We start from the raw sequence: 139423 nt of genomic DNA, 5'->3' as shown, positions 1-139423 counted from the left end.
TTAACTACTATACAGTTAGATAAGAAATATATAGTCAGGTCATTAATATACAGACAGTTAACTACTATACAGTTAGATAAGAAATATATAGTCAGGTCATTAATATACAGACAGTTAACTACTATACAGTTAGATAAGAAATATATAGTCAGGTCATTAATATACAGTCAGGTCATTAATATACAGACAGTTAACTACTATACAGTTAGATAAAATATATAGTCAGAAATATACAGACAGTTAACTATAGTCAGGTCATTAATATACAGACAGTTAACTACTATACAGTTAGATAAGAAATATATAGTCAGGTCATTAATATACAGACAGTTAACTACTATACAGTTAGATAAGAAATATATAGATCAGGTCATTAATATACAGACAGTTAACTACTATACAGTTAGATAAGAAATATATAGTCAGGTCATTAATATACAGACAGTTAACTACTATACAGTTAGATAAGAAATATATAGTCAGGTCATTAATATACAGACAGTTAACTACTATACAGTTAGATAAGAAATATATAGTCAGGTCATTAATATACAGACAGTTAACTACTATACAGTTAGATAAGAAATATATAGTCAGGTCATTAATATACAGACAGTTAACTACTATACAGTTAGATAAGAAATATATAGTCAGGTCATTAATATACAGACAGTTAACTACTATACAGTTAGATAAGAAATATATAGTCAGGTCATTAATATACAGACAGTTAACTACTATACAGTTAGATAAGAAAAGAAATATATAGTCAGGTCATTAATATACAGACAGTTAACTACTATACAGTTAGATAAGAAATATATAGTCAGGTCATTAATATACAGACAGTTAACTACTATACAGTTAGATAAGAAATATATAGTCAGGTCATTAATATACAGACAGTTAACTACTATACAGTTAGATAAGAAATATATAGTCAGGTCATTAATATACAGACAGTTAACTACTATACAGTTAGATAAATAAGTATCATTAATAGTCAGGTCATTAATATACAGACAGTTAACTACTATACAGTTAGATAAGAAATATATAGTCAGGTCATTAATATACAGACAGTTAACTACTATACAGTTAGATAAGAAATATATAGTCAGGTCATTAATATACAAACAGTTAACTACTATACAGTCATAGATACAGAAACTATATAGATCAGGTCATTAATATACAGACAGTTAACTACTATACAGTTAGATGAGAAATATATAGTCAATTAATATATTAACTACTATACAGTTAGATCAGGTCATTAATATACAGAACAGTTAACTACTATACAGTTAGATTAACTAAGATATATATAGTCAGGTCATTAATATACAGACAGTTAACTACTATACAGTTAGATAAGAAATATATAGTCAGGTCATTAATATACAGACAGTTAACTACTATACAGTTAGATAAGAAATATATAGTCAGGTCATTAATATACAGACAGTTAACTACTATACAGTTAGATAAGAAATATATAGTCAGGTTTAATATATACAGTTAGATAAGAAATATATAGTCAGTTAAACTATACAGTAGATAAGAAATATATAGTCAGGTCATATATATATTAATATACAGACAGTTAACTACTATACAGTTAGATACTAGGTACAAACAGTTAACTACTATACAGTTAGATAAGAAATATATAGTCAGGTCATTAATATACAGACAGTTAACTACTATACAGTTAGATAAGAAATAAATAGTCAGGTCATTAATATACAGACAGTTAACTACTATACAGTTAGATAAGAAATATATTAATATACAAACAGTTAACTACTATACAGTTAGATAAGAAATATATAGTCAGGTCATTAATATACAGACAGTTAACTACTATACAGTTAGATAAGAAATATATAGTCAGGTCATTAATATACAGACAGTTAACTACTATACAGTTAGATAAGAAATATATAGTCAGGTCATTAATATACAGACAGTTAACTACTATACAGTTAGATAAGAAATATATAGTCAGGTCATTAATATACAGACAGTTAACTACTATACAGTTAGATAAGAAATATATAGTCAGGTCATTAATATACAGACAGTTAACTACTATACAGTTAGATAAGAAATATATAGTCAGGTCATTAATATACAGACAGTTAACTACTATACAGTTAGATGAAAAATAGTATATTAATATACAAACAGTCAGGTCAGAAATTATATATATTAATATACAGACAGTTAACTACTATACAGTTAGATAAGAAATATATAGTCAGGTCATTAATATACAGACAGTTAACTACTATACAGTTAGATAAGAAATATATAGTCAGGTCATTAATATACAGACAGTTAACTACTATACAGTTAGATAAGAAATATATAGTCAGGTCATTAATATACAGACAGTTAACTACTATACAGTTAGATAAGAAATATATAGTCAGGTCATTAATATACAGACAGTTAACTACTATACAGTTAGATAAGAAATATATAGTCAGGTCATTAATATACAGACAGTTAACTACTATACAGTTAGATAAGAAATATATAGTCAGGTCATTAATATACAGACAGTTAACTACTATACAGTTAGATAAGAAATATATAGTCAGGTCATTAATATACAGACAGTTAACTACTATACAGTTAGATAAGAAATATATAGTCAGGTCATTAATATACAGACAGTTAACTACTATACAGTTAGATAAGAAATATATAGTCAGGTCATTAATATACAGACAGTTAACTACTATACAGTTAGATAAGAAATATATAGTCAGGTCATTAATATACAGACAGTTAACTACTATACAGTTAGATAAGAAATATATAGTCAGGTCATTAATATACAAACAGTTAACTACTATACAGTTAGATGAGAAATATATAGTCAGGTCATTAATATACAGACAGTTAACTACTATACAGTTAGATAAGAAATATATAGTCAGGTCATTAATATACAGACAGTTAACTACTATACAGTTAGATAAGAAATATATAGTCAGGTCATTAATATACAGACAGTTAACTACTATACAGTTAGATAAGAAATATATAGTCAGGTCATTAATATACAGACAGTTAACTACTATACAGTTAGATAAGAAATATATAGTCAGGTCATTAATATACAGACAGTTAACTACTATACAGTTAGATAAGAAATATATAGTCAGGTCATTAATATACAGACAGTTAACTACTATACAGTTAGATAAGAAATATATAGTCAGGTCATTAATATACATACAGACAGTTAACTACTATACAGTTAGATAAGAAATATATAGTCAGGTCATTAATATACAACAGTTAACTACTATACAGTTAGATAAGAAATACAGGTTATTAATATACAGACAGTTAACTACTATACAGTTAGATGAGAAATATATAGTCAGGTCATTAATATACAGACAGTTAACTACTATACAGTTAGATAAGAAATATATAGTCAGGTCATTAATATACAGACAGTTAACTACTATACAGTTAGATAAAAATATATAGTCAGGTCATTAATATACAGACAGTTAACTACTATACAGTTAGATAAGAAATATATAGTCAGGTCATTAATATACAGACAGTTAACTACTATACAGTTAGATAAGAAATAAATAGTCAGGTCATTAATATACAGACAGTTAACTTCTATACAGTTAGATGAAAAATATATATAGTCAGGTCATTAATATAGAAACAGTTAACTACTATACAGTTAGATAAGAAATATATAGTCAGGTCATTAATATACAGACAGTTAACTACTATACAGTTAGATAAGAAATATATAGTCAGGTCATTAATATACAGACAGTTAACTACTATACAGTTAGATAAGAAATATATAGTCAGGTCATTAATATACAAACAGTTAACTACTATACAGTTAGATAAAAATATATAGTCAGGTCATTAATATACAGACAGTTAACTACTATACAGTTAGATAAGAAATATATAGTCAGGTCATTAATATACAGACAGTTAACTACTATACAGTTAGATAAGAAATATATAGTCAGGTCATTAATATACAGACAGTTAACTACTATACAGTTAGATAAGAAATATATAGTCAGGTCATTAATATACAGACAGTTAACTACTATACAGTTAGATAAGAAATATATAGTCAGGTCATTAATATACAGACAGTTAACTACTATACAGTTAGATAAGAAATATATAGTCAGGTCATTAATATACAGACAGTTAACTACTATACAGTTAGATAAGAAATATATAGTCAGGTCATTAATATACAGACAGTTAACTACTATACAGTTAGATAAGAAATATATAGTCAGGTCATTAATATACAGACAGTTAACTACTATACAGTTAGATGAAGAAATATATAGTCAGGTCATTAATATACAGACAGTTAACTACTATACAGTTAGTTAGATAAGAAATATATAGTCAGGTCATTAATATACAGACAGTTAACTACTATACAGTTAGATAAGAAATATATAGTCAGGTCAGGTCATTAATATACAGACAGTTAACTACTATACAGTTAGATTAATAGTCAGGTCATTAATATACAAACAGTTAACTACTATACAGTTAGATAAGAAATATATAGTCAGGTCATTAATATACAGTTAACTACTATACAGTTAGATAAAATATATAGTCAGGTCATTAATATACAGACAGTTAACTACTATACAGTTAGATTAGTCAGGTCATTAATATACAGACAGTTAACTACTATACAGTTAGATAAGAAATAATAGTCAGGTCATTAATATACAGGTCTACTTAATATACAGGTCATTAATATACAAACAGTTACAGTTAACTACTATACAGTTAGATAAGAAATATATAGTCAGGTCATTAATATACAGACAGTTAACTACTATACAGTTAGATAAGAAATATATAGTCAGGTCATTAATATACAGACAGTTAACTACTATACAGGTTAGTTAACTACTATACAGTTAGAATATATAGTCAGGTCATTAATATACAGACAGTTAACTACTATACAGTTAGATAAGAAATATATAGTCAGGTCATTAATATACAGACAGTTAACTACTATACAGTTAGATAAGAAATATACAAACAGTAGTCAGGTCATTAATATACAGACAGTTAACTACTATACAGTTAGATAAGAAATATATAGTCAGGTCATTAATATACAGACAGTTAACTACTATACAGTTAGATAAGAAATATCATAGTCAGGTCATTAATATACAGACAGTTAACTACTATACAGTTAGATAAGAAATATATAGTCAGGTCATTAATATACAGACAGTTAACTACTATACAGTTAGATAAGAAATATATAGTCAGGTCATTAATATACAGACAGTTAACTACTATACAGTTAGATAAAAAAATATATAGTCAGGTCATTAATATACAGACAGTTAACTACTATACAGTTAGATAAGAAATATATAGTCAGGTCATTAATATACAGACAGTTAACTACTATACAGTTAGATAAGAAATATAGTCAGGTCATTAATATACAGAGTTAACAGTTAACTACAGGTATACAGTTAGATAAGAAATATATAGTCAGGTCATTAATATACAGACAGTTAACTACTATACAGTTAGATAAGAAATATATAGTCAGGTCATTAATATACAGACAGTTAACTACTATACAGTTAGATAAGAAATATATAGTCAGGTCATTAATATACAGACAGTTAACTACTATACAGTTAGATAAGAAATATATAGTCAGGTCATTAATATACAGACAGTTAACTACTATACAGTTAGATAAGAAATATATAGTCAGGTCATTAATATACAGACAGTTAACTACTATACAGTTAGATAAGAAATATATAGTCAGGTCATTAATATACAAACAGTTAACTACTATACAGTTAGATGAGAAATATATAGTCAGGTCATTAATATACAAACAGTTAACTACTATACAGTTAGATAAGAAATATATAGTCAGGTCATTAATATACAGACAGTTAACTACTATACAGTTAGATAAGAAATATATAGTCAGGTCATTAATATACAGACAGTTAACTACTATACAGTTAGATAAGAAATATATAGTCAGGTCATTAATATACAGACAGTTAACTACTATACAGTTAGATAAGAAATATATAGTCAGGTCATTAATATACAGACAGTTAACTACTATACAGTTAGATAAGAAATATATAGTCAGGTCATTAATATACAGACAGTTAACTACTATACAGTTAGATAAGAAATATATAGTCAGGTCATTAATATACAGACAGTTAACTACTATACAGTTAGATAAGAAATATATAGTCAGGTCATTAATATACAGACAGTTAACTACTATACAGTTAGATAAGAAATATATAGTCAGGTCATTAATATACAGACAGTTAACTACTATACAGTTAGATAAGAAATATATAGTCAGGTCATTAATATACAGACAGTTAACTACTATACAGTTAGATAAGAAATATATAGTCAGGTCATTAATATACAGACAGTTAACTACTATACAGTTAGATAAGAAATAAATAGTCAGGTCATTAATATACAGACAGTTAACTACTATACAGTTAGATAAGAAATAAATAGTCAGGTCATTAATATACAGAACATTAACTACTATACAGTTAGATAAGAAATATATAGTCAGGTCATTAATATACAGACAGTTAACTACTATACAGTTAGATAAGAAATATATAGTCAGGTCATTAATATACAGACAGTTAACTACTATACAGTTAGATAAGAAATATATAGTCAGGTCATTAATATACAGACAGTTAACTACTATACAGTTAGATAAGAAATATATAGTCAGGTCATTAATATACAGACAGTTAACTACTATACAGTTAGATAAGAAATATATAGTCAGGTCATTAATATACAGACAGTTAACTACTATACAGTTAGATAAGAAATATATAGTCAGGTCATTAATATACAGACAGTTAACTACTATACAGTTAGATAAGAAATATATAGTCAGGTCATTAATATACAGACAGTTAACTACTATACAGTTAGATAAGAAATATATAGTCAGGTCATTAATATACAAACAGTTAACTACTATACAGTTAGATAAGAATATATCATTAATATACAGACAGTTAACAGGATCATTAATATACAGACAGTTAACTACTATACAGTTAGATAAGAAATATATAGTCAGGTCATTAATATACAGACAGTTAACTACTATACAGTTAGATAAAAATATATAGTCAGGTCATTAATATACAGACAGTTAACTACTATACAGTTAGATAAGAAATATATAGTCAGGTCATTAATATACAGACAGTTAACTACTATACAGTTAGATAAAAAATATATAGTCAGGTCATTAATATACAGGTCACAGTTAACTACTATACAGTTAGATTAACTACTAAATAGATATAGTCAGGTCATTAATATACAGACAGTTAACTACTATACAGTTAGATACAATATACAGACAGTTAACTACTATACAGTTAGATAAGAAATATATAGTCAGGTCATTAATATACAGACAGTTAACTACTATACAGTTAGATAAGAAAATATATAGTCAGGTCATTAATATACAGACAGTTAACTACTATACAGTTAGATAAGAAATATATAGTCAGGTCATTAATAGTACAGACAGTTAACTACTATACAGTTAGATAGAAATATATAGTCAGGTCATTAATATATACAGACAGTTAACTACTATACAGTTAGATAAGAAATATATAGTCAGGTCATTAATATACAGACAGTTAACTACTATACAGTTAGATAAGAAATATATAGTCAGGTCATTAATATACAGACAGTTAACTACTATACAGTTAGATAAGAAATATATAGTCAGGTCATTAATATACAGACAGTTAACTACTATACAGTTAGATAAGAAATATATAGTCAGGTCATTAATATACAGACAGTTAACTACTATACAGTTAGATAAGAAATATATAGTCAGGTCATTAATATACAGACAGTTAACTACTATACAGTTAGATAAGAAATATATAGTCAGGTCATTAATATACAGACAGTTAACTACTATACAGTTAGATAAGAAATATATAGTCAGGTCATTAATATACAGACAGTTAACTACTATACAGTTAGATAAGAAATATATAGTCAGGTCATTAATATACAAACAGTTAACTACTATACAGTTAGATAGAAATATATAGAAATATATAGTCAGGTCATTAATATACAGACAGTTAACTACTATACAGTTAGATAGAAATATATAGTCAGGTCATTAATATACAGACAGTTAACTACTATACAGTTAGATAAGAAATATATAGTCAGGTCATTAATATACAGACAGTTAACTACTATACAGTTAGATAAGAAATATATAGTCAGGTCATTAATATACAGACAGTTAACTACTATACAGTTAGATAAGAAATATATAGTCAGGTCATTAATATACAGACAGTTAACTACTATACAGTTAGATAAGAAATATATAGTCAGGTCATTAATATACAGACAGTTAACTACTATACAGTTAGATAAGAAATATATAGTCAGGTCATTAATATACAGACAGTTAACTACTATACAGTTAGATAGTCAGAAACTATATAGTCAGGTCATTAAGGTATAATATACAGACAGTTAACTACTATACAGTTAGATAAGAAATATATAGTCAGGTCATTAATATACAGTTACAGTTAACTACTATACAGTTAGATAAGAAATATATAGGTCATTAATATACAGGTTAACTACTATACAGTTAGATACAGGTCATTAATATACAGACAGTTAACTACTATACAGTTAGATAGAAATATATAGTCAGGTCATTAATATACAGTTAACTACTATACAGTTAGATATAAATATATAGTCAGGTATTAATATACACTACTACAGTTAGATAGATAAATATAGTCAGGTCATTAATATACAGACAGTTAACTACTATACAGTTAGATAAGAAATATATAGTCAGGTCATTAATATACAGGTTAACTACTATACAGTTAGATATATAGTCAGGTCATTAATATACAGACAGTTAACTACTATACAGTTAGATAAGAAATATATAGTCAGGTCATTAATATACAGACAGTTAACTACTATACAGTTAGATAAGAAATATATAGTCAGGTCATTAATATACAAACAGTTAACTACTATACAGTTAGATAAGAAATATATAGTCAGGTCATTAATATACAGACAGTTAACTACTATACAGTTAGATAAGAAATATATAGTCAGGTCATTAATATACAGACAGTTAACTACTATACAGTTAGATAAGAAATATATAGTCAGGTCATTAATATACAGACAGTTAACTACTATACAGTTAGATAAGAAATATATAGTCAGGTCATTAATATACAGACAGTTAACTACTATACAGTTAGATAAGAAACATATAGTCAGGTCATTAATATACAGACAGTTAACTACTATACAATTAGATAAGAAAGATATAGTCAGGTTATTAATATACAGACAGTTAACTACTATACAGTTAGATAAGAAATATATAGTCAGGTCATTAATATACAGACAGTTAACTACTATACAGTTAGATAAGAAATATATAGTCAGGTCATTAATATACAGACAGTTAACTACTATACAGTTAGATAAGAAATATATAGTCAGGTCATTAATATACAGACAGTTAACTACTATACAGTTAGATAAGAAATATATAGTCAGGTCATTAATATACAGACAGTTAACTACTATACAGTTAGATAAGAAATATATAGTCAGGTCATTAATATACAGACAGTTAACTACTATACAGTTAGATAAGAAATATATAGTCAGGTCATTAATATACAGACAGTTAACTACTATACAGTTAGATAAGAAATATATAGTCAGGTCATTAATATACAGACAGTTAACTACTATACAGTTAGATAAGAAATATATAGTCAGGTCATTAATATACAGACAGTTAACTACTATACAGTTAGATAAGAAATATATAGTCAGGTCATTAATATACAGACAGTTAACTACTATACAGTTAGATAAGAAATATATAGTCAGGTCATTAATATACAGACAGTTAACTACTATACAGTTAGATAAGAAATATATAGTCAGGTCATTAATATACAGACAGTTAACTACTATACAGTTAGATAAGGTCAAATATACAAACAGTAACTACTATACAGTCAGGTCATTAATATACAGACAGTTAACTACTATACAGTTAGATAAGAAATATATAGTCAGGTCATTAATATACAGACAGTTAACTACTATACAGTTAGATCATTAATAGGTCATTAATATACAAACAGTTAACTACTATACAGTTAGATAAGAAATAAATAGTCAGGTCATTAATATACAGACAGTTAACTACTATACAGTTAGATAAGAAATATATAGTCAGGTCATTAATATACAGACAGTTAACTACTATACAGTTAGATAAAAATATAGTAGGTCATTAATCAGGTCATTAATACTACAGATAAATAAATAGAAATATACATTACAGTTAACTACTATACAGTTAGATAAGAAATATATAGTCAGGTCATTAATATACAGACAGTTAACTATACAGTTAGATACAGTTAATATACAGAAAACTATATACAGGTCATTAGATACAGACAGTTAACTACTATACAGTTAGGGTCATTAATATACAGAACAGTTAACTACTATACAGTTAGATAAGAAATATATAGTCAGGTCATTAATATACAGACAGTTAACTACTATACAGTTAGATAAGAAATATATAGTCAGGTCATTAATATACAGACAGTTAACTACTATACAGTTAGATAAGAAATATACAGACAGTATAGTCAGGTCATTAATATACAGACAGTTAACTACTATACAGTTAGATAAGAAATATATAGTCAGGTCATTAATATACAGACAGTTAACTACTATACAGTTAGATAAGAAATAAATAGTCAGGTCATTAATATACATTAATATACACAGTTAACTACTATACAGTTAGATAAGAAATATATAGTCAGGTCATTAATATACTACTATACAGTTAGATACAGGTCATTAATATACAGTTAACTAGTTAACTACTATACAGTTAGATAAGAAATATATAGTCAGGTCATTAATATACAGACAGTTAACTACTATACAGTTAGATAAGAAATATATAGTCAGGTCATTAATATACAGACAGTTAACTACTATACAGTTAGATAAGAAATATATAGTCAGGTCATTAATATACAGACAGTTAACTACTATACAGTTAGATGAGAAATATATAGTCAGGTCATTAATATACAGACAGTTAACTACTATACAGTTAGATAAGAAATATATAGTCAGGTCATTAATATACAGACAGTTAACTACTATACAGTTAGATAAGAAATAAATAGTCAGGTCATTAATATACAGTTAACAGACAGTTAACTACTATACAGTTAGATAAGAAATATATAGTCAGGTCATTAATATACAGACAGTTAACTACTATACAGTTAGATAAGAAATATATAGTCAGGTCATTAATATACAGACAGTTAACTACTATACAGTTAGATAAGAAATATATAGTCAGGTCATTAATATACCAACAGTTAACTACTATACAGTTAGATAAGAAATATATAGTCAGGTTATTAATATACAGACAGTTAACTATACTACAGGTCATTAATATACAGTTAACTACTATACAGTTAGATAAGAAATATATAGTCAGGTCATTAATATACAGACAGTTAACTACTATACAGTTAGATAAGAAATATATAGTCAGGTCATTAATATACAGACAGTTAACTACTATACAGTTAGATAAGAAATATATAGTCAGGTCATTAATATACAGACAGTTAACTACTATACAGTTAGATAAGAAATATATAGTCAGGTCATTAATATACAGACAGTTAACTACTATACAGTTAGATAAGAAATATATAGTCAGGTCATTAATATACAGACAGTTAACTACTATACAGTTAGATAAGAAATATATAGTCAGGTCATTAATATACAGACAGTTAACTACTATACAGTTAGATAAGAAATATATAGTCAGGTCATTAATATACAGACAGTTAACTACTATACAGTTAGATAAGAAATATATAGTCAGGTCATTAATATACAGACAGTTAACTACTATACAGTTAGATAAGAAATATATAGTCAGGTCATTAATATACAGACAGTTAACTACTATACAGTTAGATAAGAAATATATAGTCAGGTCATTAATATACAGACAGTTAACTACTATACAGTTAGATTAATATACAGACAGTTAACTACTATACAGAGAATATATAGTCAGGTCATTAATATACAGACAGTTAACTACTATACAGTTAGATAAGAAATATATAGTCAGGTCATTAATATACAGACAGTTAACTACTATACAGTTAGATAAGAAATATATAGTCAGGTCATTAATATACAGACAGTTAACTACTATACAGTTAGATAAGAAATATATAGTCAGGTCATTAATATACAGACAGTTAACTACTATACAGTTAGATAAGAAATATATAGTCAGGTCATTAATATACAGACAGTTAACTACTATACAGTTAGATAAGAAATATATAGTCAGGTCATTAATATACAGACAGTTAACTACTATACAGTTAGATGAGAAATATATAGTCAGGTCATTAATATACAGACAGTTAACTACTATACAGTTAGATAAGAAATATATAGTCAGGTCATTAATATACAGACAGTTAACTACTATACAGTTAGATAAGAAATATATAGTCAGGTCATTAATATACACAGTTAGACAGTTAACTACTATACAGTTAGATAAGAAATATATAGTCAGGTCATTAATATACAGACAGTTAACTACTATACAGTTAGATAAGAAATATATAGTCAGGTCATTAATATACAGACAGTTAACTACTATACAGTTAGATAAGAAATATATAGTCAGGTCATTAATATACAGACAGTTAACTACTATACAGTTAGATAAGAAATATATAGTCAGGTCATTAATATACAGACAGTTAACTACTATACAGTTAGATAAGAAATATATAGTCAGGTCATTAATATACAGACAGTTAACTACTATACAGTTAGATAAGAAATATATAGTCAGGTCATTAATATACAGACAGTTAACTTCTATACAGTTAGATAAGAATAGTCAGGTCATTAATATAGTTAACAGTTAGATAAGAAATATATTAATATACAGACAGTTAACTACTATACAGTTAGATAAGAAATATATAGTCAGGTCATTAATATACAGACAGTTAACTACTATACAGTTAGATAAAAAATATATAGTCAGGTCATTAATATACAGACAGTTAACTACTATACAGTTAGATAAGAAATATAGTCTACTATTTAGATAGTCAGGTCATTAATATACAGACAGTTAACTACTATACAGTTAGATAAGAAATATATAGTCAGGTCATTAATATACAGACAGTTAACTACTATACAGTTAGATAAGAAATATATAGTCAGGTCATTAATATACAGACAGTTAACTACTATACAGTTAGATAAGAAATATATAGTCAGGTCATTAATATACAGACAGTTAACTACTATACAGTTAGATGAGAAATATATAGTCAGGTCATTAATATACAGACAGTTAACTACTATACAGTTAGATAAGAAATATATAGTCAGGTCATTAATATACAGACAGTTAACTACTATACAGTTAGATAAGAAATATATAGTCAGGTCATTAATATACAGACAGTTAACTACTATACAGTTAGATAAGAAATATATAGTCAGGTCATTAATATACAGACAGTTAACTACTATACAGTTAGATAAGAAATATATAGTCAGGTCATTAATATACAGACAGTTAACTACTATACAGTTAGATAAGAAATATATAGTCAGGTCATTAATATACAGACAGTTAACTACTATACAGTTAGATAAGAAATATATAGTCAGGTCATTAATATACAGACAGTTAACTACTATACAGTTAGATAAGAAATATATAGTCAGGTCATTAATATACAGACAGTTAACTACTATACAGTTAGATAAGAAATATATAGTCAGGTCATTAATATACAGACAGTTAACTACTATACAGTTAGATAAGAAATATATAGTCAGGTCATTAATATACAGACAGTTAACTACTATACAGTTAGATAAGAAATATATAGTCAGGTCATTAATATACAGACAGTTAACTACTATACAGTTAGATAAGAAATATATAGTCAGGTCATTAATATACAGACAGTTAACTACTATACAGTTAGATAAGAAATATATAGTCAGGTCATTAATATACAGACAGTTAACTACTATACAGTTAGATAAGAAATATATAGTCAGGTCATTAATATACAGACAGTTAACTACTATACAGTTAGATAAGAAATATATAGTCAGGTCATTAATATACAGACAGTTAACTACTATACAGTTAGATAAGAAATATATAGTCAGGTCATTAATATACAGACAGTTAACTACTATACAGTTAGATAAATAAATATATATAGTCAGGTCATTAATATACAGACAGTTAACTACTATACAGTTAGATAAGAAATATATAGTCAGGTCATTAATATACAGACAGTTAACTACTATACAGTTAGATAAGAAATATATAGTCAGGTCATTAATATACAGAACAGTTAACTACTATACAGTTAGATAACAGAAATATATAGTCAGGTCATTAATATACAGACAGTTAACTACTATACAGTTAGATAAGAAATATATAGTCAGGTCATTAATATACAGACAGTTAACTACTATACAGTTAGATAAGAAATATATAGTCAGGTCATTAATATACAGACAGTTAACTACTATACAGTTAGATAAGAAATATATAGTCAGGTCATTAATATACAGACAGTTAACTACTATACAGTTAGATAAGAAATATATAGTCAGGTCATTAATATACAGACAGTTAACTACTATACAGTTAGATAAGAAATATATAGTCAGGTCATTAATATACAGACAGTTAACTACTATACAGTTAGATAAGAAATATATAGTCAGGTCATTAATATACAGACAGTTAACTACTATACAGTTAGATAAGAAATATATAGTCAGGTCATTAATATACAGACAGTTAACTACTATACAGTTAGATAAGAAATATATAGTCAGGTCATTAATATACAGACAGTTAACTACTATACAGTTAGATAAGAAATATATAGTCAGGTCATTAATATACAGACAGTTAACTACTATACAGTTAGATATACAGAGAATATATAGTCAGGTCATTAATATACAGACAGTTAACTACTATACAGTTAGATAAGAAATATATAGTCAGGTCATTAATATACAGACAGTTAACTACTATACAGTTAGATAAGAAATATATAGTCAGGTCATTAATATACAGACAGTTAACTACTATACAGTTAGATAAGAAATATAGGTCATTAATATACAGACAGTTAACTACTATACAGTTAGATCAAGAAATATATAGTCAGGTCATTAATATACAGACAGTTAACTACTATACAGTTAGATAAGAAATATATAGTCAGGTCATTAATATACAGACAGTTAACTACTATACAGTTAGATAAGAAATATATAGTCAGGTCATTAATATACAGACAGTTAACTACTATACAGTTAGATCAAGAAATATATAGTCAGGTCATTAATATACAGACAGTTAACTACTATACAGTTAGATAAGAAATATATAGTCAGGTCATTAATATACAGACAGTTAACTACTATACAGTTAGATACAGTTAAACTATATTAGTCAGGTCATTAATATACAGACAGTTAACTACTATACAGTTAGATAAGAAATATATAGTCAGGTCATTAATATACAGACAGTTAACTACTATACAGTTAGATAAGAAATATATAGTCAGGTCATTAATATACAGACAGTTAACTACTATACAGTTAGATAAGAAATATATAGTCATAGTTAGATAAAAATATATAGTCACAGTTAACTACTATACAGTTAGATAAGAAATATATAGTCAGGTCATTAATATACAGACAGTTAACTACTATACAGTTAGATAAGAAATATATAGTCAGGTCATTAATATACAGACAGTTAACTACTATACAGTTAGATCATTAGAAATATATAGTCAGGTCATTAATATACAGACAGTTAACTACTATACAGTTAGATAAGAAATATATAGTCAGGTCATTAATATACAGACAGTTAACTACTATACAGTTAGATAAGAAATATATAGTCAGGTCATTAATATACAGACAGTTAACTACTATACAGTTAGATAAGAAATATATAGTCAGGTCATTAATATACAGACAGTTAACTACTATACAGTTAGATAAGAAATAATAGTCAGGTCATTAATAGTCAGGTCATTAATATACACACAGTTAACTACTATACAGTTAGATAAGAAATATATAGTCAGGTCATTAATATACAGACAGTTAACTACTATACAGTTAGATAAGAAATATATAGTCAGGTTATTAATATACAGACAGTTAACTACTATACAGTTAGATAAGAAATATATAGTCAGGTCATTAATATACAGACAGTTAACTACTATACAGTTAGATAAGAAATATATAGTCAGGTCATTAATATACAGACAGTTAACTACTATACAGTTAGATAAGAAATATATAGTCAGGTCATTAATATACAGACAGTTAACTACTATACAGTTAGATAAGAAATATATAGTCAGGTCATTAATATACAGACAGTTAACTACTATACAGTTAGATAAGAAATATATAGTCAGGTCATTAATATACAGACAGTTAACTACTATACAGTTAGATAAGAAATATATAGTCAGGTCATTAATATACAGACAGTTAACTACTATACAGTTAGATAAGAAATATATAGTCAGGTCATTAATATACAGACAGTTAACTACTATACAGTTAGATAAGAAATATATAGTCAGGTCATTAATATACAGACAGTTAACTACTATACAGTTAGATAAGAAATATATAGTCAGGTCATTAATATACAGACAGTTAACTACTATACAGTTAGATAAGAAATATATAGTCAGGTCATTAATATACAGACAGTTAACTACTATACAGTTAGATAAGAAATAAATAGTCAGTCATTAATATACAGACAGGTAAGACAGGTTTAATATACAGACAGTTAACTACTAGTTAGATATATAGTCAGGTCATTAATATAGAAACAGTTAACTACTATACAGTTAGATAAGAAATATATAGTCAAGTCATTAATATACAGACAGTTAACTACTATACAGTTAGATAAGAAATATATAGTCAGGTCATTAATATACAGACAGTTAACTACTATACAGTTAGATAAGAAATATATAGTTAACAGTTAGTCATCATTAATATACAGACAGTTAACTACTATACAGTTAGATAAGAAATATATAGTCAGGTCATTAATATACAGACAGTTAACTACTATACAGTTAGATAAGAAATATATAGTCAGGTCATTAATATACAGACAGTTAACTACTATACAGTTAGATAAGAAATATATAGTCAGGTCATTAATATACAGACAGTTAACTACTATACAGTACAGTTAGTCAGGTCATTAATATACAGACAGTTAACTACTATACAGTTAGATAAGAAATATATAGTCAGGTCATTAATATACAGACAGTTAACTACTATACAGTTAGATAAGAAATATATAGTCAGGTCATTAATATACAGACAGTTAACTACTATACAGTTAGATAAGAAATATATAGTCAGGTCATTAATATACAGACAGTTAACTACTATACAGTTAGATAAGAAATATATAGTCAGGTCATTAACTATATACAGTTACAGTTAACTTAATATACAGACAGTTAACTACTATATACATATAGTCAGGTCATTAATATACAGACAGTTAACTACTATACAGTTAGATGAGAAATATATAGTCAGGTCATTAATATACAGACAGTTAACTACTATACAGTTAGATAAGAAATAAATAGTCAGGTCATTAATATACAGACAGTTAACTACTATACAGTTAGATAAGAAATATATAGTCAGGTCATTAATATACAAACAGTTAACTACTATACAGTTAGATAAGAAATATATAGTCAGGTCATTAATATACAGACAGTTAACTACTATACAGTTAGATCAAAAATATATAGTCAGGTCATTAATATACAGACAGTTAACTACTATACAGTTAGATGAGAAATATATAGTCAGGTCATTAATATACAGACAGTTAACTACTATACAGTTAGATAAGAAATATATAGTCAGGTCATTAATATACAGACAGTTAACTACTATACAGTTAGATAAGAAATATATAGTCAGGTCATTAATATACAGACAGTTAACTACTATACAGTTAGATAAGAAATATATAGTCAGGTCATTAATATACAGACAGTTAACTACTATACAGTTAGATAAGAAATATATAGTCAGGTCATTAATATACAGACAGTTAACTACTATACAGTTAGATAAGAAATATATAGTCAGGTCATTAATATACAGGTTAACTACTATACAGTTAGATAAGAAATATATAGTCAGGTCATTAATATACAGACAGTTAACTACTATACAGTTAGATGAGAAATATATAGTCAGGTCATTAATATACAGACAGTTAACTACTATACAGTTAGATGAGAAATATATAGTCAGGTCATTAATATACAGACAGTTAACTACTATACAGTTAGATACAGACAGTTAACTACTATACTTAGATACAGTTAGATACAGAAGTTAACTACTATACAGTTAGATAAGTCATTAATATACAGACAGTTAACTACTATACAGTTAGATAAGAAATATATAGTCAGGTCATTAATATACAGACAGTTAACTACTATACAGTTAGATCATTAATATACAGACAGTTAACTACTATATAGTATAGGTCATTAATATACAGACAGTTAACTACTATACAGTTAGATAGGAAATATATAGTCAGGTCATTAATATTAACTACTATACAGTTAGATAAGAAATAAATAGTCAGGTCATTAATATACAGACAGTTAACTACTATACAGTTAGATAAGAAATATATAGTCAGGTCATTAATATACAGACAGTTAACTACTATACAGTTAGATAAGAAATATATAGTCAGGTCATTAATATACAGACAGTTAACTACTATACAGTTAGATGAAAATATATAGTCAGGTCATTAATATACAGACAGTTAACTACTATACAGTTAGATAAGAAATATATAGTCAGGTCATTAATATACAGACAGTTAACTACTATACAGTTAGATAAGAAATAAATAGTCAGGTCATTAATATACAGACAGTTAACTACTATACAGTTAGATAAGAAATATATAGTCAGGTCATTAATATACAGACAGTTAACTACTATACAGTTAGATAAAAAATATATAGTCAGGTCATTAATATACAGACAGTTAACTACTATACAGTTAGATAAGAAATATATAGTCAGGTCATTAATATACAGACAGTTAACTACTATACAGTTAGATAAGAAATAAATAGTCAGGTCATTAATATACAAACAGTTAACTACTATACAGTTAGATAAGAAATATATAGTCAGGTCATTAATATACATTAATATACAGACAGTTAACTACTATACAGTTAGATATAAGTTAGATAAAAAATATATAGTCAGGTTATTAATATACAGACAGTTAACTACTATACAGTTAGATAAGAAATATATAGTCAGGTCATTAATATACAAACAGTTAACTACTATACAGTTAGATAAGAAATATATAGTCAGGTCATTAATATACAGACAGTTAACTACTATACAGTTAGATAAAAAATATATAGTCAGGTCATTAATATACAAACAGTTAACTACTATACAGTTAGATAAGAAATAAATATAGTCAGGTCATTAATATACAGACAGTTAACTACTATACAGTTAGATAAGAAATATATAGTCAGGTCATTAATATACAGACAGTTAACTACTATACAGTTAGATAAGAAATATATAGTCAGGTCATTAATATTAACTACTATACAGTTAGATAAGAAATATATAGTCAGGTCATTAATATACAGACAGTTAACTACTATACAGTTAGATGAGAAACATATAGTCAGGTCATTAATATACAAACAGTTAACTACTATACAGTTAGATGAAAAATATATAGTCAGGTCATTAATATACAGACAGTTAACTACTATACAGTTAGATAAGAAATAAATAGTCAGGTCATTAATATACAGACAGTTAACTACTATACAGTTAGATAAGAAATATATAGTCAGGTCATTAATATACAAACAGTTAACTACTATACAGTTAGATAAGAAATAAATAGTCAGGTCATTAATATACAGACAGTTAACTACTATACAGTTAGATGAGAAATATATAGTCAGGTCATTAATATACAGACAGTTAACTACTATACAGTTAGATAGGAAATAAATAGTCAGGTCATTAATATACAGACAGTTAACTACTATACAGTTAGATAAGAAATATATAGTCAGGTCATTAATATACAGACAGTTAACTACTATACAGTTAGATAAGAAATATATAGTCAGGTCATTAATATACAGACAGTTAACTACTATACAGTTAGATAAGAAATATATAGTCAGGTCATTAATATACAGACAGTTAACTACTATACAGTTAGATGAGAAATATATAGTCAGGTCATTAATATACAGACAGTTAACTACTATACAGTTAGATAGGAAATATATAGTCAGGTCATTAATATACAGACAGTTAACTACTATACAGTTAGATAAGAAATAAATAGTCAGGTCATTAATATACAGACAGTTAACTACTATACAGTTAGATAAGAAATATATTGTCAAGTTTTTAATATACAGACAGTTAACTAATATAAGGTCATGTAATATACACTGTACTTCAGTTAACTACTACTTTGTGTGGTGTACACTTTGTTAGTGTGTACTTTGTGTAGTATACTTCATGTAGTTGTAGTGTACTTTGTGTACTATCTTTGTGTAATCTACATTGTGTAGTGCAATTTATGTAGTCTGTTTTATGTAGTTTAATTTGTGCAATATACATTACTTTATGTAGTCCACTTTTGTGTAGGGTACTCTATGTCGTGTACTTTGTGTAGAATACTTTGCGAATTGTACTTTATGTAGTATACTTTACTTTATGTAATCTACTTTATGAAATATACTTTGTGTAGTATATTTTTTTAGTTTACTCTGTGTAGTCTTGCCCCCCGCTAGTACAGCAGTAAGTCTACGTATTTGCAACGCTAAAATCAGGGGTTCGATTCCCCTCGATGGGCTCAGCAGATAGCCCAATGTGGCTATCTTTGCTATAAGAAAACACACAAACACACTGTGTAGTCTACTATACTTTGTGCAGTGTACTTTGTGTATTATACTTTATCTAGTTTGTTTTCTGTAATCTACTTAGAGTAACATACTTTATGTATGGTACTCTATATAGTGTACGTTATGTAGTATACTTTATTTATGTAATGTTATTTAAGTAGTGTACTTTGTATAGTTTACTTTATGCAGTATACTTCTCATTATGGTGTGTAATTTGTCTAGTGCACTGCATGCAATGTATTTTTTGTAATCTTCTTTTCGTAGTATACTTTATGTACTGTAATTTAGGTAGTCTACTTTATGCACTATACTTCATTTTATGTAGTGTAATTTGTCTACTTTACTTTATGTAGCGTACTTCAAATAGCCTACTTTGTGTAGCGTACTTTATGTAGTCTATTTTATGTAGTGTACTTTATGTTGCCTAATTTGTGTAATGTACTTTATGTCGTGTAATGAGTGTAGTCTAATTTATGTAGCGTAAGTTGTATAGTTTACTTTATGTAGTCTATTTGTGTAGTATACTTTATGTACCTTACTTTGCGTAGGGTAATTTGTGTAGTATGATCTAGGTAGTATAATGTGTACTTTTTGTTCTGTAATTTGAGTTGTGTACTTTATGTAATATAATTTGGTCGTACACTTTATTTTACGTTGTATACTTCATGTAATTTACTTTTGTAGTGTAATTTGTGTAGTAGACTTTATATAGTGTACTTTGTGTAATGTAATTGGTTTGTTTTGAATTTCGCACAAAGCTACTCGAGGGCTATTTGTGCTAGCCGTCCCTAATTTAGCAGAATAGGAATAGAGGTAAGGCAGCTGGTCATCACCACCCACCGCCAACTCTTGGGCTATTCTTTTATCAACGAAAAGTGGGATTGACCGTAACATTATAACGCCCCCACGGCTGGGAGGGCGAGCATGTTTGGCGCGACTCGGGCGCGAACCCGCGACCCTCAGATTACAAAGCGCACGCCTTAACGCACTAGGCAATGCCAGGCCTAATGTAATTGGTATAGTATACTTTCTTTAGTGTAATTTATCTGGTGTACTCTATATATTGTACTCTAGGTAGTGTATTCTATGTAGTGGACTTCATAATAGTATACTTTACTTTATGTAGCTTAATTTGCAGAGTGTAGTTTGTGTAGTTTACTTTATGTAGTGCAATTTACGTAACCTACGTTTTGAAGTTTGATATGTGTAGCATATTTTCTGTAGTTTACAGTGTAGTGTAATTTGCATAGTGTATTCCAGTATTGTACTGTATGTAGCGTACTTTATGTAGTTTACTTTACTTTATGTCGGGTAGTTTCTGAAGTGTACTTTATGTAGTATACTTTGTGTTTCCTACTTTAGGTAGTTTATTCTGGGTAGTATACTTTGGGTATTGTAATTTATATAGTCTACTTTATGCAGTGTAGTTTATGTAGTCTCTTTTATGTAGTGTAACTTGTGTATTATACCTAATGTAGTGTAGTTTACTTTACGTAGTGTAGTTTATGCAGCCTACTATGTGTAGTATACTTTACTTTATGTAGTCGGCTTTACGTAGTGTACTTTGTGTAGTGTTTTTGTGTAGCTTACTTTGTGCAGTCTACTCTTGCGTAGTCTTGTTTCTGTAGTGTAATTGTATAGTGCACTTTAAGTAGTATAATGAGACTAGTATAGTTTGTGTAGTGTACTTTATGTAGTGTAGTTTATTATAGATTCTGTAGTGTACTTTGTGCAGTAAACTTTACTTTATATAGTGCACTTTGTGCAGTGTATTACATGTAGTCTACTTTGTGTTGTATACTTTACCTTATGTTGTGTAGTCTACTTAATGTAGTGTAGTCTACTTAATGTAGTGTAGTCCACTTTACGTAGTGTACTTTGTGTAGTCTACTTTGGGTACTGTAGTTTATGTAGTGTACTTTACTTTATGAAGTGTACTTTGTGTAGGGTACTTTATGTAGTATACTTTACTATATGTAGTATACTTTATGTAGTGTACTTTGTGTAGTTTACTTATTTTACGTAGTGTACTTTACGTAGTCTCATTTGTGTAGTATAGTTTGTGTAGTCTACTTAGTGAGTGTACTTTATGTAATGTACTTTGTGTAGTATTGTTTGTTTAGTGTACTTTGTGTAGTCTACTTTGTGTAGTCTACTTTATATAATATTCTTTATGTAGTATACCTTGTGAAGTCTACTTTACGTAGTATACTTTACTTTATCTAGTCTGCTTTTGTAGTCTTCTTTATAAGTGTATTATGTGTTGTTTTCTTGGTGTAGTTAATTTATGTAGTCTACTTTATGTATAGTACCTGGTGTAGTATACCTTTGTGTATTTTAGTCTGTGTAACAAAGTTTCTGTAGAAATTTTATGTAGTGTGGTTTACGTTATGTACTTTCTGTAGTCTAGTTTGTGAAGTGTACTTTTTATAGTCTGGTGTATGTAATATACTGTGTAGTGTACTTTGCGTAGTCTATTTTACTTTGTGTAGTCTACTTTGCTTTTTTTACTCTACCATACTTTATGTAGTGTACTTTACTTCAGGTCGTGTACTTCATGTACTATACTTTGTTCTTTATTTGTGAGTGTTCTTTATTTAGTCTACTTTACTGTATGTAGTGTAATTTATGTAGAATTCTTTCTGTGATATAGTTTTTGTAGTGTACTTTATATTGTCTACTTTGTGTAGTGTACTATGTGTAGTCTACTTTATACAGTATACTTTGTATAGTGTACTTTATTTAGTTTGCTTCATGTAGTCTTCTTTGTGTACTGTACTTAATGTAGGCTTTATGTATTATACTTTACCTCATATAGTATTATTTGTATACTGTACTTTATGTAGTATTATTTACTATATGTTGTCTACTTTGTGTTCTATAGTTTACTTAGTCTACTTTACTTTATGTAATATACTTTGAGTATTATAGTTCGTTTAGTGAATTTTCTGTTGTAAAGTTTATGTAATGTATTTTATGTATAGTCTAGTTTTTCTAGTGTAGTTTGTGTAATGTACTCTGTGTAGTGTACCTTAGTCTATGTAGTATACTTTGTGTAGTGTTCTTTCCTTAGTATAGTTTGTGTAGTGTACTTTATGTAGTATAGTTTGCGTAGTGTACTATATGTGGTCTTGTTTGTGTGATGTACTTTGTGTATTCTACTTTACTTTATGTAGTGTACTTTACTTAGACTACCTTACTTTATGTGGTGTTTTGTGTAGTGTACTTTGTTTAGTCTTCTTTATGTAGTATACTTTGTGTAGTATAGTTTGTGTAGTCTACTTCATGTAGAATACTTTTAGTTGTGTATTTGTGTAGTTAACTTTTAGTATACTGTATATTGTCTACTTTATGTATTGTACTCTGTATAGTGTTGTTTTTTTTTTTGTAGTATACTTTACTTCATGTAGTGTAATTTGTGGTGTGTACTTTGTGTAGAGTAGTGTTCTTTATGTAGTATACTTCTGTTGTGTAGTGTAACTTGCGTAATGTAATTTCTGTTGTATACTTTATGTAATATACTTCACTTTATGTAGTGTAATTTGTCTAGGTCTACTTTATGTAATATACTTCACTTTATGTAGTGTAATTTGTCTAGGTCTACTTTATGTTGTATACTTTCTGTAGTCTTTTTTGTCTAGAGTAATTTATGTAGTGTACTTTGTGAAGCCTACTTTATGTTGCATTTATTCTTTGTGTGGTATACTTTACTTTCAGTAATCTTCTTTATGTAGTATACTTCATGTAGTCTAGTTTGTGTATTATAGTTTGTTTATGTTTATTTGTGTATTCTGGCGCTATGTAGTCTACTTTGTTAATTCTACTTTGTGTAGTCTATTTTATATAGTTCTTTAGTTTTCTTGGTGTAGTATACTTTGGTTAGTCTTTGGTGAAGTATACTTTATCCATATATGTAAAAACGGCTCGTTTGGGTTGAGAAGTTTTTGTTTTTTTCTACGTATATGAGTGAACAACGTTTCGACCTTTTTCGACATCACTGATAATACTTTGTGTAGTTTACTTATAATATACTATATGTTGTCTACTTCATGTATTGTACTTTATATTGTATGTTGTCTACTTTATGTATTGTACTCTATATAGTGTTCTTTATGTAGCTTACTTTACTTCAAGTACTGTAATTTGTGTAATGTACTTTGCGTAGTATACATTGTTAGTATGCTTTACTTTACGTTGTGTACTTTTTGTAGTTTACTTTAAGTAATATTCTGCCGTTATTTAGAGTAATTTGTGTAGTATTATTTTTAGTACACTTTACTTTATGTTGCGTACTTTATGTATTTTACTTTGTGTAGTATACTTTATGTGTAATTTATGTAGTCTACTTTATGTAGTCCGCATTGTGTAGTCTACTTTATGTTCTGTAATTTGTGTAGTGTAATTAGAGTTGTGAACCTTATGCAATTTACTTTATATAGTATATTATATGTAGTCTACTTTATGTAGTGTATTATATGTAGTCTACTTTATGTAGTATACTTCCGTTATGTAGTGTAATTTGTATTGTATACTTAATGTAGTGTCCTTTGTGTAGTATAGTTTGATAGTACACTTTACTTTATGTTTTGTAATTTGTATAGTGTAATTTGAGCTGTTTACTTTATATAGTTTATATTACATATTATACTATATGTAGTCTAATTTGTGTAGTGTAGTTTACTTTATGTGTATACTTCACTTTATATACTGTAATTTGTCTAGATCTCCGTTATGTTGTGTACTTTCTGTAGTCTCTTTTGTGTAGTGTAATTTATGTAGTCTACTTTATGTAGCGTACTTTGTGAAGTCTACTTTATGTAGTATCCTATGTCTAGTATATTTTACTTTGTGTAGTCTTCTTTATGTAGTTTGGTTTGTGTAATGTACTTTGTGTATTCTGGTGGTCTGTAGTCTTCTCTGTGTAGTGTACTTTATGTAGTATACTTTTAGTGGTATAATTTGTGTAGGGTGTTGTGTTTAGTAAACTTTACTTTATGTAGTGTACTTCGTGTAGTCTACTCTGTACAGTGTATTTTAGTTTATATAGTATACTTTACTATATGTAATGTACTTCGTGGAGTGTAGTTGGTGTTGTGTACTTTATGTAGTGAGCTTTGGGCCGTATAGTTTGTGTATTGTACTTTCATAGTGAACTTTGTGTGGTATACTTTACTTTATATAGTGTACCTTGTGTTGTGTAGTTTACTTTGTGCAGTGTACTTTATGTAGTATACCTCTCTTAATGTAGTGTAATTTATGTAGCGTACTTTGTGAATTATACTTTATGTAGTCTACTTTATAGAGTATACTTTCTGTAGTTTTCTTGAGGTAGTATACTTTGTTTAGTCTTCTTGGTGCAGTTTACTTTGTGTAGTGTACTTATGTAGTATATTTTACTTTATGTAGTGTACTTTATGAGTGTTTTTCTGTTGTGTACTTTATGTGGCTTACTTTGTATAGTATACTATATATTGTCTACTTTATGTATTTTACTCTATACAGTATTCTTTATGTAGTATACTTTTCTTCATGTAGAGTAATTTACTTTATATAGTCTACTTTATGTAGTATAATTCCGTTATGTATTGTACTTTGTGTGGTATACCTTGGTAGTACACTTTGCTTTATGTTGTTTTATTTTTGTAATCTAATTTCAGTACAGTACTTTGTGTGGTATACCTTGGTAGTACACTTTGCTTTATGTTGTGTTATTTTTGTAATATACTTTCAGTAGTGTAATTTATGTAGTATACTTCCCTTTATGTAGGGTAATTTGTCTAGGTTTGCTTTATGTTGCCTCTTTTGTGTAGTGTAGTTTATGTAGTCTACTTTATGAAGTCTACTTTACTTTGTGTAGTTTAATTTGTATAGTGTACTTTGTGTAGTATACTTGATGTAGTCTAGTTTGTGTATTCTAGTTCGTGTAAGTTACTTTGTGTATTCTGGTGTGTAGTTTAGTTCATGCAGTATACTTCCGTTATATATTATAATTTGTGTAGTCTACTTCGGTAGTACATTTTACTTTATATAATTTAATTTGAGCAGTATACTTTACGTAGTGTAGTTTGTGTAGTGTACTTTACTCTATGTAGTCTACTTTGTGTAGTCTAATTTATCCCATAACTTTACGACTAAAGAAATGGTGAATAGATAATACTGTATTAAATTTTGCCCGGAAAAGGTTGTTATTGCATTAGTATTTTAATAACGTTTTTTATTACTTACAAAACCCTAAGATAATTATTATCTCCCAAATAGTAGTGTTTGTTATACGCTGTGACCATCACTGACACTTGGGTTTATATACAAAATCGGCTGGTTTGGGTTGAGAAATTTTTTTATTCAGAGGAGCGAATGTTTCGACCTTCTTCGGTCATCATTAGGTTCACAAACCTTGTTCGCTCCTCTGCATAAAAAACTTCTCAATCCAAGCCAGCCGTTTTTACATGTATATTTTTCTCTACAAGTGGGTTTTCTCGTCATCACTGACACTGGGTTTGTTCTTCCAGGCAATACGATGAGCTTGACGTAACTCGTCTACTGCAGACGAAGTAGTGAAAGAAAAAATTAGGCCTTGCAGACGAAGTAGTGAAACAAAAGGTTAGGCCTTGCAGACGAAGTAGTGAAACAAAAAGTTAGGCCTTGCAGACGAAGTAGTGAAACAAAAAGTTAGGCCTCTAAATCTTTCTTGTATTCTCTCTTCTCTTCACTCAAGTTAAACATTTTCGTTGTAAAAGATGCACAACTGATCCACTAGATGGTACGATGAACAATATTTATCACATTCCTCATAAACTAAAATACAATACTCACTGTAAACACGTTCATCCTTCCATAACTCATTTTATTTCAGAGAATAGAAATATACAATGAATGAAGCTACAAATAAGAAATATTCTACCTTTGACGAACGAAATATAGTAAATACACAGTAAAATAATATACAATAAGCACTATATCCAATTCTCATACAAAACTATGGTAGCGCCTCGTATTTTAAAAATAATTAAGTGTATTTACTTTTATAGACAGTGTCATATTGAATCAAAATACACCTTTCTTAAAGAAACATCTTTCATATTTATAACTTCAATACAACGATTGTGTCGTATCGTTTCTTTGTGTCGTCGATACAGAGTTCGAACACAGTATCTTGTAAAGAGGAATACTACGAAATGCGGTGATTTACACGTATGCGCACATTGTGCTTACTCATAAAAACGAAAACACTCCGCAAACTTAATATTACAGGACCAGCCACATTATGATCACTCAATCACATTGCTGAACGCTAACATGGAAATATATACCTATCACATTTCTATAGTAGTAATGTTAGTAAACAGCACATCCTGGTAGTAAAATATAGAACTTAATTGAAAATAGAGGCGTTTGTTACGAACGAGGCCCGGCATGGCCGAGCGCGCAAGGCGTGCGACTCGTAATCCGAGGGTCGCGGGTTCGCGCCCGCGTCGCGCTAAACATGCTCGCCCTCCCAGCCGTGGGGGTGTATAATGTGACGGTCAATCCCACTATTCGTTGGTAAAAGAGTAGCCCAAGAGTTGGCGGTGGGTGGTGATGACTAGCTGCCTTCCCTCTAGTCTTACACTGCTAAATTAGGGACGGCTAGCACAGATAGCCCTCGAGTAGCTTTGTGCGAAATTCCCAAACAAATTGTTACGAACGAACATTAAGTTTTATTAAAAATAATTGGTGAAAAAAAATGGTTTCACATCGTGTACCATTCTACTCCTGGCATTAATTATTCGATATGATTGGCCCAGAGCACATCAAGTACTATATATAATTGATTAAAACCTAATTTACACACAGCGTCAATAATGTAGACAGATTTTATGCTGAAGTTATACAGGTATGTTTTATACGTTAACTGGTAACGATCACGTGATGATATAATTTGAAAATTAAACAACTTCGAAACTGTTAATTATTGATTCTTAAAATGAGAGTTAAAAGTCCGGAATGAAATATTAAACTTTTTAACATTTACATGTTGGCCCAGGGATGTTACTATGTTACTTATTGTTTGTTTGTTTTGGAATTTCGCACAAAGCTACTCGAGGGCTATCTGTGCTAGCCGTCCCTAATTTAGCAGTGTAAGACTAGAGGAAAGGCAGCTAGTCATCACCACCCACTGCCAACTCTTGGGCTACTCTTTTACCAACGAATAGTGGGATTGACCGTCACATTATACACCCCCACGGCTGGGAGGGCGAGCATGTTTAGCGCGACGCGGGCGCGAACCCGCGACCCTCGGATTACGAGTCGCACGCCTTACGCGCTTGGCCATGCCAGGCCTTATGTTACTTATTATGTGGCAGTGCTGATTAATCAGATTTTAGTAAAGCTGAAGGGTAGTGAGGGGTGGAAGGTAGATTAAAACAATTATTGACGGAATATTTCCGACACCAGATCACTCTCGGAAAATATATGCTGGACGTTGGACAACATTTGTTACCTCATAAGCAGTTAATATTTGACTAATGTTACATGTTAATATTTGACTAATGTTACATATTAAAAAAAACGCATTATTTTGTATATTACAGAAAACTCATTAGTGTAGAAAATATCAAAGTATTGCTGAAGACACTGTAGAAAATTATATCATCAAAAGCATATTATTGTAACACATCAAGAAGCGTATATTACTGAAAAATTTTAAAACACTAGTATATGAGACGTGAATGAGTTTCGAATATTTGTGCTAATGGTTCGAAAGTGTCCAAACACTTAAAAAATTAAATCGTTAAAGTTCATAATGTCTACGATTTCGCTTTAATAAAATACAACTATGCAAGTTTATGATATAAGAATGGAATTTTAAAATTCCACATTATACGTTTTAAATTATTTAGCCATAACGATTGACAAAACTCTCTATCCAAGATACATAATGAGCAACATTAACATATATTCCAGGTACACCAGGCTGACCACATCCGATTCCCCAGGACACGAGGCCCACGACCTTCCACACTCCATTTTGATTTTCACACACTAAAGGGCTTCCACCATCACCCTTACAAAGAAAGGTATAATACAATATTTTGAATAATTGTCAGCCAATTAGGCCTAACGTATTTTAGTACAAAACTTGACTGGCACTGAAAAGGACATTACTCGCAACTATTCTAGGTGGCTCACCAACCAATAAACTATATGTTTTAGTTTTACTTACCTCGCAAGCATCTTTACCGGGCTCACCTCCTGCACATAAGAAACCAGGGTGGAGACGAAAGCCAGGGCCAAGTCTAGTATGTTGGAGTCGTATTTCACAGTCCTTAAAACCTACGATAGGCAAGTCAACTTCTCTCAGAACATTCTGGTATTCTCCAAGGGCTCCTAAAATAAAATGAGACTGTTAACTTGAGTTATTTCAGATAAAAAAAGTGATGTTTTATTCTAACGTTAAAAGCATGACGATTTCTTACCAAAACCATCTTTTCCCCATCCGCTGACCCAACATCTTTGATTACCAAAATGGTCCCGAAAATCTGGAAGACAGGCTGGAGAGATGTGTGGAAAGGTCAAAGCTACAGGACTGTCCAGCAGGAGTAAGGCGATGTCATTTTTCAAGTTCCCTGGATAAAAACGAGGATGGACATGAACTTCTTTAATGTACTTTTCAATAAATGGATAAAACTCATCTTCTCTGTGGACGTCCCATTCCCCGAGGCGGACTTTAAGATCTCCTTTCTGAAACCTGTATTAGGGAAGACGTAGATTAAAACAAATATGAAACCGTCCATATTAACATAAAAACGAGTAATCGTTTCTGCTCAGTTTTAAACTTATGTTAGTAAACCTGTACGTTGAAACTAACCTGAAACCGTCCATATTAACATAAAAACGAGTAATCGTTTCTGCTCAGTTTTCAACTTATGTTAGTAAACCTGTAGGTTAAAAAGAGCTTCGACCACATAACACTAAATGTTTACGTACTTTTGGAATATTTGTACATTATTAATTATACAAGTTCAACATATTGTATATCAGAGTGTTTAAAATAAGTTTGAGTTAGAAAATTATTACATTATTACTAAATATTAAATTGTATCATTACCAACAGAAAACATATCTAATTTAAAATTAATTCGTACAGATTTTAAAAAAATACAAAAATGGTTCGACATTTTACTGAATACATAATAAGACTGAAATTAGTTTTCAATAAAAGTCTTAATTTGTGTCCTTATATAAAATATGAAAAGTAACCCCTTAGAAAAATATATGTATAAATTATTTTTACGAGACCGCATCGAAAAGAAATTACATAAGAGGCGTTCATCGATGTAGGCCAAGTCTATACTCAGTGTTTTCTACTTCATACTCATAGCGAGAGTTTTAGGCTATTTAGTACATTTATTTAATTATGGAAACCAGAAGTAATTTTAGCGTAAATTCAAAGTAAAGGATTATAAAAGATAAACGTCTGACTATTTCTTGTTTCTTTTTTAACTTACTTTCTGAGACAATGAGCTGCCGTTATCACCCATTGGCTATCTATCAGGACACCTCCACATACGTACAAACTATCTTTAGGCGCAATCTTTCGTAATACAGCCACCTAGTGGTAAAAGTAATTTCCATTATTTGTGAAAATGTTAAAAATTGCAATCGATACATAAGATGGATAACGAAATTTTGTAATAACTATTAAAAACTGTTCATGTTAGCATAAAACCTGTAAACGTTTCTACTCAGCTTTAAACCTATCTTAGTAAACCCATAGGTTAAAACTAACCTAAAAACTGTCTACATTAACATAAAAAACCTCTAAACCTGACGATGTTCATCTAGGTTCTCTATTGTAATCAAGTGATTACTACAATACCTGCCAAGGATATTCTCCAAACTCTGTCGAATCATCATGGTAATGCAAGTTCTGAACACGTCCATGAATTCCAAAAGCATTCCTTTTACCACAAGTAAGGTGTCCAATGGGGTTAGGAAATTCATATCCAGGTTTGGTACCAGATGTGTCGATGACATGTGGAATTCCAAGAGATGAGAGTCCAGGAGCGAGATGGCCCTGAGCGTGAGCAGTGTCTGGTAATATATTAGGAGGTATAATAGAACCTAAATAATCACCGCTAGTTAGAACGCCAGGATGAATTTGTTGACCCTGAAGATATGATTCCCCTAATCCAGAGTCAAAATTACTTTGAGGAACAAGCTGTTGACCAAAGAAACTTTGTCCAGCATCAGGATAAACTCCAGCTTGGTGGTCAATAAACTGAAAACCAAATGCACCCGGGTGTGTTGATGGAATAAAACTTCCTGGAACAACTGACGGCAAGATTTGGCAACAAGTCCTCAAAAATCCACATCCATCCTGATTGAAAGGACCGATACGAGGCGTGATATCAACATATGGAGAATCGTGGGTCTGCAATTAAAATATATATATATCTACTTAACTTTGTAAAATAGTTCACATTTAGCATATATGTGAGGTATATTTAATAAATATACATATAAATGTTACAAATGAAGAAAAGTAACTCTGTGAATATTAGAAGTGTTGTATAATTTCTTCTAAAACTGTATTTACCTCATTTCCTACTGCTCTTGTTGTTCTGTTCTTGCTCTTCTCATAGTTCTTCTGGGGTACAGCCAATTCGGTCAAGTTTAGAGTTTCTGGTGAGATGTTACTTCGTTCATCTATAAGTTGGGCATAGTCCCCTGAGCGATCTCCTTGGTAGTTTACTAGATAACCATTACTGCAAAGATAGAAAGGAACACAGACGCAGGTCTCTTTTGTAAAGGGTTGTTCCTCATAACCAGATGCTGCAGAATTATATTTCTCTTGACTGTCATCAATACTCTTTGAAGGTCGGTTAATGTTCGGATAATTCTTAATGGAATATCTCTCTTCTCCACGCAGCGGAACTCCAAAATTATCAATGTGAGACGAATGTGATGTTTGGGTTTGGTAGTCTCGTTCTCCGGTGGGTAAGATTGGATACTGCTGACTTGATTCATGCTCGTTTTTGGATGCAAAAACAGTAGATCCTTGAACCCCAGCGTTTGGAGAATAGTCTTTAGAAGCTTGGTAATTAGAGCTCGTGAGATAGGAATTGGTACCATAAGGGACCTCAGATTGAGAAGAAAGTGGTTGGTGCTTGGTTTGATGCGAGATTGATTCAAAATAGGGACTTCCTTCTAGTTGAGAATGGGAATCTTCTTGTCCTCCCTGCTGGTTGTTCTGTAAATGAAACAGACTTAGTTCTTTAGTATCTGAATCATATGGAAACGAATAATCATGGGAATCTTGGCTGGACTGAGTATTCACATAAACATCGCTGGAATAAGGATTATTGAGGTTCTGGCTCCCAGCAAAGGATTTCGTTCTGTAATCTTTCTCTTCATGCTCATCATTGCTGGCTGACAAAATTGGGATAAAACTCAATCCCTTGTTGAGAATTCTTCCTTCCCGTTCACCACCTGATAAAGAAAAACTCAATCCCTTGTTAAGAATTCTTCCTTCCCGTTCACCACCTGATAAAGAAATATCGTCAACTTTTAGATTTCGTGCATTTCTTCCAATCGCTTCTTCTGTATCGTTAGCAATAAAACTGCTTGGAACAGCTAAACGTAATGGGTTATCTCTTTCAAAAGTCGAAATATTGTTCTGAGATGACCTAAAGTTGATGGACGTATGTGTGTTCGATAAAGTATCCTGATTTGTTTTCTCACCCAACTTATGTACGTGATCTGGCCCTTCTCGGTTTGATGAACCCCAGTTCCAACCAGAAGAATCAGAGTGTTGGAAGACATTTCCTAAGCATTAAGTATGAAAAAAACGTTTAAACAGATGCATAAGTGAAAATATTGATTTCTACTGTAAAGTACTGTACAACCTATGTAAAGATTTGTAATAAATATATACAGATATATACAGATATGATAACAACATGAGATCCAGTAAGTAATAACAACATCGTCAGTTCCATGAAATAATAACAACATGAGATCCAATAAGTAATAACAACATCGTCAGTTCCATGAAATAATAACAACATGAGATCCAGTAAGTAATAACAACATCGTCAGTTCCATGAAACAATAACAACATGAGATCCAATAAGTAATAACAACATCGTCAGTTCCATGAAACAATAACAACATGAGATCCAATAAGTAATAACAACATCGTCAGTTCCATGAAATAATAACAACATGAGATCCAATAAGTAATAACAACATCGTCAGTTCCATGAAATAATAACAACATAAGATCCAGTAAGTAATAATATCATCGTCAGTTCCATGAAATAATAACATGAGATCCAGTAAGTAATAACAACATCGTCAGTTCCATGAAATAATAACAACATGAGATCCAGTAAGTAATAACAACATCGTCAGTTCCATGAAATAATAACAACAAAGATCCAGTAAGTAATAACAACATCGTCAATTCCATGAAATAATAACAACATGAGATCCAGTAAGTAATAACAACATCGTCAATTCCATGAAATAATAACAACATGAGATCCAGTAAGTAATAACAACATCGTCAGTTCCATGAAATAATAACAACATGAGATCCAGTAAGTAATAATAACATCGTCAATTCCATGAAATATTAACAACATGAGATCCAGTAAGTAATAACAACATCGTCAGTTCCAGGAAGTAATAAGAAACTGAGATACATTTTTATGTTTAGTTTTGTATTTCATCTGAGTTACAACGCAAAAAGGAGAAAATCAGTGATACATCTTAAATTTTTTTATCATAATTCTAGTATAAAGGACCACACTAAGTAACGTCTGTCTTGTTTCATTTTTAGTTTCTTTTCTGTCGAGAGGCATCGTGGCGTGACTAGTTCATATGCTGACCCACTTCAAACAGGACGTACGCCAAATACAAGTGCATTCCCCTTATTCAAAATACACCTTGACTATATCAACCCTTCCCACATCTATCTACCGCTCATTCTTACTAACATTTAGATCTGTACAACTTCTTACCTGTGTTTACAACACAACACTTTGTTACCAACACTTACATATGTAAAATTTCCTACCTATATCTACAGCACTTTATCTTGAACTATTTGCAACCCTGTGATTAACTCTTTACCAATATTTGTTGAAATTATTCTGTCTTGACAAAAACAAATAAACCGTATAAACAACGTTCAGATAGAATTTCTTTTCCTTCCCCAAACAACAGTATTACAAGTTGATCCGTGTAGTATATAAGAGTATTCCAGATTATTCCGAGTAGTTTATAGGAATATTCCGAATTGCAGTTTTGTTTGTTTGAAGTTAAGCATAAACATACAAAATGGGCTATCTGTGCTCTGCCCTTCACGGATATCGAAACCTGGTTTCTAGATATTCCACTGAAGAACTCCGGATTGCTCCAAGCAGTCTATAGAAGTAATTAATATTTAAACTACAGACCAACCATTCTCCACTGAACGTATTTACTAGTTAAACTGCATAAGGTTCAAACTAATCATTATAAGAATATCTCTTTAAAATCGACCATACATTAACGAACAAACGTAATATATATTTGAATTACATTTGAAAACTAACCACTGTCCGCTAAACATACTTCAAATCTTCATCTTACCGTTTTGGCTATTGGTTAGGATGATCTGTAACAACAGTAGAATTGTGAACAAAGCTATATTCTTCATCTTGAAACTTCAGACGTCGTTTTATCTAATGTTTAAAAATAAAACAAAATTCTATAAGTTATGATCGTTTTTCCTGAGCTCCAAGCGATAGAGGAATATACGGTAATTGTGAAAGTGATATAAATTTCTAGATGTGTGTGTGTGCTCTAGAGGTCACCAACGTTAAATGTGAGTATCTCTGAACATCCAGAAGAACTGACTGTCACGATTTTAGAAGTAGATGGAATATTTAGATATGTGGAGGGAGAGGAACTTTAATCAAGTTAATATGCTCATACAAAAAGCTAGAGAAATTGTATGAAGTTTACTTAAATACGAGTTTAACTCGTCTTGTTTAATAATGAGGCAACCCAACAGTAATCAGCAAATTATATATTTATTGTAAAACGGCTGGTATGGATAGAGAAAGCACTAGTAGAGAAGCGGACAACGTTTTCACCTTCTTTGGTCATTGTCAGGTTCACGACCGAAGAAGGTCGAAACGTTGTTCACCCCTCAACTGGTGCTTTCTCTATCCATACTAGACGTTTTACAATAAATATATAATTTTCTCTACAAGTGGGTTTTCTCATCATCACGGAGTAACCAGCAAGTTATCAGCTCGACTCGTCTTGTTTAATAATAAGAAAACCAAACAGTAACCAGCAAGTAAGGTGGATTATATGAAGTTAATACTTAAACTAAATTATATTTCTAACAAATTCAACTAAACTTACAAGATTAGATTATTAACTGTTCCCTTATCTTATATATTTTAAAATTTGTTTAAAGAAAACACTAAATTTTCACAAATTTTCAAGCGTCAAGAGCAAACAGCCTAGTGTTTAAAACTAAAATAAACACCACCTTTACCTTCGAAAAGTCACCGAGAATCTTCAACAGAGATATAATAGCTTAACGTTAAACAACCTTCACTGGCCTATACTGCTCCTTATATACCAGAGCTTGGAAGGAGGTCAATCGCCCCGTCGTAACAGTTTTAAATCTTGCTCAGAGGCGTCTTTTTCTCCCCTCCCTCCTAAAACTGCACTATACTAGGTTATACCTGGAAAAACCCAGAGAAAGTAATAATTCTTACGATCCGACTTGTTAACCGTTGGTAAAGTTTTAAAAGATTCACTTTTAATCGAACTGAATGATCTGGTAAAAGTGATTTCTACTGACCTAAAAATGAAACAAAACAATGCAATTGTTTCAATGTATCTTTCGCCACTCAAGAAAATATAAAAGAAATGTCGAAGTTGAGAAAAATAACTTCATATAATTGACTGTTCACATCAGGATGACTTAGTATTGATCTCAAACTTTCCTCATAAATAAACAAAACTAGACTATCGGTTAATCACAGACCTTATAGTTATTGATAGAACGAGTGTACCACTTAATTACAGACCTTGTAGTTAGAACTAGCATACCAGTCAATCACACACCTTATAGTGAGTTAAACTTAGTTTATCAGGCCAATTGTCGTTATCACTGCAAATGTGTCATTGTTACCAGACTGATTATTGTTGTCGTTGCAAATGTGTCATTGTTACCAGACTGATTATTGTTTCCATTTCCCGTTATTAACTCTTTACTGTTGGGTGCTTGAATACATTGTTGTATTTTACAATGTGTCCTACGTTGTTATGGTGTCAGTTTAAAATTAAATACATTGATTTTAGCTTTATTTTTCTCTCTGGCCATGTGTAAATCAGAATTGTAATAGATAATACAAATAATAAGATTGCATTTAAACACCTTATAATCTATTTTGATCATAAAGAAAAAAGTTTACTTATATGCTTTTTATATCTTGTTAAATGTTAACAGTTAGAAGAACCAATAAGTATGGAGGGAGACTATATCTCACATTATTTAACTGTTGTTCATGAAATATGTACAACAAAGTACAAGAACTGTAAGGAACTACAGAATTACTGGTGGTGTCCATAGTGGCTTATTTAAGAAACATTTGTACATTTTGTATGCAGTATCCGTAATGAATAACAAAAATTTAAACAAACATCATTATTACTGTAGTTAACAATTATATTTTCGTTTATTTTTCGAAAGAAAATAAAAAAAAAATCTCTTTTTCATCATTTCTGTAAAAAGGAAAAATATGACATCACTCAACTTGGATCATTATGCTTTAAAGCAAGCAACCACTTTGAGATTCAAAACTAAACACTGAATGAAGCTTCCGAAAATAACAATGAAATTCTAGAGAATGAACTTTATTGATGTTGGCTTGTTCAGCCGAATTTGTCCATGAAATTCTAGAGAATGAACTTTATTGATGTTGGCTCAGCCGGATTTGTCTCCATTTATGAATCTGTGATGAAATCCCATTCCTATATTGAGGCCTCTACTTTCACTGCATTGGCGGATGTCCGATGTGACGTAAGTATGAAAATAGCAATGGTAGTGACAGTCTTACGACAGGTGCATCGACCTCGAGACAAGCCGTGCTGTAAGTAACACATCTGGCCTACATTCTACGAGGTTATTGTTTTCTCAAAAGCCAAACCTTTCGGGAATTTTCTTATTTCAGGTGCTGACTTACCGAAAATCTGGCTATTACTTTTGTTTACGATATATATATATATAACGTTAATCGCAAACCTAGCCTTCGATGTCCTACTTTAAAAATTACAACAACATATATTAGTTAACAACAAAGCATATTAATTTTAACAGGATGTAGCTGACGATTCATGACTTAACTTAAATCATAACATGTCCTCATGTCAAGAAGTGTCGGCTCCCTCTGATGTGTAACGCCCTCTCATCCTAGTGGCTCAGCGGCAAGCCTGCAAACTTACAACGCTGAAAATTAGGTTTTGATATCTGAGGTGGGCAGAGTACATACAGCCCAACAGCTTAGCCATTGTCACGAGTCGAGTATAAATGGAGCAGGTCAGTAGATCCAAATATTTGTAGGTAAAGATAAGTTATTCTACTTGGTTAAACACATATTTGTAGGTAAAGATAACAAGTTATTCTACTTGGTTAAACACATATTTGTAGGTAAAGATAACAAGTTATTCTACTTGGTTAAACATATTTGTAGGTAAAGATAACAAGTTATTCTACTTGGTTAAACACATATTTGTAGGTAAAGATAACAAGTTATTCTACTTGGTTAAACACATATTTGTAGGTAAAGATAACAAGTTATTCTACTTGGTTAAACACATATTTGTAGGTAAAGATAACAAGTTATTCTACTTGGTTAAACACATATTTGTAGGTAAAGATAACAAGTTATCCTACTTGGTTAAACACATATTTGTAGGTAAAGATAACAAGTTATTCTACTTGGTTAAACACATATTTGTAGGTAAAGATAACAAGTTATTCTACTTGGTTAAACAAATATTTGTAGGTAAAGATAACAAGTTATTCTACTTGGTTAAACAAATAGTTCTCGTTACGTTAGGCTATCAGCTCTTGTGCAAAGTTTGAAAAATTACAGCTGTTATACTGACTATCAACAAATACTGTATGTAAAAATATATCTCAGAACGGCTGGTATGGGTATTAACACTTTTACTATTAAGGCAGAGAACAACGTTTCGACCCTCTTTGGTCATTTTCAGACTAACAAAGAGAGAGTTTGCAACTAACCGTTGCTGGGAACATGTCGAGACTAAAGAAGGGATGGGCAGCCTATTTTTCACAGTGGCCACAACTGTGGCTAATGAAAACAACGTTGTCCACACTATTAACAAACAAATTGAAAGATATTAGTTAATCAAAATAATTGCATTTCAACTAACCTTTAATGCAAAAATTGACGGGGGTTTTCATCAAAAAGTTTCCCAAAATTTGGCTTAATGTCTATGCTCAATGAGTATCTTAGCTCTGCCTCTAAATTTATGTCAGTAAGCCGAGATCTGTATCTAGACTTGAGAAAATCTAGCGGATAAAATGTTGACTCACACACCCATGTGGATCCAAACATAGAAAATAATTTTGAAATTACTATCTTTAAATTTGGAGGACTCATTTATCAGAATAGTGAGCCACATCTCTCTGATAGAGAATTTTTGTTTATCTTATGTGTTCTACACTTTGCAGGGTAAGCATCCCGTCTTCAAATCCACACTTATCTAGAGACAAAAAAAGATGTAATTTCCTCACTGAGATTTCCAAAGTCAAACTGAAATAGATCGTGCAAAATTCAAATATCACTTTTAAATTTTTAAATTCGGAAAAACGTCATTCAAATTTTTGAGGTAGGTTTTTATCCAGTTTACATTGAGATCATCTTTAGCATCAGAGAAATCATAGTCATTATTTTTTAGAAAACTATTCAATTTTGCAAAATGTGTTAAATCATTCTTATGTAATTGTTCCGCAAGGAAGTTTTGCTTGAATTGAAGTTCATGAATAGACTGTGATTGCTCGCTTATTATTTTACCTCTTCCCTGAAGCTTCGTATTCAAATTATTAAAGTGAGCCATCATGTCACACAGAAAGTACAAATCACATTATCATGACAGTTTTAATTTCAGGGAAATTTTCAATCTTACCTTTTTCAACAAGATATTGGTTTATTTGAGGAAATAAGGAAGTAAATCATTCTAAGACTTTTTCTCTACTTAACTATCTTACATTTGCAAAATCAGTAAAATCATCAAAAGTACAGTCACTGCTTTTCTTCAAAGACTCAACAAACTGTCGATGGATGAGAGAGCTTCCACTTCTAATATAATTCACAATTTTTACAACAATGTCCATCAAATTTTTCAATTCATCACTTTCAGACATCTCAGCACAATTTTTCCTGATGCAAAATGCAATGTAAAGATGGCAGCGTGGATTTCTCAATCATTTTCAGTTAAATGCTGCTTCAAAAGAAAAACAAATCCTAATTTCGCCCCAGTCATGACAAAAGCGACATCTGTTATGACACACCAGTTTTTAAAATCGAGATTGAATTTTTTTTTAGATTAAAACATTTTTCAAATTTGTTTTTTTTCCACATGTTCGATCTCGTAATCCACAAAGGCCAAACATTTCTTCCCTCAGTTGAAGATCTGAAGTTATATATCTAATCCCAAAATTTCAGCTGTGCAGTGTCACTAACATCTGTTAATTCATCTCGTGCTAAAGAAAAATACAAACAGTCTTTTAGTTGTTCAAGCAACTGATTTTCTGTGTCTTTCGCTAACTCTAGCATTCTGTGGACAATTGTTCTTCGACTTAATTGCAAATTATTTACCTTTTGAAGAAAATATCATCTTTTATTTTTGAATCATAATTTTCCAACAGTGTTTCAATGACTACAATCAATATTTCCAATACTAGTTCAGAATCAGAAAATGACTTTTTTGAGCTAGAATACAAGCTACTTCACAGCTAGCTAACGTAACTAGTTCTATCGATGATAAAAAAAAATTTAGGCCTCCCTTTTGTTTATGAAGTTGTGCTTTCAGACGGCTAATTTTATATATATGATTTTTACTATCAACTGGAATTTTATATCAAATTCGTTATGAAAATTGTTAAATTGTTGTTTAAGGTTGTATACTTTATTATTTCTAAAAACTTTGTTACACAAAACACACACTGACTTATTATGTACATCAATCACTAAAAATTTTAACTCCAAACTTTCAGTAAATTCCCATTTCTTGTTTTTCCAGTCACGCGCCATTTTCTTTTCGTCAGTAATGCCAGAATTAATTAAATTATCTTTATTTTCTGAGTGTTCATCATCATCTGGATTCTTTTTTCTAATTATAGACTTATCAATACTATGGGATTAATAACAAAATATATTGAAACACTTGAATGTTGCACATTAAACATATTTTTGCAAGCGCATGCAAAACAACGCACATTCGATAACAAACATCTAAACCAGACTGACGTTACAATATGGGCGAAGTCTGTGATAGTAATGAAGCGCGCGACATTAGCGATGACGTGAGACAGTGTAGTTACTGATTACCAAAATTGCGATAAAAAATAAATGACGGAAACGTTTATTCCTAAACTCGAGCTGGCCACAATTGTGCTATCTACTGACCACATGTGACTAGTGGCCATGGAGTTGCCCAACCCTGGACTAGAGTGTAAACAAACGGGTACGGGATTGTAGGGGGCGTTGTAGTTAGATATTAAGTTATTAATTAGTATAAGTATAAAGATGTTCTTATATTTTAACCTGTAGATGACCTAAGGAGGTCGAAACGTTGTCCTCTGCTTTATTAATAAGTGTTAATACTTATACCAACCGCCCTGAGATACATTTTTCTTCAAGTGGGTTTCTCGTCATCACGAAACACTGAAAGTGTATTGTTCCAACTGTTATACTGGCTATCAACAATGACTGCGTATGGTTCACAACTATTACACTGATTAATGTTGCTTTTTATGTTTCATTTATTAATTCGTACTCGTAACAAGGTAATTATGAACAGTTCCAATTATGCCCTCTTCTAAAACTGCAGTTACTGTAACAAGGCAGTTATGAACAGTTCCAGTTTTTCCATTGCACATTCTCTACTGTAGTTATTGTAATAAGATAAGTTTAGACGGTTCCAATTAGGCTTTTTGCTTCTGAAACTACTGTTATTGTATTAATCCAAGTTCTCTATGGAAATATAAACACTTAGTTTATAAGCTACAATACAGCCATCAATGATAGGAGTTACAATGACAACAAAGTCATGCTATGCAACCAGTGTGGCTGGCAACTTCGTTTTATCCTTCTAACTCACTAAAATCCTCTGGTCACGTTGAATTCTTTCTATCCTTCTAACTTACTAAACTTCACTGGTCACTTCCAGTTATATCCGTCTCACTATTTTAACTGCGGGGAATTTACCTCCAAATTTCAGTGATATACCTCTGTAAATTTACCTCTAAGCCGGCCCGGCATGGCTAAGTGTGTTAAGGTGTTCGACTCGTAATCCGAGGGTCGCACTAAACATGCTTGCCCTTTCAGCCGTGGGGGCGTTATAATGTGACGGTCAATCCCACTATTCGTTGGTAAAAGAGTAGCCTAGGAGTTGGCGGTGGGTGGTGATGACTAGCTGCCTTCCCTCTATTCTTACACTGCTAAATTAGGGACGGCTAGAGCAAATAGCCCTCGAGTAGCTTTGTGTGAAATTCGAAAAACGAGAAAAAAAAAACCTCTGAGTCACATGGGTACATGTGTATAGGAGAGGAATAGTTTTACGATTGACCGGTAGATGACACTACATATAATTTAAACAATTTACAATTTTTATATCGAACCAAACCTCTAGCACATTATGTTATATAGCTTTAATATTGTTGTGAAACTTCCGTTCTCTACCTTTGAAATGAAATGTTTAATCGAGGCCCAGGTCTCTTTTATTTACTATATTATCTCAGTTTCTGGTTAAGCTTAATATAAAACAATTTTCGTTTTTACACAATGTTATATACATACGTTGTAGTAACAGTTCTAGTTTGAATCAAGAGAGGTAAGAGAAAGTTATAAAAGCTAATTCCTGGACGCTCATAGTTTTATTTAATCCTAGAATTAATATTTTTAAGTTATTATAAATGCTCATAGTATTTTCGTGTGATTAAATAACTCAGTTGAAAACAAAAAAAAAATCCTATGACCAAAGCACTTTCGAAAAATTGACCTTTTTTTTTCGGGGCAAACTTTATAATAGTTTAAGGATACTAGATTATCCTTGTACAATGTTGTAACATGGTTTTAGCGGTCATCCAGGCTTAATATCCCTCAGACAGTTCTTTAAAATTCATACTAAGTCCTGTGTTAAACATAATTTTATTTTACTTGCCAAAAAAACATTAATGTTAGGCCTACTCTATTTTTAACACTACGTTCTCTGTTTCATAAATGTTACGTGTTTGTTTGTTTTTAACCATTTCATGTCCAAAATAATTATTGTCGAAAATACATTTGCCCAGTACAGAGCTCAAAGTAACAAAGACACAACAAACATCGTAGTGTTTAATGTAGCAGGACAACAAACGGAAGATAAATGTACACATGCAAACATCGACCCAACTGAGGATACTGTTATCACGAGCTAAGTATACCTGAAAATATATATCACAAAAAGAAGATAAATGATCAGCTCTATCCTTCTTTTTCCTGAGTGAGTTGTTATATCGTTAATGAATTTCCATATAAACGAATTTCTTGGCTTCTTAAGAACACCGTCTCACAGCTAATAAGATTTACAGCAAGGTATATGGAACACTCGTAGGTTCATTAAGGCTTTACACTTCGTTTCCAATTCGCTTCAAGCTAATCTGTTATTACACGTTATAGCCTCATACAGTAGTTTTCCATTTGAAAAATGTGTTAAAAGCTGTTTTAACATTTTTACTGAACCTGAAATAGGTAGTTTTGGCCTTACGGAATATGAGCTTTCGGCGCTATGATGATAGTCTCTCACACTCAGAACAGTTAATTTAATTTTGGATATCAATTCTCTTAACATATTAAAGGTGAGCCAATAGAAAGGTGGGTAGCGCTGCCTTTATGCACAAGCTGGAATCACGAGCCACTCTAGGGTATCGTATATAGACATTGTTTTCGTTGAAACTTTATAAATATCTTACCTTTATAGACATTTTAATCAGTATAGAAATGAACGGAAGGTTCTCGCACGAACTGTATCTGAAGCCAACGTATAGCGTTACATCTTTCAACTATTCATCCAGTTCTATAGCTAATTCTCAGCTTATATGTGACCTGCACCTCTACTAAAACAACCCAAAGAATAACAAACAAAATCCACACCTTTCTTAACAGTAAAGATTATCTTGAAGAAAGGTATCAACTGCTGAAAGGTCAGGCAATGGCGTATTTAGGTAGGGGCTAGAGGGGGCTCAGCCCCAGGGCTCATGGTCTTAATGGGGGCCCATTGGTAATTTTATTCTAAGTAAAATTACATAGGATGTAGAACCAATAAAAATTGTTAGTCGCTAGGCCCACACAACCTTAAATCCGCCACTGAGCCCAGGTCAAACATTGATAAAAAACACACTAAAAAAAGCCAGACCAAACACCGATAGATCATTCAAGAAGGCAGTTTCAAACACTGAAAGAAGAACAAAGGTGCCGAACAACAACAAAAAACTGCTACAGCCGTGAACCATTTGTTGTGAAGTATCTTCAAATATCAGTATCAACGGTATGACGGATAATAATATCACATTACATTAACGATATATTTCATTTACATTCAAGTGATAAACGAAATAACTTAGAAAAGAATAAAACTATCCTTTAACCTCGAAGTAATTGTTTTATATATAATAAATTGGCTCATTGTTAAAATACAAAAATTGAATGCTCGTATCATCTTTCTTGATCTATTTTGGTTAAACTATGAAATTACCAAAGTAATGAGACAGCTTTATCAAAACTACTGATTGTTGCGACAACTTTAGTAGTGAACGTCAGAGGTTAAGAAAACAGGCAGCGACACCGCTACTAGTGTCGCTCTCTTTGCCAATTGCCTAACAATACCATCACTCGTAGTATGAACTGGTGTTTCTTTTCAAAGTACGGTGACCCTGTGTCATTCTCTTTGTCACTTGGCTGACACTACTGACCATTGATGCTTTCTTTAACCTTGACATGTGACGAAAGACGAAACAAAAAATATAACGAAAAAATTATTTGCATATAAAAAAATTCACGAAAACTACTACCAATCTATTTTTCCATTGTAGCACTTGAAATTTGGACGTATATATAACGTAGCGTTGTTCATGTGCAGGTCGTTGATTGTAAAATCAGTCATAATATGTTGTGTACTGTAAGCCTACACAAGAAAACTTGTTTATTAGAGAGCCTAGTGGATTGAGCAAGCTGATGACCGAGTGTGTGTGAATTAAGAAAACAAAAATCGATTACGTTGACCTTTTCCTCTGCATCTTTCTCAGAAGTTCCGAGTCAGACGTTGTTGAAGACAGGCGTTCGAAGTACAAAACTTGGAGAAGATAATGTTCTAACGATGAGGTAGGACCAACTGGTACTTTGTTGTATGAGCTTTGGTTTCTAAAGGAGGTTGGATTATCTTTCCTGTATTAGAGGAAATGGACTCAATTAGGTTGTTAATATTCCTATGAAGGTTATTGAACTATTTCGTATAAACTCTTAAGATTATTGAAACTTAATGTAACACAATTATAATTACTATCTAAAAGTATGAATATTATTTAACGTTTGTATAAAAACTTGCAAATTATTGTACGTTTCCACGAAATTCTTAAGGTTATAGATCTGCTAAACTTTTAATGTTATGGAAAGTTTCTATCAAACTCGTAAGATTATTTAACGAAAACTAAACGTATTCAGCTACCATACAGTAAACAGTATTAATTATATTATAATCATAAAATATTCAAGCCATAAACCAAAACACATTAACATGAATTTATTTTTAAAAAATACGCTGCACGTTAAAAAAGTGGGATCCTTAGGTACAAGCTACAACGTGGGATTATAAAATCTATCCTAGGTTTTGGAGGTGACTGTGATGTAAGAACCGCATTGCGGTGGGGATACACCGTCTATCAGTCCTAACCTCCAATTCGCTAGTCTCATGTAAGAAAATTAGAAATTAGGAGAGAGAGATGTGGGTGCTGTAGCCCACAACGTCTCACATGTATATCACCCTTCACGGCCTGCAGACAGTTGTGGGAAGGTGACTGCTCTCCCAATTTAAAATAAGAAAAAGATAAATGTAAAAAGTAAATAAATAAATAAAAATAGAAATAAGGTACTTCCATTTGGGGATAAGTGAGATAAAACTGACCTCTTGAAGTTAGCATTCCTGCCCCAGTATGGTAAAGGCACTAATTAACACAACATCAGCAAAGTGATAGTTTCAAATCAGTTCAAATTCGTGGCAGGTATTTCGATTTAACATTTTGCGCTTCAGAAAGTAACACACAGCAATCGAGGACGCTCAGAAGGTACCTTCTCTTCGCCCTACTCATAAAGTTAAGTTTTGCGGGACTAGTGATTAAAAGCTAAGATACTGTCGTGCTTTTATATGCGGCTTAAGGTGTACATCCGCATAAAGTAGTGCCAAGTTCTTAGATGACCTTATTTTTAAGTAAAAGCTTTTAGTAAGTTTTAATGGAATTTCTCTGATTTTATTTTATTACAGAATAATTTTATTTGAAACTTTTTTATTAAATCCATTAGCTATTAATTTTCGTATTAGTTTGTTTTGTTTTTTTGAATTAAGCACAAAGCTACACAATGGGCTATCTATGCTCTGCCCACCACGAGTATCGAAACCCAGATTTTAGCGCTGTAAGTCCGCAGACATACCGCGGAGCCACTGGAGGACTTTTCGGATCAGTATATTAACATTATTAATAAAACATTGTAATTTATCACAAATTTTACAATATCTGAATAACTGTGAAATTATAATGTTTACAATAGATTGGTATGGAACATCACTATGTAAGGAGGGTAAATCATAAATTGGAAAATCAAAATATTTTCTTTTATCAAAAATAATAATGTTGATATCTTTTTTCTCAATAACTTTAACTTCTAAATCTAAATAATGTTCATTGTATTAAAAATTGAAGTATTTTTAATTTCTAATTCTTTTGGATAAATGGTGTCTATTTAATTTTTTTTCTTTTGAATTTCGCGCAAAGTTACTCGAGGGCTATCTGGGCTAGCCGTCCCTAATTTAGCAGTGTAAGCTAGTCATCAGCACCCATCGCCAACTCTTGGGCTACTCTTTTACTAACGAATAGTGAGATTGACCGTAACATTATAACGCCCTCACGGCTGAAAGGGCGAGCACGTTTGGTGCGACCGGTATTCGAACCCGCGGGATTCGATTACGAGTCGAACGCCTTAACACACTTGGCCATGCCGGGCATTAAAATGGTGTCAATAACATTAAACATTTCAGAATCATTTATGCTAATTAAATCAGAAGTAGTACAATATATATATGTAAAAACGGCTCGTTTGGGTTGAGAATTGCCCCCCGCTAGTACGGCGGTATGTCACCGGATTTACAAACGCTAAAATCAGGTGTTCGATTCCCCTCGGTAGGCTGAGCAGATAACTTAATGTGGCTTTGCTATAAGAAAAACACACAGGGTTGAGAATTGTTTTACGTAGAGGAGTGAACAACGTTTCGACCTTCTTCGGTCATCGTCAGGTCGAAACGTTGTTCACTCCTCTACGTAAAACATTTTCTCAACCAAAACGAGCCGTTTTTACATATATATTTCTCTAAAAGTGGGTTTTCTCGACATCACAGAAATAGTACAGCTTTCAATAAATATATTTGCACAGTAATATAAATATAAATTTGCTACACAAGATGGATTGTTAGCTCCCATTGGAACTCCTATCATTTGTTTAAAAACTTCTTTATTACAAAATATGAAATTATTATAAATATGGATACTTAATATATCTTTTATGTTTTTGGAACTATATTTTCTTTCTTCCAGTTCTATAAAAGGATAACAATATTGTTCTATTAATAAATTTAAAACAAAGATTAAATCTTTCAATGGTATTGTGGTATATAATATTGTAAAATCCAATGTTTGAATACCAGAGATTGATTATTTTTTATTACCCACTGATAGACAGTGCATCCCCACCGCAATGTGGGTCCTACTTCTCAGTCACCTCCAAACCTAGGACAGATTTTATAATCCCACGTTGTGGCTTGTACCCTAGGATCTCTTTTTAAAAAATATGCAATGGATTTAATTTTTTTTTTAATTTCATGTTAATGTGTTTCGGTTTATGGCTTGAATATTTTATGGTTATAATATATATATATATTTAATTAATTTATTAGAAATTATCTAAAGCAATTCAAACAAGTAGTTAAACTTAACATATAAATACAGGCCCGGCACATATATTATAACAGTAATAAATATGGAAACAGAAAACACTCAGACACACATTATGACAGTAACAAATACGAAGATAGAAAACACTAGGCCCAGCATAGCCAGGCGTGTTAAGGCGTGCGACTCGTAATCCGAGGGTCGCGGGTTCGCGCCCGCTTCGCGCTAAACATGCTCGCCCTCCCAGCCGTGGGGGTGTATAATGTGACGGTCAATCCCACTATTCGTTGGTAAAAGAGTAGCCCAAGAGTTGGCGGTGGGTGGTGATGACTAGCTGCCTTCCCTCTAGTCTTACACTGCTAAATTAGGGACGGCGAGCACAGATTGCCCTCGAGTAGCTTTGTGCGAAATTCCAAAACAAACATATAAATACCAAACAATTTGTCAACTGGTTTTACCAGGTAAGCTAAAGTTTTGTTAACATCCTCTAGTGTAACAGCGCATCTTTCGAATCATATGTATTTGCTAACATTTATGCCATTAAAAATTGAAGTCTTAATAATATATTTCGACAAAGAGTAAATGAAATCCTTCGTGTTATCACCCTTTAGTGTTTTTGTATCAATACAGGTAGCGCCACCAGATTTAAACTGATGTATTCTACAAATATTTAAATTAAACTTAAAGTATGTATAAATACAGATAAACTTTATATCTTACATTTTTCCTTAGTCATTAAATCAAACATTGATAAGTAAAAGTGATTATACTATTTTCTGTTTTGGAAAAAACAAACACACGCGAAAACCTCAAAGGTCTGATCGATCGTATGTATTAAAAAATAAATAAACAACGGTATCCATTTGTGAAATACGTAGGCCTATAATGTGTGATTGCAGTACGGTACCGCACAGTGAGTCATTCGTACCCTGGTGGCAGCTGTTATCTTGTAGACTGTCAACGACCGTAAACCCAAAATGATATGGTGAGAAAAAACAAAACATTTTGTATTGAACTGGAGGTGAAAAATATATAATGTACTTTTTACAAAAAGAAAATAAGTTTTAACAAAAGCAATAGATCACAACTAAGGTTTGAATACTATAAAATTTTAAAGATTTAGGTTCAGACACTTTTAGGATGGTGTTTATTCTAAAACGTTGTGCACAAGTGATACTGGTATTAGTATTAGGTTTGGTAGAAGTTAGTTTAATTTTGTATAATATTAATAATACAGTATTAATAATAACGCATGAAAGTGAATCTAAGTGACACTGTCTAGTAACTATGGATAGCTAATTAGTTATTGAAGTTTTTTGTTAGGTAAGAAAAATGAGGGTAAAAGCTAAAATCTTAAGCTATTCAGAGCTGTGAAGCTGGATTTGTAGAGTAGGAGAGAATGAGTAATTGATGCAGTGGTGACAGTCGATGAGTATCATGTGAAGATAAGTTCAGTGGAACTCCGTGTATCCCATATTTATAAAATAAATTCAGACCTAAATGGACCAGAATGTGCAGTTTAACTTTAAGCCAGCTTTGTAACTAATTCACATAAGCTTGTAATAGTGCTACTGTTGTAAACCATTTTATCCAGTTATTAATGTATGTTTCAAAGGTTGTTATATATTAAAGGAAGTATGATAGAAAGAAACATTGTAATTACTGTTAGTTTTTCATTACCATAGTGTTTAGTAACCTGTAAAAACACACAGACAGTATATGTACATTTCTGTAGATTTTAATGCTATCTTTAACATGGTAACTTAGCTTGTTTTGGCATTTCTTATTTTAGCGTAACCAGCATAGATATTTAGTTTATCCACAGTATCGTGGTTAAGATATTACTTTTTTTTTTTCTAATATGAAAGTGAGATTATGGATTTAACTGAGTTTGCGTGTGTGTGTTAGAATGTATAAGAATATATACAGGGTGTTTGGAAGGTCACTGTACAGTTTTGTAATCATATTTTATTCAGTCTATTTCAAGCCAGCAACTGATAGCAGTGCTTAGAAACAAAATAAGAAGGATCCAAGCCTGTATTGATGCCAACAGGGGTCACTTTCAACATTGTTTATAATTGTCATTCATATTTACCTCCTGTATTCTATATTGAAACATGTCTGTTAATAAATACATAAGTGCACAGTGACTTTCCAAACATCCTGTATAATCTATAAGATCCACGTTCTAATCCATATTTATATCAATCAATTAATATATACAATAATTAGTTTAAAAAGCTGTAATAACCATGTGGTATTTCATTATTATATCTTAATTTGATGAGGCTTGCTGTTTTTAATGCTCCATTCACTCTGTATATAATAGCCATACACTGTGGACAAGACAGAATCATGCTCGAATGGAAAATGCTGACATGGCCACTCTAAACTCACTTTTCCGTAAGGCCTCTAATCTTCTGAGGTTAGGATCAGCTGATTCCCAACCAAAAACACCCCCCTTAGATGGAGAAATTGTTTTCTGCAAAAACAATGTTTGTGTTCATCCACCTGCACCAGTAAGAACAGAATTTGACCACCAACCTGGGTACCTTACTATCAAAGCACAGAATGATGAGGTAATTAAAACATATCTTGATAGTTACTCAGGTGGCATACTGAAACCAGCTTTGGTCAGTGCAACAAAGTGAACAGGTTAAAACATGGTTATACTAAAGCTATTAATTATTAGACTAAGATGAAAAACATCATTCCAAGTGTTAGAAATTGATTCATCTTAAGACTTGATTGTTATGTGGTAGACACTGAGAATATAAATAATATGATTAGTAAATTAACACACCTCACTATTATGTGTAGCTAGAGATCTGATGTATTAGTAAATATGAGCATTAGCTAAAATATTTTAGTGTGAGAGTAATATATAAACTGTGAAACTTACAAATATTGGTGAGTAGTTTGGAAACAGAGAAAAGAAACCAGTGTTGTTAAATAGGATTTAAGGGTGTGTTGGGTGGAAGTTAGAGGGTGTCAGAAGTGAGTGATGTGTGACAAATGTAAGCCTGATTGCAACTAAAGAGGATGTGGTACATAAGTTAAAGATAGTTTTATTGAATATAGAACTAGAAGAGGAAAAACAGGGACAACATCAAGGAAACAAGATGGAAAATGGTTTAAGCATGATTGGAAAGGCTTGTACGGTTGTACAATAGCACAAAAATTAGGGCTGTTGTGTCAGGGTTAACCTTCATATACCAGTCTATAATAGGTTTGAACCATTGGTGAAACTTTCTCAGTTTAACCCTTGCCCATTCAGTGGTCATCTAGAGATAAAGCTACCATAATATTATGTTTGTAGATATATGGATTACAAGTCAGCTGAGGAAGATCACTAGTTGTGCCTCACTTTGGAAAACACAAATCTTATTCTATAATAAAGGTTACTGACTTACCTTAGAGGATGGAAGGGTTATCAGATAGATATCTTATTTTCTCTACATAAAAGAAGTGAAAGAGAGAATGCTATCCAAAGGATGCAAGTCAATATTTGTAAAAAAGACAGGTAAAATCTAGGTCATACTGTTCTGTTTTTCTAACATCATAGTTTTTTTTTATAACTCTACAGCAGTTACAAAGAGAATCAATGATTTCATCAAAAATAAAGAATGTGTTAATTGTTTGTACTTTTAACAGTTGATGTACACAAGACAGTCTTGTTTTTTCATATATATTTATCTACAAGTGGGTTTTCTCAACATCGTTGAGTCTTGTTGTTTGTGTGTGACATTAAGGATGTGTTAATGTATTGTACTTTTAACAGTTGATGTACAAAGACAGTCTTGTTGTTTGTGTGTGACATTAAGGATGTGTTAATCGTTTGTACTTTTAACAGTTGATGCACAAAGACAGTCTTGTTGTTTGTGTGTGACTATAAGGATGCATTAATCATTTGTACTTTTAACAGTTGATGTACAAAGACAGTTTTGTTGTTTGTGTGTGACATTATGGATGTGTTAATCGTTTGTACTTTTAACAGTTGATGTACAAAGACAGTCTTGTTGTTTGTGTGTGACTAAGGATGTGTTAATCCTTTGTACTTTTAACAGTTGATGCACAAAGACAGTCTTGTTGTTTGTGTGTGACATTAAGGATGTGTTAATCGTTGTACTTTTAACAGTTGATGCACAAAGACAGTCTTGTTGTTTGTGTGTGACATTAAGGATGTGTTAATCGTTTGTACTTTTAACAGTTGATGCACAAAGACAGTCTTGTTGTTTGTGTGTGACATTAAGGATGTGTTAATCGTTTGTACTTTTAACAGTTGATGCACAAAGACAGTCTTGTTGTTTGTGTGTGACATTAAGGATGTGTTAATCGTTTGTACTTTAAACAGTTGATGTACAAAGACAGTCTTGTTGTTTGTGTGTGACATTAAGGATGTGTTAATCGTTTGTACTTTTAACAGTTGATGCACAAAGACAGTCTTGTTGTTTGTGTGTGACATTAAGGATGTGTTAATCGTTTGTACTTTTAACAGTTGATGCACAAAGACAGTCTTGTTGTTTGTGTGTGACATTAAGGATGTGTTAATCGTTGTACTTTTAACAGTTGATGCACAAAGACAGTCTTGTTGTTTGTGTGTGACATTAAGGATGTGTTAATCGTTTGTACTTTTAACAGTTGATGCACAAAGACAGTCTTGTTGTTTGTGTGTGACATTAAGGATGTGTTAATCATTTGTACTTTTAACAGTTGATGCACAAAGACAGTCTTGTTGTTTGTGTGTGATATTAAGGATGTGTTAATCCTTTGTACTTTTAACAGTTGATGCACAAAGACAGTCTTGTTGTTTGTGTGTGACATTAAGGATGTGTTAATCGTTGTACTTTTAACAGTTGATGCACAAAGACAGTCTTGTTGTTTGTGTGTGACATTAAGGATGTGTTAATCGTTTGTACTTTTAGCAGTTGATGCACAAAGACAGTCTTGTTGTTTGTGTGTGACATTAAGGATGTGTTAATCGTTTGTACTTTTAACAGTTGATGCACAAAGACAGTCTTGTTGTTTGTGTGTGACATTAAGGATGTGTTAATCGTTTGTACTTTTAACAGTTGATGCACAAAGACAGTCTTGTTGTTTGTGTGTGACATTAAGGATGTGTTAATCGTTTGTACTTTTAACAGTTGATGCACAAAGACAGTTTTGTTGTTTGTGTGTGACTAAGGATGCGTTAATCGTTTGTACTTTTAACAGTTGATGCACAAAGACAGTCTTGTTGTTTGTGTGTGACATTAAGGATGTTTTAATCATTTGTACTTTTAACAGTTGATGCACAAAGACAGTCTTGTTGTTTGTGTGTGACATTAAGGATGTGTTAATCGTTTGTACTTTTAACAGTTGATGCACAAAGACAGTCTTGTTGTTTGTGTGTGACATTAAGGATGTGTTAATCGTTTGTACTTTTAACAGTTGATGCACAAAAGACAGTCTTGTTGTTTGTGTGTGACATTAGGATGTGTTAATCGTTGTACTTTTAACAGTTGATGCACAAAGACAGTCTTGTTGTTTGTGTGTGACATTAAGGATGTGTTAATCGTTTGTACTTTTAACAGTTGATGCACAAAGACAGTCTTGTTGTTTGTGTGTGACATTAAGGATGTGTTAATCGTTTGTACTTTTAACAGTTGATGCACAAAGACAGTCTTGTTGTTTGTGTGTGACATTAAGGATGTGTTAATCCTTTGTACTTTTAGCAGTTGATGCACAAAGACAGTCTTGTTTGTGAGTGACATTAAGGATGTGTTAATCCTTTTTACTTTTAACAGTTGATGCACAAAGACATTATTGTTTGTGTGTGACATTAAGGATGCATTAATCGTTTGTACTTTTAACAGTTGATGTACAAAGACAGTCTTGTCTTTCTGTAACAATAAGGATGTGTTAATTTTTTATACTTTTAACAGTTGATGTTTAGATGAATCTTTCTAAATTTTTAAAAAAATAATTTTGCTAACTAACCAAGAATAACAAAAAACTAATTGTTCTTATCTAGAATTTTATACAAATGATTTATTAATTTGTATGTATTTTCAACAGGTTTTGGGGTCAACTCTGATTCTCACATGGATTCCAAATTCTACATTAAAAAGGAATCCCCGTAGTTTGGAAAATCATACCCCTGGGAACTCTCCATGTCGAAGTGCCCGAAGTAGTGCTTGTCCAAGCCCAACACCAAGTGGCCGGTTGCACTCGGGTAGCACAACACCAGCCTGTAGTGAGCGTTCACTTGAAGATTTTGGTCATGGGAGTTGCAGGATAACACCAAGGTATTCCAAGTATTTGTATGGAATAAACCAGACAGAACTACCTTTTGAAATACTGAAACTTTTCTGTATTGACTTGCTCTTGTGCTGTAAAAAACCATGCAACTTGGAGTTCTGAGTGTCCTTGACAATATGTACAGCACACCTCAACTTATCCGTGTTTCTCCATTCTTTCAATTTCCACGTGATTTATTGACAGTTCAGAAGTTCCACTTATTCCAAAGATTCATCCTTGGTAGCCATGTTGTAGACAACAGCTGTACCTGTACTTGTTACTGTGGAACAGCCACAAGACAACAGCTGTACCTGTACTTGTTACTGTGGAACAGCCACAAGACAACAGCTGTACCTGTACTTGTTACTGTGGAACAGCCACAAGACAACAGCTGTACCTGTACTTGTTACTGTGGAACAGCCACAAGACAACAGCTGTACCTGTACTTGTTACTGTGGAACAGCCACAAGACAACAGCTGTACCTGTACTTGTTACTGTGGAACAACCACAAGACAACAGCTGTACCTGTACTTGTTACTGTGGAACAGCCACAAGACAACAGCTGTACCTGTACTTGTTACTGTGGAACAGCCACAAGACAACAGCTATACCTGTACTTGTTACTGTGGAACAGCCACAAGACAACAGCTGTACCTGTACTTGTTACTGTGTAACAGCCACAAGACAACAGCTGTACCTGTACTTGTTACTGTGTAACAGCCACAAGACAACAGCTGTACCTGTACTTGTTACTGTGGAACAGCCACAATACAACAGCTGTACCTGTACTTGTTACTGTGGACCAGCCACAAGACAACAGCTGTACCTGTACTTGTTACTGTGGACCAGCCACAAGACAACAGCTGTACCTGTACTTGTTACTGTGGACCAGTCACAAGACAGCATCAGTTCTTTGAAAATGAACATTCTTCTCTTAGCACTTACAGCTATTACTTGACTGCCAGGATTTCTTCTTTGTCAATCTGATCATTGGTCTGATTTGTATCACTTGCTCCAGTCTTTTACACTTACTTAATTAATTTTGGTGATATTTGTCTTTTGACACCCTTAACTCATGTCAGTGTGACCTTTATCCTGGTACTTTATAAACTCACCTCATTCACATAATGTTATCACTTTTTTCTAAATAAAGTGTTCTCTGGCAGATTTTTCCATGCTGTTACTACAGATTTCTCCATTCCAATATTACAATTATAGAGATACTTTGAGGGTTCTGAGCAACATGTAGGTGAGTTTAATTTTTTTTTAATGATTGGTAAGCCAATGTATGGTAAACATTCCCTGTTTATTATTTCCAGCACAGAGGCAAATCACATCTCTCCTGTCCCACCTCTGATACCTAGTGTTTCACAATGTGAGGGGAGTCACTGTTGGTTGATATGGACATTGATCTAATTGATGGAGATGGAAACATTTATTTAGTTCAGTGGTGTTCCTCCAGGGGGCTCAGACTGCAATCCTGGACATTTGGGAAATGGTTTGAATAGCTTTTTACTATTTCTCCATTTAATCTATTAGCTTCTCAGTTACATGTGGTACAGTTGTCAACTTTTTGCAGTACTTAAGTCCAAGATTCGATTCCCTATGAGTCACATTGAAGCTGGCCAAACATTGTTTTCTTTAACACACAGTCAACTTTATACGTGTGTGTCACAAGTTGGAAGTGGTGCATGTGTTTGTGACATTATCTGATGAGGAACATTTGTTTTAATGATATCATGTAACTCATGTTATATCCTCCTTTCTTCAATATGTGTCACAACTGGTGTGTCATTGATTTGTTGTTACAGTATTCTCTCCTCTCTTCTGTGTATGAAACAAATGTGAGTTTTTGTATGAAAATTTGAGGTCATGTATGAAGGAACATTTAAACAGGTTGATTAAAATATTAAGTTAAATCTGAAGATAAGAAATTTTATATGCAGCTTTAACTAGAAGTTGTAGTGAACACATAATGATCCTGTATCTGATCATCCTGAGTTCACTGTGCTGAGTATATAGCTTTAACTGGAAGTTGTAGTGAACACGTAATGATCCTGTATCTGATCATCCTGAGTTCACTGTGCTGAGTATATAGCTTTAACTAGAAGTTGTAGTGAACACGTAATGATCCTGTATCTGATCATCCTGAGTTCACTGTGCTGAGTATATAGCTTTAACTAGAAGTTGTAGTGAACACGTAATGATCCTGTATCTGATCATCCTGAGTTCACTGTGCTGAGTATATAGCTTTAACTAGAAGTTGTAGTGAACACGTAATGATCCTGTATCTGATCATCCTGAGTTCACTGTGCTGAGTATATAGCTTTAACTAGAAGTTGTAGTGAACACGTAATGATCCTGTATCTGATCATCCTGAGTTCACTGTGCTGAGTATATAGCTTTCACTAGAAATTGTAGTGAACACGTAATGATCCTGTATCTGATCATCCTGAGTTCACTGTGCTGAGTATATAGCTTTAACTATTATAATATTAATGTCTTCAGTATCTTATTCAGATCTATTTAAGAACCGAAAATTTCATTTCATTACGTTTAATAAAACAAGTTTTTCACTGTTAGGTACAAGTAATGTTTTTATCTTTACAAGTAAAGATGATACAAAAAAGCTTTTATAGATTAGCACATAGATTACTTGAATTGCTATTTAAGAGTTTTGTTAATGTTATACATTTCTAATGTGTGTAAATCAACAGATATTTGTGAATGAAGTGAACCTTTTGTTCTTTTTTTCTTTACTGCAAATAAGTAAGAATAATGTCAAAGATATCTTTCTATGGAAAGAAATGTAAGTAAACTGTTAGAAACAATATGTACACTAACATTCTATGGAAAGAAATGTAAGTAAACTGTTAGAAACAATATGTACACTAACATTCTATGGAAAGAAATGTAAGTAAACTGTTAGAAACAATAGGTACACTAACATTCTATGGAAAGAAATGTAAGTAAACTGTTAGAAACAATAGGTACATTAACAGTAGGTTTTTTTATATGACAGAAAAAGCAGTTATACAGCATCTGAAATGAGTAGTCCTAGAGAAGAGAACAGTAGTCTAGATAGTTGGACAACAAGCGATCTGGTAGAAATGAACATTTCCACGGGCTCACTGAATACCAGTGATACTGATCAGCAGGTATCTGGGGGAATCGGACATCAAGAAAAGAACTCTAGTGTAAGAAACCCAGCCTCAACACAAAGCCAGTCAGACTCGGGTATTGGACCAGAGGAAGTAACTGCAGCTCTAGAATCCATGATAAGTGGATTGAATGACATCGAAACACGGTTTTGGGGTGAGTTAGACCTCAGTTTGATCAATATAAATTCTTATTTTATACCTTCTGCATTGTTTTTAGTTTCTAGTTTGTCTAAAGAACTTTATGAAAATGGAAACCTAACATTTGTTGGGTATTTTATCCATCCATTGATTGAGAGATGAATGGCAAATTGAAAGATAAAAGAAATTAAGATGGTGCTTATAATATTAACACAAATCTTCAAACTAACCTAATGAACACTATAATATTTAAACTGAAAACTAACCAGAGAACACTATAATATTTAAACTGAAAACTAACCAGAGAACACTATAATTTTTAAGCTGAAAACTAACCAGAAGAGCACTATAATATTTAAACAGAAAACTAACCTGAAGAACACTACGATACTTAAACTGAAAACTAACCTAAAGAACACTAATATTTAAACAGAAAATTAACCAGAAAACACTATAATATTTAAACTAAAAATTAACTGGAAGAACACTATAATATTTAAGCTGAAAACTAACCAGAAGAACACTATAATATTTAAACTGACAACTAACCATAAGAACACTATAATATTTAAACTGACAACTAACCAGAAGAACACTATAATATTTAAACTGACAACTAACCAGAAGAACACTATAATATTTAAACTGACAACTAACCAGAAGAACACTATAATATTTAAACTGAAAACTAACCAGAAGAACACTATAATATTTAAACTGAAAACTAACCTAAAGAACACTAATATTTAAACTGAAAACTAACCTAAAGAACACTGTAATATTTAAACTGAAAACTAACCTAAAGAACACTGTAATATTTAAACTGAAAACTGACCTAAAGAACACTGTAATATTTAAACTGAAAACTAGCCTAAAGAAAACTAATATTTAAACAGAAAACTAACCAGAAGAACACTATAATATTTAAACTGAAAACTAACCAGAAGAACACTGTAATATTTAAACTGAAAACCATAATATTTAAACAGAAAACTTACCAGAAGAACACCATAATGTTTAAACAGAAAACTAACCAGAAGAACACTATAATGTTTAAACAGAAAACTAACCAGAAGAACACTATAATGTTTAAACAGAAAACTAACCAGAAGAACACTGTAATATTTAAACTGAAAACTAACCTAAAGAACACTGTAATATTTAAACTGAAAACTAACCTAAAGAACACTGTAATATTTAAACTGAAAACTAACCTAAAGAACACTGTAATATTTAAACTGAAAACTAACCAGAAGAACACTGTAATATTTAAACTGAAAACTAACCAGAAGAACACTGTAATATTTAAACTGAAAACTAACTTAAAGAACACTATAATATTTAAACTGAAAACCATAATATTTAAACAGAAAACTTACCGGAAGAACACCGTAATGTTTAAACAGAAAACTAACTGGAAGAATATGGTAACGCGCACGTAAAGCAGGAACATGGTGACATGTGAAGTAAGAACACATGGGTAAAATATGTATCACTTAACAACATTACAAACCTGCTTTCAACCTGTGAGTCTAAGATTGTGGAATTTTGATCATTAATAAATAAATAATTCTTTATTATAGGCAATGAAAAGACAAAGTCAAGTACAGTTGGCCATTCAGTATTGTCAAGTTCAGACAGTGAAAATGGTACTTCTCATGCTAGAAGACATCAAGATGGTTGTGAAGACCTTTTTTCAGAAAGAGTTTCCCAGTTGCATACTTCCATATTGGAAAACTCTGATGAGAGGGTCAGTGTATTCACAGAACGAAATATGAAGATAAATACTCCTCAGAACATAAAGCAGAAACTTGGAAGCGATGAGACCTTTGTAAACAAACCTGTAGCAGCATATACTGTTGTCAAGAACAGACCAGAATCTTTGTGCCAAAATTCTAGTGATAAATGTTTAGAATTAGAAACAGAGATTGGAAAGAAACAAGGAATGAGATTAGAACTGTCTCAAAATGTGGAAAAACGTGAATCATCCATTCGGCACAGCCAAACAACACCAACCCCAGATATAAGCATTAGTCCAACATCTACAAGTAGTTCTACCACTCCAACTACTTCTAATCGAGATCCTGATTCCTACCCCTCTACTCCCCTGGATTCGAACCCTCCCTCTCCATTACAGAATTTGAAAAAGAAGTTTTTGTTTGTTGAAAGTACACCTGAGACTGTTGCCCAGGCTCATAATCTGACTTTCCCAGAGACTCCTGGAAGCATGAGTGGTCAAAGTCCTAATAGACTGCTCAACAGGGGGAGCTCTTGTGCAGTCTTCTCTGTAGATCTAAGTACATAGAAGTTTATTCTTCTGTATGAAAATCATTCCATTTCTGTATTTTAAAATCTGTAAAGTAGTTATTATTTTTGATGCAGAAGAGTCATAGAAAGCCATTATCCCAACTGTTTCTTACATTTTCAAATACTACTCTGTACAAGTCAAGCCTGTAGTTTTTGTTGTTTTTTTCAAGTCATGTACAAAAATCTAAAGTGTTGAAAGGGTTCAGTTTTCATCTCAATTCATAAGATATCCTTTTCTGTGTTTCTACTCATTATGTTTTATGGTTTCTACATTTTCCATTGTTTATGTATTTCATATAATAAATAATAATAATAATAAAATAAATAATATAAAATTATATATTCAAACACCTAGCACGCCCTCTACATTCCGACACTCAGTTACACAACCCTTTTTAAACGTGGTCAGCTTCCAGTCAGTTACCTCTTTCTTTCTTTATGAACCTGACGATGACCGAAGGTTGAAACGTTGTTTTCTCCTTTACGTAAAATAATTTCTCAACCCAAACGAGCCGTTTTTACATATATATTTTTCTCCACAAGTGGGTTTTCTCAACATCACTGATTATTACTTCAGTGACTATTAAACAATGTGGTAGACTTAACAAAGAATCAAATAATACGGTGTATGAGTTTTTAAACACTTTTTTTGTGTTTCTATGGAATATGTTTTACTTACGTTACAAATGTTACAAATAATACGGTGTATGAGTTTTTAAACACTTTTTTTGTGTTTCTATGGAATATGTTTTACTTACTTACAAATGTTACAAATAATACGTGTATGAGTTTTAAACACTTTTTTTGTGTTTCTATGGAATATGTTTCACTTACTTACAAATGTTACAAATAATACAATGAGTTTTAAACACTTTTTTTGTGTTTCTATGGAATATGTTTTACTTACTTACAAATGTTACAAATAATACGGTGTATGAGTTTTTAAACACTTTTTTTGTGTTTCTATGGAATATGTTTTACTTACTTACAAATGTTACAAATAATACGGTGTATGAGTTTTTAAACACTTTTTTTGTGTTTCTATGGAATATGTTTTACTTACTTACAAATGTTACTTTTATTTTAGCGTGTTTCCTGTAAAGTCTACATTTGTATGTCTGTGTCACCATATTAACTCTTTGGGCCATCTGTTGGTTTAACAAACATACCTGAACATTGGCCACATTAAGTAGTTTTTCTCTAATGTTAATCCCATTACTGAATATGTTCATGCTTTTCAGTTGTTGGGCCATTACTATGTGATGATCAGCTTTACTTTTCCTTGGTGAAATAATAATCTAAGAGTTGTCAGTGCTGGTGTAGACAAGCTACCTTCCCTTCAGACTTATCACTTTTAGATTATGGATAGTTAATGAAGATGATCCTTGAGTAGTTTTTACAGAAATAAAACAAGAAACAAAAGAATTTATGATGTTTTACTTGTTAGTATAATCATTTAAAAACGTTTTTATAAATCTCAGAAGAAAAGAGAGATTCATACTCTTGCTTGCCTACAAGCAATTATGGGTTTCACAAGTCTCTTAACTTTCTCTCTTTTCTTCAGCTTACCTTAGTGCTGACCATTGGATGGTAAACTGTATTAGTCCATTCATAGTTATGTTTTCTTCTTACTGAGAGTAAGAGTTCTTCTCATTGGATTGTCAGCTTGTTCTTGTAGAAGTACAAGAAAAATGTCTTCATACAGTTCTAATTTTTATCCCTGTGTCTGTGATCTGAACTCTCATTATCTCTTGTATCTTGGTTTATCCCTGTGTTTGTGTGATCTGAACTCTCATTATCTCTTGTAAAGTATCTGTGGCTTTTGTCAACAAGTATAACCCTGGAGTTTCATGTTTGCTCATTTTATTTTGAGGACTGGCTGGCTAACCAGTCGGTTATTAAAGTCTTTATATGAACCATTCAGCTGTGACTTTTCCTTGTACAGATGTATGCGAACTGCTACTGTACCACAAAGCATATTCATTTTAAAATGTGTGTGTATTGTTTTAATGAGTTTCAGTAGAAACTTGGTGGTGAACCAACAACATAAAACATTAATGATCACTTAACATTTGGAGTTTTTTAAGTGTTTTCAATTAGGTTTAATGTCTTCATTACAAACAGTTGAAATTTGTCAGTTTTTATTGAATGTATTTTCCATGTTACTAAGTGCAATTTTGTGTTTAACAACTTTGGTAGCACAGACTTTTTATTTCTTTCAATAGCTTATACTGTATGCAAAATTTAAAATGTAAACTATTATTTCTTACCCTGAGCAGGTTTGATGAAATCGCTCCGTCTGTTTCCTAACAATAAAGAGTGTACCTGTGGACAGTTGGTTATTGCAAGCAGAGAAAGTCAATATAAGATTTTCCATTTCCACAATGGAGGGCTGGAAAAACTGGCTAGTGTCTTTGGAGAGTGGGATTTTCTCAGTAAATCGAAAAAGGTTAGTCTGTGTTTGAAAGATTATTGGAAGGAATAATTATTTCATTTATAATATACATTACACTGTTCTAACCTGATATAATTCTTGTCCTTTGCTGGTGTTTTGTGAGTGGCAGACTGAAGATAGAGGATTGAAGCTTCAGTGTTTTAGTAGCATCTGTTATTTAGTATATAGAATACAAGATTTAGCTCTTAATGTAATACAGTCTCACACAGAGGTGAATACAAGATTTAGGTCTTAATGTAATACAGTCTCACACAGAGGTGAATACAAGATTTAGTTCTTAATGTAATACAGTCTCACACAGAGATGAATACAAGATTTAGTTCTTAATGTAATAGTCTCACACAGAGATGAATACAAGATTTAGTTCTTAATGTAATAGTCTCACACAGAGATGAATACAAGATTTAGTTCTTAATGTAATACAGTCTCACACAAAGGTGATTCCAAGATTTAGCTCTTAATGTAATACAGTCTCACACAGAGGTGAATACAAGATTTAGCTCTTAATGTAATAGTCTCACACAGAGGTGAATACAAAATTTAGCTCTTAATGTAATACAGTCTCACACAGAGGTGAATACAAGATTTAGCTCTTAATGTAATACAGTCTCACACAGAGGTGAATACAAGATTTAGCTCTTGAATAATGTCAATACAAGATTTAGCTATTAATGTAATACAGTCTCACACAGAGGTGAATACAAGATTTAGCTATTAATGTAATACAGTCTCACACAGAGGTGAATACAAGATTTAGCTCTTAATGTAATACTATTAATGTAATACTCTCACACAGAGGTGAATACAAGATTTAGCTCTTAATGTAATACAGTCTCACACAGAGGTGAATACAAGATTTAGCTATTAATGTAATACAGTCTCACACAGAGGTGAATACAAGATTTAGCTATTAATGTAATACAGTCTCACACAGAGGTGAATACAAGATTTAGCTATTAATGTAATACAGCCTCACACAGAGGTGAATACAAGATTTAGCTCTTAATGTAATACAGTCTCACACAGAGGTGAATACAATTTAGCTTTATCTTGCATTTCTGATCTTTAACCAAGTTGTTAGTCAAACGTTTATAACTCTTTTTGAAGTAATGTAGCTTTTTATTGTGAAAGTCATTATTAGTTCAGAGTAGATGTAATAAAGTAAGGTTTATACAAATTTAAAGTTTGTAGTGCAAGCCGGAGAGTTATATTCATTGTTGAAAGGAGAAACAGAGCACAAGCTGTTACTCCATGAAACATAATTGGTTTTACTTAAGCAAACACTTTGTCATTATGGCTTCATTGGGACAAACAAGATAGTTGCCAACTGATTTAGGCACACACAAAAGATTTCAAAATAAGACAAGTCCATGGAGAAAGGTGGGAAAGATTACACTGACTAAAGCAGACTTAATATTACACTAGTTAATCATAAGTATGGAAAATTTTTTAATTCATAGGTGTTTTATTTGTTTGTCATATTCTCTGAAATTAGTAGAGCTTACTTGCTTCATAGATTACAATATATAATCGGTGAAGATTTAGTTCAAGCAACACTTTGCTATTGACTGCTAAGGCTGTACATATAGAGAAATGTATAAAAGAAGAGAAAATCAGCTAAAAACAGCACATTTCTAATTATTATCATCTTGACAGCCTACAAGGAATATGGATAGGAATATCAATAAAAATTTCTATGTGTTAAAGACACTATCAAACATCATAATTCTGATGTAAACAGTGTTAATGTTTCTTAAAATCAGCTTTCTTACAAATACCTGGTGATCCTTAAGTACAGGGTGAAACAGCCAATAATGGACAAACATTAGATGACTAACATATCAACACAAAATGCTTTGTACACTATACAGTTGGTGTCTTTAGGGAGCTAACTCCTATATTATATATGAAGTGAAAACTATATTTGTTATCATAACAATGTGTAATGTTAGTTACCATGTTAAGGGATAATTGGCCCATAAAAGAACAACAGAAAAACCAACAAACAAGGTAAATTAAACAAAGTTGAGAATTTAAAAACCTGCAAATAGTGATCATAAAATGTAAAGAGACGAGATTGAAGAAACTGTGGACATTATTTACTCAAACATTTTGCTTCTATGTTCTTAACTAGAATTACATTTGGTGGATCAAAGCAAGGTTTTCTACTTTCTGTAAATAATATTTATATTATCTCTGGTCTTTCTCCTTACTTTGACAATTCTCATGTGTTTTTTTTAAATTCTGAATTTTTTATTTATATTGTCTTTTATCTAAACAAAACCTCTGACAATCATTACAAATGTTGTGGGATGCTCAGTGTCAATTATGTTGTGTTTGTCAACCAATCGATTAGCTGGATCACTGGCGTCTTGTGTGTGTAGAGCCAGAAGGTTCAGCCAGATCGCTGGCGTCTTGTGTGTGTGTAGAGCCAGAAGGTTCAGCCAGATCGCTGGCGTCTTGTGTGTTTATAGAGCCAGAAGGTTCAGCCAGATCGCTGGCGTCTTGTGTGTTTGTAGAGCCAGAAGGTTCAGCCAGATCACTGGCGTCTTGTGTGTTTGTAGAGCCAGAAGGTTCAGCCGGATCATTGGCGTCTTGTGTGTGTGTAGAGCCAGAAGGTTCAGCCGGATCACTGGCGTCTTGTGTGTGTGTAGAGCCAGAAGATTTAGCTGGATCACTGGCGTCTTGTGTGTGTAGAGCCAGAAGGTTCAGCCGGATCACTGGCATCTTGTGTGTGTAGAGCCAGAAGGTTTAGCCGGATCACTGGCATCTTGTGTGTGTAGAGCCAGAAGGTTTAGCCGGATCACTGGCGTCTTGTGTGTGTGTGTGTGTGTGTAGAGCCAGAAGGTTTAGCCGGATCACTGGCGTCTTGTGTGTGTAGAGCCAGAAGGTTCAGCCGGATCACTGGCGTCTTGTGTGTGTAGAGCCAGAAGGTTTAGCCGGATCACTGGCGTCTTGTGTGTGTGTGTAGAGCCAGAAGGTTTAGCCGGATCGCTGGCGTCTTGTGTGTGTGTGTAGAGCCAGAAGGTTTAGCCGGATCGCTGGCGTCTTGTGTGTGTAGAGCCAGAAGGTTTAGCGGATCACTGGATCTTGTGTGTGTGTGTGTAGAGCCAGAAGGTTTAGCCGGATCGCTGGCGTCTTGTGTGTGTGTGTGTGTGTGTAGAGCCAGAAGGTTTAGCCGGATTGCTGGCGTCTTGTGTGTGTGTGTAGAGCCAGAAGGTTTAGCCGGATTGCTGGCGTCTTGTGTGTGTGTGTAGAGCCAGAAGGTTTAGCCGGCGTTATCCAGAAGATTTAGCCGGATTGCTGGCGTCTTGTGTGTGTAGAGCCAGAAGATTTCTTTATCTAATAGTTCCGTCTGTTTCACCTTTGTATACATAGCAACAAGTTATGTGGTACATTCTTGTGGTTACATTAAATAAACTGTTGTTTTATGGAGTAATGTTTCATTTCTCGTTTTAATAATTATAATTTATTTTGAATTGTAAATTCATTCTTTAAAAAAATTAATTTTATAATTACATTTATTAATTCATATTCCTCATTGTTCTACCAAATAGCCTACTATATGTTGAATGACTTGTTTACCTAACAATTCTGATTTAATAAAATAACATTCTGTAGTATGAATGTCGTACAACTTGTTTACCTAACAGTTCTATGATATAATAAAATAACATTCTGTAGTTTGAACGTCGTACAACTTGTTTACCTAACAGTTCTATGATATAATAAAATAACATTCTGTAGTTTGAACGTCGTACAACTTGTTTACCTAAGTTCTATGATTTAATAAAATAACATTCTGTAGTTTGAATGTCATACAACTTGGTTACCTAACAGTTCTATGATTTAATAAAATAACATTCTGTAGTTTGAATGTCATACAACTTGTTTACCTAACAGTTCTATGATATAATAAAATAACATTCTGTAGTTTGAACGTCGTACAACTTGTTTACCTAACAGTTCTATGATATAATAAAATAACATTCTGTAGTTTGAACGTCGTACAACTTGTTTACCTAACAGTTCTATGATATAATAAAATAACATTCTGTAGTTTGAACGTCGTACAACTTGTTTACCTAACAGTTCTATGATTTAATAAAATAACATTCTGTAGTTTGAACGTCGTACAACTTGTTTACCTAACAGTTCTATGATTTAATAAAATAACATTCTGTAGTTTGAACGTCAGTTACAACTTGTTTACCTAACAGTTCTATGATTTAATAAAATAACATTCTGTAGTTTGAACGTCGTACAACTTGTTTACCTAACAGTTCTATGATTTAATAAAATAACATTCTGTAGTTTGAACGTTGTACAACTTGTTTACCTAACAGTTCTATGATTTAATAAAATAACATTCTGTAGTTTGAATGTCGTACAACTTGTTTACCTAACAGTTCTATGATTTAATAAAATAACATTCTGTAGTTTTAATGTCGTACAACTTGTTTACCTAACAGTTCTATGATTTAATAAAATAACATTCTGTAGTTTGAATGTGGTACAACTTGTTTACCTAACAGCTTTTATACATTGTTCTTATCAAAAACCAAAAATTTAAGTGGAACTCAAATTTTTCTTTGAATAATGTTTGTATTTAGAATGACAACTGTCCATATTGTCAATTTTCTGTTTGTCGACCTGAAGTCACACCAGCTGAATGCCACCCTGAGGAGGGTATTTATTCAGTTGTTGATGAAGATGTATGGCGAGATTTTATGAATGAAGATGGACAAATTGAAGATGATTTTCATCTTAGAAAAGTAAACATAATAACTGTCGAATGTTGTTTGTTTATTGTTAAAGTAAACATAACTGAGTTTATGAGAGTTCGAATTGTTATCTGTTAGTAGTTAAGAGATACATATTAGATTTAAAAAAAAACAGCAACAAAAAATGAAAAACTTAACAAGTATTAAAAATAAAAGATAAACTTTGTTATTATATATTTAAAAACAGCTGGTATGGGTAGAGAAAGCACTAGTAGAGGAGCAAACAACGTTTCGACTTTCTTCGGTGGACCTGACAATGACTGTCTACTAGTGCTTTCTCTACCCAGCCATTTTTAACTATATAATTTTCTCTACAAGTGGGTTTTCTCATCATCACTTGGTTTTTAATATTAGTTTTCTTCCTCACTAGTCTCAAAACACAGAACTGATCTTACATTCGGTAGGATTGAAGACAACATTTGTTATAAAATAAACATATTGATTTATTATTTAAACCCACAAATTTAAAGCATGACTGAATGATCAGTTCCATTCAATGACTTAGATATGATGATAAACTTTATCAAACTTCCTGAGAAAGTTTGTAGTTTCTTGTTGCTTAGATAACTTTTATTACCAAAGGATTCGTAAGATCTTAAAGAAAGTGGTCTTTTAACTCCAAGTAAATAATTGGGTCAAAGTTTACATGTCAAGATCTCTTACAGAGTTACTTTTAAAATTTAGGAAAACACTTTTATTATAAATGTTTGTCAGTTATGTTTCTGTCTTACTCCTCTGCATGCTTTAGTTATGTTTCTGTCTTGTTCCTCTGCATGCTTTAGTTATGTTTCTGTCTTGTTCCTCTGCATGCTTTAGTTGTGTTTCTGTCTTGTTCCTCTGCATGCTTTAGTTGTGTTCCTGTCTTGTTCCTCTGCATGCTTTAGTTCTCTTTCTCTCTTGTTCCTCTGCATGCTTTAGTTTTCTTTCTCTCTTGTTCCTCTGCATGCTTTAGTTCTCTTTCTCTCTTGTTCCTCTGCATGCTTTGGTTGTGTTTTTGTCTTGTTCCCCTGCATGCTTTGGTTGTGTTTTTGTCTTGTTCCCCTGCATGCTTTGGTTGTGTTTTTGTCTTGTTCCCCTGCATGCTTTGGTTGTGTTTTTGTCTTGTTCCCCTGCATGCTTTGGTTGTGTTTTTGTCTTGTTCCCCTGCATGCTTGTTGTGTTTTGTCTTGTTCCCTGCATGCTTTGGTTGTGTTTTTGTCTTGTTCCCCTGCATGCTTTGGTTGTGTTTTTGTCTTGTTCCCCTGCATGCTTTAGTTGTGTTTTTGTCTTGTTCCCCTGCATGCTTTAGTTGTGTTTTTGTCTTGTTCCCCTGCATGCTTTAGTTGTCTTTCTGTCTTGTTCCCCTGCATGCTTTAGTTGTCTTTCTGTCTTGTTCCCCTGCATGCTTTAGTTGTCTTTCTGTCTTGTTCCCCTGCATGCTTTAGTTGTCTTTCTGTCTTGTTCCCCTGCATGCTTTAGTTGTCTTTCTGTCTTGTTCCCCTGCATGCTTTAGTTGTCTTTCTGTCTTGTTCCTCTGCATGCTTTAGTTGTCTTTCTGTGTTGTTCCTCTGCATGCTTTAGTTGTCTTTCTGTGTTGTTCCTCTGCATGCTTTAGTTGTCTTTCTGTCTTGTTCCTCTGCATGCTTTAGTTGTCCTTCTGTCTTGTTCCTCTGCATGCTTTATGTACTTTAGATGTTCTATTTGTTATTTCCTTCTTTTATGCCTTGTATTGATGGTAAAGAAATTCAGGGTATAAATAACGTGGTCCAGAAAATATTTTTTTATAATGAACTTTCTGTGGAAGGAGTAAAATATGGTGTTGGTAAATAAAAACTCCCATAATTTGTTTTTGTTAAATATATAAATAAATAAATAATATATAATATATAAAATAATATAAATATATTTATATATAAATAAGGTATGTTTACACAATATGAAAGATAGAACAGTTTTCATGCCATTTTAAGCGTACTTGTTTAGGCTTGATGTAACATTTCTTAAAATGTATATTTTCCAGGCTATATTCTTTGGAGGAGTAGATCCAAAGCTAAGGAAGGAGGCATGGACATTCTTGTTGCATCATTACAGCTTCCATAGCACATTTGATGAAAGAGAACAAATTAGAAATGACAAATATATAGAATACCAAGCCATAAGAAGACGAAGGTAGGAGATCATAGTATGTTGTGCAACCTGCTTGAGTAACTATATAAAATAAACTTAAAAATAGTTTTATTTCTGTTTTTGTGCTAATTTGTAATGAACATTTTCAGGTATATCTACCTGATAAGTAAATGTTCTTTAGAGTGCCCAATTTAAAATTAAATTTTGAATTAATAAAATGTTAATATTAACATCCTTTTGACTTGTAAATACATAAATTGTAATGTCAAAGATGGAGAAAATTACTTTATAACACGTCTCAAGGTTGCGTGCAAAACGTTTTTTTATTTCTTCTCCATGTTGTACTTTTCATTTGAAATCTTGAGTTGAGTTTCAGAACAACCATACTCTTTCTCGTGGTATTGTTCTGTTCTGTTCTGCTTCATGGAATTCACCACACAACAATTTCACTTGTATTTCCCCATGAGGTATTCCTTGGGGTAGGAAAAGCAAGCGATTTACTAGCGTATAAAACATTCAACTGTCAGTAGACTTTAGTAGGTAACGAACAAGTAAATTAATAATTCTAGTTTTTCTATACCATGTGTTTTCATGAAACCTGACTTTTTCCAAATCGTTGGGACTTAGAATTATAGAAGTGCTAGTGTGATTGTTGTCATAATTTTGGTTTATCTTTTTTTAAATGCTGAGTTCAGTATTGGTATGATTCAGTTACCTTAGGAATACATCAACAACATGCACTATCATCACCTTTCTTAAATGCTGAGTTCAGTTTTGGTATGATTCAATTACCTTAAGAATAACTCGACAACACTCACTATCATACCAATACTGAACTCAGCATTTAAAAAAGGTAATGACAGTGCATGTTGTTGATGTATTCCTAAGGTAACTGAATCATACCAATACTGAACTCAGCATTTTAAAAAGGTAACGACAGCACGTGTTGTTGGTGTATTCGTGTCATGCAATGTAACAAAATGTTGAGTCATTCAAGGTCTTACCAATGAATTGATTCATTCAGTTTTCTGTGGGCTTATGAAGTTAAAGAATTTTGATACTAAACCAGATACAGGGTCTAAATAATATGGCCTGTTAGGCTTAGTAAATGGAGCTTTCATTAGCCATATATATGCAAGTCCAATATTTACTGTACATCATAACAGACATTAAATAGCGATGAAAGTCATGTATAAAAACTTATTGATCAATGAACCTCTGTTAATAATATTGATGGTTATGATAGCTACTGAACTGATTATTAAAATGTTGTAGAATGTGGAAGTTAATGAAGTGTAAGTTTTACCTGAATATGATTATTTGGCCTTAAGGGATCACATGTGTGATGAAGAGAAAAGAGAATTTTGGAAAAATGTTCAGTGTACTGTGGAAAAAGATGTGGTTAGAACAGATAGAAGTAATCCATTCTTTAGTGGAGAGGATAACCCAAACATCGACAGCATGAAGTAAGTTGTTGGTTGTAAATTTAAGATTACTCAGTCAAATGGATCCTCGAATGTGTGTGTTCTGAATGAAAAAATGATAGAAATTTTCTGTAAACTTTTATGTTATCAATAATTTCTGTTAGCTATTTTATATATTTAAAAACGGTTGGTATGGGTAAAGAAAGCACTAATAGAGGAGTGAACAACATTTCGAAGTTCTTTGGTCATCTTTAGGTTCACAAACAAAGAAAGGGCTACTGACCGGTAGCTGACCACATGTTTTAAGGCAGTTGTGTAATTGAGTGTAGGAATGTAGAGGGGGTGCTTAGGTGTTGGATATATTTATTAATATAGGTATAAAGGTGTTTCTTTGTATTGGTTTATTTTGGGCTTGAGTTGTTGTATAAGTAAGGCTTCTTTAATTTTGCTTTTGTTTATGTTTGTTTCTGTATTTAGTATTTGAGTGTTTTCTATGGTTATGTTGTGTTTATTTGATTTGCAGTGTTCAAAAACGTGTGAAGGTGACCTTTTATGTTCTTTGAATCTGGTTTCATTTTTCTATTTGTTTCTCCAATACAGAAGTTGTGGCAGTTATCACATTGTATTTTATAAATAATGTTGGTGTGGTGTTTGTCAGTGTAGTTTTTACATAGTATAGACCTCAGTTTTGTGCTTGGTTTTTGAATAAATTTGGTATTAACTGGAATGTCATATTTTTTTACTAGTTTTTACCAAATATTGGTTATTTTTCTGCTGATGTCAGGAATATATGGTATGCAGCATTATATGGTTTCGTGATTTTTTGATTTGCGAGATATATTTACTTTTGTTGGTTGATTTTGCTTTCTGTCTAGGTGTGTGCGTATAATGTTTTCTACGGTTTGTGGAGGAAACTTATTGATGTTGATGAAGTATTGTTTAATTTTATCTAATGCATCGTTAATTTTATCTGGTGAGCATAGTTTTATGGCTGTGTTTATTTGGTGTCTTAGTATGTTGAGTTTTTGTTTTGTTTCATGTGCTGAGTCCCAAGGAATGTATAGTTCATTATGGGTGATTTTTCAGTGGATTCCTGTTTTAAATTGTGTATCGGTTCTTGTAATTTTGAGGTTAAGAAATTATATTTGATTGCAACATATATAGTTTCACAAAACAGAAAACTAAGAAACAACCTTACAAAAAGAGACATTAATTCCATTAAACACCTAAAAGAAGACAAAAACATTAAAATTCTAAAAGCAAATAAAGGAAACCCTATAGTCATAATGAACACGAATGAATACATCCAAAAAATTAAAAACATTTTATCAGACCCAAACAAATTTAAACCAATACACACAAATCCAACAAAGGCACGAATTGCAACTAGACAAAATAATACTAAAAATTAAAAAAGCCAACATAATTTCAAAGTCCACCTTATTTCTACCTATGCAAGACTGACTCACGCAGACCACAAATATACGGCATCCCCAAACCTCATAAACCAGATTGTCCATTAGGACCAATAATGTCCACATATAAATCGTTTAATTACAATCTTGGTAAATACATAGCATGGGCATTCTCCAAATATGTAACATCAGCCAGCTCATTCATCAAAGACTCCTTTAATTTCAAATCTAATCTAAATCAACTTAATCATAAAGCCTTAATGGCCAGTTTCGATGTTATATCCCTCTTTACAGAAGTTTCAACCACTGAAGCCTGCAAGATAGCCTTAGAACTCTATATCCACGACCCTAACCCATCAATAGACATTCCCAGCAACCTTCATAGAATTCACCACGATGAAAACAAACTTCATGTTCAACAACCACAACTATATACAAACAAATGGCCTAAGCATGGGCAACCCAGTATCACCAGTTCTAACCAATACTTTTATGACCCAAGATGAAACACAAGCAAGTAACACAGCATTACATAGCCACTATATTGGGACAGACAGGTAGACGACACAATTGCGGAATTCACATCTACAGAACACACAATTGTTTTCAATCACATTAACTCTTTACATCACAAAATTTACTTCACACATGAACAGTAAGAAAGCAATCAAATATCATTTCTTAACCTCAAAATTACAAAAACCGATACACAATTTAAAACAGGAATCCACTGAAAAATCACCCATACTGGACTATACATTCCTTGGGACTCAGCACATGAAACAAAACAAAAACTCAACATACTAAGAAACCAAATAAACACAGCCATAAAACTATGCTCACCAGATAAAATTAACGATGAATTAGACAAAATAAAACAATACTTCATCAACATCAATAAGTTTCCTCCACAAACCGTAGAAAACATTATACGCACACACCTAGACATAAAGCAAAATCAACCAACAAAAGTAAATATATCCCACAGATTAAAACATCACGAAACCATATACTTCTGAATACCATATATTCCTGACATCAGCAGAAAAATAACCAACATTTGGCAAAAACTGGTAACAAAATATGACATTCCAGTTAATACCAAATGTATTCAAAAACCAGACACAAAACTGAGGTCTATACTATGTAAAAACTATGCTAACAAACACCACACCAACATTATTTATAAAATACAATGTGATAACTGCCACGACTTATATATTGGAGAAACAAGTAGAAAAATGGAAACCAGATTTAAAGAACATAAAAAGTCACCTTCACACGTTTTTGAACACTGCAAGTCAAATAAACACAAGGTAACCATAGAAAACACTCAAATACTAAATACAGAAACAAACATAAACAAAAGCAAAATTAAAGAAGCCTTACTTTTACAACAACTCAAGCCCAAAATAAACCAATACAAAGGAACACCTTTATACCTATATTAATAAATATATCTAACATGTAAGCACGCCATCTACATTCTACATTGAATTTCACAACCACCTTCAAACATGTGGTCAGCTACCGGTCAGTAGCCCTTTCATTCTTTGTGAACCTGTTGATGACCGAAGGTTTAAAAGTTGTTCATTACTCTACTAGTGCTTTCTCTACCCATACCAGTCATTTTTAAATATGTATTTTTCTCCACAAGTGGGTTTTTTCATCATCATGGATTGTTAGTTAATTTGAATGGTAAATGAGAACTTGAAATAAACTATTTTTTGTCTCCAGAAAATGTTTACATACAACTTTTAGATTTACACATGTATTGGCTGTGCTGGCACAGAAAAAAAAACTTCCAAGTTTTATGCTCCTAGCAGGGGTAGCTAGTCAACTGATGTTAATCCTTAAGAAATGTCTCATTTTATTTCATATGATATCAAACTTTAAGTCTTTGCATCTGATAATAGCTAATTTTCTGATATGAAGTGAAAAGATGTAATAAAAAACAGACAGATAGAGACTGAGATCTGGATTGCCTGTAGTTGCAATTTAAATTTGGGGAATCCCTTGAAAACATCTGCTGGAATAATGGGCCACAAACTCGTGGAAAAAGTGTACTGGGTACTTTTGATATCATATATTCCTCTGTTGTTGTTTTAATCATCATTTACAAATTGTCTGAATCATAAATGGTTTACTAACAAATGTCAGTGCCCCTCAATGATCACTGGCTACAGATTAACTTTTAGCTAGCTAGCCAATGCTAATTTCAAGCCATGTGAGTGTGACTTATCAAATATAACTCATCTGTTGAAACTGAAATAAAACTTTAGATATTTAGAATACAAAATTTAAAGGATTTCATATTATTTTAAATAACGTTAGGTTAATATGAAAACAATAACCACTACTTATTATATTAATAAATTTAGTTAAATAAAGTTAGATATAAAAACAAAGTTTGTAAACACAAGTTTGATCTTCTAAGCCACACTGATCACTGATAAATATACAGGTTGGTTCTCATTAACCACCCTGACCACTAATGTAATGTACAAGCTGGTTCTCCTTAACCACACTGACCACTAATGTAGTGTATGCGGGCTGGTTCTCCTTGACCACACTGACCACTAATGTAGTGTACGGGCTGGTTCTCCTTAACCACACTGACCACTAATGTAGTGTGCGGGCTGGTTCTCCTTAACCACACTGACCACTAATGTAGTGTATGCGGGCTGGTTCTCCTTAACCACACTGACCACTAATGTAGTGTGCGGGCTGGTTCTCCTTAACCACACTGACCACTAATGTAGTGTACGGGCTGGTTCTCTTTAACCACACTGACCACTAATGTAGTATATGGGCTGGTTCTCCTTAACCCCACTGACCACTAATGTTGTGTATGGGCTGGTTCTCCTTAACCATACTGACCACTAATGGGCTGGTTCTCCTTAACCATACTGACCACTAATGTAGTGTGCGGGCTGGTTCTCCTTAACCCCACTGACCACTAATGTAGTGTATGCGAGCTGGTTCTCCTTAACCACACTGACCACTTCTTTTCCTGCACAGGTTTATTCTTCTGAACTATGCTGTTTACAACCCTGTGATGGGCTACACACAAGGCATGTCAGACCTTTTAGCTCCTATTCTGGCTGAACTACTGAGATGAAGCTGAAACGTTCTGGTGTTTTGTTGGTCTGATGCAATGCACTATATTTTTCAGTTCTCCTAAGGATACTGACATGGAGATAAACCTGGTGTGTTTTACTTTTTTTTTTCACAAAATATATTCTAAACATGCAGAGCAAATGTGTTTACTTTTCTTGTTGCAGATAACTGGGGTAACTTTATCCAAAATTGATCACAAAAAAACAATAAATTTTGCTTCTATACCTTAAGAGTGTGAAGATGTTAGAATATATGGTTTATGTAAGTTCACTGTCCTTGTTCTACCATTAGAACTACCTGCGTGAACTTGTGAGACTAATGGTTCCACAGTTTGACAGTCATCTGCGGCATCATGCAGATGGGATGGAGTTGCTTTTCGCTCATCGGTGGATCCTCCTCTGTTTTAAGCGGGAGTTTCCCGAGTCTCAGGCTCTCAACATGTGGGAAGCATGTTGGGCCCACTACCAGACTGATTATTTCCACTTGTTTCTCTGCGTGGCCATCATTGCCATCTACGGTGAAGATGTCATTACGCAGGACTTGCGGACTGATGAGATGTTACTGTACTTTAGTAATCTGGCTATGCATATGGATGGAGATTTGGTTTTAAGGAAGGTGAGTGACCTTTATGAAGTATTAAAAAAATAAAGGCTGTGATGGCATAAAGAAAGTAAATGTACTACAGTGTTTAGAATGTGGGTGACTTTGAAAGCTAGAAAATTATTACAGCAAAACAAGTTTAGTAGAAATGAAAACTAACATATATTGTACTTAAATATTTATAATATTTGTGTTTGATAACTGCTGTATTTGTTCCTCGTCCATCATGTAAGACTTGCAGATAAATACTTGTATAGCTATTTACATTTACTTGATTGTTCTCAAAATCAGTAAGGAAAAAAAAAACTATTTTTTATCAGAACCTGAGTCACAAACTTATAATTGCTACAGCATTGTTGGCAATGCTTGTGTCATATATTACCATCTTAGTTAGATAAGGGATGGGAAATTTATGAGAATTCTTATTGAATATTGAAGTTTATTGCAAGAAATATGGCTAAGGATAAAGAGGTCAAGAGAAGGGGAAGCCACTACATTTCATATTGTTAGGATTAAGAAAGAAAGACATCCAACAATTCAGTTAGTGTGTTGGACTGTTGATTCAAGATTCTGACTCATCATCATTTCCTATGGAAAACACCATTGTGTTTCTCCTTGTAGGAGTAATAATCCAATCCAATAGGTATTGGTTGTGTGATGGCTAGCACAAATAGCCTTCAAGTAACTTGTTACAAAAGTTCAACAGACAAACTAGAAAAACATATTAATAGATTGACTAATGGCAAAACTGTGTGTGTTTCTTAATCAGTTGTGGTATGTTATGCAGTAATATTAAATATGAAATATCTTAATATTTGATATACATTACTTGGGCAGTGGTTTAATTGTCTACAGACATGATTTCTTTTTGAGTTATTACATGTTTTAAAATGTTCAAATAGCCTTAAATAGTGTTTTTTCAACTAATAGAAGTGCTTTTCTAATGTGAATTTTATAATAATATTTTGAAGCTTTAACTTGTGTGAGACAAAATTTGAATAAAAGTATACACATGTAGTATTGTACATACTGAAAGAAGATTTTATATTCACAACATGGCAAATACTAACCAGTAACAGAAAGTTCCATTAAGTTGAAGTGAATATTTAGATTACATTGTGTTATGAAGAGTAACCCATACCACCTATTTCTTTTATTCATCATATGTTTCTGATCACCAGGCTAGAGGCTTACTCCACCAGTTTCGTCTCCTGCCAAACATACCTTGCACTTTGGCCAAAATTTGTGAACTGTGTGGTCCAGGAATGTGGGACAGTGGGTATGCTCCTATAGTGGAATGTGTGGGTAACCATGGTAACCATTCATGCCCTCATGGAGGGCACGATCCAGCCATGAAGTGCATGTGAAAGAAGTTTAATTAACAGACCTGTGGTTGTTTCACTTTCTTTATTTTACAATGGTCAAAAATATTTCTGTAATATCTGATGTGGTACAAAACCACAACAAAACTAAGATGTTTTTTTTCTTCTTATTATAGAACATTGTGTAAGCCATAATAACAGCCAGAAAGTATTGGTATTTCATGCTTTCTCCCAAATATCCTTTAATGATTTATTTTTATTATCACTGGAAACATTCTCAGACTTCTATTTCTCTCATGTAAATGTTACAACATTGCTAATAGTATCAGGCTTGTATTTCTTGTTTGTAAATGTGTTTACACATTAGATTTATTTTCCTGTTAAAGGTACGCGTTTCACATTGTGTCACGAGCAGAATGAGTCCAAGACTTGTAAGAAAACTTTGTATACTGTATCATATAAATGTAATATGAGTATAGGTAATTCATTAGATAACATATAGTAAAACAGTACCAACACAGTAAATGGGAACATTGGTTGTGTGGGCATTAGAAGGAAGACCTTTTTATCAGAAAACAGCCTCAAAATGTCATATTGGTTTTCTATTGAGGATCTGTTGACTTGTTCTCATCCACTTGGTAAGTAATTAGTTCAACAGAAATTAAGTATTATGCAGTCCAGTCCTTAATGTTAATGAGTATAATCTTCTCGTATCTGAAAGAAATTGTTACCTATTCAATAAAAGTTATTTTACCATTGAAAATCTAATTTTCTGTGGTTATTGTACCAACAGTGTTTTCAGTAATGAGAGTTTTATGTCAGATATTACAAATTTTAATTTATAGCCTAATTACATTCTTGTTCAGAAACACTACTGGGCATTCTAATTCATTATTCAAGTGAACTTGGATCTTAAAATACCTTGGTTCTAAGTTATGGTGCTAGGTTGAAACACTAGTCATGGTAAGATGTAGGTATGAATCAGGATAATCAGTAATGATGATGGGTTCAAACACTAGTCAGGGTAAGATGTAAGTATGAATCATAATCTAGTCAGTAATGATGATGGGTTCAAACACTAGTCAGGGTAAGATGTAAGTATGAATCATAATCTAGTCAGTAATGATGATGGGTTCAAACACTAGTCAGGGTAAGATGTAAGTATGAATCATAATTTAGTCAGTAATAATGATGGGTTCAAACACTAGTCAGGGTAAGATGTAGGTATGAATCATAATTTAGTCAGTAATAATGATGGGTTCAAACACTAGTCAGGGTAAGATGTAGGTATGAAACCTACAATCAACTGTAGGTTGATTATCTACACAAAGATAATCCATTTGTGCTTTAATGGATTAAAGTAAGATTAAGGAATCATAATCTAGTCAGTAATGGTGATGGATTCAAACACTAGTCAAGGAAAGATTAGGTGCGAATCATAATCTAGTCAGTAATGATGATGGGTTCAAACACTAGTCAGGGTAAGATGTAAGTATGAATCATAATCTAGTCAGTAATGATGATGGGTTCAAACACTAGTCAAGGAAAGATGTAGGTACAAATCATAATATAGTCAGTAATGGTGATGGATTCAAACATTATCAGGGTAAGATGTAGGTACAAATCATAATCTAGTCAGTAATGGTGATGGATTCAAACACTAGTCAGGGTAAGATGTAGGTACAAATCATAATATAGTCAGTAATGGTGATGGATTCAAACATTATCAGGGTAAGATGTAGGTACAAATCATAATCTAGTCAGTAATGGTGATGGATTCAAACACTAGTCAAGGAAAGATTAGGTGTGAATCATAATCTAGTTAGTAATGGTGATGGATTCAAACACTAGTCAGGGTAAGATATAGGTATGAATCATAATCCAGTTAGTAATGGTGATTGATACATTTTCATAATGCTTACATCTTAAAGTATATTTTTTGTGACTTGTTGATCCTTTGGTTAATAAAACCTATTTTACATATCTTCTGTTTCAAGTTGTTAGTTTGTGTACTTGTTTTTAACATAATTTTGTGAGTAAATTCTCTTTTGTTACTAGAAGAGAGAAAACAAATGATTTTTTATGGTTTATCTTGTAGTGATGTTAGTTTGTAAATTAATAATGTTTATATTTTAACAGGTGGAACATTTTGATAGTCAAATGAAATTGATATATAAATGTGTTTGAATTCTGTGTTGTCAGAATACAGTTGAAGTTCCCCTTAATGTAGACATGTTCACATGTGCTGTAATGTTTCAAAGGTAAATTATTTGTTAAAAGTTGTAATTCTTTTTACTTTGCTCATTTCTGTAATAAAATGATGCATATATTGTAGTCCCATAAAATCATTCTTGCTGATTCAAGAATATTTGGTCTGTAATGACCTTTCCATTTGTCATTGGCTGGTATCATGCACATTATAACATGCTGTATGCATTCTTTGAGTTAGTGCTAGCTAGTCCAGCAAGTGTTAGCTGCATGTCTAAATCAACATACCACTTGCCCTAACTACTTTTGTCTCTTTAGTCCTTTTTATAAGTTATCTTGTGCCCCCTAGTGGCATAGCAGTATGTCTGCAGACTCGCACTGCTAAAACCCTGTTTTGATACCCATGGTGGGCAGAGCACATTGTGTAGCTTTTTGTTTAATTTTAAATAAACAACTTTGTCTTGTTTTTACTTGATCCATACATTTACTGTTTGAGTTTGTCACTAATTCTCACAAGTTTTGAGATATCTCTAATGTTACATACATCTTTATATTTTCTCATAATTTTAATATTTGTTGTATTTTCCTTCATTCTTCTTCCTTCCACAAATGTAACAAAGGATGTAGCTTCGTAGTTACGAAGTTCACAAACTTAATCCCTGTGTAATGGATTCTTGTAATTCATTACTCTACAGATCATAATTTTTACAGGAACAGTTTAAAGGATGTGACTGTAGCAGTCATCCCACGGACAGGAACAGTTTTAAGGATGTGACTGTTGCAGTCATCCCACGGACAGGAACAGTTTTAAGGATGTGACTGTAGCAGTCATCCCACGGACAGGAACAGTTTTAAGGATGTGACTGTAGCAGTCATCCCACGGACAGGAACAGTTTTAAGGATGTGACTGTAGCAGTCATCCCACGGACAGGAACAGTTTTAAGGATGTGACTGTAGCAGTCATCCCACGGACAGGAACAGTTTTAAGGATGTGACTGTAGCAGTCATCCCACGGACAGGAACAGTTTTAAAAATGTGACTGTAGCAGTCATCCCACGGACAGGAACAGTTTTAAGGGTGTAACTGTAGCAGTCAATTAATTCCAAATTGTTGTTGTTCTTGTTTTTGAACCTCTTGGGGAAAACCGAAGAGACAATTCTGGAGCACTCAGAAACTTGTTTCTCTTCAGACCCACACACGTTCAGGGGTTAGACATAACTTGAGAGGTAGGGGTGAATCTTGGTTTTTTTGGATGGGAGATACAAGAGTCGAGAAGAGCTGGGAATAAGCTCAGAAAGGTCGTTGCTCATGGTGCCGCTAAGTTTTCTCTTGCGTTTAGGACTTCTGGTGGTGAAACTGGTGATTTAGCATAGAGATCCATGCTACAGTCTGCCATATTTTATGTGAGAAAGCAGATAAGAGAAAAGAGAGAGTGATGAGAGAGAGAAGAAAGAAGGAAACAAAGAAACAAAAAAACAAAAGCTTGCATGATAGAGAGAGGGGAAACAAATATACAGAAAAGTGATACAGACAGCATGGGGTCCTTACAGAAGTCTGTAGATTTGATGTCAGGAAATCCAGTTCTGGGGGAAACCAGAGTGCCTGGAGAAAACCACTTCCACTGTGCGAGCACCGAATAATCTACCTGCCCAGTGCTCAATCCTGAAACGCAGAACATTATAAACATATAAATAAGATAACTCTAATTGGTATGGTTAATGGTCCAGTTTAGTGGTGAGGTGTACTTGGCCCAGAGCTGAGGGATGTCAGCTAGTTGAGATATTTGACGTGTTTGAGTGTTTCTGTCCTTGGCTTTAGTGAAGTAACAATTAGCTAGTTTAATGAACAGGTCTTGTATTGATCGTAGATCGGTTAGCATTTCAAGGTATGTTGTGAGGGTGTAGTTGAGCAAGTGATTTTGATTGTGTGGTTCTGGAGATTCTATAGTACTGAGTATTGGTACTTGTACATATTACATGTGACTGCATTACTATATTCAAAAAGGGGTCTAATGAATGCCTTGTATTTCATGTGGATGATTTTTGAGGAGCATCCTTTGTTTGGGCCACTGATGTGTTTTAGAAAGAATATTCTATTTCTTGCTTTACTAATGATGTTTTGGAAGTGTCAGGACCATGTTAAGTTCAAGGTGAGACCTAGGAATTTGATGGAATTAGTAAAGTGGATATCGATGTTATTGAGGCTTAATTTCAAACTACACTTTTTTTCTACACTTATTGATGTTTCAGGCTATGGCTTGTGTGTATTGGTTGGGTTTAAGGTGACACACCAATGAATGACAGAGTTGAGTGTTGTTTGTACCCTGTTAGCTGCTGTATGGGGATTGCTAGATGTGCTCCATATTGCTATTTCATCAGCATACTGGGAAATGAGGGTATAATTAAGGGAAGGAAAGGGTTATGTCATTAATGTAAATGTTGTACAGCACTGGGCTGAGCACTGAGCCTTGGGGTACACTGACGCTTAGGTTGAATCGATTAGAAAAGGAGGTGTGAATTTTAACTACAGCAGTACAGTTGGTGATGAAGCTGAAAATCCATCAGACTAAGCTTGGTGGGAGGCCTAGGGCCTGGGTTTTATACCAAAGGCCATTGTGCCAGACTGAGTCGAATGCTGTTTGAACATCCAAAAAGGTAGCAGTAGTTGTTTGTTTATGGTTAAACCCTCTTAAAAACTGATCTGGTGAGACAGACTAAGTGAGTGGTAGATTGTCTTTTCCTTCTGCCTGCATTTTGGTTATCAGTAATCAATTTGTTAAGCTCTAGGAAGCCGTTTATTCAGTCAGTGATGACTTTTTCTATATGTTTACGTAGGGTATTTAGTAGGCTGATTGGTCTATAATTACTAAGATTGCTTAGGTTAGTGTCTTTTTTTTGGTATGACCTTAATTACAGCAGTTTTCCAAATATTCAGATAATATCGTGAAAGCAGGGAGAGGTTAATTATTGAGACTAGGTGATTGAGGTTGGCGTCTGACAGGTTTTTAAGAACTATATCACTGATGTTGTCTGGTCCTGTGGGTTTATTTCTGACGTTCTTTACTTAATCTCGGTTCTGGTGAATGGGCAAGTGTAAAACAAGAAGTGTCTGGCATCATGGTTGAGATTAATAGGAAATTGAGTAGAGAAAAGAGTGAAGTTTAAGCTTGTGAACTGATTGATGTGGTTGTGGTGTGACTTGTCAAAGGTTGAGATGTTTGGGGTGATGTAAGTGTTCATGAAATGATGAGCAAATGCATTGGTTTTATCCAAGTCAGTGAATGCTTTGATGTTGTATTTGATGTTGGGGGTGTTATTGTTTGACTGGGTATTGGTTATAGATTTGACCTTTTGCCAAAAACGTGCAGGGTTTAGGTAGGCTTTTTCTATGTCATTGCACTAATTGTTCCAGTTTTGTGCTTGAATAGTTTTTATCAGGGATTTTGTGTTGTGGTTGCAAGTGATAATGAATTGACGTCAAAGTCGGCGTCTTTGTATGACTGCTTGATGTATCTCTGGGTTGAGTTTCCATGAGTTGGAGTTGTTATTGCATTTTTTAGTGGGTATTGCGTCGTTGGTGGGCTGATTAATGGCATTGGTTATTTGGATCACTTAGTTTTCTATTTCATTTTTGTTAGAGGCTTTGGTCAATTGTGACAGTAACTGGTTCTCAATGTTAATGTGAGTCCAGTCTGCATGTGAGTAATCAAATATTGGTGGTTCTGCTTGATATAAATTTGGGGACATTATCTATGGAGATGGAGTAATTGTTGGTGGTTCTGCTTGATATAAATTTGGGGACATTATCTATGGAGATGGAGTAATTGTTGCTCCCAGCGTCATTCTGAAAATCACACAATTAGTGTTACTGTACCATTGAGGCTGTGACGAGGTCTAGGATGTTTTAACTGAGTGGCTTGATTGTTGTTTAGTAGATTGTTGTTGTCTATGAATTTGTGGAGAATGATGCCGTTACTGTTAGTGGTTCAGCAGTTGAAGTCAGTGTGCTTGCTGTTGAGATCACCTGTGATAATAGTATTAGGAAATGTGTTCAAAATGTGTTGTAGAATGGTTGTATCAGGTTCGGTTCAGGGAATACATAAATAGGAACTATTGTTATAGGGGGAAATTGTGTGGTGTGTGTTTGGTAAATGATTAATTCGTTATTTGTGGTGAGTGAAATCTTTGGGAAGGAGGTTGTGATGTCATTACTATATAGTGTGATGATATCTCGCCAGTCTTGACTAAGTGGATTATGGTTTGTGATGTAACCTGGGATATTAAAATTAGTATTTTCATTTATGCATAGGATATCGGTGTTAGTGGTCTTAATTAGTTGGAATAATTTGTACTTTTTATGGTGTAGACTACCTTGGATGTTTATATATGTAATTACTACTATTATTAAAGCAAAAGGACTTTCTAGGCATTCAGGCTTGTGTTAGTTTCCTGTTCCCAGGCAGCAAGCTCTTTTATTTTTCCAGCAGTCTGCCAATTGATATGGGGTTCACGAGTGCATCAGTGTGGATGTATTTCTTGGCAGTTTTGCACACTCGTGAATGATGTGGTCTTTCTTGAAATTTTCTTTGCAGAGTTGAGTGAGGACATTAGTGATGATGATCACGACTGTAGAGAGGATATCACCAATGTTTTGTATAGCAGTGTTCTGGATATCTCTTTGAGTGTTTGCTACAACTGCATATGTTTTCTTGGTCTAGAGTTTCGATGGACTTGTGTCCTCTATGGGGAATTGACCCATGGTGGGTTCTGTAACCATTGGTTTGGCAAACTGAATAAATTTCTTGGCTCTAGAGGTTGGTTGGGTAGTCAGTGGTGTAGTTTGCTGCGCTTGTAAACTTGCCTTGAATTTGGGGCAACCACAGTATGAGGCAGCATGGGGCCCATTGCAGTTAGCACAATGGGTTATTTGTCTTTCATTGGGGCATTTAGAAACTTGGTGTGGTCTGACACAGCAAATGGAGGACGTGCAAGTGGCCTTAGTGTGCCTGAAACGTTGACACTTGTAATATTGGATGACCTTTGGGCCTGAATCCTTGGCTTCTTCGACCTGGTAGAGTGTGTAGTAGAGAATCACACCTGTCGACATTATCTTCTCAGCTTCTTTAACATTTGGGATATTGATTCTTACCAATGGTGTAGGTAGGCCAGTCCGGAGCAATTTAATTTGCTCGATTTTGGTTACTTGAATACCCTGGGCTTTGAGCTCTTCTTTGATTTCATCAAGTGTGATGTCAAAGAGGATGCAGCAGATCACTGCTTCTTTGCCAGGAAGTTAGTTGCCAGTGACATGAACTGTAAAATCAGCACCGTTGAATGAATTTGCTGGTTAAGGGTTGAGTATGGTAGAGAAGCCATAGGGAACAACACCTCCTCTGAGGAGACATTTGAGGTGGTTAAAACTGACTTGTGGAAGTAACCTTTTTAGTTTCTTTGCAATTTCGGGGATTTGTTTGTTACTGGGGTCCCCTTGACTCTAATCACTGGTGGCATCATGGGGTGAAGCTGTTGAATTCTAGGTGATGATGGTACAGTCACAATGTTAGTGAGGGATGTGGTTTGGTCTTGCTTTGCCTTGGTAGGTTGGTCTGTAGGTTTTGTTGTCTTGGTGTTAGTAGTTTGATTTCTGAGTGAATTGCATGGGGTGGTGTCACCGTCATTTGAAGTTAACTGGAACTTGACCATTTCAGCTTCACTAATTGAGCAACATTCCTCTGTGGCTTATAATAACTCGAGTTGGTTTGTGATAGTCAGAGGTTTGCCTGTGGAGCGAGTAGTCATGGTCCAGGTGAAGATATAACTTCATACATTTTAATTTAAACACTTTATAACACTTGCAACAGCCACTAATCAAACCCAGGTCAACTGCTTGGAGTTTCTGCCCTGAGCTGGTCCTCTCTTAAGGACAGGAACAGTTTTATATATGTATATGTAGCAGTTATCCGAGGTAAAGAAATGGATTCAAAGATGTACTGTACCAGTCATCCCAGGGAGAGAAACAGTTTTAAATATGTAAATGTACTGTACCAGTCATCCCAGGGAGAGAAACAATTTTAAATATGTAAATGTACCAGTCATCCCAGGGAGAGAAACAGTTTTAAATATGTAAATGTACCAGTCATCCCAGGGAGAGAAACAGTTTTAAATATGTAAATGTACCAGTCATCCCAGGGAGAGAAACAGTTTTAAATATGTAAATGTACCAGTCATCCCAGGGAGAGAAACAGTTTTAAATATGTAAATGTAACAGTCATCCCAGGGAGAGAAACAGTTTTAAATATGTAAATGTACCAGTCATCCCAGGGAGAGAAACAGTTTTAAAGATGTACTGTACCAGTCATCCCAGGGAGAGAAACAGTTTTAAATATGTAAATGTAACAGTCATCCCAGGGAGAGAAACAGTTTTAAATATGTAAATGTACCAGTCATCCCAGGGAGAGAAACAGTTTTAAATATGTAAATGTACCAGTCATCCCAGGGAGAGAAACAGTTTTAAATATGTAAATGTACCAGTCATCCCAGGGAGAGAAACAGTTTTAAATATGTAAATGTACCAGTCATCCAGTACATTTACCAGAATAAATGTTTATTAAATATAGTCAGAGATGACAGTAAAGATATTTTATATTCTATTTTGTACCATTAGTATAATGTACTATTTAGCTACATTGCATATTTATATTATAGCTTTAATGAGTATCATTTTAACAGACTACCTGGTTAGTTTCCAGTTATATAAGATTTGTTACATTCTTTACCTTTTAACAAACTATATCAAGTGTTTTTATAAAACAACAAACATATTTAGTCTATTTAAAGTTGTTTTAAATTTAGTGGCTGCAGTTATTATTTTTGTGGCTTTTTAATATATCAGATTAACTTAATGTTAGACTTTTGCTATAAATCTGGGAATAAATGGCTTACAGTACTCTTTTTTTTTTAGATATTTTAAGAACATGCTTGAGGTTATGTCTGCTTGTGACGAAGTTTCAATGTCTGTGTATTTTCCAACTTAACATAGCATTTTTTGTATCAGTTACTTTTAGGACATAGCAGTCCTAGTTGGCATACTATATCAACTGAAACCTTTTCTCTGAATGTTTAACCACATCTTGCAAAATGTTTATAGCAAATCATTCACTGATGTAATGTATAACATGTACTAGAAACCTTAGTTTACCTTTCATTTGTCTCATTGTAAGGAGCAATACCTATTAAAATATCGTGACTGTTTCTTTGCAAGATGGAGTACCTTTCTTCCCATGCTTTCATTTAAAGTTTTGTTTTTCAGTTTGTGTTGTTTTTTATTGACTTTATTATATTTGACTTGCTTCTGGAGGCCTCAACTTTGACTATGAGTATGTGTGACCAATTTCAGGATGTAGGTTTAGATGGTGTATATTTATATAACTTTGCAATTTGCATGGCTGTAATCTTCTATTTTAGTTTTTTCTTTTATTACATGTAAGAATATTTCTTTCTTAATTGAAAAAGTTCCCAACTGACTAGGTTTTGTACTCAATTAAGATGGAATCTTATAAAATAATGCTTTAAAGAATACCTTTATCTGAACTGTCCTGTCTCTAGGATGCTCCAACAGTACCTATCTTTGGACTATCCTGTCTCCAAGTTGTTTCAGGGAAACCTGTACTGTTTAAGGCAAATACTGGTTTGGTCTTAACCTGCCTGTGTTGTCTTTGGGTCATTATTGATGTTTGTGGGACTTCACCTGTCTGCTCCCATGTCCTGAACCACCTCTCACCCTAAATACTGTATATGTTCATGGTCTCTGTCACAAGGCTTTCAATTTTTATCCATTCCCCAGGAGTAACAGGCACCCTTCTTTATAGCCCTACTTCTTCATGTATGTGGGAATTTTAGCTACAACTTATGAAAGAGCTGAATTAGTTTTAAAATTACATTTAAACAGATATGTCAGCCCCACCTTCCTTCAAACACCTTTTAAAAATGTAAAGAAACAAAGGTAAATGTTTGGATGTCAACTCAGGTGCAGGAAATAATCGATTGGACAAGGATTATTGTGGGATGGCATCTCATATGTTGGAAATGATTGATTGGATAAGGATTATTGTGGGATGGCATCTCAGATGCAGGAAATCATTGATTGGACAAGGATATGCCAAATTGTTACATGAAGGAATTCTTACAGTTCATAAAGTATTGCCCTTTGTCCTGAATGTAGAAAGTACATTTATAAGTGTATGTAACTTTAAAATAATAAATTTTTTTGTCTTAATTATGATAAAAGTAAGTTTTGTTGATATGTGTAATGTGATTTAGATTGATAATATATTATCTCCCTTCTCAAAACTTAACTTTTTATTGAGAATTAATACAATTTCATTGTAGAAGTAGTATTGCCGTGTAATTATATTTTCAAAACGTTGTAAACTGTCATTTCAGTATTATTCAAGTAAAGAACTGTAAAATTAACCAGTTTTGTAAAGTGTACTTGGAGAAGATAACTACTGATTTTCATCATAACTAACGTTGTATGTAAGAATGTGTTCATGTGAAAACTGTGGGAGTTATCAGATAATGTGTTAAAACATAAATTAATTTTAAATTTTACTTTGTGAAAATGGTGAAATTTATTGGTTTAAGTGTCAGTCTTTATACTTTATTTTTGTATTCATTTACTAACAGAAGTTCTGTTTTTTATTTTATAAATATACATTTATCATTGGTTTAGGATAACAGTCATAAGTTTTACTGTGGATTTAGGTTATCTATGATATAGTTTCTATATTTTCAATTATCTATAATAGGTTTTACTGTGGATTTAGTTACCAATTATGGTTTTTACTGTGGCTTTAGATTTATCTATGATAGGTTTTACTGTTTCTTTAGATTATCCATGATAAATTTCACTGTTCTTTAGATTATCCATGATAAATTTCACTGTTCTTTAGATTATCTATGATAGGTTTTACTGTTTCTTTAGATTATCTATGATAGGTTTTACTGTTTCTTTAGATTATCTATGATAGGTTTTACTGTTTCTTTAGATTATCTATGACAGGTTTTACTGTTTCTTTAGATTGTCCATGACAGGTTTTACTGTTTCTTTAGATTGTCCATGACAGGTTTTACTGTTTCTTTAGATTATCCATGATAGGTGTTTATAGTGATATTTTGGACCTTTTCTTCATCTAAAACTAATCATTCCTTTGAAGCAAACAGTAAATTTTTTCAAGTTTGTACAAATTCTAAGTTGTAAAATAGACATTTTACTTTATATATATATATCAATTTTTAATGTATGATTCATTATTCCAACAGTTATGAGGACTTGCTCTTTCTGCTTATTTTACTTGATGTGCTTGAATTATGTAGTTTTATTGTATTTTGAATCAAGATATTGTGTTAAAATTTTTCAAACTGTATTTTCATTTTTAATAGATGTTATTTGTATTAATGATGTTTTACATAAATCACATTTTGTTAGTCAGCTGTTCTTCATAAATGATTCTTTCTGTCATTGATCAAACTACCAGTTCTGTGATACAGACAATACCTTCAGTTGATGATGCATAAATAAACAGCTATTGACTTCATTTATCTTGTGAAGTACGTGTTACAATTAGAACTAGTTTGAGTTATTGTGAATAAACGGCTGTTGATTGAAGCTTTCTTGTGGAAGTTAGAAATAGTTTCATAATTATGATTTGGTAATTTTTATAATGAATAGTTTGTTTCCTTGATGACCATAATTAAATGTTAAACATGGAAGGAAGCCATTTGCAATGTTTTCCTTGCCACATAATGTAAGGAGTTTTCCTTTAATAAACTTAGTGGCTTAAAATATAGTTTCAAAATCTACACATTTGAGTTTTAATGTTAAAGCTTATATTAACATATAAAACCGATAATAAGATACACTGCCTGAAGATTGTGCGTTTTAAACCAGTGTTTATGGAACAAGTGCAAGGTGTTTCCATTTGTTTACACTTTCCTAGATGAAAGTGTTCATTATATTTTTGAGTTGCAATTTCATTATGTTATAATTTGGTTATATATATTGTCAAGAAGTGCCAATTATTGTTCTGCTCTTGTGTAATAACTCTAAATCTACCTTAGATAGAGATGAAAGTTGAGTAAATAAACTTAGGCTGTTTAATTTATACTTTTGAACAATCTCAACTAACCAGATTTACTGGCTGGTTTTTCTGTTAGTTCATTACGTATTGTCTTAAAGCCGACAGCATTGTCCGTAGTCTGAGCTATGCTGGAAATAATGTTTTACAAAACTCTAATATAACTCCAAAATCTCCTGTGATGTTTGCAATATTTTAAACAAGAAAAAGATTCCTTCTTATTAAATACATCTTTCAAGGAGACTTGTGGTGCATTGCACCATTTTAACAGCTGTTGGCTGTTTCTTCCACTCAAGTGACATATATATATATAAATGTTTTGAAATCTTTCCTGCTAAATATTTCTTCTATTTCCAGGTTTAAGCTGTTACATGAACATTAAAGATTTTGATGATATATTTATGTAAATACACACAGAACAAGTGTAAAAGCTTTGAATATTGTTGGTTTAAAATAAAATTCTATGAGCAGTTTTGTACTTTTGTTTTCTTCATTGTATCAACATGTTAATTATAGAATATCTCAGTATGACATACAACAGAACCGGAAGATAACTCCATCATAGCTTTTTGTTGGATTGATGAAAATCCAGACATCTGTTACATCACTACCACTCCACGTGACAAATCATCTTCTGTCACAATAATTTCAATGCTGAAAAACATTTCTTTATTTGTTACTGTGTGAGATTACCTAACTATAGATAATTTTGTAAAGTAATGCCAGGAACAAAGTTTAAGCTAATGGAACATTTCACTTTGTTCAACATTGTCTCAAGATGATTCAAGAGGTTCCTTTATTTACAACATGTAAATCAGTCTCTCGATTTGTATATTGTACTAAATAAACATTACAAACTTGTATTAACATTTACTACATTTCACAACTGTTTTAAGTTTATGAAACAATGATTACCTACTGTTTAATTATTTCATAATAATATGTAGAGGTTTTCTCTGGCCATGTTGGAGAGATATGAACTCATAGCTGTATTCCAACCACTTACCTTCCAAGTTATGTTTTGTTTGCCTGCTATAGCTAGACACTAAAAGTGTATATCTGTAGAGTGTCATGAAACATGTTTGTGTAAATTGATTTACACTAACAGAACATTTTTTTCCTTCTGCAAGTGGAAGCTTTGAAAATGTTAACCACTGGAGAAGATAAAACTGTCAAATTAAATTATAAATTACAGTTTTCGGTTTTAAATAAAACACATCAGAGCTTTACACTTGAACGGTAATTTATTTATAAAGTTTTCTTCTGAAATGAAGAATATTTTAGATGTAAGAAGTGGTGGATAATAGAAATGTTTAGACTCATACAATCAGTTTTGTTGCCCTCCTCATGAAACATCCTAGCTAAGTACCACTGGTTTATCTACTTCACTTTAGACAGAATCATACAAAAATATTTTTAACAGTAATATGTCATTTAATAAGCTTAACCACAACTGGTTCCTTCAGTAACCATTGCTATAGGCAATTACTGATGTAGAGTTTAAGCTTTTAATACACTAAGTGACTAGTGTGATTCACTTCACTGAGAGAGACTATCTCACATCTTGTCGAGTTGGTGGTGCATTTCATAGCAATCACAGTTCAACCTTTGTTTCATTATTGTTTTAACATTTCTTTTTGTTGCTTTACTGAAGTTTGTATGCATTAACTACTGTACAACAGGAGCGTGAACACTGTGCATGGGAGAAGAGCCACACATCAGACCCACTGGGAGGTTATTCTCTAAACTTTAGAACAATTGGAAAACAAACACTTATTGTTGATGTGAGCAAAAAACTTGTTAAACTGTCATTCTCAATTCCATATAGGCCTGTTTACTTAGTACTTTCCTATGTAAATTGGAATTTCATGCCAAATCATTCAAAAGCATGTTAAAAGTAACCCTTATTTACTTAGTACCTAACTAAATATTGGAACATCATATCTAATTACTCATAACACTGATAACCATTCTTTCTTATCCTGTGCTCTGACAGTGTTCTAGTTATCATAATTTACAAAACGATATTTATTGTATGCATTACTCTAAATGGGTATAAAGGTATTCTGGATAACTACCATCTTAACTTGTCTTACAGAGAGATAACAACTGGTGTAAATTGTTAGTGATAGGCACAGTGTTAGCTAATGTGTTACTACTAAGGTTAATTTATTATGGTATAGTTCACATGATACAGTTTATAGTTTTTAACTTTGAAGGTTCTTTTCTTATTCTTGTATGGCTTGTCATAGATAGGCCTAATATTTACTTTAGGGTTTTTTTTCTACTATGGTATAGTTTGTCATGGATAGGCCTAGCATCAGTTACTAGTTTACATTATTAAGTTTTGGTTCACTGAATTTTAGTTTTTCATGGATAGGCCTAATGCCAGTAACTAGTTTATATTTTATTACTAAGTTTTGGTTCACTGGGGTATAGTTTGTTGTAGATAAGTATTATGTTAGCTTTTTTGTTTTTTAATTTTGGCATTGTATGGCACAGTTTATCATGGGTAAGTCAAATGTCAAGCAATGCTTAGTTTATGAACAATATTACAATGAATATCCCACCTTCTGATAAAACTTGAAATTGACCATTATCTAGAGAAGGAAGGCTCTGTGAGAAAGGTTGTGTCATACTCTTATATCATAATATTTCCACACACAGTTTATCACTCACAACATTTTTATTGCTTATCATGCCATTACATTTGAATTTACATAGTATGTACATAATGTGTGTACTGTAACAGTTTCTCAGACTGTACACCTTATGTCAAATGAAGATAATATTAGATAAGACTGTAACAAAATCTGAGATATGGCTACAACCACAATTGTTCTTAAAATGGACATGCTAATTACAAATACCCAAAATGATAAAAGGAATTGTTTCAAAGTACACAGTAAGTATTATAAATAATACTAAATAACATCTGGCAACAAATAATAGTCACACAATCTAGCAATGACACATTAAAATATACATGTAACGATACAGATATATAGGTTAACCATTCACCATTTCAACACAAGTCACAGAATAATAGTTGCTATTTGACTTGCTAGTCATATTTATATATTTGCAATAAGAAGTTCAACAAATTTCATTCCTTTCACAGTGAGGGTGGAAACAAGTTTGAATCCTGTGGTAGCACTATGACAATAATTAAGAGAATGAACCAAATCTCTACATTACAGGTAATATTTTTGTTTACATAACAGTATAACAACATTAAATTTGTAATTGTCAAACAGTGAAATTGGTGCTGAAAGATGGTACAATAAAATATTTGTGTAAAATCGTCTTAAACTAAATGATAAATACAAAGTATTGTCTGAAGAATCATCTACCTGAAAATCTATATACAGCATAATTACATAGTTTCTCAACAGTACATAATAGTCTAGTTGCAACTTACAATGTGTCAGTTATATCTTTCATGTACCTACCAAAGGAAGCCACCATCTTCAACATAAAACTCTACACAAACACAAATTAGAAAACATTGCAAAGAACTAAAACACAGTAGCTAATGATACCATAAATACATTGAGTGTGGTCAGTTTGGACCTTTTATTTAGGAAGTGAGTAAATAATTGTAAGAGGAGTCTTGTGAATGTTGACTGTAATAATACACATTGAGAGTTTATCAACTTACAAACTGTTTCTATTCAACTGTTCTATGGGGAACAAACACGTTATTCTATGCTGGTTAGTTAAGGCTTCTCCAAGATGTGTGTAAATGTATTTTCTTAGTTTTCCCTTCACTTTCACCACATAGTTTGTGAAGTTAAAATGCCAGGCTACATTTCGAACAGAGAAGACACTTGAATGTATTCTTATAAGTTCTGTTTCCAGTGTTTTAATTTAGATGTCAGGTAGATAGAAAGCTTGTAATATCATTCCCAGAATTTTGTGACGACTAGTGACTCAATGACTTTGTGAAGTGTCTAAAACCAAAGCTTCATTTATAAGTAGGAGAACCAGCAAAGGACAGTTTCTTACCAGTGTTACATACTGTATACTTAGTACTTAATAATTAGCAGTAAAACTGTACAAACAAGTTTATTTCTACATTAGTCACACTAACATTAGTAAATCTCTTGAATACAAGAACAGCTGTGTATACGGGAAAATATCCTGTACAATACAAAACGTATAAACTAATTTCTTACTACTATGCTGACTGTATTTCATATTATTTTTAACAAATAAATTAAGAGAACAAACTCAATCAAAGTCCAAGGAGAAGAAATTTCATGTACTGCTAACTTGTTAAAAAAAGAAACCCAATTAGATTTCTTCATATTTAAGGGACCACTTTAGTATGACATGGAAGATGCAGCTAAGCCTCTAAGTTACATTGACAGCAGCATAACATTTTAAAGATTTTATCACAACTTTTCAAAACTAAATTCCAAATTAGTGGCTGTCACAATTTGAAAATAATAAGCTATATTAGATTACCATGTTAGAACAGTACCCACTGACGTATTAAAACACACCCTGTTAGAACAGTACCCACTGACGTATTAAAACACACCCTGTTAGAACAGTACCCACTGACGTATTAAAACACACCCTGTTAGAACAGTACCCACTGACGTATTAAAACACACCATGTTAGAACAGTACCCACTGATGTATTAAAACACACCCTGTTAATATCTTAAGTTCCTTCTCCTTGAAAAACATTATGTGGACAGACCAAAAGTAAGAGATAACATTCCTTAAAGTTGATGGGTAGTTTGTTGATATTAAGGCCAACATGATTTATAACTAACAAGTAGTACAAGTTAGCTGTGTTAAACTATAATATGGCAGGGACTAATGAAGTCTGTCTAAATGCTTATTACAAAAAAATTTCTAATCCTTAGAATTTATCCTCTCCCTCAAAAAACTACATGAGGACAGTTTTACTGTGATTCTCTACAGTTAAATTTGAAACCAATTATAACTCAACATTAGTAAGTGAAATTCACAAAGTTTGTTGAATATTGTTGACTGGATAATTTTACTAACATGTTAATAAAACCAGGTTTATGTTTATTAGGATATACTTCACACATTTTTATAACTTTACTGTTATTGGTTTAACCATGATCACCTGATATAAAACTGACTGATCTGGAGGGAGGCAGCATGGCTGAAAGGACGCAAAACTGTTGCGTTTATGAGCAAGACAACGATTCCAGGCTTATAATGGACGATTAAATCATGATGGAGAAGTGTCCCACCATCCTTCCCCATTTGTGACATGAGAAACCATTGTTAAAAAGTGGCTTTACATGCTTTCCATGTATAAAAACTTAATCTAATATTAATTCATCAGTGTAATGTCCTTTCAGCCTTACTGTTGATGTTCCACATGACTTTGATGTACTATTTAAACTATTCTTGATTTGAACAACACTGAAAGTTCTTCACAAAAAACATTTTTATTTATTTATTTATTTTCTCACATTTTTAATAAAGACTTTTTTCTTATCACTTCTACAATTTGGAGCAATTTACACAGTGAATCATTAAATTACAGTGAAAAATAAAAGACAACATATTGTAAGTACAGTTGGTAGATTAAACACTATCTTATTTTTCAATTCTGTCATGAACATTTACAGGCTGACTAGCTACAACAAAAAAATTAAACACTCTCATAAGATCGAAATGAAATAATATAAAAACTGAAACCACGTGATTTAAAGCAGTTTCTGCCACAAGCTCTCGAGTATCAATGTAAAAGTACCACCATTTCCTACCAAGTTAAAAGTTACTGAAATTCATCATCCGAGCTTAACAGCGTTGTTTTCTCAGTGTAGCCCTGGTTTGTCAGAGGGACCTGACGTCCAGGGATGACAGGTGGTTGGTGAGGGCCACGAGACCCTTTGTCCATGTTCTCATCCTCCATACTGGCAATCCTCATTCCTTGCACGACCCCACGATGACCCAGAGCAGGAGGTGGAGCAGTATACTGGGTGTACTGTTGGTATTGTGGGTGGAAATTGTGGATAGCATCATTCATTATGTCTTTTGGGTTCATGGTCTCCTACAAGATTCAACAAGCATCCACCATTAAAATAAAACATTGAAGATCTCTTATTCTAACACAATGTGTCAAAAATACTTACTTTCAAGCTGCTGGAGATACTCTGCATAGTAACAGAACGACCCTGAGACTCCCGGTGGTAGTTCTGCATATATACTTGATATGGGAAGGCGTATCGTAGCGCTAGTGAGGCAAAAAACATCTCAATACAAATAAGAAAGTTTTGGTAGCCAGCAGACACAGTTCCAACACTAGCCATGGATATCCCCTGGTTTGAATAGATAGGGGAAATCACCCCAGCTTTCTCCAGTATTGCCAAAATTACACCTAAATTAAATAAGAGAAGGAAATAGAGCTGAAGGTACCATTATATGTTAATAACACAATCACAGTATAATACCTATTTTGTAATGTAACTACCGATTGAATGTTTTGTAATTATATGTTAATAAGACAATCACAGTATAATACCTATTTTATAATGTAACTACCGATTGAATGTTTTGTAATTATATGTTAATAACACAATCACAGTATAATACCTGTTTTGTAATGTAACTACCGATTGAATGTTTTGTAATTATATGTTAATAACACAATCACACTATAATACCTATTTTGTAATGTAACTACCGATTGAATGTTTTGTAATTATATGTTAATAACACAATCACAGTATAATACCTGTTTTTTAATGTAACTACCGATTGAATGTTTTGTAATTATATGTTAATGGCACAATCACAATATAATACCTATTTTGTAATGTAACTACCGATTGAATGTTTTGTAATTATATGTTAATAACACAATCACAATATAATACCTGTTTTTTAATGTAACTACCGATTGAATGTTTTGTAATTATATGTTAATGGCACAATCACAGTATAATACCTGTTTTGTAATGTAACTACCGATTGAATGTTTTGTAATTATATGTTAATGGCACAATCACAGTATAATACCTGTTTTGTAATGTAACTACCGATTGAATGTTTTGTAATTATATGTTAATAACACAATCACAGTATAATACCTGTTTTATAATGTAACTACTGATTGGAAGCTTTGTAATTATATGTTAATAACACAATCACAATATAATACCCGTTTTATAATGTAACTACTGATTGGAAGCTTTGTAATTATATGTTAATAACACAATCACAGTATAATATAATTTCTTACCTTGCCAAAATGAAAGAAATATCACTGATTTAACTGTGCAAAATTTCCATACTGGTTTATAGGGAGATAAAAGCTCCTTGGTAGCAAAGTAAAATAACACTAGTCCATACAGAGCCAGAGATACACTGATGTTGTAAATTATAGTGATGTACAAATATCCACTATCAGCCCTGTTGTATAATACAACACTAAATATTAGTACCTGTTCTGATATTAGATTAACATTAATAACTAACAATGTACCTAAAAACAGCATTCTTAAACATTTAATTAGATCAAATGACAAAACCAATGATCATCTTCTGTGGTGATTAATACTTTATTAACAGTTTCAGATAACTGAATTTATCAGGAATGTTAAAAGTTATTTACTCCACTTTTTTATTTCAGTACACATTAAACAGAACTTCTAACATAAAACTATCCATAAACTTGTATATAAGGTATTGGTTGAAGTTATTTTATATAAGAAACTCTGTCAAGTAACATTGTCACTACACCACAATGTTAAGGTAGTTAGGTAGGTATTCAACGTTTTTTGGAACAAAGCTACAAGGCTATTTGTGCCAGACAAGATGTGGTACAGTATACGTATAGGGCAGCTGAGGTAAAAAGTAAAATATGTAAAATTATGAACTGCCAGGAAGACTGAAGCACGAAGTACACCCTTGCTGACAGTCACCTGAAGTTGGTCTTTCTAGTCCTGGGTTTAGTTCAAAAGAAAAAAAAAAACTAAAATGTGTAAAATTAAGACTTGCCAGGAAGACTGAAGCATAAAGATTTATTTTGTACTCAGTCACCTGAAGTCGGCCTTTCTAGTCCTGGGTTCAAGTCAAAATAAAAATTGAAATGTGTAAAAGAAATCGTATTAAAACATGTAAAAGAAATCATGCTAAAACACTATATAGTCCGATAAAAAACCTTAAATTAAGTATAAAAGACCATTGGCTCTTAGAAATGTAAAAACATGAGTGAGATAGGCAGTATCACCTATAACATGAGCCAAAGTTATGGGCAACCTGCCTTACAAATATCTTTAAAATGGTGTCGTCGTTCCAGGTTGTAACGACAGTATAATAATAAAATGTGGATGGTTGTGATCTGAGTGCCACATAGACCACACATTAGTGCAGCAGTTCCAGATAAAAGGAAGTGGTGGGTTAAACTGTGACCAATGCCAAAACAACCTCCTCTCTTCAATCCTTACAAGAGGGCCAAAGACCTAGAGAAGGTTTGATTTGAAAAAGCTTGTTATTGTGTTGCTCATTCCAGATTGCCTGCCATCTGGTGTACAGTCTGGATTTGATAACTGGACCATAGTCCATGTATGGAATTGGTACTGGGGTAATAGATCCAGAACAAACAGACTTTGCTGCTCTTTCAGCCAGCTCATTCCCACAAATACCAACAAGACCTGGTATCCAAAAGAATTGGACGGAGACAGATAAGAGAGAAAGATGGGCCAGTTTGTTTTCGATATTGATGAAAAGATGGTGGTGACTATCATGGAATGATATTGCATTATTTCAATATGATTTAGGGCAAGAGAGATGGCATACAATTTGGCAGTGAAAACAGAAATTGTAGGGGGAATCTGTGTTCCACAATTGAACTGTCACAAACCATGACTGAGCCCACTGAGTCACCTGATTTGGAACCATCTGTATATATATAGGAATGGATGGATCATATGAAAGATGTTCAGCAAAGAAAGAGCGATATTTCCAATCAGGTGTGTCTGCTTTCCTCAGATGACTCAAAGATAGGTTACAATTGGGGACAGTAATTTACCATGGTGAAATAGGCTGATATGAAGAACCTGCAATGTTATTCAAAGATAAATCCAATTCTTTTAATTGCACCTGGATAAAAAGACTAAAAGTAACAATGGCAGATTTTCTGTTATGAAACAGTGTTCCATTGTGGTTGGAAAAACACGACTCCAGGTAGGATGCTGTAGTAAGGATTGAAGTTTGGAAGCATACATTAGAGACAGTTGCAAATGGTGAATATATAGAGGGGATTCATGAGATTACACATACAGACTTTGCACAGAAGTATAAAAAGCTCCAATGCAAAGCCAAGGCCCCTAGTGATGGACAGGATCCAACATTTTCAGTGCTGAGGTTCTGTCAGAACTATAAACCACAGACCCATAGTCAACTTTGGATCGGACAGGGCACAATAAATTTTAGCATGAAATATCGATATGCTCCCCAAGAAGTAGAAGAGGGACATGTAGAATGTTAAATACTTTTAGACATTTGATACGAAGTTACTTGATGTGCGATATAAAATTTAATTTACAATCAAATACAAGACCTAAGAACTTTGCCTCAGGGACGACAGGAAGTACAACATCATCAAGATAAAGTTCTGGATCTGGGTGGATTCCCAGTTTGTGGCAGAAATGTAGACAAACGGTTTTAGAGAGTGAAAGTTTAAAAACATTTGCCATGGTTCACTTCAGTATCTGGCTGATTGCAGTTTGTAGCTGCTGTTCAATATACCTCATGTTTGATGACTGACATGGAGATGTGAAAGTCATCAACAAAAGGACTGTTTGCATCTTTAGGGGGAGCTGTTCACTGATGGCATTAATCTTTATAATGAAAACTGTGACACTCAGAATACAGCCCTGAGGGACTCCACGTTCCTGTGGGAAAAATGAGGAAGTGTTGAGCCTACACGGACTTAGAATCAGCATTTCATTAAGAACTGCTTGATGAAAATGAGTAAGTTTCCACGCAATCCATATGAGTAGAGGTCTCGTAAGATGCCACATCTCCATGTTGTAATGTAAGCTTGTTATAAATAAAAAAAACAGTAACAAGATGGTGTCGCCTTAAAAAAGCTTCTCTGATTGATGTTTCAAGGTAAATTAAGTGGTCTATCATTGAGCATTGTCTTTGAAACCCACACTGAGTAGGTGAGAGAAGGTTGTTTGATTCAAGAAACCAAACGAGGCGGGCATTGATTATCCTCTCCAAGATCTGACTGAGACAACTTGTCAAAGCAATTTGACAGTAATTTGAAGGAATCGTCGGATCCTTCACAGGTTTCAGAATAGGGAGTATGATAGCTTGCCATCAAGCATCTGGATAGACATTTTCCTGCCATATCTGATTAAAGACAGCTAGGAGAGTAGTAAGGGAGTTCTGAGAAAGGTGGTGTCACATCTCATAATGTATATTATCAGGTCCAACTGATGTATTCCCAGACCGATGAATAGCAAGTTTGAGTTCCATAAGTGTAAGAGGGCAATTGTAGTCATAGGAATGGTCAGTTGAAAAGGACAGAAGCAGATGCTCTGCCTGTGTTTTAATGGTTAAAAGGGAAGGGGATACGTTCGAAGAGCTAGATACACAAGACCAGTCCCCAAGAGTATTGGTAATGCTCTGTGAATCTGCAACTTCATGGCCATCAGATATTAAGTTAGAGAGGGGGGGCAGAAGTATATCTTCCACTCACCCTCTGGATCTTATCCCATATAACTTTTGTGCTGGTGGTTGACAAATTGCTGGAGATGTATTTAATCCAAGATTCCTTCTGGCTTTGACATCTAACTTGCTGATCATGTGCACAAGCTTGCTGAAATGCAATGTGGTTTGAGAGCATGGGGTATCTTCGAAATTTATCCCAAGCACATTTCTGAATTTTTCATGTTATAGAACAGGCAGAATTCCACCAAGGGTGGGAATGCCGTGGGGAATATGTCGAGGTTTTAGGAATGCATCAAGTAGCAGCATGTATAATACTGTTGGTTACATAAGATGGCAGGATCCAGTTCCAGAGAGTAGTGAAATAAGGCCAGTTGGTCTGGACCAACTTCCACCAAGGTACATGGTGATACTGATCACAGCCAATCTCTCATAAGATGATGGGAAAATGATCACTACCTCGTGGATTGATGTCAACCTCCCAGGAAAAGTGAGTGAGTAGCAAAGGAGAACAGACAGAAAGATCTATAACTGTAAATGACTGACTGGGTGCATGAAAATGTGTGTAAGAGCCAAGGTTGTGGTTCAAGAGCATATGCTCTATGGCACGCCCACTCATATCAATACAGGAGCCACCCCAGAAGGGATTATATGCCCATTGAAATCTCCCAAAATTAAAAAGGGGGTTGGCAGTTGCTCAATGAAGGTAGCTAGGTCCGATTGATTATAATGCATTTTAGGTGTAAGGTATAGAGAGCAAATAGTGATGATACAACCCAAGGAGACACAGATGGCTACTGCCTCCAAGGGTGTGGTCAATGACAGGGACCGGGTGGGCACATGCTGATCAACAAGCAATGCAACTCTCCCATGTCCTCGTCCTACACATAGCCTGTCATTCTGGTATAATGAATAGTGGTGGATAGTAACTGTATTTGTAGGCTGTAGAAATGTTTCCTGCAAAGAAAGACACATGGAATGATAAAGTCAAGCAGATCTTTGATATCAGCACATTTGATTGGAAACCTTGACAGTTCCATTGGATTAGTGTGGCCATGTGTAATTATTTCAGAGGAGAAGATGGTAAAGAGTCCTTCTGCTTACAACTTCATTTTTTTTTTTTTTATTGGATGTGGGTCTATTACCCTCTTTGAATCCTGCTCTAGCTCGAATGGTCGAGTCTGAATTCATCTGTACACGTACTAATGATTGAGGGTGCGGATGAGTGGTTTGTTTAATATTTGGGGTATCAAGAGAGGGAGAATCCATGGAAACATCTTGACTCGAAAAAGATGAAGTTCAGCAATGACTGGAAGGTACGGTCAGGAGAGAGAAGGAAGGAGACACTGATTCGTGAACTGTGTTGATTTTGGGAAGTGTTTCATTGCTGGTGAAGATTGTGTAGGGGATAGGGTAAGGTCTGTTTGGACTCCTGTTGTGGTAGCAGAACGGATTATAGCAACATAAGTTCTGAATGGAATAGGTAATAATAATTTCCAAGCCTCTGTGTAAGTGAGCTTGTTAACTATCATGAGACATTGTACATCTTTTTCTTCTACCCATTTAGGGCAAGAGGTAAAATGAGAAGGATGCGTACCATTACAGTTTATACAATGTGGTTCGAGTTGGCATTCGGTGGCATTGTGGTCTTTATCACCACAACATCCACAGGAACCACGTCAAGATTGTTTTGAATGACCAAATCGTTGACAATGGAAACGTCCTACAGGATTTGGAATATAAGGTTGCACCTTACAATTCAGATATCCTGCTTTTATTGTGGTGGGAGGATGTGGTACTGTAAATGTTAGTATTAGAACATTCGTTGGTTCCAGAATTTCATCTTATTGAATGAAGATTTGACGTACTGCTGTGACACCTTGGCTGGCGAGACCTCCAATTCACAGACAGTCCTTAAATCTCTTTCAACTATGACTCCTCTGGAAGCATTCAAAGTGGAATGAGGAGTAACTTCAATGGGTATGTCCCTCCAAGGCCTTTGATGTCAGGACTAGTTTGGAATGCTGTGATGAAGATGTTTCCACTAAGATGTCACCAGAAAGTAGCTTTTTTACTGAATTATGGGAGCCAGCAAGCTTTTCTGAATAAAAACTGGGGACATCTGTCCTAGAGGTTTGTCACTTAAGGAATACACAATTAAGAATCGCATGACAGATTCAAGTGGTGAGTTAGGCTGTACAGATTCATCAATGTGTTATCGTTTTCCAGTAGTTGGGTTTTCTCAATGGTTTCAAGTTGTGTTATTCTTTTTGTTTTAGGAGTATCCATAATAAATAGAAAATTTTTTGGTGCCCATTGACGCCACCCACCATGGAGAACTACAAGGGAACGCACTACAGTGCCTTAAGGGCACTGCAGCGATGCCAGGGTTTCATGAGCAGTATCCCTGAACACCAGTGTCAGACACAATGTCCACATCTCCCGTTGTGGACATCCTATGCTGATACTTAATTGACACGGCCCAAATGAACTAGCCGATTGAACCTGGGGGGGTCACCCAAAGACCGCGCGTTTAGAGGAATTCAAGGCCAAAGTGGTGTGTTAGAGTTGGACCCCTCAACCACCACGATTCTCTCCTCCCCTTCATGGGTTACCATGCAGGCAAACATGCAGGTGGATGTTTAAATCCCAGAGGAGGTAACTGTAAGAACAGAACCTTCTCTGGGAGGTCCCCTCACCACATACAGGAATCAAGGGGGTCGACAATGTTAATCCATTTCATGTATATCTCTAGTTTTGTCAGTACTTCACAATGTTAATCCACTTCATGTGTACCTCTAGTTTTGTCAGTACTTCACAATGTTAATCCACTTCATGTGTACCTCTAGTTTTGTCAGTTCATCACAATGTTAATCCACTTCATGTGTACCTCTAGTTTTGTCAGTACTTCACAATGTTAGTCCACCTCATGTGTACCTCTAGTTTTGTCAGTACTTCACAATATTAAACCACTTCACGTGTACCTCTAGTTTTGTCAGTACTTCACAATGTTAAACCACTTCATGTGTACCTCTAGTTTTGTCAGTACTTCACAATGTTAAACCACTTCATGTGTACCTCTAGTTTTGTCAGTACTTCACAATGTTAAACCACTTCATGTGTACCTCTAATTTTGTCAGTACTTCACAATGTTAATCCACTTCATGTGTACCTCTAGTTTTGTCAGTACTTCACAATATTAAACCACCTCATGTGTACCTCTAGTTTTGTCAGTACTTCACAATATTAAACCACTTCATGTGTACCTCTAGTTTTGTCAGTACTTCACAATGTTAATCCACTTATGTGTACCTCTAGTTTTGTCAGTACTTCACAATGTTAATCCACTTCACGTGTACCTCTAGTTTTGTCAGTACTTCACAATGTTAATCCACTTCACGTGTACCTCTAGTTTTGTCAGTACTTCACAATGTTAATCCACTTCATGTACCTCTAGTTTTGTCAGTACTTCACAATGTTAATCCACTTCACGTGTACCTCTAGTTTTGTCAGTACTTCACAATGTTAATCCACTTCACGTGTACCTCTAGTTTTGTCAGTACTTCACAATGTTAATCCACTTCACGTGTACCTCTAGTTTTGTCAGTACTTCACAATGTTAATCCACTTCACGTGTACCTCTAGTTTTGTCAGTACATCACAATGTTAATCCACTTCACGTGTACCTCTAGTTTTGTCAGTACTTCACAATGTTAATCCACTTCACGTGTACCTCTAGTTTTGTCAGTACTTCACAATGTTAATCCACTTCACGTGTACCTCTAGTTTTGTCAGTACTTCACAATGTTAATCCACTTCACGTGTACCTCTAGTTTTGTCAGTACTTCACAATGTTAATCCACTTCACGTGTACCTCTAGTTTTGTCAGTACTTCACAATGTTAATCCACTTCACGTGTACCTCTAGTTTTGTCAGTACTTCACAATGTTAATCCACTTCACGTGTACCTCTAGTTTTGTCAGTACTTCACAATGTTAATCCACTTCACGTGTACCTCTAGTTTTGTCAGTACTTCACAATGTTAATCCACTTCACGTGTACCTCTAGTTTTGTCAGTACTTCACAATGTTAGTCCACCTCATGTGTACCTCTAGTTGTGTCAGTACTTCACAATGTTAATCCACTTCACGTGTACCTTTAGTTTTGTCAGTACTTCACAATGTTAATCCACTTCACGTGTACCTCTAGTTTTGTCAGTACTTCACAATGTTAATCCACTTCATGTATACTTCTAATTTTGTCAGTTCATCACAATGTTAATCCACCTCATGTATACTTCTAGTTTTGTCAGAACTTCACAATGTTAAACCACTTCATGTGCACCTCTAGTTTCGTCAGCATCTTATATGTTAATATAGTTTACCTCCAATCCCCATCAGAGTATTTTCCAAATGGTTGCAGGATCAACGTTATCACAGACATCAGTGGTTTAACAGCACAGAACTGGAGTGTGGCCTAGGAATATAAGATTAGTATATCAAACTAAAAAACATAGAAGATGAAAAAGTATGTAAAAAAATGGAAGAAACTCCTAAATATTTCTCTTACACTACACAATTATGTTGTACTGCCATGTATCACCTTTTAAAGATATTAGAAAACTACATACAGATTTTATGGGTTCATATTATGTATCTGTTTTGTAATACGTCAAATTCGTAATCACAACATAACCAACAAAATTGCTAAACAATGTACACAATGTACCAAATATGTTAAATATACTTTAACACGAACTGAAAATCAGTTCAATAAATGAAAGATACTACCTATATTTCAACATAAATTCACAGGTTAGTTCTCTGTACATGAACCACTAAAAGTCTGACACTGATAGAAATGAATTATCACAGAATAAAAAACTATAATAACCACCTGTTTACAGAATAAAAAACTATAATAACCACCTGTTTACAGAATCGTAGAAAACCTATGGTGTAGTTCTTCCCAGTTAAGCAACATGTTCCGTATAAGAAACTAGATCTAGGAAGACACAAGAATAGTACTGTATATTCAAGATAAAAGTTTGTTTAAAATAATAAAAACGTTCAACCTTCTAGAATGTGAAAAACATGCATGTTTATTAATATTTATATAATAACAGAAATAAAAGTGTTAAAGTTGTAATACACTTTGTTTATAATTGTTGGGTTTTCTTCACTTATAAAAACAAGTACACAAAAACAAAAAGTACTGTATGTACTCTTTTATTTTCCTAACAGAAAGTTTCTCTAGATGAAACATTTTATAAATACACTTGTCCCTGTAAAAATACAATACATATGCATCTATAGTTACTGAGAATTGTACTAGAGAATGTCATTTGTTGGAAAAAAATACATCAAAATAATTTCTTTAGTAAAACAAGAAATACCTGAAATGTAAAACATTTATAATTTCCATCAATTTATCAACAAAAGTAAATATGAAGCTTTTCATTCTCTATACTGACTGCTCAAAGTTGTAAGTTCTTTTCACAAATACAAATTATTTCCATCAGTTATATAAAAATACAAATAATATATATTTATAGGTAAGCATCTATACGACTCTCTCCTTTTGGGTTTTTGCTGTTATTTATTGGTAAACACCAATACGACTCTCATCTAATGGGTTTTTGCTATTATTTATAGGTAAACACCTATACAACTCTCACCTAATGGGTTTTCCTCTAATTTCAGTCATAATGTTACTTTCTCCTCCAAGATATTCATAGCAGAGACTGAGGAAGTTATAAATCACAAAAGCTGAAAATAATTAAAATAATATTTTATCTGTTCATGTAAATAAACGTTTAATCCAAAACATGTTTAACATATTAATTTACCTCAGTAATTTTTATAAATCGGCAAATAATTAACATTTTATCTGCCAAAAAACATGTATTTATTAACTGGCTTCTTGTAATATATAACAAAATGGTTCTAAAGCTAAAGCTGATTTTTATTCCCAACAAACTGTCAGAGAAATTTAGGTATGATAAAGATACATCTTGTATATTAGTTTTACTTGAAACACACAGATCACAGACCCTAACTACACTACATAAGTGAAAATGAAACCTGTTGGAAAGTATATTTCTATAAATATTGTACTAACCTTCATACCAGTTTCGAACACTGTCAAAGTAAATATAGAAGCTGTCGTGGAAGAAGAGTAGACTCAACCATGAATCAAAAGCATAAATAGGTACAATAAACAAAATCCTTACAATCCATCGCTGTTCACTTGGACAAGAATAATACCTTAGATACTGATAAATCTGTAAGAAGAACATGAAATAAACATGAGGCAATATTCTTAGTGTATATTAACTTCTACATGATCACACTGTGGTTTACCAATACCACAGATGATTAAAATCAAGGTGTATTCTAGAGCTTTTAAAACATTACTGTACGTACGATGGACACAGCCGACGCATTTATAAGACGTTACTGTACGTACGATGGACACAGCAGACGCATTTATAAGACGTTACTGTACGTCACGATGGACACAGCAGGCGCATTTATAAGACGCTACTGCACGCACGATGGACACAGCAGACGATTTATAAGACGCTACTGCACGCACGATGGACACAGCAGACGCATTTATAAGACGCTACTGTGCGTCACGATGGACACAGCAGACGCATTTATAAGACGTTACTGTACGTACGATGGACACAGCAGACGCATTTATAAGACGTTACTGTACGTACGATGGACACAGCAGACGCATTTATAAGACGTTACTGTACGTACGATGGACACAGCAGACGCATTTATAAGACGTTACTGTATGCGTCACGATGGACACAGCAGACGCATTTATAAGGCGTTACTGTGCGTCACGATGGACACAGCAGACGCATTTATAAGACGTTACTGTACGTACGATGGACACAGCAGACGCATTTATAAGACGTTACTGTACGTACGATGGACACAGCAGACGCATTTATAAGACGTTACTGTGCGTCATGGACACAGCAGACGCATTTATAAGACGTTACTGTGCGTCACGATGGACACAGCAGACGCATTTATAAGGCGTTACTGTGCGTCACGATGGACACAGCAGACGCGCATTTATAAGGCGTTACTGTACGTACGATGGACACAGCAGACGCATTTATAAGACGTTACTGTACGTACGATGGACACAGCAGACGCATTTATAAGACGTTACTGTACGTCACGATGGACACAGCAGGCAGCATTTATAAAACGTTACTGTGCGTCGCGATGGACACAGCAGGCGCATTTATAAAACGTTACTGTACGTACGATGGACACAGCAGACGCATTTATAAAACGTTACTGTACGTACGATGGACACAGCAGACGCATTTATAAAACGTTACTGTACGTACGATGGACACAGCAGACGCATTTATAAAACGTACTACTGTGCGTCGATGGACACAGCAGGCGCATTTATAAAACGTTACTGTATGCGTCACGATGGACACAGCAGGCGCATTTATAAAACGTTACTGTGCGTCGATGATGGACACAGCAGACGCATTTATAAAAACGTTACTGTACGTACGATGGACACAGCAGACGCATTTATAAAACGTTACTGTACGTACGATGGACACAGCAGACGCATTTATAAAACGTTACTGTACGTACGATGGACACAGCAGACGCATTTATAAAACGTTACTGTGCGTCACGATGGACACAGCAGGCGCGATTTATAAAAGCGTTACTGTGCGTCACGATGGACACAGCAGACGCATTTATAAAACGCGTTACTGTGCGTCGATGGACACAGCAGGCGCATTTATAAAGCGTTACTGTGCGTCACGATGGACACAGCAGACGCATTTATAAAAAGCGTTACTGTGCGTCACGATGGACACAGCAGGCGCATTTATAAAGCGTTACTGCACGCACGATGGACACAGCAGGCGCATTTATAAAACGTTACTGTACGTACGATGGACACAGCAGACGCATTTATAAAACGTTACTGTACGTACGATGGACACAGCAGACGCATTTATAAAACGTTACTGTACGTACGATGGACACAGCAGACGCATTTATAAAACGTTACTGTACGTACGATGGACACAGCAGACGCATTTATAAAACGTTACTGTACGTACGATGGACACAGCAGACGCATTTATAAAACGTTACTGTGCGTCACGATGGACACAGCAGGCGCATTTATAAAAGCGTTACTGTGCGTCATGGACACAGCAGGCGCATTTATAAAACGTTACTGTGCGTCACGATGGACACAGCAGGCGCATTTATAAAACGTTACTGCACGTCACGATGGACACAGCAGGCGCATTTATAAAACGCGTTACTGTGCGTGCACGCATGGACACAGCAGGCGCATTTATAAAGCGTTACTGTAATGCGTCACGATGGACACAGCAGGCGCATTTATAAAGCGTTACTGTAATGCGTCACGATGGACACAGCAGGCGCATTTATAAAAGCGTTACTGTGCGTCACGATGGACACAGCAGGCGCATTTATAAAGCGTTACTGTACGTCACGATGGACACAGCAGGCGCATTTATAAAACGTTACTGTGCGTCACGATGGACACAGCAGGCGCATTTATAAAACGTTACTGTGCGTCGATGGACACAGCAGACGCATTTATAAAAGGCGTTACTGTGCGTACGCGTCACGATGGACACAGCAGGCGCATTTATAAAACGTTACTGTGCGTCACGATGGACACAGCAGGCGCATTTATAAAACGTTACTGTACGCGTCACGATGGACACAGCAGGCGCATTTATAAAACGTTACTGTGCGTCACGATGGACACAGCAGGCGCATTTATAAAACGTTACTGTGCGTCACGATGGACACAGCAGGCGCATTTATAAAATGGACACAGTTACTGTGCGTCACGATGGACACAGCAGGCGCATTTATAAAACGTTACTGTGCGTCACGATGGACACAGCAGACGCATTTATAAAACGTTACTGTGCGTCACGATGGACACAGCAGGCGCATTTATAAAACGTTACTGTGCGTCACGATGGACACAGCAGGCGCATTTATAAAAGCGTTACTGTGCGTCACGATGGACACAGCAGGCGCATTTATAAAACGTTACTGTGCGTCACGATGGACACAGCAGGCGCATTTATAAAACGTTACTGTGCGTCACGATGGACACAGCAGGCGCATTTATAAAAGCGTTACTGTGCGTCACGATGGACACAGCAGGCGCATTTATAAAACGTTACTGTGCGTCACGATGGACACAGCAGGCGCATTTATAAAGCGTTACTGTGCGCACGATGGACACAGCAGGCGCATTTATAAAACGCGTTACTGTGCGTCACGATGGACACAGCAGGCGCGATGGACATTTATAAAACGTTACTGTGCGTCACGATGGACACAGCAGGCGCATTTATAAAACGTTACTGTGCGTCACGATGGACACAGCAGGCGCATTTATAAAACGTTACTGTGCGTCACGATGGACACAGCAGGCGCATTTATAAAGCGTTACTGTGCGTCACGATGGACACAGCAGGCGATTTATAAAACGCGTTACTGTGCGTCACGATGGACACAGCAGACGTATTTATAAAACGTTACTGTACGTACGATGGTCACAACTGAAGCATTTATAAGACATTACTGTACGTACGATGGTCACAACTGAAGCATTTATAAAACAATATTGTACGTACGATGGTCACAACTGAAGTATTTATAAAACATTACTGTACGTACGATGGTCACAGCCAGTGTATTTATAAAACATTACTGTACATAAGCTTCTAAAACATGTATTGTTCAGTACCTATCACTAAAACTTCATAGTTTGAAATACAATAAATATCTAGTGTTACAGAATTGTAAGAGCATGAAACCCTAATTAAAACAGAAAGTGAAAACTGTTTCAACTGATAAAATTTTGAACTACATGCCCAAAGTCCTTAAACAATTTGTATCAATAAGAATTGGTTGGTTGGTTGATTTGGTGTTTTATAGCACAAATTAGCTAGGCTACCTGCATCGAACACCTGGTAAAAAGTTAAAATTAAAATACATTTAGTAAAATTCAAAAAGTAAAGTAAAACAAAACAAAGTTAAAAAAAAACAACTAGCATAAAATTAATGTTTACATCTAGTTTACAGCAGTAAGAAAAACTACAGTTATACAAATTGTAAAGGACTTTCTGTAGCATAATTGTAATTATCATAACTTGCCAGGAAGACTAACAGGTAAGTTCAATAACCACTGTTAGTCACCTAAAGTTGGCCTTTCCAGTCCTGGTTTTAAGTTATTTGATGTTACGGCCATTTTTTAATTTGAAATCGAACTAGATGTACTTTGATTCTTAAAAGGCAATCACATTAAAAAAGGTCAAATGTATAAATTAAAAAACCTTGAATAGCATTAAAAAGATTAATGGCCTTTAAGAAACTAAAAACATTTCTAATGTGGACAGTGTCACTATCACTAATAGCACTGTCTAACTTTAAAGATAAACCTAGGGACAGAACATGTTTAAAATGGTGCTGTTGTTGAGAGTCGTAATGATGACAAGAAAGTAAAATATAGCTTATTGTGATATGAGTGTTACACAAACTACACACTGGTGCATCAGTTCCACACACAAGAAAACAACGAGTTAAAAAACTGACCAATACGTAGTCTAGTTAGAACAACTTCCTCTTTCTGATCCTTACAGAAGCAAGACTGCCAAAGTTCAATATAGGGTTTTATTTGGAAAAGATTGTTTTCACATTGCTCACTCTAAGTCAAATGCCAGCTCACATGGAGCCAAGCCTTGAATACAGGACCATAGTCAATGTATGGAACAGGCACAGCAGTGATAGTGCCAGAGCAGATAGATTTAGTTGCAGTGTTAGCAACCTGGTTCCAGCAAATACCAACATGACCCAGTCTTCAGAAAAGAGATAGAAGTAGATGTTAAAGAGAAATGGGCCAGTCAGTTTTGAATATCGGCGAGAACAGGGTGTAAACTAACCTGAAGCGATTCAAGAGCCAGTAGAGAACTGAGCGAGTCAGTATAAATCGTGCAGTTTGAGCACTGCTCAGCTTTTATGTGATCCAGGGCAAGAGAAATGGCATATAATTCAGAAGTGAACACAGAAGCTGTAGAGGGGATTCTGTGCACAACCCCCAAACCACACCAAACCATGGCAGAGCCCACAGTCACCTGGTTTTGAACCATCTGTATAAATAGGAATGGAAGGATGGTTTCAAAGATGTTCAGCAAATAATAGACAGTATTTCCAATCGGGAGTGTCTGCTTTTCTCAGATGACTTAAAGTCATATTTGGGAAGTGTAAAAAGCTGTAGTAGGATGAGTTGACCAGTGGATACAGCAATATTATGCAAGGACAGACCCAATTCACCCAACTGCACCTGGATTCAAAGGCCAAAAGGAACAATGGCAGATCATCTGTTCTAAGATGGTATGGCCCACCAAGGAAGCAAAACACAACCACAGGTGGGATGCTCTGGTAAGGAACAAAGTTTCAAAGCATAGAGTAAAGACAGTTGCAAATGGCAGTGGTGCAAAGAAGGTTCGTGAGACTCTACATATAAGCTCTGAACTGAAGAAGTGCGGAAAGCCCCAGTGTAGAGCCCCTTGATGGTGAATAGGATCTAGAATCTTTAAGGCCGATGGTCTGGCAGAGCCATATACCAGTGATCCATAATCTAGTTTTGATCGAATAAGAGCACGATATATCTTTAACATAGAACGTCGATCTGCTCCCCAAGTGGTAGAAAAGAAGACACGGAGGATTTCAGTGCTCTTGTACATTTGACCCATAGCTGCTTCATATGTGGTATAAAGGTCAGCTTACAGTCAAAGACAAGACCCAAGAACTTAATCTCAGGGACCACAGGCAGCTCAACTTCACCAATACAGAGTTCAAGTCAAGAGTAAATACCCCATTGGAAGCAAAAGTGCATGCAAACAGTTTTAGAGAGAAAAGTTAAAGCCATTTGCTGTGGTCCACTTTAATAAATGATTGACAGCAGTCTCTAGCTACCACTCAATATACCAGGCCTGTTTTTGAGGCTTCAGTGCCATGTGGCAGGCAGGATTCCACCACAGATGAGGATATCGTGGAGAATGTGTCAAGGTTTTGGGAATACACTGAGCAGCTGCTTGTATAATACAGTCAGTTAATGCTGCCACACAGTCATCTACTAATGGCTTACAGACAATGGCAAGATCAAGTTCTGTGAGAACAGTGAAAGAGGGCAAGTTTACTTGATCCAGCTTCCACTGGGGCACACGGGTCAGTTGGCATCAACCACAGCCTATTTCTATCCAAATTACAGGAAAATGATCACTGCCTCGTGAATTATTGTCAACCCTTCAAGAAAAATGGAAGAATAATGAAGGGGAGCAATCTTAAAGATCAGTAGCAGTAAAGGACTGACTAGGTGCATGAAAATAAGCACTACTATTGAAAAGAGGAAGGTTGTGATCAGAGAGCATATCCTGTATGGAGCGACCCCCTCCCATTAATATCAGCACTTCCCCAGAGGGGATGATGTCCATTAAAGTCCCTCAGGATTAAAAAGGGAGACAGCAACTGTTTGATGAGAGCACCAAGGTCTGATTGACCATTGGTCTCTCAAGGCAAAAGGTAGAGAGAACAAACAGTGATGGTATTACCCAAGAAACATGGATGGCTACAGCATCCAAGGGTGTGTAGAGTGGCAAAGACAGGGTGGGCACATGCTGATCAACCAACAATGCCACTTCTCCATGCACTTGTCCATCACACAGCCTGTCATTTCTGTACAAAGAAAACTGCCAAAAGGTGACTGTATCGGCAGATTTCAGAAATGTTTCCTGTAAGGAAAGACATACAGGATGGTAGAAAGCAATCAGTGTTTTGATGTCATCCACATTACAACATAAACCTCCACAGTTCCATTGTATCAAGGTAGCCATTTTTATTTATGTGTAGATGAATTTGGTGAAGAACCCTTCTGTTTACAACCACGTCTTTTTTCTTCAATGTCTTTATTTGAGTGAGGTTTTTTCAACCAATTGGATCCTGCTCTGGGTTGATTGGGCAAATCTTTGCTGTTGGAAGAGGATTCCAACAACTGAGGACGTGAACAGATGATTGTTTTGCATCTTAGGGTGGGAGAAGATGTATCCGAGGTAGTTAGTGCCTGTGCCCGGAACCAAAGAAAATGGATCTTGGGATTTGCTTGAATGTATGTAAGGAACAGAGATGGGTGTTGAAGTTGATTCATTATCTTTAATCATGGAGATCAAAAGACTTTTCATTTGGTTTAAGAATGATTCTTTTGGAGGCACAGAGAGATCCCTCTGCACACCCACTGTAGTAGTGGAATGAAGTGCAGCAGCATACATCCGAGATGAAGTGGTGGACAGCAACTTTCGAGCCTTAGATACGTAATGTTATGAATCGTTTTCAAATGCTGCACCTCTTTTACTTCCAACCATTTAGGGCAAGAACAAAAGTAAGACAGGTGAGAGCTATTGCAATTGATGCAATGAGGGTCTATTTCACACTCACAGGCATCATGGTCCTTGCCACTGCAACAAGCACACATTATGGAACCACAACATGACGTCTTGGTGACCAAACTGTTGATGCTGGAAACATCCGAGAAAGTCTGGAATGTATGGCTGCACCTTGCAATTAAGATAACCTGCCTCAATGGTGGGAGATGGATGCAGAGATGTAAATTTATAATGAGGACACTGGTCAGCATCATATATTCACTTTTACAAGTGGGGATACGCCTCACTGCAGAAACTCCTTGGGTGGAGAAACCAGCAAGAATCTCCGACTCTGGGATGTTCTTCAAATCACTCTCAACAATAACTCCTCATGATGAATTCAAAGTAGAATAAGGTGTAAGCTCAATAGGTATATCCCCAATCACTTTTGAATGCAACAGGAGTTCACTGTGTTAAAGATGTTGATGTTCCCACCATGTCACAAGATTGAAGCTTCTTTACTGACTTTGTAGAGCCAGCAAGTCCCTTCTGAATGAAAAAGGGAGACATTTTTTCCTAAAGGTTTGTCAGAAAGAGAATAAAGTGTAAGAAATTCAGGTAGAGCAGGTGATATAGATGTTGAAGATTGCTTCTCAGAATCTTCAAGACGTGGTCGTTTACTTATGGACTGTTTTTTTCACCATTTTATTTTTTATTTAGAGGATCCATAAAAAAAAAAATGAATATTTCAGTGACTACTGACCCCACCCACCATGGAGCACTACAATGCCAAACAAGGCCAGAGTACTACAGTAATGCCAGAGTTTCATGAGCACTATACCCAAATGCCAGCATCAGATACAATGTCCACAACACCTGTTGAGAACATCCAACATTGGTACTTGATTGACCATAGCCCAAGTCGACCAGCCAATTGATCCAAGGAAGACCACCCCAAGGCTGCCCGTCTACAGGAATTTGAGGCCAAAGTGGTGTGTTAGGGTTGTACCCCTCAACCACCAGGATCCTCTCCTCCCCTTCACAGTTCACCACACACAGCAAACACATGGGTGGATGTTTAGATACCAGAGGAGGTAAACTGAAAGAATGAAACCTTCCCAGGGAGGTCCCGTCACCACGTACAGTTGTCCACACTGAGGGGATTGTTATATTATTGTGTCATATTACTGAAACCATCCAAGTTTTCTTGTTTTAATTGGGTATTATTGCATCATAATATCTTACAGTATGTGGAATATTCTAGACTGCAGTCAGGATATACATAAATAATTTAGTTCAACAGTTGAGATGTAGACTATGTTATTGTGAATTTAGTCATAAAGTGTGTATAATGGTAACTTTTAAAGTGAAATTATCACAGATTGTATTGCAATAACAGAATAGAGAAGAAGTATTCCTCTTGTAAACTGCTTTCTGAAGTAACTGAACTAGTCTGCATAAACTATGATGAAAAAGAATTATTTAAAGCTCTTAATACAGTTGTGGTAACCAACAGTACAACCATTTGTATACAAATTTTAATTCCTACAATATAATATTTCAAAACAAGTGGACTCTGTGCTGTTTTTGTTGAAATTTAGTGCCAACAATTCACACTCACCTGTTCTAAAGAATCCAGTTCATACATAAAACCTGACAGTATAGAAGTAATACACTGTATATTACACACAAAGCTTACTTTCTCTTAAAAACTTCTACACACACTATCGTCAAAATAAAGGTACCCTTCACTCCATATTAACCCTATCTCATAATTACTACATGATATAACAATCTCACAGTTTAACAACTGATTTGGAATCTTATGAAAAATGTCAACCTTACTTACCAGGTGGCATGCAACAACTAATGGGCCATTCCATGTCAAATTATCCAGATTTTGGAAAATTTCCAGGTTACCCCTTCAGAATGCCTTGAAAAAATTCACATGTGCTCATCTACCCATATAATGAAAAATTGCCAAAGATTAGATCAATATCTCTAATAGTTTCTGATTTACAGCCCTGTAAACTTTAAGTAATTTTTTCTTGTACTTTTGGCAAATTCATTTTCAGGCAACTTTGGCTGCTTAAAGCTGCAAGAGTAATGGTGGTAGAAGGCTGAAATTTGCTACACTGACTGAATTAATCTCACAGAAGTAAAAAATGGTCTCAAACTAAGTTTATCTCTCTTAGGATTTTCATAGTAAGACTGTAAAATTACCTGAAAACCCTAAATCATAAAAAACATTGGTTTATTTAATAAGCCATAGCTCTAAGATGTAATATGATACAAAGGTGAATTTTGTTTTCAAATTTCCTATAACATATCAGTTGATAAATCAGCAATTGTTGTAACTAAAAGTATGTTAGATCTCCTGTAAAAAAAATGTAGTTGCATGCAACTTTTTATGATTTAGCTAAAAATAGCCCTACTTCAGACCACAGTTTGGCCATGTCATCAGTTATTCAGCCTTTTCAGATTTTTACCATATATTCTTACATCTCTGAATATGATCACAAAAAAATCAGGATGGTGTTCAACCTACTTTTTGAGTTATAATTTTTAAAAGTATCCTCTGTCCATACATTTTTTATTTAAAAACAATTCAGTTCAGGTGTGTTACTGTGTGCAAATATATCAATACAATTTTGAAAAATACCTGTCAGAACTTTATGAATCCCATAGAAATATTCTAACCAGCCTTTCACAATGTTAAATAATGAAGTTGTAAGAAACAAGAAAGAATTAATTCATTTCTGAACAAGTTTATTGGCATAATTAGTTAGATCACATGGCAATGCAAATATATTGTGTGTGCATTACAGATATGGCTGAGTTTAAGATTCATAATATAATAAATATAAAGGTAAATCAGACACAAAAAGCACAGTGCTGCAACAGGGAATAGCTGAGAAAGATTATAGTCACACTAAACTATAATAATCGTGACAATGAAATGTTTCAAAAACTGCTTTGGTGATAAATTAGCCTTAACAACATCAAATAAACATTGCTTTGTTCAGATAGCTTGAATAAATTTCTGAAATTTGAATTTGATTATGTTAAGATCACTTTGACTTAGAACATAGTGGTGAACACTCCTTCCTTGCACAGTAGGTGCACTTATCAGACAAAGAATATGTTGGAAAGGAATCCAGCTTTCATCTTTACGTGACCTTGCAGGCCATGAGAACAGTTCGTTTCTTGATTTCTTCATAAATGACACCAACACATCAGAATGTTCATCTGATCTATCTTTTATGTTTCCCACATACTATTCATGATCGTATATGCATGCCACATATTTCCCTGGCTGATAATTGTCATTGCTATCATTAGACCCTATTTGAGCTGCTGTAGCATCACTTTCACTGCTACTACCAACAGTTACAACTGTGTACACATCATCACCTTCTCATATAGAATGTGTTGGTAGAATAAAGCTAGGATGTGACTTAATACCTGCCACAGTTTTGTATTTTTCATAGCACTCAAGTAGACCAAACTTTACACAATTCTGCAGGACTGATTCCTGATTGACAAGAAAAAAATGAATGCCCTGAATGTGGTCCTTTGCCCAATGTTACATATCACAGACACTTAAATTTGATAATTTATTATTTTACACAACCTTGATTTTTTTGAAGATCATGTTCAGAGATATAAGAATATATGGTAAAGGCTGATTAGAATATTTCAATGGGATTCATAAATTATTTTAAAATTGTATGGATATGTTTGTTCACAGTAACACACCTGAATTGAAGTTTTTTGTCAAGTAAACAACGTATGGACAGAGGATACTTTAAAATTATTACTCAAAAGTAGGTTGAACACCATCCTGATTGTTTTGTATATCATATTCAGGGATGTAAGAATATATGGTAAAAATCTGAAAAGGCTGAATAACTGGTGACATAATTAAACTGTAGCCAGAATTATGGCTATTTTTAGCTAAATCATAAAAAGTTGTATGCAACTACATTTTTTACAGAAGATCTAATAGACTTTTAATTACAACAATTGCTGATTTATCAACTGATATGTTATAGGAAATTTGAAAACAAAATTCACCTTTGTATCATATTACATCTTAGAGCTAAGGCTTATTAAATAAACCAGTTTTTTTTTATGATTTTGGGTTTTCAGGTGATTTTACTGCCTCACTATGAAAATCCTAAGAGAGATAAACTTGATTTTAGACCATTTTTGAATTCTACGGGATTAATTCGGTCAGTGTAACAAATTTCAGCCTTCTACCACCATTACTCTTGCAGCTTTAAGCAACCAAAGTTGCCCGAAAATGAATTCACCAAATATAAAAACAAATTAACTAAATTTTACAGGGCTGTAAATCAGAAACTCTTAGAGATATTGATCTAACCTTTGGAAATTTTTCATTATATGGGTAGATGAGCACATGTGAATTTTTCAAGGCATTCTGAAGGGGTCACCTGCAGCCCCCTGGATGATTTGACATCGAATGACCCTAATTATCCTGAACGTCAACCTTACTCAACTGGTGACGCGTGACAACCAATGATACTCAATGTCAACCCTACTCACCTGGTGACACGTGACAACCAATGATACTCAATGTCAACCCTACTCACCTGGTGACACGTGACAACCAATGATACTCATTGTCAACCCTACTCACCTGGTGACACGTGACAACCAATTATACTCATTGTCAACCCTACTCACCTGGTGACACGTGACAACCAATTATACTCATTGTCAACCCTACTCACCTGGTGACACGTGACAACCAATTATACTCATTGTCAACCCTACTCACCTGGTGACACGTGACAACCAATGATACTCATTGTCAACCATACTCACCTGTTGACACGTGACAACCAATGATACTCAATGTCAACCCTACTCACCTGGTGACACGTAACAACCAATGATACTCAATGTCAACCCTACTCACCTGGTGACACGCGTGACAACCAATGATACTCAATGTCAACCCTACTCACCTGGTGACGCGTGACAACCAATGATACTCATTGTCAACCCTACTCACCTGGTGACGCGTGACAACCAATGATACTCATTGTCAACCCTACTCACCTGGTGACACGTGACAACCAATGATACTCATTGTCAACCCTACTCACCTGGTGACACGTGACAACCAATGATACTCATTGTCAACCATACTCACCTGGTGACACGTGACAACCAATGATACTCATTGTCAACCATACTCACCTGGTGACACGTGACAACCAATGATACTCATTGTCAACCCTACTCACCTGGTGACACGTGACAACCAATGATACTCAATGTCAACCCTACTCACCTGGTGACACGTGACAACCAATGATACTCAATGTCAACCCTACTCACCTGGTGACACGTAACAACTAATGATACTCAATGTCAACCCTACTCACCTGGTGACACGTGACAACCAATGATACTCAATGTCAACCCTACTCACCTGGTGACACGTAACAACTAATGCTGCCCACACAAAAGCTCCTGAAATAGCTTGAGCTGCTGCAGTTTGTAAAAAGATGGGTGGAATTTCTTCAAAGCTTCCATTTGTTCCATTTGTATCAATATCTATTGGAATACCATGGTCATTAACTGTGAAGATACTTGTCAGGAGTTCTGTGTCTGTTGAATAAGAGCTGCTCTCCTCCTCCGTACTATTCATCACTAAATATTAGCAGAAGAGGAAACATTCACACTATAAACCACAAAAACTTATGGAGCTTTAAATGTACGGTTATACACGTTAGCCCTCAAAATTATTCTCAGTACACTTTTCTATAATGATGAGTAAACTTGTGGTGGTGTGAACAACTACACTGTTACCTCTTCATTTTCAAGTTTCTCTGTACACTATTAAGTTAGTGTTAGGGGCCCAAAGGTTGTTAAATGCTTTAATTGCAATTAGCATGATAAGATTTAATGTTTAAGAAAAAACAAAGTTTTTCTTTTATCTGTATTATCTTAATTCTAAGTAAAAAAAAATTCAATTACAGAAAAATATTACAAAAATATGTCAATCAATAGAGATTTATAAAGCACATTAATTTACCATTTTGTTTTATGATACAGACTGTATTACAACCAATGTATTACATTCACGTAACATATGTCAAACACTAAGTTTTATAATAGTGGACTGCTTTATAAATATTCATTTTAAACTTTATTTAATATTTAAACTAAATTTAATAAATACTCGTTTGTTTGTTTTTAGGAAAGTGCTCCTAATTATACGTGTTAAAATGACAAAGACAGAGCAAGCTAACCTACTAAAGACAAATAGAATGTGTAAATTCTTATCACGAATGTAAACTTTTAACACAATTTCGAAACAATCTTTTCTATATCCTACATAAGCTTCTCATTAATTTGTAAACTCTTACAAACTGCTGTTAAAATTTAAACTCAAAATAAGGAATGCTATTAACTAGCCTTATCCAACTCGAATGCAATGTCACACAAACACATTATCGTAAATAGTTTATTACATACTATACTAAAGCCTTTAATTTTAACTTAGGCGTAGGTTCACCTTGGCTTTCCCGAGGCAATCTCTGGAGTAAACTACCAATAAATTAATAACAGTAAATTTAGCTTCTGAAAGTGTTAATTTTCGACTCATCCAATGAAGTTCTTAATCCCAGACAAACTCACAAATGAGTATTTTACAAAAATAAAGTTTAACCAAAAACCTTCAAACTAATATACGTTACACACAACATACGTACACCACACATATCTAAATAAAAAAACACGAAAAAGATAACATAAGTTACGAAAGTCCATTACGTCAGCACTTTAACAGAATAGCACAATTCTTAATAAAAATATAAATATACAAATAAAAACTTTACATGTTTACTCAACCATTACCTTCTACGAAAACGCATCACAGAATATGCAAGATTAGGTTACTTTCCTATTCGTTAGAATCATTCTACAAATTAGAATGTCAAACATCCATATAAAAATTGCTGTTATTCATAACTTCTAAATATGGTTTAGAAATTTCTGTACTTTGCTTCTTATTTAAAAAAAATTAGTATTTCAATTAATAATTCATAATACTTCTAGTACAACTATAAATAATATGGGAATACTTTCTTAATAAGCCAATTAATAGCACCTAGATACATCCCAACATCAGGACCCCCCCCCCGCAGTGGCTCAGCGGTATGTCTGCAGACTTACAACGCTCAAATCCGGGTTTCGATACCCGGAATGGGCAGAGTACAGATAGCACATTGTGTAGCTTTGTGCTTAATTCAAAATAACAACAACCCAACGTTAGAAATTAAAGCATGTTTAGAAAACCTAGACAGGAGACTTTTGATACTTTCCACCGAAAACAAGAAAAAACAACCCAAAGCAACCAACAGAAAGAAAACAGCTTCGGCAATTCTATTGGCATCCAACAGCCAAACTTCCCAGGAAGAATCAAAAATTAATATTTTCCAGAAATACCTAAATACAACATCTTAAACGACTTTTTCAAAGAATATTCTCACAAAACCATGAACATAATTTCACAAAACAAAAAACTAACAAACAACCTTACAAAAAGAAACATTAATTCCATTAAAAACCTAAAACAAGACAAAAATATTAAAATTCTAAAAGCAGATAAAGGAAACGCTATAGTCATAATGAACACGAATGAATGCATCCAAAAAATGAAGAACATCCTTTCAGACACAAACAAATTTAAACCAATACACACATATCCAACAAAGACACACGAAACGCAACTAAACAGATAACTTCTAAAATTGAAAAAAAGCCAACACAATTTATTCCTACCTACGCAAGACCGACTCACACTCACCACAAATACACGGCATCTCCAAACCTCATAAACCAGATTGTCCACTACGACCAATAATGTCCACATATAAATAATTTAATTACAATCTTGGTAAATACATAGCATGGGCATTCTCCAAATATGTAACATCAGCCAGCTCATTCATCAAAGACTCCTTTAATTTCAAATCTAACCTTAATCAACTTAATAATAAAACCTTAATGGCCAGTTTCAATGTCATATACCTCTTTACAGAAGTTCCACCCACTGAAGCTTGCAAGATATCCTTAGAACTCTATATCCGAGACCCTAACCCATCAATAGACATTCCCAGCAACTCTCATAGAATTCACCACAATGAAAACAAACTTCATGTTCAACAATCACAACTATATACAAACAAATGGCCTAAGCATGGACAATCCAGTATCACCAGTTCTAGCCAATAATTTTATTACATAAGTTGAATGACAAGCAATTAACACAGCATTACATCCACCACTATACTGGTACAGATATGTGGATGACATGATTGCAGGATTCACTTCTACAGAACACACACTTAATTTTTTCAATCACATTAACTCTATACATCCCAACATTAACTTCACAAGTGAACAGGAAAAAATTTACCTCAAAATTACAGGAAACGATACACAATTCAAAACAGAAATCCACCGAAAAATCAACATACTGAACTATAAATTCCTTGGGATTCGGCCTGGCATGGCCAAGCGTGTTAAGTCATACGACTCGTAATCTGAGGGTCGCGGGTTTGCATAACCTTTCCTATTCCACTTAGTGTTTCTGATTGTAACTGGTATTAGCATTTATTCATGTTATATAACATCAATTTCCTGACCAATGTGCATAAACATATGAATACGGACATCAAAGTGTCATAAAAATAAAGCCTGAAGTTCAGGATGTTCGTTCACCTTTGCATTTGCTTTTATTTCAATATACATTAATTTTGCAAATAAGAAAGAAAGTGAGCAGTTATATGGGTTTGTTATTTTGTTTCGTCAGTTTCTAGCCTTGTATTACTACCAAGAGTATATTCCATTAATCAACCATCTAGAACTTGTAAGCTAATTTAATTAAATACATTAATCGAACTCCGGTAATAAATCACTTAATTATTTCCTAGTTGTTCACTCAGTCACTTCAATAGTTTCAGTCGTCAAATAATTTTAATTTTCAGAAACTTTATTTACTGAAATATAGATGTCACTTTCATCAAGAAACAACTGTACCTGAATGGTGTCATTTATTCAATGATTTTTGTACATTTCCTTGGGAATCTAATTCACGAAAGACCTATAGATAACTACCGTTCAGTGCAAGCTAAATCACGTCTCTCTCAGCTACTTGAATTTTGTTTATATTGTCTTTATTATACTTAATTTTTATATTTAATACTTTATACAAGGCTTTTTTCTGGCGTTAACAATCTATTTGACGATCTTTTATGAAATAAAGCTCAGATGGATCCGTGAGCATCCTACCAACAGAGGTAAGAAATTTTATCAGCATATAGACTGTTTGGTATATAATCTCAACATGAGTCTTTAAAGTGTAAGTACAGTAAACACGTTGGTTCCCAAGCTTATTTTGCTTATATTTTCCTGGATCCCACTAGTCATTTCACAATTACTTTTTTTTTAGGAATAGTGTGTATAGCCGTTGTGTTCCAACCAATTAGTAACCCTATTAAAAGAAAATAGAGCACGACTCACCTGTGGGTAGTATGTGTCTCACTGGAAAACTATCTCGACCCACAGGTGGGTTGTGTGGGAGTCAACGTGTTCAAATCTTAGAGCTTTTAACGTGATGTATCTAAGCTAAGAAAAAAGTGGATCCTTCTTCAGAGCAAAACACTCAGCTAAATAGGGTACAACTACGATTCAAATACGTATATGAGTGAGTATAAATCAAGCATCTGCGTGTTTAAAAAGTGTAAAATAACACGCTCAACTGAGAAAAAAAAACTATCGGAAAGATGGCTCGTGTATGCGTAACATACTTGTCGAACCAAACCCAAATTTTTAAACATCACATGCTCACTTTGAATATAATAAATCATTCTACTGACTCTTTCCAATAATTCAGGCTTCGCTCCTAATCATGAAACGAAACGCTACACCCTCTGTTGATGTTTTACCATTTCTACGTCACCCTACAAGTGCATATATATGTGCGTGTATTGTTTTTTCACTTGCTCTCTAATACCGAATGTCATAACTTGGTAAATGTTTAATTATTCCTACTTTTTGGTGAACAAAGCTGGTACTTCTTGATGACGAGAAATCCACTTGAAATAAAAATATATCTCGAAACGATTGGTATGGGTATTAACACTTTTATTGATAAGGAAGGAATAACAGCTTAACCTGAAGATGACCTGGAAAGGTCGAAATGTTGTTCCCTCCTTATCAATAAAAGTTCTGAGATACAAAGCTGGTAGTTGTTTAATCCTACTTCTTTGTGCCAAGCTCGTGTTTTAGTACCATGACTTTCTATTCGTAAAAAATTGTGTTTGTTTTTATTAATTTGCTCATTGACTTGACAAGGAGGTTTATGTTGTTCTTTCAACCTGATCTTCAAGTTACGTTCTGTTTCACCAATGTAAAAGGCTGGACAAATGTTACACTGTATTTTGTAAATGTTTTCTGATGATGTGGGCTGGTTATACATGTTTCTTTTATCTTTTTGTTCCAGGAATTAAAATTAAGCAAGGTGTTAAGGTTATATTTATGTGGTAATCTTTATCATGAAAGAAAATTGTAATTTTCATGGGTAGTTAAACTTGTGAGGTTACTGAAAAGGCTCATATCTTTTTCGTTTTTTTGCGAAGATCTCAGTTGTTTATACGAACGTTCTCTTCGATACGTTTAATCTTTAGACTGGGCTGAAGATTCACTTTTATTTTCAGGATGGTTGGCGTCAATGTTTCTGCTTTGCAATTTTCTAAAAGGTAGAATTTAACATTACATTCTTCAATTTCATTTTGTTTTGGTGATAAAATAAAGTTCTTCTTTCCTCTCTTGCCATAACATACGCGGATTTTACGGTACAGCTTAGGTAGGTTCTTTAATGGTAACATTAGGCTTAACTCGTGATGACGAGAAACCCATTTGAAGTCAAAATGTATCTCTCCTTCATTAGTAAAAGTGTTAATAGCAATACAAGTCGTCTTGAGATACATATTAGGTTTACAACTTTGATTTGAAAAGATTAAAGATGTAAATCCTTGCTGTTCCTTGTTGTCTTTTTTGTAGTTGTGGCCTTAACTAATGCTTAGGCCTATATATGTATTGACGTAAGACCAATATGATAGGAAAGTTGGTCGTAAGACACAGCGGATATAAAATTGTATAAATAAAACTGATTTTCGGCTGTTAAAGTTATCATACATAATATTCATAATAAAGTCAACGAATTGAATTCTCTATATCACAACTCAATGATGAATTTAAAATCTAAGAAACTCACTGATCTTAAACATGGGTAGGATGAGAAATTTTTATCTGTCTGAAAACGTAAAAAAGTTGCCACACATTAGCCATGATGATCTAACAGCGGACACATCACCCATTTCTGTGGTTGAAATACGCTAGAACCTATACCTAAAGGAAACTAAAATCTCTATTCTAAAGAAAGGCTTAATTTTTGAAAATTGATGTAAATTATTTCAGTACTAAACACCAAGTCAAAGACTTTCTCTTTTTTACCGTTTACGTCTTCAAGTGTATTTTAACACTTCAACTACAGATCACTCAAGACACGGCCCGGTATGGCCTAGTGGTTAGAGTGCTTGACTCGCAATTTGAGAGTCGCAGGTTCGGATCCCCGTCACACCGAAGATGCTCACCCTTTCAACCGTGGGGGCGATCTAATGTGACGGTCAGTCCCATTATTCGTTGGTAAAGGAGTAGTCCAAGAGTTGATGGTGAGTGGTGATGACTAGGCTGCCTTCTCTCTCTATTCTTACACTGCTAAATTAGGAATGGCTAGCGAAGATAGCTCTCGTGAAGCTTTGCGTGAAATTAAAAAAAAACAACTCAAAACAAGAAATAGCCACAGAAACCAACCAACACGTGGACTCCCCCACCTGTATTATTTGTAACAACTTGATCACGTATACGTTGGAGAAACTAGCCGAATGGTCGCTGCAGGTGCACAAGAACACTTCTTGGTTAAAGACTAAGATGAAACTGAGCTCAGAACTTCAACAAAACTGATCACTCAGTATCTGGAGTACACAAAACTGATCAGTCAGTATTTGGAGTACAAAAAATGATCCGGTAGTAACTTAAATGCACAAAACTGATCAGTTAGTATCTGGAGTACACAAAACTGATCAGTTAGTAACTTAAGTACACAAAACTGATCAGTCACTATCTGGAGTACACAAAACTGATCAGTTAATAACTTAAGTGCACAAAACTGATCATTTAGTATCTGGAGTACACAAAACTGATCAGTTAATAACTTAAGTACACAAAACTGATCAATTAGTATCTGAGGTACACAAAACTGATCAATTAGTAACTTAAGTACACAAAACTGATCAGTTAGTATCTGGAGTACACAAAACTGATCAGTTAATAACTTAAGTGCACAAAACTGATCAGTTAGTATCTGGAGTACACAAAACTCATCAGTCAGTGTCTGGAGTACAAAAAATTAATCAGTCAGTATTTTGAATACATAAAAGTACCACAATCGTAAACAAATTAATTTCTAAAATGGAATGTTTAAGTCTTTAGTGTATTTTTATCATTAAAAAACCCTCTTTAAATATCCAAGTTACTTCTTTCTTTACTGTATAAAATTATTCTGTATTTTCAATATTGTTTCTTAGTCACTATCGTTATTATATTGTTCGTTTATTTGTTCTTAGTTTGGAGAAAAGTTTATCATTATCCAGGAAACATTAACATAGTGTTTACAGTTCGATTATGTACCGACACTTCTTATCTAGAGAACGTTAACATATTGTTTACAGTTGGATTATGTACCGACACTTCTTATTTAAAGAGCGTTAACATAGTGTTTACACTTGGATTATGTACCGACATTTCTTATTTAAAGAACGTTAACATAGTGTTTACAGTTGGATTATGTACCGACATTTCTTATGTAGAGAACGTTAACATAGTGTTTACAGTTGGATTATGTACCCGCATTTCTTATGTAGAGAACGTTAACATATTGTTTACAGTTGGATTACTTACCGACACTTCTTATTTAAAGAACGTTAACATAGTGTTTACACTTGGATTATGTACCGACACTTCTTATATAGAGAACGTTAACACATTGTTTACAGTTGGATTATGTACCGACACTTCTTATCTAGAGAACGTTAACATAGTGTTTACAGTTGGATTATGTACCGACATTTCTTATGTAGAGAACGTTAACGTAGTGTTTACAGTTGGATTATGTACCGACACTTCTTATTTAAAGAACGTTAACATAGTGTTTACTCTTGGATTATGTACCAACATTTCTTATGTAGAGAACGTTAACATAGTGTTTACAGTTGGATTATGTACCGACACTTCTTATCTAAAGAACATTAACGTAGTGTTTACAGTTGGATTATGTACCGACATTTCTTATGTAGAGACCGTTAACGTAGTGTTTACAGTTGGATTATGTACCGACACTTCTTATTTAAAGAACGTTAACATAGTGTTTACTCTTGGATTATGTACCAACATTTCTTATGTAGAGAACGTTAACATAGTGTTTACAGTTGGATTATGTACCGACACTTCTTATGTAGAGAACGTTAACATATTGTTTACAGTTGGATTATGTACCGACACTTCTTATCTAGAGAACGTTAACATAGTGTTTACAGTTGGATTATGTACCGACATTTCTTATGTAGAGAACGTTAACATAGTGTTTACTCTTGGATTATGTACCAACATTTCTTATGTAGAGAACGTTAACATATTGTTTACAGTTGGATTATGTACCGACACTTCTTATCTAAAGAACGTTAACGTAGTGTTTACAGTTGGATTATGTACCGACATTTCTTATGTAGAGAACGTTAACATAGTGTTTACAGTTGGATTATGTACCGACACTTCTTATCTAGAGAACGTTAACGTAGTGTTTACAGTTGGATTATGTACCGACACTTCTTATGTAGAGAACGTTAACGTAATGTTTACAGTTGGATTATGTACCTGCACTTCTTATGTAGAGAACGTTAATGTAGTGTTTACAGTAGGATTATGTACCGACACTTCTTATGTAGAGAACGTTAACATAGTGTTTACAGTTGGATTATGTATCTGCACTTCTTATCCAAATAACGTTATCGTAGTGTTTACAGTAAGATTATGTACCGACACTTCTTATCTAGAAAAAGCTATGCTTACATTTTTATATTCTATATTTTGTGATGTGTCATAGGAAAGCTGTGCTAGACGTTTTCACATTCTCACCATAACTTATAGGACTAGCCAGGTAACAAGTGTAGTTATCGTGTAATTATAATGTGGACGCAGGTACCTCGAGAGTTTTAGTCGCTCTACAACTACAACGACCAAGAGAAGCCGTTACGAATGGGTTTGTGTTAATTCAAGGAAAGTTAATTGCGCATTCTGATTGTTAGGCCGTAGATTCGATGAATCAGTGGACAGTCGTTGAATTAACACCGTTGTGACCCACATTTGTGACTGGTTTGTTTCATAAACACATCGAGAGCACACGCTTTACACCTCATACGAGTTGATTGACTATTTATCTTTTTTTTTTTTTACATTTTTCCATAATGACGTTGAAGCGGACATTTCCTGGGAATTTGATACAAATTATCAGTTGTGATGGAGGTTAGAGTTATCTGTCTTAATGGACGGGCCCTGCATGGCCAAGCGTGTTAAGGCGTGCGACTCGTAATCTGAGGGTCGTGGATTCGCATCCCCATCACGCCAAACATGCTCGCCCTTTCAGCCGTGGGGGCATTATAATGTTACAGTCAATCCCACTATTCGTTGGTAAAAGAGTAGCCCAAGAGTTGGCGGTGAGTGGTGATGACTAGCTGCCTTCCCTCTAGTCTTACACTGCTAAATTAGGGACGGCTAGCACAGATAGCCCTCGAGTAGCTTTGTGCGAAATTCACAAACAAAAAACTTAATGGACGAGAGTGTTCAAGCGCGTATGCGTGTCGTGCTGAATATTTAGTTCAACTTTGAAATAAATTTACGTGCGCACGTGAAAAATGATTCCATATAACATTGAACAGAAATAATTCTGGCCGTTTTAATTTGTTAAAATAAAGTAGAAGAATTTTGATAATTATGAAAAAAAATTAAAATGCAGAATAAAAAAATTACGAAAGCCATGTAAAAATTGTCAAAATACAATTGAAGAATTCCGATAATGGTTAAAATAAATGTTTTCATGACAATATATAGTGGGTTCTAAATATTTTATTTTACACATGTTTAATGAGAAAGAAATAAAATGTAATATATACAATATGTTCAAGCAATGACAAGTTTCATGCACCAAGTAATATAGAACAATATTTTTTTAAATATTTTGACACCCTCTAATGCCCATTAGTATCGACAATCAACTCATGAGTGTGTGTTATTCTTATTGCAAAGCCACATTTGGCTATCTGCTCAGCCCACTGCGGAGAATCGAACCCCTGATTTTAGCGTTGTAAATCCGGAGACGTACCGCTGTACTAGTGGGGGCCTCAACTCATGAGTATTAACACTGGTACTCCTACACACCCACTCTGACACTAACCACCATTATTCCTTCACCCATCCAGAACACACACAAATATAAATAACTAAAAAAAATAACCTTTGAATGACGCGAATTTGTAACTTCTTTATCTAAACACAATTGTATTAGTCAATACCATAGAGAACTTAACACAGAAATCTAAATACAGAATTTACACAACATTAACATGTAATTACGTTGGTTTGTCGTTATAAAGCACCAAGGTACATAATGGTTTCTGTACTGTTCACCAGGTGATATCGAAACCCGTGTGTTAGCATTAAAAGTCCCCTGACTTACCGCTGAGCCACTGAGAGGATAGATTAACAATATTATCAGACGTTGCAATTATCTCCATCTTACATCTAATCAGTGAGGAGCTTCTAATACTGATCTGACTAGCTGTCTTTATTTTTAAAAAATAATAATTCTTCTTTTATCTGGTCACCCATTAATTGGGGGGTGAGTGGTGAGTTCTCGATCAAGGTATGGGCTACAATATAACCTGTGGAAGAAATGACCAACGTATTTGTTACTGTTATAATGTGTGTGTGTTTTCTGTTTTCGTATTTATTACTGTTATAATGTGTGTGTGTTTTCTGTTTTCGTATTTATTACTGTTATAATGTGTGTGTTTTCTGTTTTCGTATTTATTACTGTTATAATGTGTGTGTGTTTTCTGTTTTCGTATTTATTACTGTTATAATGTGTGTGTTTTCTGTTTTCGTATTTATTACTGTTATAATAATGTGTGTGTTAATGTTTTCTGTGTTTTTTTATTTTTAATTTCGCACAAAGCTACTCGAGGGCTATCTGTGCTAGCCGTCCCTAATTTAGCAGTGTAAGACTAGAGGGAAGGCAGCTAGTCATCACCACCCACCGCCAACTCTTGGGCTACTTTTTTACCAACGAATCGTGGAATTGGCCGTAACATTATAATGCCCCCACAGCTGACAGGGCGAGCATGTTTGGCGCGACGGGGATGCGAACCCGCGACCCTCAGATTACGAGTCGCACGTCTTAACACGCCTGGCTAGGCTGGGCTTAGTGTTTTCTATCGTCGTATTTGTTACTGTTATAATATGTATCTGAATATTTTCTGTTTCCATATTTATTACTGTTATAATGTGTGTGTGTTTTCTGTCTTCGTATTTGTTACTGTTATAATAATGTGTGTTTTTGTTATAGTAAAGCCACATCGGGCTATCTGCTAAGCCCACCGAGGGGAATCGAACCCCTGAATTTAGCATTGTAAATCCGTACACTTACCGCTGTATTAGCGGGGGACATACTGTTATAATAATGTGTGTGTTAGTGTTTTCTGTCTTCGTATTTGTTACTGTTATAATGTGTGTGAGAGTGTTTTCTGTTTTTGTATTTGTTAGTTTTAATGCATGTGTTTTCTGTCTTCGTATTTGTTACTGTTATAATATGTTTTCTGTCTTCGTATTTGTCACTGTTATAATGTGAGTGTTCTTTCTGTCTTTTTTCAGTTTCAGATTTATAGAATATTTAGTTTATGAGATTCCTTTTCCTTTTTCTTCAGAATATCTCAAAAAATAATTGTAGAAATAACTCAGGCTTGTGAATTTAAACGTCTTAAATATTGTTTTGGTTTTAATAATGGGTTTTCTATAGTTTGCCTTCACAGAGTTTGAAAATAATATTCATTTCCTTCTATTACAAAAGGATTTTTTCACAAATCGGAAAGATAAGAAAAAACTTAGATAAATTATTAGTTTTTATCACGATAAACTGAAATACGTAGACTTACCGCTGTCCCATTGGGAGAACAGAGGGCCCATAGAAAAATAAGTTTCTTGGGTTGCTTTTAATCTTTGCCCTATTCCTGAGTAAAGAATTCTTTTCCAAGATAAATAATTAAATCAGCCAATGTGTTTGTATGAAATATTTGTTTTGGTGTTTGCTATCACGCTTATTGATCTACTTTGTACAAGTACAAGAAACACAATAAGTTTATTTTACATTAGAGCTAGGACTTTTAGAGAGCTTTGAAAGTAATTTGTAACGTAGGCCTACAACAAATTACTAACGTGTACAAGTATATAATATTGTAGAAACATTAAAGGGGGAACTGAATGTTGAATCTGCAATAAAAAGAATTGAAGGAATATGTGAAATTTAAAACATTTGTCAGTTAAATAGCATAGTTCTTCTGTTGATGGATACTTTTAAATTAACTGGTGAAACTTAACCAACGTCCAGACTACGAAACGATAATACGTTACTTTGTGTCATCTTTTGATATTCCTACAAACTTGAAACCTTCTACACTTCCTTAACTTGCTGTAGGCCTAAGTTCCAAATGTCGCTTACTAATTAAAATAAATCAACTTACCAATTAATATTTCTTTAATGTGCAATTTGTAGTGATTAATTTCGAAGGTATAAATGAAGCATATTTAATAGGCATTTTCCATTACATAATGAAGGTTTTTATTTTACCATAAGCTTCTGCGTACTAACCGTCAAGCTCAACCATCTGGTTAAATAAACAAAACAAAACAAAAACTGCAACATTATTACATATAAATTAACTGTAATATATTAAATATTAAAGTTCACAAAACACTCCATACAAGCAGAGGATAAAACAGTTTGCTGTACGTATGTGTGTATTAAAATATTTTATACGAAATAACAAGTTTACTCCTGCTGGCAAAATGTTACATTATTACTGTGGAGAATTTTATAGAAAAAATAATTTATTTAGATAATAGAAGCATAAGAATATTTAATTTTGTAAGTGGTATGTCCTATGTCACATTCTACATCTCATTCTGTCAAAATTAATAATCATGTGTAATCTAATAAATAATGTTTTGAAATAACAACAGAATAATTTATTGGTGTGTTTTTTATTTTAATCTTATCAGTCACCAGGGACGTAGATCCTGGGGGGATAGAGGGTATACATCCCCCCTTCATTTTAGGTGGGGGGTATGGTGCATACAATCATCCCCCCTACAGTTTGGTCTGTTGAATTGTTTTATTGCATCACAGGCCTACAAACTGTGTGTTTGTTCTTGTGATTCTCGTGTTCTTACCAATCGAATTACATAATTAGGCCTAGATGTAAGCTTTTTCAGTAGCCAAAATGTACGTCTTTAATATAGGCGTGCTTCTAAGCTTTTCGATCTAAGCGATAATTCGTAAGTATCAGTCAGTAGGCCTAAGTATACATGCAAGTATCGTGGCAACAAGATTACTCTATGACTGCATGTTTACAGCTTTCAGGTTCACGTAATCAGAGATTACCAATTTTCAAATTGAACAGTCCACATAAGTAGTTGCAAAAATCATCCCCCCCCCCATCGTGTATAAAAAATCTACGACCCTGTCAGTCACAGTCCTCCAGTGTCTCAGTGGTAAGTCTGAAACTAACAGTACTAAAAATCGAGATATTATATCTGTGATAGGTACAGTACAAATAGCTTACTGTGTACCTCTGTGTTTAACTGTGAACAAGAAAACCATACATAAGCGCTTCACAGTCCATGAAGCTACTACGTTTATTATTTGATATCTGAGATTAACTCTTCTCTGTTGACTCAGTGATATAAGTTTTAAGACTTATAACGCTAAAATTGTGCATTCGATTTGTGCAGTGGACTCAACACAGATATCCAATGCGCAGGTTTTAGTAAAATAGACAAATAAATGAAAAACCCAAACAACAATAAATTAACTTGAAATATATTGAATTTGATTATGATAAAATGTGATTCTTGTTGAGCATGTTGATTTTTGGTGGTTGGTTAAGTGATGTTCCAAAGAAAAGGAGAAAATTACAAAGTTTTGACTGGTTCTTACATGGTTCGTAATGGTTCAAACCAGAGTGTACTTTGTTCTAGGGTATATAGAGTTTCAAGTTAATTAATATTATTTATGAGTCTCAGACATCAACGAAGTATTTGCTACCACTTTCCATACGACTCAGAAATCTCCCTCCAGAATGTTTTCTGAGCTGATCAATTCAAACTCAACAACTTTAACATTAGGCAATGCCTTATTTTAATAGCTACAATATAATATAATATAGCATAACATAACATAATATAATTTAATATTGATCATCATCGGGTAAGAATTGCATTCCAAAAGACATTTGGGGTGGACGGAGCATTCCAGTAGCGTGATCCTCTTCCTCATACCATCACTTTGGACACGTTACTCATGAAGACTTCTTATGTTTGAAAATATTACTGCAGAAACTTTAACGAAGTTATCACAGCGTCTGCTGTATTCAAACTAAAACCTCAAGGCTGTTCTCTGACTTGGACAATGGGGACATTCCCTACCATGTAGTAGGTCTTTATGGGGTGTCTAATAATCCTGTTGCAATTCGGTAGTCTGCCACTAATCGCACACCATTAACAGAAAAGACATTTTTAAAGTCCTGAGTTTTGTCATTATTATTAGTTGAAATTAAAGTAGGATCTTTTTCTAATATCCGACATAGCCAAGAATAGTTTAAAATTTAAAATATTGGATCGAAATTCTGCACACTTAAACCTGTACTTTCAAATAAGTATTATTCATATCGACTTATGGGTACTAAAGTATTACTAAGACTACGATAAAATACTTCATTCTCAACGTTTCGACTACTAGTATTCTTCAGGAGATTATGACAGATAGCATAGGTGTAATTGGCAGGGACCAAACAACAAGACTGAATCAACACGAGTGGATGGCAAAACGTAACCATTGCAATAGCAGCACATGCAGAGGAAGCAGGAAGCCTGCTTAAATGGAAAAAAAAAAAAAACTAAAATAATCAGCAAAGGAATAAAAACAACAGACAAAAGTAATGTAGACTGTTTATATGTTACTAGAAAATAACTTTAACACTATAGCGGGAAGTGGCTGTAAGTCTCGTGAAATGACAGCAGAATGCTGATTGGTCAGGTGGTGGTTGTTAATTAATCAAGATGCGGCAAGACGAAGTGACCAGAAACTTAATCTTGGAAATTTTGTATAAACATCCTTGTAAGGCGCCATGGTGTCATAACATCTAGGAGAAATTTTGAGAGTAAATATCGTTTCATAGAATCCATAGTCTCGTGTTACTGTGGTATCCAACTGTACCTTCAGTCCATTTCTACCCTCAACTCGTGACATTCGATACTCACCCATATAATGTGACTTTAAGGAATTATGATATGATCCCAATCAACTCAGTTCAACATATAAGTATTAACACCTAAGTATCAATACACAAGTATTAACACCACAGTAAAAACGGGTTCTTAAAAGTTTGCTAAGTTTTAAAAAGTCAAACTATCAAAAAGAAACAGAGGCTTGATACAATTATTACACTTTGAAACAAAGAATACACTTCGTTGACTAAGCGAAACAAAGGCATATGATATTTACTTATTTCACGTAGTAGACTAGCAAATAGAGACAACACTAAATAGTTTCACTGGACGTAACTGTGGGTGTACGGCGACTGCGAATCCTTGACGATCGAGAATTACCAAAAAGGGGAGAGACGTACAATTTAATTTCTTTGAACTGAAGAGCAGTTCCAATATTCTGTCAAATTAATTATTTTGGTAAGCTAGAACCATAACTAAAATTATAGAAAAATATATCCAGTGTGCAAAACAAGGTTATAAATGAATTGTATACACAGTTATGTAAGTCTGTTCTGAATTTCACGCAAAGCTACTCGAGGGCTATCTGCGCTAGTCATCCATAATTTAGCAATGTAAGACTAGAAGGAAGGCAGGTAGTCATCACCACTCACCACCAACTCTTGGGCTACTCTTTTACCAACACATAGTGGGATTGACCGCACATTATAACGCCCCCATGGCTAAAAGGGCGAGCATGTTTGTTGTGACGAGGATTCGAACCCGCGACTCTCAAATTACGAGTCGAACGCTTTAGCCACCTGGCCATGCCGGAGGAGTTATCTTAGTAGAGTGCGCTAAACGTGGTTATAAATTAATTATATATATATACAGTTATGTAAGTACAGTGTACTAAACGTGGTTTTCTATTAATTAAACTATATGTAACACAAATTTTGTTCGTGCATAGTATGTTATTTCTTAATTGCTTATGTTGTAAAAGTACAGAAAATGGCCATTATTCCCTTCAAACTTTGCTTTTGTAACCTGGGTAACGAAATTTAGAAATTAACCTATTTTCTGTGTAAAAACAGGCAAATTTGCACATTTTTAATTTACGTAAGGTCTGAATTAAACAACATATAAAATAATATTTACATGGATTTATACTAAAGTTATACAAAAATGTTTAGAAGTGAGTAGTTTTTTGAGATTTGCGACTGTGATGTAAATCACTTTCACGTATCAGTCCCCAAATATAATTTCCCATCATGTTTTCGTTATACGCTCCTTGGTCGCAGTGTTCAAAGTCCAGTATATCTTGGTGGAAGTGCTCGCCTTGCTCCTCTGAGTATGATCCCATGTTCTCGTTGAATTTATCAAAATGAGCCTAAAAGATATGGGCTTTCAAAGACATCCTGCAGCCCATTTTGCCGTAGTTCTTCACCAGAGCCTCAACCAGTTCCACATAATTTTCGGCTTTGTGATTGCCCAAGAAGCCCCGAACCACTGCGACAAAGCTGCCCCGAGTTTTTTTTTTTTTTCCTTCCTACTGAGCTTCTTGGGGAATTTTGTGCATTCCAGAATCTTCTTTATTTGTGGTCCAACGAAGACACCAGGTTTGACCTTTGCCTCAGAGAGCTTAGAAAAGAAATCTCGAAGGTACTTGAAGGGTGCAGACACCTTATCAAGAGCTGTGACAACTTGTTTCATGAGACCTAATTTTATGTGCAACGGTGGGAACAACATCTTCTGGAGGTCTGCTAGTGGCTCAAACTTGAAATTGTGCTTCCCAACAGAGAACTCGATCCGTTGTGGCCAGCGCTTTCTGTTATAGTGCGCTGCGGTGTTCCTGCTGTCCCAAAGGCAAAGATAACAGGGAAACTTGGTAAAGCTTCCTTGGATAGGTCTATGTGTTCACTTAGGCAGCTAGAACTAAATTGAAGTTGCGAGTGTATATGTATATTACTGTATGTATGTATGCTACATTCTAAAAGGTTCTTGAACATTCTCGTAAGTTTTACAAAATTCGAGAAAGTTCTTGAAAATTCGTGTAAGTTCGAGAAATTTCTCTATAAGCTACTCAGCACTGAATCTACCTGGACTGTTCTGGAAAATTGGTAAATTTTAAAATTTCATTACCCAGATCACAAAGCAAAGTTTGAAGAGAAAAATAGGTCTTTTCCATTTACTTTAGGCATAAGAAATTGGGAAACAACACTTTCTGTCCAGGAACAAGAAAAAGTGTCGGTTTTAATTAAAATGTTGTTTAAGTGAAAATAATTAGAATTTAGAATAAGTTTATAACTGTTCATTGTTATATATACAGTTATGTAAGTACAGAATAAGTTTATAACTGTTCATTGTTATATATACAGTTATGTAAGTACAGAATAAGTTTATAACTGTTCATTGTTATATATACAGTTATGTAAGTACAGAATAAGTTTATAACTGTTCATTGTTATATATACAGTTATGTAAGTACAGAATAAGTTTATAACTGTTCATTGTTATATATACAGTTATGTAAGTACAGAATAAGTTTGTAACTGTTCATTGTTATATATACAGTTATGTAAGTACAGAATAAGTTTGTAACTGTTCATTGTTATATATACAGTTATGTAAGTACAGAATACGTTTGTAACTGTTCATTGTTATATATACAGTTATGTAAGTACAGAATAAGTTTGTAACTGTTCATTGTTATATATACAGTTATGTAAGTACAGAATAAGTTTGTAACTGTTCATTGTTATATATACAGTTATGTAAGTACAGAATAAGTTTATAACCGTTCATTGTTATATATACAGTTATGTAAGTACAGAATAAGTTTATAACTGTTCATTGTTATATATACAGTTATGTAAGTACAGAATAAGTTTGTAACTGTTCATTGATATATGTACAGTTATGTAAGTACAGAATAAGTTTGTAACTGTTCATTGTTATATATACAATTATGTAAGTACAGAATAAGTTTATAACTGTTCATTGTTATATATACAGTTATGCAAGTACAGAATAAGTTTGTAACTGTTCATTGTTATATATACAGTTACGTAAGTACAGAATAAGTTTGTAACTGTTCATTGTTATATATACAGTTACGTAAGTACAGAATAGGTTTGTAACTGTTCATTGTTATATATACAGTTATGTAAGTACAGAATAAGTTTATAACTGTTCATTGTTATATATACAGTTATGTAAGTACAGAATAAGTTTATAACTGTTCATTGTTATATATACAGTTATGTAAGTACAGAATAAGTTTATAACTGTTCATTGTTATATACACAGTTATGTAAGTACAGAATAAGTTTATAACCGTTCATTGTTATATATACATTTATGTAAGTACAGAATAAGTTTGTAACTGTTCATTGATATATGTACAGTTATGTAAGTACAGAATAAGTTTATAACTGTTCATTGTTATATACACAGTTATGTAAGTACAGAATAAGTTTATAACCGTTCATTGTTATATATACAGTTATGTAAGTACAGAATAAGTTTGTAACTGTTCATTGATATATGTACAGTTATGTAAGTACAGAATAAGTTTATAACTGTTCATTGTTATATACACAGTTATGTAAGTACAGAATAAGTTTGTAACTGTTCATTGTTATATACACAGTTATGTAAGTACAGAATAAGTTTGTAACTGTTCATTGTTATATATACAGTTATGTAAGTACAAAATAAGTTTGTAACTGTTCATTGTTATATATACAGTTATGTAAGTACAGAATAAGTTTGTAACTGTTCATTGTTATATATACAGTTATGTAAGTACAAAATAAGTTTGTAACTGTTCATTGTTATATATACAGTTATGTAAGTACAAAATAAGTTTGTAACTGTTCATTGTTATATATACAGTTATGTAAGTACAGAATAAGTTTGTAACTGTTCATTGTTATATATACAGTTATGTAAGTACAGAATAAGTTTGTAATTGTTCATTGTTATATATACAGTTATGTAAGTACAGTTTTCAATTCAAATAATTTAAGTGGTATAACTATTCCGAATTTTAATCAGTGATGTCGAGAAAACCCACTTGTAGATAAATATATATGTAAAAACGGCTCGTTTGGGTTGAGAAATTTTTTTTACGTAGAGGAATGAACAACGTTTTGACCGAAGAAGGACGAATGCCCTTAATAAAATTCGATTTGCACTTTTTTATTTTCTGTCTTTCTGTTTCACCTTTA

The 139423-nt window shown here is 33.4% G+C and overlaps 2 protein-coding genes and 1 pseudogene across 9 annotated transcripts; 1 reads left to right on the top strand and 2 right to left on the bottom strand.

The window, feature by feature from the left end:
* Positions 1-29913: 29913 nt before the first annotated feature.
* LOC143238626 (uncharacterized) lies at positions 29914-40865 on the bottom strand. 4 transcript variants are annotated; one of them, XM_076479014.1, is made up of 9 exons: positions 36913-37084; positions 35994-36085; positions 33900-34181; positions 32953-33845; positions 32233-32787; positions 31862-31965; positions 30830-31101; positions 30577-30740; positions 29914-30417 (listed from the first exon to the last, which is right to left on the bottom strand). In XM_076479014.1, exons 2-9 carry the CDS (start codon positions 36058-36060, stop codon positions 30250-30252), a joined length of 2505 nt encoding a protein of 834 aa, XP_076335129.1. In that variant the 5' UTR covers positions 36061-36085; positions 36913-37084; the 3' UTR covers positions 29914-30249. The 4 variants fall into 4 exon arrangements, with proteins under 4 accessions (XP_076335129.1, XP_076335128.1, XP_076335127.1 ...); XM_076479013.1 differs by lacking the exon at positions 36913-37084 and adding an exon at positions 40584-40865 and having other exon boundaries at positions 32953-34181; XM_076479012.1 differs by having other exon boundaries at positions 32953-34181.
* An 8755-nt stretch (positions 40866-49620) lies between these two features.
* On the top strand, positions 49621-90799 carry LOC143239520 (TBC1 domain family member 16-like; annotated as a pseudogene). Its single transcript, XR_013021224.1, has 12 exons — positions 49621-49858; positions 51203-51452; positions 54931-55160; positions 58176-58468; positions 60036-60749; positions 63039-63208; positions 67828-67989; positions 69998-70146; positions 71436-71570; positions 75965-76152; positions 76355-76678; positions 77845-90799. The product of XR_013021224.1 is annotated as a TBC1 domain family member 16-like (transcript).
* A 2196-nt stretch (positions 90800-92995) lies between these two features.
* LOC143239519 (transmembrane protein 184B-like) lies at positions 92996-121449 on the bottom strand. Of its 4 annotated transcripts, none has more exons than XM_076480671.1 (9): positions 121389-121449; positions 119959-120179; positions 107129-107291; positions 106686-106776; positions 105937-106012; positions 105393-105484; positions 97569-97738; positions 96460-96704; positions 92996-96377 (listed from the first exon to the last, which is right to left on the bottom strand). In XM_076480671.1, exons 2-9 carry the CDS (start codon positions 120175-120177, stop codon positions 96102-96104), a joined length of 1332 nt encoding a protein of 443 aa, XP_076336786.1. In that variant the 5' UTR covers positions 120178-120179; positions 121389-121449; the 3' UTR covers positions 92996-96101. The 4 variants fall into 4 exon arrangements, with proteins under 4 accessions (XP_076336786.1, XP_076336784.1, XP_076336787.1 ...); XM_076480669.1 differs by lacking the exon at positions 121389-121449 and adding an exon at positions 121048-121291; XM_076480672.1 differs by lacking the exons at positions 119959-120179; positions 121389-121449 and adding an exon at positions 119865-119883.
* Positions 121450-139423: the final 17974 nt, after the last annotated feature.

This window comes from Tachypleus tridentatus, chromosome 13, assembly GCF_004210375.1.
Source record: "Tachypleus tridentatus isolate NWPU-2018 chromosome 13, ASM421037v1, whole genome shotgun sequence".
Classification (NCBI taxonomy): domain Eukaryota; kingdom Metazoa; phylum Arthropoda; class Merostomata; order Xiphosura; family Limulidae; genus Tachypleus; species Tachypleus tridentatus.
The sequence above is the reverse complement of the archived record's forward strand: the minus strand, read 5'-3'. Positions and strand labels throughout refer to the sequence as shown.

Excerpts from the sequence above, each read along its gene's own strand:
- LOC143238626 (XM_076479013.1), bottom strand. The coding sequence starts at position 36,060 with ATGAAGAATATAGCTTTGTTCACAATTCTACTGTTGTTACAGATCATC. Across the intron at positions 31,102-31,861 it reads GCAGCTCATTGTCTCAGAAA|GTTTCAGAAAGGAGATCTTA; the intron begins GTAAGTTAAAAA and ends TCCCTAATACAG. Across the intron at positions 30,741-30,829 it reads ATGGGGAAAAGATGGTTTTG|GAGCCCTTGGAGAATACCAG; the intron begins GTAAGAAATCGT and ends ATTTTATTTTAG.
- LOC143239519 (XM_076480671.1), bottom strand. The coding sequence starts at position 120,177 with ATGAATAGTACGGAGGAGGAGAGCAGCTCTTATTCAACAGACACAGAA. Across the intron at positions 97,739-105,392 it reads TACTCTGATGGGGATTGGAG|GGCTGATAGTGGATATTTGT; the intron begins GTAAACTATATT and ends ATTATACAACAG. Across the intron at positions 96,378-96,459 it reads GTATCTCCAGCAGCTTGAAA|GAGACCATGAACCCAAAAGA; the intron begins GTAAGTATTTTT and ends TGAATCTTGTAG.